Below are 118,590 nucleotides of genomic sequence, written 5' to 3'. Positions count from 1 at the left end.
GGCATCTTGCCCTACTCACCATTCTATTCAAGCTCTGCTGCTTTATTTTATGTGTATGAATGTTTTACTTGCGTGTGTATCTGTGCACCATATACATATCTGGTGCTTATGGAAGCTGGAAGAGGATATTGGGTCTCCTGGAACTGGAGCTATAGATAGTTGTGAGTTGCCATTTGGGTGCTGGGAATCAAACCTGGTCCTTCTGGAAGAGCACCCGATGCTCTTAACCACTACCATCTCCCTAACCCCTCTGCTTTGCTTGTTGTCTACTCTGAGTTTAACAGTTCTGCTGTGTTGTTCCTGCCACACCACAACGAATAAACCAAGAATATTTCCTTCTTTAATTACTGTGAGGTATTTTGTCACAGCAATGTGGAAAGTAACTAAACCAACTTAATAGTTTATTTTAGTGTTAAATAACATTTTGTATTTTTATTTACTTTAAAAATTAGTATGTGTGTATGTACATGCATGTGCCATGGAGTAAGTGTGGAGGTAGGAGGACATACTTGGCAGTTCTCTTCTTCTACAATATGTCTTGGGATCAAACTCAGGTCATCAGGGCTTGGTGAGCCATCATACCAATCCACCACTGGTTTGTCTATTCAGCTACTAACATTATCTTAGCTGCCTCCAGTTTGCCAATTATGAAGCGATTCATTTGGGTGGAGGTTACTGCATGGACATAGACATTAAGAACTCATTTAAGTAAGTACCAACAAATGGGATGGGTAAATCACATTCCAGGAATGTGCTTTAATTTTATAAGAAACAGTCCAACTCACTTCCATATTGGCTCCTAATTTTGTTCCATTAGCAATTAATGAAGTTTCTGCTGAACTCAGAGTCTTCATCAGCATTGGGTATCACCAGTGCTCCAGATTTTAGTTAATTTTAGTAAACATAATGTGGTATCCCATTACTGTTGCAATCTGCAATCTCTACTTTATTTTTAACTTCAACCCAATATGGAGCTTACTTGTTTTAATCAAACATAAATGTCTCTGGAAAGTTACACCTGACAAGTAGAATTCTATAAAGAGACAGGCAATGATGGTGCATGCCTTTAATCCCAGCACTCAGGAGGCAGAGACAAGCAGATCTCTATGAGTTAAAGGCCAGCCTGGTCTACAGCATGAGTTTCAGGACAGTCAGAGCTACACAGAGAAACCCTGTCTCTAAAGATGGAAAAAAGGAGGGGGGGATAATTCTGTAATGGCTTTTGCTGTTTTTCTGTATTTTATGCTCCTATAAATGCAGCTGTTTTTAAGGGGATTTATGATTTTTCTATACTGGGTAACTGGTTTATCTTTTCTTACACAATTACTCCTTTATGTGGTCACCATAACACATGGTTAAAATCCCAGTACTGGGGAGTCTGAGGCAAGAGGATGGTCAGTTTGAATTTGCCTGAACTACATGTGAGACCCTCTTTCAAAGAGAGGGATGACCCTTACATTAACACTAGCCTAGTTGACTTGTTAGATCATTTGTTTTTAATTAATTGCATATAATTTGATTGAGAATATCATTGCCAGGATAAAGGACTTATAACGTCCAGTCATTCTCTTTATTCAGAAAGCCAAGCATGTCTCGAGGTTGAATATTTATGAATCTTCTGTTTCTGGCCACAAGTTCATGTCAATGAACTGACATTCTTGCAACTTTTCAAGTATGTACTGAAACACTTTATTGTAACACTATAAACAGAACATGCTAATAAATAATGATTCCTAATGTAAGTAATCTCAGTTGTGATGGTTTGAATAGTAATGGCCCACACAGACTTATGTGTTTGAACGCTTGGCCCATAGAGCCGCACTCTTGGGAGCCTTGTTGAAGGAAGCGGGATCTGGGGTCTCACATGCTCAAACTAGGCCTAGTAGGGGACTCCTGCTGCCTCACAATCAAGATGTAGCACTTTCAGCTCCTTTCCCAGCACCATGTCTGCTACATGCTGCCATGCTTCTTGCCATAATGGACCAAACCTCTGAAACTGTAAGCCAGCTACAGTTCCTTTATAAAAGCTGCTGTGGTCATGGTATCTCTTCATAGCAATAACACCCCAAGACATCAATTATCACAGAAAGCACTTCAATTTTTCGTTCCAGAGTTTTATGTGTATTTGTGCTTTCCCTGCATGTATGAATGTCTGTGCACCACAAGTGTGCAATGCCCATGGCAGCCAGAAGAGGGCAAGCAGATACCTGGAACTGGAGTTACAGAGTGTTATGAGCAGTCATGAAGGTGCTGGACATCAAACGTAGTCCTCTGGAAGAACATCCTTGCCTGCTCTTAACTGCTGAACCGCCTCTCCAGGCCCTATAATACATATTTTATGGTGCTAAGGACTAAGCGCAGGATCTGTGGCATAGTGCTCTACCACTCACAGCTACTGTCACTGTCACTATTACAACGCAGCCCCACAGTAAGTATTCAGAAAGTTGGGTCTAGTTCACAGATTTTAGCACAAGTCTTATCAGTTACTCAGTTTCTTATCCAACATTGGCTGATACAAAGCATAGGCTTGTCAAGGAGTGCAACATCTATTACATAAATGGGCTGGAGATGGCTCAGCATAAGTTCTTGGGGCTCTATTATGAGGATTGGAGTTTGGATCTTAGTATGCACTGGGCAGATGACAAATGCAATACCTTCTTTTGACCTCTGTGGCCACGGCACATGTACAGAGACTCTCACAGACACATGCACCCATACATACAAATGGAAATATTTTTGTAAATCTACTATACAAAGTGTATGAATTTTCTGAAAAGCTCTAGAACTGAGTGTGCATTAATCATTTATACAATTCAATTGGCATCCTGTGTTTTATGCTTTCTTAAGGTTTATCATAGACTAGGAATGATTTGAAAGTGTGATCAGTTATACTTGATCACATCTTTGCAGGTTTTATTGAAGGGCTGAATACCACACCTCAAGCGCTGCCTCTGTCTTCAAGTTGTTAGGCCCTGGAAGTTAGGAACTTATTCAAAGACACTTTGTTGTCCGTGCTTTTCAAACTTTATACTATTACTTGCTACTACTATAAGCTTTCTTCCAAGTTACCACTGGTAAGTTAATTTGTTCCTGTGACCGCATCTCATTATGTAGCTAGGTCAGATGGGCTGTGAACTTGTGATCTTCCTGTCTGTCTCCTGAGTACAGAGCCGTGTTCAGCAGGTAATGAGTGATTAGGTCTCCAAGTCCCAGCTTACCTTTTCCTTGCACCACACTCAGTGCCAACTGGAACGGTCTGGCACCTCCAGGAAGCAGACACTGCAGTTAGGAGGGCAAGAGAACTATTAACAGGCTAGTTTATAAAACATCCACAAGTCTGAGTTGGAGAAACCAAGCCACAGTGTAGACTTGAAACATAAAGTGCAGAAAAGAAAGCTGGGTAGTATATTAGCTACATTTTTGTTGCTGGGATAAAACACTGACTCAGAGAACTTTTGGCTTATGGTTTCAGAAGGCAGGATTGTCATGGCATGCTAGCTGACTGACTGCGGCAGCGAGCTGGCTGATCACATCTTCATCCACAGACAAGACACAAATAGCATAGGAAGTGGGGCAAGGCTGCAAGCCCTCAAAGCCCACCCCCAGAGATGTACTTCCTCCTGCAAGGTGCTCCTCCTAAGGGCTCCAACACCAACTGGGGGCCAAGTGATCAATACAGGAGCCTACGGGAACATTTCTCACTCAGACACCACAAGGGACAGGAGCTTCGGACTGAGAAGCACGTCCGTCATTGTCTTAGAAACCCCAAAAGAAGGCCTAGCACCAGGTTGGCCTGTGAGAGAAGGTTGCTATTTGGAGGATCAGGAGAAGGCTCCACCTGGGAAGCTTGGTCACTGTCCAGGGGCAGCTAACTCTAAAAGGTGGAGCCTGAAGCACATCAGCTATTGTCATGCCTAGAGCCCAGGGACAACTGAGGAACTGGCGTCCTGATAATGCAGCCACAGAGGTCATGAAAAGACATCAGATCCACTGGAACCAAAATACAGATGGTTGTGAGCCACCATGTAAGGACTATGAACTGAAAAGCCAGGTCCTCTGCAAAAGCAAGTAAGTGCTCTTAACACCTGAGCCATCACTCCGGCCCCCAAATCTTTTTTTTTTTTTTTTGGTAATAAAGCAATTAGTGTAGAGAGATGGCTTGAGTGATATTACTTTGGTTTTTGACAGATATTATGATAGTCATAGCATTTATATAACATGTTCAGCTGCAAGTATTAAAGACATGCTATAAACATGGCCTTAGTTAAGAAGATGGAAAACACATTTGGGCATGTTCTTGCTAGGATGAAAAGCTAATACACGCTGGCGTAAGAAACAAGGTAGTGGCTCAGCAGACGGAAGCACCAACTAACAGCACGCTCTGACAACACACACACACACATAACCAACTGCCCAGATAACATTATGACGTAACGGAACCCATGTGCACTGTTTCCAAGCTGGTTTGAAACGGCAAAACCTTTCTAAAACAGACATATGCAGAATGTCAATATGAAATGTCATTAAGTGTGCCTTTAGGGTACCTACAAGGAACTCCTGAAGTCAAGCAACAACTTGAAAATCTCCCAAACCCACAGAGAAGTTCCATCTCACTCATTTATTATTTCAATGAGTAGGATCAATTCTTGTTACCGCATGAATCATCATTGAAAATCTCGAAACTAAACAATAATCAAAGTATTTGAATATGTGACTGTAAGAAACTGGGGAGGCAGCCTCACCATTAAGGCTGAGGGAAGACTCAACGGGGTCCCAGGGACTCAAGACCAGCCTGGTGACTGGGTGACACCTTGTATCAAAACAGTGACTCTAAAAAACAAGCACCCAACCAAGGCTAGCAATGTGCTCCGTGCTCCTCTCTGGAAACATCTGTGTATCAGCAGAGGCAAGAGAACAACCTTGGTATCATCTTGAGATGGCACCACCTCTTTTAAGAAAATGTCTCTCAACTGACCCGAACTCACTAATTAAGCTAGGATGCCTGGCTAGCAGTGAGCCACACAGGTCCTCCTGTCTCTGCTTTCCCAATGCAGAGATTAAAGTGTGTCACAATGCCTAGCTTTCTTATGTGGATTCTGGGGGTTGAACACAGGTCCTCATGCTTGCAGTGGAGAAAGAGCCCACCACACTCCAACATGACCTCAGGCAAACTGCATCTTCAAACTCCCTTTGAATACAGCCACAGCCTAACTTCCACCTAACTGTTGGATGACACAACCGGTCTGTAGCAGATGCTAGGGTTTCAGTTTGGAAGAAATGACTTTCGAGTGATCAGATTTATTGATGCATGCAGAAAACACTGCCAGTCAGTGCCCATGTTCTAGTCTAATTTCAGACATGATTTTCTTTGAATCCTGCTCATGTAAGAAGTCTGACTTGGTGTTGGCAGACTGAGCTGTTTACAGTGACAGAGCTCTACAACAGTGAGTCTCAACCCCAAGGGGTCATATTGCAACAGTTATTTGGGAAATAACTGACAACTGCTTTATTATTAAGTTATTCAGTTCCATAAAGCACAAAGTAACCTATGTTCAACTAACAAAAGGTTGGTACATGTATTGAAATTCGTAACAGTAGCAAAATTAGTTATGAAGTAGCAACAAAAGTAATTGTATGGTGGGAGGGGTGGTCACCACAGCATGAGGAAGTGTGTTGAAGTGTCACAGCATTAGGAAGGTTGAGACCCACAGCTCCACAAAATCAAAGGTTTTCAAATGTTTCTTGCTGGGTGGAATGTTGTTGCTAGTGGCCTGGGCTCACGTGGGACATATTCTGAGCTTTATTTTCTGTGTCATTGCTTTACAATGGCTCTACTTCATAGAGATCTCCTCCCAAACTGAAAAATGTCCTGAGGATATAAGCAGCTTGGGTTGGGCTCAAATCAGCGAGTGGAAATAAAGACTTTGTCTCCACTGTAGACATGACTTGACCACCTGACCCTGGTTCCACCCCATTTCTCCACTCCCCTGCAGTCAACCTGTCACACACTATACTTCCCTTCACCTTGCTCCTGCCCACCAGCCTCTGTAGTTCTGACCTTGGCTACTGCCTGGAACTCACATCATTTACAATTTTCAAGTCATGACACCACTCTTTGCAAACAATTCACTTCTGTGCTTATCAGATACTGGCATTTACCTACAGCTTGTGGGGGGGGGGAGGGGTGGAGATCACACTTTTCACAATGTACAGTTCCCTTATGACACAAGTCTTTTTTTTCAAGATGTGTCCTCTCAATTACTTGCCCAATGAGATAATCCGCTCAGTCGGTATCTGTTTATTGTGGGTCAGACTTACGACTCATTGTTCCCTGAATGTACTGAGTTTAAAATACCTATCTTCTTATCTATAACTAACTCAGGGCAAGCAATCTGCCTCTGGGATAAGGTAATGATATGATACGATACACACTTATTCAAACAGGCAAAAATCAATAATTAATGATTTAAGACCAAATCTCTCAAACTTTCTGGGACAAGAAGGGAACTATTTGGCTGACTTTCTACTCCCCAGAGGTCTTGAGTTCAATTTCCAGCATGGATTTACAGCACAAATGTCTACAACTGTAGTCTCATGGAATCGGATACCCTCTTCTGATGTGCAGACAAACATGCAGACAAAATACCTATATACATAAACAAGTCTTTAAAAACAGGTACAAGTATAATCAATTCAAGACACATTTACTAAACGTGTGAAGTATTGTCTCTTATGGGCTGGAATCACCAATTCAATTGCAGTGGTCTACCTAGGAGCAGAGGACACAGGCTAAATGACAGGTAGGAGGGAGGGAAGACAGGACAAGGATGACTAGCTATACTACTTGAACACAACCTTCAGGTAGAAAAGTGGATGCTGGGGCTGAAGATGGCAGGTGTTAACAGTCCTTGCAAAGTATGTAGATTCAGTTCCTAGTACCCAGAATGATTCAAAGGTTCAGAAACCCTCATCTGAAGGCAATGTCCAAACATGCACAAGCGCGCGCTCTCTCTCTCTCTCTCTCCCTCCCTCCCTCCCTCCCTCTGTCTCTGTCTGTCTGTCTGTCTGTCTGTCTCTCTCTCTCTCTCTCACACTCACACTCACACACACACACACACACACACACACACACACACACATACATATACAGGAAAAATAAACCTGAAAAAAAGAAAAGAAGCTGCTGGGCCTTTGATCCAAGAACATTAGCAATATACTACAAGTCTTTATGCTTTTTGTTTGTTTCTCTGTATTGTTTTGGAGGCTGTCAGTCCAGCCTGGCCTCAAACTCACAGAGATCTGCCTGCCTCTGCCTCCCGAGTGCTGGGATTAAAGGCCTGCGCCACCACCGCCCAGCACTGCAAGTCTTATGTTACTATAACTTTGCAACAAAGTTTGGTAGTGGCCAAGAGCAGCCTGGGAACTCTAGGCAGGTGCTAAACACCCAGAAAGACCAGGGAACTGGAGGAGGATATGTTTTAAGGCTAGATTCACTAAGACTTCATAAGAAATGTGAGAGAGGATTCAGTGAAGTGTCAGATTCTTTGGGTAATAAGAACAGAAAACATTGCCATTAAATTACTACAGGAACGATGGGAATTTGCTTTTATTGGAGTAAGAGTAGAGACTTGAAGTTTTTTCATGTTGAGTTAAATATATGCAGGCATCCATACTCATGTTCTTGCCCAATGACACATATTCATCTACAGTGTCCTCAAAGGTAAGGTAGACATGACAAGGAACTTGCTATCCTGGATTTTCACTCTCCTTTCCCTAAGGAGAGTTACTGGTGTACCTTACTGGGTAAGGCACACAGGTTCTCCCATGTATGCGCCTTACATTAATCCAACAGTACTTTAAAAAAAAAAACAATCAAAAAATACTTGAAGGCAAGGCCGGAATAGAACAGTGCAGGCAGAAGTAGAGCACTGTGGTTCTGGTCTTCGCTACTCAACTGTACAACACTATCCTCTGACCTTTCAACTCAGCTCTTTTAATCCAGCTGCATGTTGTCTTTGTGTGAATGCACCAAGCACCAAGGGAAGGACTTTAACAGACGCATGCACACACATTCACAGCAGTCTAACCCAGTGGACAAAAGGCACACCTCTAAGGGAAGCAGAAACTATTTTAAGGACTGCGGAGACTGGCAAAGTAAAAGCAAGCTGCTGCATGTATCCAACCATCTACTGATGGAGTGCTGAGGGCTGCAACAGCAGCATGCTGATAGATGACTGAGGTGTTCTGTAGACAAGCAGGTTCCCTCCCTATCTGGAGTGAGATGGAGCAACAGCCCTTATGCTCATTTCCTTCTCTCCCCTGGTATCTTCAAGAATCACTTATTTCCACTGGGCAGTGGTGGTGCATGCCTTTAATCCCAGCACTTGTGAGGCAGAGGCAGGTGGATCTCTGAGTTTGAGGCCAGCCTGGTCTACAGAGAGAGTTCCAAGACAGCTTCCAAAGTTACAGAGAAACCCTGTTTTTTCTGAAAAACTAAAATAAAATAAATCACTCAGCTGAACAGTTGATATACTCAGAAAAACATCCAGGAATTCTCTATATTATACCCTTATTAACCATAACACTTATAAGTTAAGCAACTCAAAGTGCCAAGGACTCAATGTCTAATTCCCAAATCTCCCCCTCCCCTGCCACTTGTGTTTTTGTTTTACTTGGTTTTTTTTCTCCTTCCTCCAAGACAGAGTCTCACTATGTAGCCCGACTGTCCTGGAACTATGTAGACCAAGCTAACCTCAAACTCTGAGATCCACCTGTCTCTGCCTTATAAGTGCTGAGGTTAAAGGCATGCGGCACCACCGCCCAGTTTGCCCTGCCATTCTTTAGTAAGACTTACATTTTGTTCAGTTCCAGAGGCTGAGGCTAGGCAGGAGACAGTGATGAGCTACATCTCCAGCCCTTTCAAATTTTGGGGAGAAGATCTTAGTAAATTCCCAGTGTGTCCTGAATTATAAACGATAAACTTCTCAAGTGTTTGCAGAGTAGCTGGGATTACAGGCACGGGCATAACACGTGTCTAGGATAGGCTTCAATGAAACATACAGTACCCACACTGCTGAGTAATGACCACCTATGAATAAGGACCTTTAGTGATACCCTTCATGACATGCACTCATTCTGGAAATAGATGCTATTTGTTTCCATCATCTTTTAAACAGCAGGTTTCATATACAAGACCACTAACACAAAGTAAATTTTGCATTATTGTAAACTAAAAGAGAACTCTAGTACTTATCCAATTTAGTATTCAAGTATACGGGTGTGGGGAGAGCAAATGACAACGGCTTTATTATTAAAAGTTATTCAGTTCCATAAAGCACACAAAGTAACCTATATTCAACTAACAGAAGGCTGGTACATGTATTGAAAAATATATAACAAATTTGTCTGTCTTAACATTTACATTCTATTTAAAAAGTAGTTACATATTTTTGAAATTTGTATTTATAAAATATATATACCCACCCTATTCAAATCCTCAAACATGAGCTTCCATTCCTAATCAAATACACAATCTACATTGTGAACCAAATGAATTATGGCAGCAACAAAATGAACAAATTCAATTTGACCCAAATATGTACTTATTAGTTCTTGACTACTAGATAATTACACTCAAATAATTCTTTACTGTGTGCCTGGCAAATTACATTTATTTGAATATGCTGTTATTATGAAGAGACTTGCACCTTCTTGGCATCTGATAAAAATCTCAAAATGCCTTCAAAGTCCCCTTTCAGGCTTTAAGACAGTGGAGTTGTTCAGTCTTTCTGTAGACCAGAAACTATGACAAGTTATGTGTCACACAAAGTCCAGGAAGAGCTTTCGGTATGCTTTGTCTGAGAAAAAAACTAAATGACTGCACCAACTAGTCCTGAAAAGCCAGAGCGTGTGCCCAGAGAGAGCAAGACCCGACTCTCCCTGCCTGTCACCTCTTCACACGTGCAACAGAGATCCGAGGGATGGCGAGACTTTCGTCTGCTCGGGCCTTCCTTCCACACAATCAAAGCAGAGCAGCACCATTTTATCCACAATCTTATAGTCACTCAGAGACGAATAACCAAACATAAGTACCAAGAATAAATCGGAGACCTGAAATTACGACTATTAGCTCACTTACCAGATCACAGCACTGGCACAGAGCCAAGTCTGAAACATTCAGACTCTATGTGCCTCTGAAGAGAGTGATACCTAAAGTCCTGTCTTTGAGTTCATGAACAATTTATGCTGAGAAAAAAAGAAAAGTCACCCACAAATAATCTCAGCTAAATACCACATTTAAATGTAAGAACAACGTAATTGATGTGAGAAATAGTAAACTCTGGAAGAGTCCCTATCTAGAAGGAAACAAGTAGAAACCCTCCATGTCACTACTAAGAAATTCAACCACAGCTCACAGCTCATTTCTGTCAATTACTCGGTACACTTAGCAACCTGCTGATGAGATGAAGTTAGGTATTAAAAAAAAACTTTTATTTATACAAAGTTTTTTTAATTTCTTAAAAAGTTTCAGATGTAATTCTAACAATCTTTCTCCCCTAGATTCCCTAACTTTAAACAAAAACAAAAAGCTAACTTCTAAGTCAGAGAAGGAAACTGTGGAAGACAAGGAGATTCTGTGAGAAGAGGGTGAGGAGGTGACAAAGGAGGCCGCTAAGACTAAGGAGGACCACAGGGTGGGGCAGCTGCTGCAGCAGACACCTTCAGGACCACAACTATGGCAAGGCATCAGAGGTCCTGGAGACACACAACTGGAAGGCATGGTCTGCTGGGCTCTGGGGCTGGTGCAAACACAGCTCAGGGCCTCTCCAGGGCAGGGGCCACTGAGTGACACCTCAACCCTGCAGACTGATAATGAACCTTCAGAAAGGAACTTCCTGAAAACCTATTTATATGCATATACAATTAAACATAATTACAAACTTTAACCTTTCAACTAAGACATACAAAAAAAAAACTAATAAAAATGAGACATATAACCATGAAAGCTGAGACCTAGTGACACTGAATTTTTATTTAAAAAAAAAAAACCTTTGAATGCACAGTACCTCCACTTCTATTCTACTTCTAGGAAGTTTTAAATATCGCAATTCCCAAAAACAATAGGCTTTTAAAAGAAGACTTCATTACCAGAAACAGCATATTTATACACCATTTTCATACCACTAATCATTTCCATAACTGTCAATTTATCTTTGATGGAACAAACCAGTCACTAGATACCTCTTTTAGAATCTCAAGAAGTTACTAACCATTTAGGTAACTAATGACGTGTGTATTTGCATATATTTAAGATCAGAAGGAGAAAATAGTAAATCACTCTAGTTACTTTATACTTCATAACAGATACCTGTATTCCAACTCAAAGCAACAAGGATTATCATCCTTCTCCAGTTGAACTGTTGACTTCATATAAGCTGCCATCCCTTTCTTGATTTCTCCGCTGGCTAAAGGGATAATTACATATTATACACTCTTTAAAGGTAAATATTAACTCCTGGAGAGAACAGCTACAGAATGTATCTTTATAAAATTCTAACACAAAACTGAAAACAACCTTTCTCCATAAAACCCACAGCATTTATCTGTATTTATGAGGGCACCAAGTTCATAACTGCAAAAACAAGGAACTGAACGTATCACATCTTTAAAAAATTGGCAAAACAGAATGACCTAAAATAAATATGTGAGAGAAAGAGAAACAAACACAGCCCATAAGTGGTAAAACGTAATGTTGTAGACTAGTACTCAATGACAGGAATGCAGGGAGGAGGGAATGAATTCAGCATATTTCATGTAAATTTCTTGTAATTCTATTTCAATATTATGTTACAGCAAAATATCTCTTACTGAAAGTCACAACTTGCCCTCAACTGAAAAATGACCCAGATATACAACTTATGTCTTTTAATAATGTCAATAATTAAATATAAGTGTAAGAATTTTCAATGACTCCTAAATTCAAGGGAGTAATGTTAATCTGATTATGAATTATTAACAGTTGATGTTCCTATGTCTTATATATATATATTCTTATTTTCTTCACTTGGAATCAAAAGCGAACTAAAATTACTAGGTTTTCCGCTATTTCCCCCCATTTCATTTGAATCTATTTTATAGTATCTGTATATACACAGGTAATATTAAAACACTTATAAAAACACAACCGAAGCTATTCCTCTACACTATAGCACTGTGATGCCTGACCTGGTGTACTGATTCCTTTGGTGAATAAATGTCACAGGTCACTTCTTAAGAAAGGATTTTAGTAAGAGGACTACACACAGAGAAGTCCCTGTGCCACCCCACCCCACTCTGAAAAAAGATCACGTTAATTAGTATTTTAGAGCAGTGACATAAAACACGGGAACACCTAATTTACAGCTGCAATTTCATATCGGAAGCAGTGAAAAACTAAGAATTTAAAGATTTTTTGTGTTAAATAGGTCAACTAATAAAACTAACAATGATCACTGTGAGAACTTGTGTACATCCAGTCAAGACAGAAGAGAAATGCTTATAATCTTTAAAAAATGATCATTGCTACCTAGCAGTATAAACAGTGTCCACAATTTGGTGGCTGGCCATGGTTTTAATTTTTTTTCAAGTTATTTCTACAGCAGACATATTTTTGAAGTCTACCCACCCCTGAGTTCAGCAGTTATACTTTTAGAGTGTAAAATTATATGCCCTTAATTAACAACAGGTACAAAGCTACAAAAATGTCATCTACACAGAGATTAAAAACAATTTTTAAAATATTCTTTACCAATTATCAATTGGACGAATTTATGGGGGTACATATATCAGACCTTTCAGCCAATTGGCTTTAATTTTTAAGCCCAAATTGATTAATATATATTCACTGCAGGATATTCAAAAAGAGTGCAACAGTAAGGCATTAGTAAAAATAACATTGTCATAGAAACAGATCTTGCATATGTGAAAAGGTAATTTATAAAATACATTAATTGCTTCTTAAAAAGACCTAGTTGTAGCATCATTAACTTACATGGTACATGGTACTTAGAATGGAACCTTTCCAACAACTGTTTTATAGATTAGATAGACAGACAGACAGACAGGTACAGACAGATAGAAAAACCTCATCTAGCTATAAGCAAAATCTTTTCAACAAAGAAAACAAGTTCTTCCAAGAAAACCTGCATGGTTGCGTGAGACAAATAAGCAAACATATCATTTTATAGTGTTCTTTTGCCAAAATCTTAAAATAAAAATGTCCACACTCTTTTGTTAAAACATTAAGCCTCTGTCAAAAATGTATTTCTCATTTTAGGGTACAGGATTGAAGGACAAGATGATACAAGTAAAGAAAATTTACAAGAAAAAAACTTGACAAAAGTCTTTCAATTAAAGTATTGTAACATTCAAACAACTTAAAATGTAACAAAAGAAACAAGATTACAAACAAAAATGTTTATGGATTTCCAAACATAAATAAATGAAATAGTGTTTAGGCAGTAGGGCTCATGCTGATGGCTAGCAGGAAGTAACAGAGTGTAATATACTTGGGAAAAAAATAACAGGCCCAAATGATGAGTGGCAGTAATTCAAGCATCACTGCCATACTTTTACTTCCAAAATAAAGCCTTGGTTAAACCATTCACACCCTATATTATTCACACCTGTACTTCAGAGATTGAGGACTATATACAACAAATGAACTGATTTTCACCATAGGGATAACATATTGTACCTCTCTGCCAATGTTCCTTGAAAACTTTCCATGTCAAAACAATTTGACAGCAGATATAAACAATTAAATAAATATGCAATGATCTTTCTTACGGTCCTGTAAAGATGCATGTTATTTCATGCTGTTTGCCTTAGGATCACAGTGCATAGAATCCAAATATAAACAGTTGGGGTGACTTTCAATGTAATGTTGGATCCCTCACTGTCCTTATAATCCCACGATAACCGAAAAATTCATCTCATAGGCCCTATCATGCATTAATCACCGAGTGGCAGGAGTTAAGAAAACTCTTCCTGTTACAACGTCCATTGCCGGCAATGAACATCCCCAAACCACCGAGGAAGTCACTGTTATTGCACAATACATGAGGACCTGGAACTTTTCCAAAGCTTAAAAAAATAAAAATAAAAAATGGAATTATATTTGACATTTCCTGACACCTGCATTAATACTGTATGACTAATAAAAGCATGTCAGTTGCCTGGACAGAGCCAGCGATCAACATGCGCCCAGAATGCACACGAGTAAAAATGCAGTAAAAGGAAGTAGTCTTCATTGCCTATAGGTCACTTCCAGTCAAAGGTTAAAGTTCAAAGACTGAATGATCAAAGTGCTCATTTTCTCAGTAGGACTATCTTCTGCTACGAGGATGATAACAGTGGCATCAACAAGTATCATCTTTAAGAAAAGGAGAAAAAAGAGAATTAAAAAGTTAAGCATGTATAAGTAAGTAATCTACAAGTTAATCTCATGTAGAAATAATGGCAAGTAGCAAGAATATGACTGATCTTACTTGCCTTTCTCAGTTGTTACAGAAAACATTTGTGTTCAATCACATAGCAACAGGCAAACCAACCTTTATTCTTTCAAGGAAATGAGACTTTGTAAAAACTTTAAAATACATGATTAGTATATTAGTTCAATTTAAAACAAGAAATTGATAGGATAAAGCAGCACATATTTAGGACACATCATAAAAGAGTTTGTCTAAAAGAAATACTTAAACAGTCATGCCATTTTATACAAAATAATATATCATGTTTTTAGTCTGAGGCAACTCTCCAACAATGAGATACAACTTTCAAATCAATCAGTATACATTTAATGCTGTTAATGTCCCTTGAGAAAACGAATTTTCAGAAAGTACATATACATGTGCAAGGACATTTAAAACCCTAGAGAATTATTCTGTAATCCCTTCTGGTGGCCTCAGTATATTATATTTAGCTAGCACATAACTGTAGGGTCCATGACTTATTTCACAAAACTTATTTAATAAAAATGTATCCAAAGGATTTGAGGACTAGTTACTTTCTTTAAGAAAGAAGCTTACTAGTGACAACTAAGAGCTGTGAAAGCCTATAAAGGAAAAACTGAAAACAACTGACCAAATGTTTCATGTCAAGGATGATGTGGTGGTAATAAAATTTCAACTGATAAAGACCAAATCATGTCCGTTGTGGTAGGGGAATTCATGGATTGTATACATGGTGTAATAAACTAGATTTTAAAAATAAATCATGGGTTGGTGATATAGGTCAGTCACATAGTATTTTCCTAATCCTAGGTAATTTAATGTCATAATCAATGATATAACAATTTTTTGTTTGTTTTTTCGAAACAGGGTTTCTCTGTATTGTTTTGGAGGCTGTCCTGGAACTCACTCTGTAGACCAGGCTGGCCTCAAACTCACAGAGATCCGCCTGCCCCTGCCTCCTGAGTGCTGGGATTAAAGGCATGCGCCACCAATGCCCGGCTTAATGATATAACAATTTAATGATAATATAAAAAAGCATGTATACAGCCCTAGGCTCAATTCCCATCACCAGCAATAGACAAAGAGCTACATGGCAAGACCATCTATCAAAACAAGACAAAGGGAGCTGGAGATATGGCTCAGAGGTCAAGTGCTCTTGTAGTGGATCAGAGTTCTATCCACGGCACCCACACTGGGCAGCTCACAACTTAGGTAATATGAGCTCCAAGGGACCAGGTGCCCTTTCTGACCTTTGAGAACTTGAACCACACACGCACACGCACACACAAAATATGACAATTTTTTGAGACAGGGCTCATACAGTCCAAGTAGGTTTCAACTTTGCTGAGTAGCCGGGGCTAGCTTTGAAATCATCTTCCTGCCTCCAGATTTTAAATGCTAAGATTAAAGACATGTGCTAGCTGGCATGACTAAACCCTCCAATGAAAAAGATATATCGAAGACAAAAGCAGATGAAGAATTTATATCTTTTATATTTCATATCAAAGTACCTATTTCTGTGGATTTGGAAAGAAGATATATTTGTTATGAATGTAAACCAAACAGAAATATGAAGAAGTTTCTCAAATAAGGTAATGTTTTAGTTTTGTGCACAGGTGTGTTTTTGGGTTATTTTGTTTTTTCTTAATGTGTGTGTCAGGGTTAGATTTTTGTGTGTATATGTTTGAGGTATGATTTTGGTGTGTGTGTGTGTGTGTGTGTGTGTGTGTGTGTGTGTGTGTGTGTGTGTGTGTGTGTGTGTGTGGTTTTTTAGATGGGCCCTTATTAACTGTCCAGACTGGCCTTAAGCTTACAATCTGCCCACACTGGCCTCTGAAGTAGATAGGATTATAGGAATGCCAGCTCAATAAAGTACTTTACTGAGATAAACACCACACCTCACCAAACCTAAATCTCTAAGCTACAGTGTGATGAATTCTAACTAATATGCCACAGCATTGAGACAAACTTTAGAATGAAGCAGACGACAATACATACAGCAAGAAAGTGACTAAATTCAATCAAGCATGCTATTTAGTAAAGTAGTTTGTATCTCTAAAGACATACCGTATGCTTTAGATGGCAGCACAAATTTACCTTTATTAATGGTTGTTCGTTCTGTAAAGTTCTCAGCATAGTAGACTTCTGTAGAATGTGCTACTAAAATGGTTATAAAATCCCTAAAGCTATTCTCTATCTCCCAATCTCTATCTTAGATCAAATGTTCAAATACTTTAGGTCTGATATGGTGCTACCTGCCATCTAAGCTTTGCGGAAATGAAGTAAGTTCTTAAGTTGGAATTGAATGATCTCTAATAGCATGACTCCCAGGGACTTCAAAGGTTATAATTCCTCAATAAATATACATAATGAAGTTTGCAAATAAACTAGTATAAGCATGGGTATGAGTCAAACCTGTAACCCTGCTTTCCCATAACTAAGAGGCCAAGCCAAACAACCAAACAAAAAACCTTCAAGGAATATAGTTTTCTAGTTATATGCAAAGATTATTTACTAGATATCAATCAAGATGGACACACACACAGGAACAATGGAGTAAAGCCTATTTTGGGTCAAGACAAATATACGACTATAAAAGGTTGCCTCTCAGCTAGAATACCTGTGGCAATATAATACCTTGAAAAAAAAATCTCATAGTGGTTTCAGTACTCTCTGAACTACCAGAGCCTCTACTGAAATCACATTCACTGACTTATGGAATTGTGAGAACTTGAGAAGGGAGAAGGGTCACTGCATTTCCCCCACAAATATGATTCCCATTACACTGGAAACCCATCTCCCGAATATCACTAAGGACACAAGACTAGAAGAAAAACACAGCAAACAGACAAAATATTTTTATCTCCTAAGAATTTAGGGAATTAGTGTTCCTTTGACAAATGGAGTCAAGAAAGTCTTTAGATCAAGTAACAGAACTGTCACCCATGAGGAGGGACAGGGACTGCTAAACCATTCAAGTTCTACATTCAGGGATTTAGTTATTTTGTAGCCTTAAAAGGTAAAACAAGGGCTGGTGAGATGGAGGTTAAGAGCACTGGCTGCTTTTCCAGAGGTCCTGAGTTCAAATCCCAGCAAATGCAGGGTGGTGAACCACCATCTACAACGGAATCTGATGCCCTCCTCTGGAATAAAGTTGTACATGGAGATAGAGCACTCATATTCATAAAACAAATCTTTTTAAAAAGGTAAAACAAAATTTTTAAAGTTCACAATTAGTATAAATTTATGGTTTTATTTTTGAGGCATTTGAACTGGAGATACAGAAAATGAGGGATTGATCTGTCTCCACCTCCTGAAGGCTGGATGACACGTGTGTGTCACCACTCCAAGCACTTATGTGATGTTGCAGATGGACAGCGGGGCTTCTCACATGCTAGGCAAGCACTCTATTGACTGAGCTACATCCCTGACCCAAAGAGTTCAATGAATCTAAGACAATTTTATGTACATGCCCAGTCTCTTACAATCTTCTTAATGCCCCCCCCAAAAAACACCAAAAGCTGGTGTTGGTGGCGCATGCCTTTAATCCCAGCACTTGGGAGGCAGAGGCAGGCGGATCTCTATGAGTTCGAGGCCAGCCTGGACTACAGAGTGAGTTCCAGGACAGCCTCCAAAACAATACAGAGAAACCCTGTCTTGGAAAAAAAAAAAACCAAACAAAAACAGAAAATCTTAATTCTACAGGAATGCTCCCAGCTGGACAGAACTAGAATGTAGCCCATGGTTCTAAAGAAAAGATTCCTCAATTTCTTCCCATATTAGAGTCACCTATTTTTTTAAAGATTTATTTATAGTGTTCTGTTGTCATGCAAGCCTTCAGGTCAGAAGAGGGTACCAGACCGCATTACAGATGGTTGTGAGACACCATATGGTTGCTGGGAACTGAACTCAGGACCTTCAGAAGAGCAGCCAGTGCTCACAACCACTGAACTACCTCTCCAGCCCCTCATCCATTTGTTAAGTATGCTATCTAAATACTATACTGTCTCATTTATTGCCTGTAAACCTATGTTTCTGATGCAAACACTTAAGTGTGAGCTTAACCTAATGTCTAACTGACCACATCACCATATCACTTCAACAATCAAGGGTCTGTACTCACCTCTGGAAAAATACTGCCTATGAAAGATGAAAATTTTAATACTGATTCTAGTAAACAAGTCCTATTATTAATGGATTCTGGTTGCCCACTTCATTGTAATTCTTTCACTTTTATAATACAAAATGATACTTTGTACGTTTGCGATGGATAATTTTTTGAGGGGGCCTGGTTGACAATAAAAGACTCTGGAGTCTAGTGGTGCAGTCATGAGCATAAGGCAGCTGTGACTGTCTGCAAAGATCTGCACAAAATCAAGTCAGTGACCATTCTGCTCATAAGCTCCCACATGACTAAGGAACTACTGACAACTGATAGCTTGTATGGGAGAGAATCTGTTTAGTTAATAGTGAGGCACCTGGAAGGACCACCATGCTCCAGCAGCTGGCCTCACCCATGAGGATATGAGTGTCCCAAAATGGAATCAGTAGTGTATGCTTAAAGGGGGAGGGGTATATGGTGGGGAGGGGCATAAGGTTGGGTGGGGGTAGACCAGAGATGGGGGTTAGGGGAGAAGTGGGATGTGAATGTGATAAAAATACGTTGTATGAAATTCTCAAAGAAAATTTTTATTAAAAAAGAAACAAGTATGGGTTCTAAATCATTTATTCATCTTTTCAAAGATATAAATCTATATAAGGAAGATTACGCAACTGAACCATGGCAAATTCCCAAACCCATTTGCATGCCCAAGTGAATCATCTATTTCACAAACCTATTTTGATTAAGCCTTAAGTTTCTGGCCCTAATTGTCTCAGTTCAATTTATTTTTCAGAGCAGATGAACCCATGTGTTAACTAGCAACATGATATGCTTACATCCAATGCAGATACAACCTAATTAGAAACAAAGAGTTCTGGAAAGTGGTTCTAATTTAAAAAATACCAATATGACTTCTTATATTCTAAAACTCTATCCAATGATTAACTTTTATATTTTAATAAGCCATTATATACTAATGAACCTCAAGAGCAATCAATATGAGGTATGAAGTATACAAACAGAGTAGCAGTTAAGCAAGAGAGACTGGCCTAATTTTTAAGAGATTCTAAATAATAATGTAGACAAGTGAAGATCTAACTCTGTTATCTTTAGCCTGCCTGCTGAGTGTCCCCCCTTATAAAACCAGACATTGAATGATTTCAAACTTGTAATTTTCCACTATTAGTGTCTCCCTCCTGACTACAAGAAGCCCCTTTTAGAGCACACATCATTATCTCAACCAAACCTCTCTAGGCTATCTGCTTTCATCATTTGCATACAACACACTCTGACACATGCATGCTGTTCATGCTACCCAGGATGGCTGTGGAACTAGATATCTACAACATAATTCCACTTAGTCCCTCAAAATTGAAATGATGTGTGTGTGTGTGTGTGAGAGAGAGAGAGAGAGAGAGAGAGACAGAGACAGAGACAGAGACAGAGAGACAGAGAGAATGAATATATCTATGAGGGTATCTATAAATTAGCCCAATTAAAAAAATATACAATGGGGTGTTGGGGGAAGTCCTGTGCATTTGTCAATAAAGTACTGTTGAGCCTATAGGAAACCTAGATAGGAGGGACTAGGAGTCCAGGAGAACTCTGGGAAGGAGAAAGACAAGAGAGTCGACATGTGACGCCATGGGGTAGGAAGCCGGGAACTATTCACCGGTAAGAAACATACTCAGATTAAAAATTATGGGGTAATTACTTAAGTCAGAGCTAGCCAGTAACAAACAAGCAAGGCCAACAGCTTCATAATTAATATAGCCTCCTGTGTGTTTATTTGGGACTCATGCGGATCTCGAAACAGGCTGGCGCGGCAGAGCCCAGGCGACTGGCGGGGGATAAACCAAAGCGGCTAGCAAGGAAAAAGCTTCTCTTAACAATGGGGGAGAAAGTTTATCTAATTACTGAGTGTGTAATGTATGTGTTGAATACAGGCCTCACACACATTAAGCATATACCTGATTGAAGTACATCCGATGCTTGGCCTTGAGGCTGGGTCGGTCCTTACAATCCTTTGAGAATTAGAAAGCACTAGGTCCTGCCTCATTTTTGTCAACTTGACACAAGCTAGAGTCATTTGAGAAGAGGGAACCTCAATTGAGAAAGTGTCTCCATAAGACTGGCTTGTGGGGATTTCTTTGATTAATGACTGACCACTGAACAGGTGGTCCTAGATGTGGAAAAGAAGGCAGCTAAGTAGGGAGGAGCAAGCCAGTAAGCGGTATTCCTCTATGGCTTCTGCTTCAGTTCTTGCCTTGAGTTCCTAGCCTCATTTCCCTCCATGACAGATTGTGGCCTGTGTGTAAAACTGATGTAAAGTCCTTTCCTTCCCAAGCTGCTTTTGGTCATGGTATTTTATCACAGCAATAGAAACCCTAAGGCAACTAAGAAATAACAAGAGTCTGTAGAGCATGACAGTACGTCTCTACAGCTGCAGTGAAGGTGAGGAGGGGTAATTTCTTGAGCTCAGGATTCAAGATTAGAAACAAACACAGTAACTCTCCATCTCAGAGATAAGGAGAAAAATAAGTGCCATCAGCAAGAATTATATTTCTTGAACCAGATATGGTGGCACAAACCTGCAATCCTAGTACTCAGGAGGCAGGAGAACTACCACAAGTTTCCAGCCACCCCAGCCTTCACAATGAACTCCAGGCCAGCAGGACTACACAGTGAGAAGAAAGGGAGGATGGGAGGAAGGGAGACAGGCAAAGGGCAGGACCCTGATGCACACTTCCTGAAAGCAGGATCAGTGAAGAGCTTCTGGAATTGAACCTAAGTAGGCAAAAGATAAACATACATCTGAAAAGTCCCAACAAAGCTATCAGGGTATACTTTTTGAGAATGAATATGATTATCTCTCTGATAAGACAATGCAAATTCAACTATAATGCTAGCATGAGCTGTTAGTTTTATGCCTATAACTGCACAAAGGAAAGACTACTGTGGTCCAAAGACTACTGTTAAAGGTTTTAGCTTCTTATAAATGAAAACTCCAAACAAGATGCCATGCAGCTTCCTAGGGGGATGACACAATTAACAGCAAACACTGCAACACTGCCCCTTCTTGAGCACATATAAAACTTGTGTATGCAGTAAATTCTCTCAAAGAAGAGTACATAAAGATTATTCAGACATTCATGTTTCGTTTAGGGAAAGAAAACATTAAAAAATAAAAAGAACCACTGTCAACAAATCAAGGCAACTTTAAAAAGAATTACATATAAGTGAAAACAACAGATCAGTGGGTAAAAGTGCTTGTTGTGCAAACCTGACGTCCACATACAAGTCATGGCATACACAAAGAATAATGATAAAGCGCTGTTGCACAAATGAACTCATAGTGTATGTAACTTCATGTGTAAGACCTGTGTGAGTCCAAAATCTCATCATGGGTGCCAGTGGGGGTTGAAAGAGTTTCATCCCTACCTGGTAAGGAACCATCAGTTTTTTAAGAGATATGGCCCCTCCCTGAAAGGCTACCTATGTTCTCGTACAGCAATTCTCAACATGTGGGTTGTGACCCTTGGAGGGTGAAGCAACCTTTTCACAGGGGTTGCCTAAGACCATGAGAAAACATAGTTATTTACATAACAGTAGCAAAATTACAGCTATGAAGTAGCAACAAAATAATTTTATGGTTGGGATCACCACAACATGAAGAAGTATACTAAGGGCAGCAGCATTAGGAAGGGTGGGAACCACTGCTTTAGTAGGTGGTCCTATACTCTGCACATCCTGAGCACTGCGTGGACACTGTAGATTTAATAGAACAATGAGGGAGAAGACAGCACAAAGTTGGGAGGAGAAAATTGGGGAAGAGGGAAATAGCTGAAGGGAGTGGGAATGGATTTGAACAAAACACATTATGCACATGTGTGACATCTTACAAAGAACACCACAAAGGAAAACAATTGCAATCATGTGACATGCACAGCAGCAGCAGGGAAAGCTGTACTACCGGCTGCATTACACTCATGGTGTAACTTGTTAGTTCAGAATTAAGAGTTTCCAAACTCCTAAATTTGTAATACTGTACTGTGCATTTTTACCTGTGCTGTTATTTAAAGTCATTAATTCTTCTGAGTCAGGGTTGGGGGGTGGGTTCAGAATCAGACTCAGGACTGCACACAAATCAGCTAGGGGCTCTACCAATGAACTACATTCCCAGTCAATGGCTTATTTTAATTTTCAGAGATAATTATTTCATTTCTTCATAATTTTTTCCTCTTTTTTATTTTGAGACGGAACCTTATTCAGCCAAGACTTGCCTCAAGCTCAGCACATCCCCTGACTTGGACTTGTGGATCTGGGGATCACAAGCATGTGCCAAGTCTGGGTCTATCATGCCTTCTAAGTTAAGAAAGTCCTCCCTTCTTACTTAATGATGTTTTTAGGAAGAATTTTAAAGTACTTAATATGCAGGAAATATTTTATCAAATAAAACTCTAAATTTCTTTTCTAAAATATTTACCAATTTTCGAAGATGACCAGTTACTAGTAATCTTTCACCTCCTGAAATATGATGCACTTCTTAAATCTTATGAGGGCCTAAATAATTATAATCCTACTTGAGTGATCTATTCTTACATTAACATCAGATTAATTTCCCTGTACTACCCTTTAGAGTTCTGAATCTGTCTTCGTTCTTCTTTTCTATACCTAAGTTTGGGTGTTTTCTGGGACAGGAGCTGAGCACTCAAGAGTGAGCTAACCTGCAATTCCCTGTCTTCTGCCTCTGCCTTCTCAATGTGCAAACTGCAGTCATGTACCATACCTGCACCACCTATAATTTTTTAAAATAATATCTATCTCATTACTCTACTAGATTTTTACTATAATTTCTTGTCTGTCTTTTACAGGGATGTTGTTTGGACACAGGGTCTCATATAGTTCAAGTTGCTTCATCTGTTATGTATCTGAAGATGATCTTGAACTCCTGCTAACAAGTATGAACCACCACATTAACTATACCTGCAATTTGTAAATAATATACCCTAAAAATGAAATCTAATTTCTCATGAAGGATTCTTTCATAGTGTCCCTCTAGGTCTGTGCTAATTATTTCCTTTCCAATATATTACCCTGGGTGCCCATATTTCTATGTCCCTCAGGGATAGCCTGCCTTCACTGGGCAGAGAGCCACTATATCTACTCTGGTCATCTTAGCCGAGCTCTTGGAAAATTAAAGTTTTAAATTTACAGTTTAGGTGAAAGCACAGAAGACTTCACATTGAATAAAAAACAAATAAGGAGAAAAGGCCATATTCTCATTGAGTTTTGCCAAACTTGATTTCTTTAGATTAATAAAATTTTAAAAATTTTTAAAAGCCAAGCCAGGAAAATAAATACTTTTATGGATATAAATATCACAAGGAGTGACTTTTATTCACCTGCTTCACAAATATAGAAGGGGATATAGCTCAGCAGTAGAACTGTCTAGGAGGAATGAGACTAGGGGATCCATTCCCAGCCAAAGGAAAAAGAAGTCCACTAGAAATGTAAGCATTTGCTTTTAATTTAAACTATGTCCTTAGGATAGCAGTTAAGAAATGATACCAGCAAGCCAAGCAGTGGTGGTGGCGCATGCCTTTAATCTCAACACTCAGGAGGCAGAGGCAAGTGATCTCTGTGAATTTGAGGCCAGCCTGGTCTACAGAGCAAGTTCCAGGAGGGGAAGGGAGGGAGAGGAGGGGAGGGGAGGGTGGGGAGGGGAGGGGAGGGGAGGGGAGGAGGGAAAGGGAAGGAAGGAAGGAAGGAAAGGAAGGAAAGGGAAGGAAGGAAGGAAGGGAAGGAAGGAAGGGAAGGGAAGGAAGGAAGGGAAGGGAAGGGAAGGGAAGGGAAGGAAGGGAAGGGAAGGGAAGGGAAGGGAAGGGAAGGAAGGGAAGGGAAGGAGGAAGGAAGGATAGCAGCAATTCTGCATTTTAAAACTATATATATAGCAGGTGGTGGTGGTGCATGCCTTTAATCCCAGTACTCCAGAGGTAAAGGCAAGCAGATCTCTGTGAGTTTGAGGCCAGCCTGGTCTACACAGTGAGTTCCAGGACAGACAGGACTACACAGAGAAGTCCTATTTTGAAATCACAAAAGAGGGGGAAAAAAAACAATAACAACAGAAAAACAAAAATTTAAATTATCAAGAATATTTTCTTCATAAAGCAAAATGGGAATAACTTCCAATATTTAAAAAACAACTATGTGTGTGTGTGTGGGGGGGTTGTTGAAAGAGACCAGCCATAGGCTCACAGATTTGGTCACTAGGGAGTGGTGGTATTTCAAAGTATTAGGAGGTGTGGCCTTATTGGAAGAAGTGTGTCATTGGAGGTGGGCTTTGGCTCTGAGGGTTCAAAAGCCCATGCCAAGCCCAGAGTCGTTCTCTGTGCCTATGAGCAGGATGCAGCCTCAGTCCCTGTTGCAGCTCCTGTCTCTATTCCACCATGGTGATGATGGGCTAACCCTCTGAAACTAAGCATGCTGTCTTTCACAGAGTTGCCATGGTCATGGTGTCTCTTCACAGCAACAGAGTACTGGCTAAGACAGGTGTTGGGACCACAGAAGCCCGCCCTAATGGAGCACATATAACTTACTGTAACTGCCTCCAATTATGGAGAGCAGCAAAACTGAGTGTACTTCTACTTCACATAAAGGGTTCCCCACAGCTAGCTCTAAAGATAAAGATCATTGTATATTTTAGTCTGTCACAGCTGCACACACCTTAATCCCAGCACTTAGGTGACAATGGCAAGGAGAATAACTACAAGTTCAAGGTCAGCCTGGTCTACATAGCTAGTTTCAGGACAGGCAGACTTACATAATCAAAATCATCTCAATCCTCAAAAGTTCAACAAACAAAATCCACAAGATACCACGTTTTAGTACCAAAATGGTTTCATGGAATTATTAAAGTAATGTTAATTTTACTTCTTGTATGACAGACATGATTTTGTTTTAAAAATTTAGTCCAATATCCATATTTTCCCAGATTCTAAGATGTAGTGTTATAAAACATTACCTCAATTAATCCTCCATTTTCCCCAAGTCTTACAATATCATCTTTCAAATAAGTATCAAAAATTTGTCATTACAGATAAAAACTACTCACCATGATACCACCATTTTGTTTTCTTTGGATTCTTGTTACATGTTCGCACATAAAAGGAATTGTCTGGCGGTCGTCTCTGAAACAAATAGAGTTTAAGTATTAGGTAAGTTCTGAAAGAAATGACTAAGAAAAAAGTGAGTTTGGCAAAATTATTATACAACAAGTAAAAAACAATAGAAACACTAAAAGCACAACTCAAGAATGGGCACCTCAGTTGTTTTATGGGGTTGTGGGACAGGTTAGTTCCAGAGCATGCTGTCCAGATTCTTCATACTTAACTCTCTCATTAAGTCATTTAATGACTACGTATATGAATTACCGAAACAAAAAGCGCATCTAACTATTGGCAACTTTCAAGTGTCCACACAGGCTTAATATTTTTATTGTAATGTGTTAAGGACAGGGCAGATGATTCTACTTCAAACAGCATTGGTACAGCTTGTGTGTACCAATGGTTTTATTTCTCATCTGCCCAGACTGGAACAGTATAGAAAACCTGGCAGCTCTGCAGAGCATCTTGGCCAAGAGTGATGCTTACCAAAACTGGAGAGACCCTGAATGAAAACTAAGTGTGTGCCTTTTTGTCAAGAGTTCAAATGTCAAGTTTATACTCATACTATATTGAGAGATGGCTTCTAAAAGCATAACAAATAGCCTCACCCTTGCTTCTGGCCAACTTTTACAGCAACTCTAATAAAATGGTGTCTTTCTTTCCCTATTAAATATCTTTTGAGGTGCTTAGACTTATTAATTATTTAGAGTAATGAAGATGAGAAATTGGCAACCTAGACTGTGGGGGGGGGAAGCAGCCCATCTGCTGGACACTTGTAATGCTCATATACTTAGCTGTCTGTTACCTGACACTTAGGATACCCTTACCAATTCACAACAACAGTGATTTCAATCAACAACAACAAAAAGACTATTTGGGTACAATTTGTTAACTACTACTCCAAGATAACACTGATATAATTTGAGAAAATTTCTGTAAAAATTAGGATTACAAAATTAAGTTACTTATTTCCTTTTCTTGTTATCTAGCACTTAGTAGGGTAAAACTAGCAAATATCTAATAAATGGGGTTTTTGTTTGGTTGGTTGGTTTCCCAAGACAGTTTTTCTGTAGCTTTGGAGCCTGTCCTGGAACTCACACTGTAGACCAGGCTAGCCTCGAACTCACAGAGATGCACCTGCCTTTGCCTCCCCAGGTCTGGGATTAAAGGTGTGTGCCACCACTCCCTGGCTCTAATAAATACTTTATTTTTTCAAACTCACAGAAATTCTGACTCTTAAATTATCATCATGGTTGAACATATCAAACAATTCTACTAAAAACAGTTTATTAAAGTTAGTGAAATTAGTTTTATACTACAGTATACAGAAAATATTAGCATCAAACCAGAGGTGAGTAGAACATTGATGGCTAGGAAAGTCACTCCCTGCCTTTGTGTATGACATTCCGTGTGGAGATGTACACAAAATCTAGCGATCATCAGGCCATGCAGGAGCAATGGGCAGAGAATCACCAGGGACACGTTAAACCTTATAGTTACCGGCTCACTGTGAAGCATCACAGGAACACAGAAGAGAGGAGAGAGAGAGAGAGAGAGAGTGTGTGCGTGTGTGCGTGCGTGTGCGTGTGTGTGTGCGTGTGCACCTGTGCACTGGGGCTGAGGAAGGAAAATATTAAAGCAATAAACGAGACTCATTTCTAACAACTTCTATTGGTTCAATAAAGCTTGATTACAATCTGAAAATGCGGAAGAAACTAAGGTTGCACTGATACTAAGGGGACTGGAGAGATGGCTCAGCAGTTAAGAATACTGGCTGCTCTTCCAGAGGACCCTTGTTCAATTCCCAGCACCCACATAGTGTCTCACAATCATCTGTAACTCCTGTTTCACGGAATTCAATGCACTTTCTGGCCTCCAAGGGTACCAAGCACACTCATGGTGTTCAGACATACATGCAGGTAAAACACACATACATACATATAAAAAATAATAAAATAATTTTTAAAAATGTATTATATGTTTTCTAAAATCCTGTACTTATTTAAACAACAACCACCACAAAAAAACCCAAAACCAAAAAGCCTAATTTTTGAAAAAGAACACCAGGAAAATTCTTTTAGAAATATCTTACTAGAGCAAGGCAGTGGTGGCGCATGCTTTTAATCCCAGCACTCAGGAGGCAGAGACAGGTGGATCTCTATGGTGAGTTCAAGGTCAACCTCGTCTACAGAGTGAGTTCCAGGACAGGCTCCAAAGCTACACAGAGAAACCCTGTCTTGAAAAAAAAATTCTTATTATGTGTGTTTGTGGGCATGTGTGTGCCACGCTGCAAGTGGGGATCATGGACACACTTTCTCTGTTCTGGTTTTCTAGTGTAGGCTCCGGAAATCAACTATCAGGCTTACACAATGAGCATGCTTAACTGCTGAACCAACCGTCTTGATGCACACACCCCAAAAAACCTCTTTTGAATTAACATTCAAGAAACTTACTCAGCGAAAACAGTGACTGGGTGCTCCCGGGTTTAAACAACCTACTGTTTAAAAATGAGCTATTATCCTAAGGAGTCTCTAAATTCTAATAAAACATTCGGTGGATTTAATCTGGAAAACAAATTCCATTATAGACAGAATCCATGTGTAAATCTAAAGGAGAGCAAGAGGGAAGGTTCCAAAACTTCTACTGGTAAGTGGCACTGTTCCATCAATTTAACCAGAGACAGGAAAGCTCTGGGTTCTGGGAAACGCTGAGAAATGCTGCCTTGGATGGGAGCTGGCAAAGGGGGCTAAAGAGCCAGGGGATGTTCATTTCCCACTTTGCCACTGTGAAATCTAAAAATAGCAACGTGCTGTTTACTTTTACTCTGTGACAGTCATGGAAATAAAATTCAGATTAAGAACACGTGCACAAATGCCCTGTTTAAAAATGATCAAATGACAGCTATGGTCTAGTTATTACCCACTCTGCTAGCATGTTGTATACTCAATAAACTGTAATTTAGAAGTATGTATAAAACACTGAATTTGTCTTCTAGTCATTTAGAATGAAAGATAACAAAGTTACTTTCTAATTTGTTACTAAAAATGTCATTCACCGTAACTTAAAAACAAAAAACATTAGTACTCCTTCAAAAACAAATAATTGTATACTCAAACTGTTAACCTACCTATGCTGAAAGAGGAGACATTACTGGAGTAATTGTAAAGTCCTACCTTTTCTTTGCAGCTGGAAAGCATGCTAATAATGCTAAGACAAACTGACTGGACTGAGAGCGCTGGGGACCAGTCTTCTGTTAGAATGGATAAACAGATATGACCATTGCTATACACATGAGGATGGACGGGAATATTTTCACCAGTAAACATGACCTAAGAAGAAATAAAATTCCATTAACGCTCAATATTCTCTACTATTGAAAACTAAAACATTCTCTACATTTAACAAGTACTGCTTTTTAAGACAAAATAAAACAAATTTCAGTAGCAAATACTTACTCATCCAAACAATTTAGTAATAACCTCACTATATAAATAGCCGTGCAGTAGTAGGAAACCCTAGACTGTTTTCCTAAATTAGCTGAAATTTTCTAAATTTGTATTTTTTTAACTAGTGAATGCTAAACTATTTTCATTAGAATGTTTTTGTTTTTTTCAAATTCTACTCATTGCTCACTGAATATTCATTTCTCAGTCCTTTAATTCTAGCACTTGGGAGGCAGAGGCAGGTGGATCTCCCTCAGTGAATATGAGACCAATTTGCACTTCAAAGTTCCAGACTAGCCACAGTTACATACTGAAAGCATATTTCATAAAACAAATACAACAAAACAAAAACCCAAGTGCACTAAAATTCCAAAAGTATTTAACTTTGAAACTATAACAAAAATGAAACAAAAACAAAAGCCTGCTTAGATGAAAAAGAACAAATCAAGCTGAGTCTTAGGCTGCTGTCTCTCACTTTACCTTTTATTCACTAAAGTTGTTTCTCTCTACCTTACCTGGGCACAATTGTAAAGGCCCTTCCTTTGCCTAACACTTCAAGTAAACCACCCAAGCATCCAACCAGGGAAAGGAATACAGCCACATTATCTTGAAATACCATTAAGCATATTCCAACACAATTCAAAGGCAGCAGATAGAACAAGTACATATGTGTTCATCTTTATTTTGCAATGCTAGGCAAAGAACTCAGGACCTTGTAAGTGATACACATGTGTTCTACTCCAAGCTACAGTGCCAAGAAAAATTACTTGATTTTATATGAAATTCAAATTAAATTAGCTCACCAATCTTCAAGTGAACTTTACAAGGTACCGTATTAATTCTGTAGTTTAGCAGCCATTTCTAATTAGTGACCTCACTAGCATCACCTGCATGAAGATCTGGTTTAAAATTAAAGTTGGGTGTTGCAGGGCACCACTGCAGGACCAACTTCTGGATTTTACTTGAACCTAGAGATTCAAGGTCAGTCTTGGGAAAACAGTAAAACCTTCTCTCAAACAAACAGCAACAACCTTCAAAATAAACTCAAAGATACCAATCTATGAATACCCACATACACCCAACAGTTCTCAGTCCATACTTAGAGCATCTCTCAAGCCTTGCAAAATACCAGCTACAACAAAATATCAAGAAGGAGAAACCAAACTTTAAATTATGACAGAAACTGATGAAACAATTGTTGCTCTGGGGGGAGAGGGAGAAGAAGGGTCCTTAAATGAAAAAGAAAAGTCAATGAAATCAGTTTGGCTAGATGGCTAGGGTGAGGTATGCCCACATTTAATACAGAGTATGTATTATGAAATTCAAACCAGCTAAGGCTTTTAAATGTCTATCCACAAATCTGACTTATTAAGAAACAAGCAGGCTCAGTCTGCTAGCTGAGGTAAACGTAACAAGTACTTGCAAACTTTAAGATGGCCGCCCACCAAGAGAAACGGAAGCGCAATGAGGGAAATCCTGTACTTGTCCCACGTACTGGCAGCGGGTTCATTCTTTACCTCTGTTCTAAGAAATGACTTACTGAGCCCACCTCACTGCTCTTGCCCTACAAACCCCTGCTTTGGACAGTCTTGATTCTACACTTTGAGTCTACTCACAACTGCTTTTTAGTGTAACTTTACAAGCGTGAAGCAACGCCTACTTCAACATATTTATCTGCAGACTATAACAAGCATTTACAAACGTCACAGAAGCCATTCGATCAGCAGTGTTTTCACTGCGAACACAGGCAGTACCTTGAGAATTTACTCCCTGAACACAATTCTTTTTAAAGTGTATTTCCCCACCAAATAAGGTCTCTTAATTAAGAAATCTATGAAAGCTGGGCGTTGGTGGCACACACCTTTAATCCCAGCACTCAGGAGACAGAGGCAGGAGGATCTCTGTGAGTTCCAGGCCAGCCTCGTCTACAGAGCGAGTTCCATGACAGTCTCTAAAATAATACAGAGAAACCCTGTCTCAAAAAATAAAAAAAAAGGAAGTCTATGAGAATAGTTACTATGCCAGAAAAAGTCAAGTTTTTAACATAACCATTAGAAACACAGATAGCCAAATGCAAAGGTCATCATGACACACTGACTAGTCATTCACTGAGCAAGAGGAAAGCGGTATTCTCCTTAGAGAGAAATTGTTACCAATGTTCATGAGTCAGGAACTGTGCATGTATGAAAAGGAAATCCAGACATAAGACATGGGGGGAGTGGCAAGGGATGGCACCTAGGGCAAAAGCAGCAGACAGTCTACAAGCAGAGCAGAGCAGAGCAGAAGGCAAAATCAAGCCAAAACAGAAATCAAATCAAGTCCCCTGTTGGGTGTAGTAGCTTACATCTGTAATTCCGATACTCAGGAGGCTGAGGCGGAATAGGATGGTGGGTTGACAGCCACCGCACAGCTAAGAGGGCAGCGGGCCATCCTGTGCTATGTTGTGAGACTCTTAAGAGACCAACCCCAAACAAAATCAATCAATCTCAATTGGGCTTTTAAACATATTCCATGCAAGGCAAATGCAGTCAGTGTCAACTTGAAGCAACCAGACACAGGATAACTACTTGCACATATTAAGCAGCCCTTAGGGCCTGGGCACTTTAGAAGCTTGTTAATCTAAGCAGGGGAAAGAAGCTTGACAAGCCAGAGACGAATTCCTGAAATAAAACAAAACATTTTTACAACAATGTCTTGATGTCAAGGCATTACCATCACCAGTCTTTTCCATTTTCACAGAGAGTTTTAGTATAATCTCTGTCACTCTGGTCTCTGCCCACTAGGGGAAGAGTAACCAAAGCTAACTTTGAGCACATACTGTTTCCCATCCTGTTTAATACCCTGTGTAAGCCAGGAGAAAAACAGGCATTTCTGTTGTTTTAATTCAGGTGAGCAGGTACTGAAAACTAAAAACCTAGGAATGAGATAACCAGACCACAAAGTGATTTCAAACTACAATTTACTTGGCCTCAGGCCAAAATTAGTTATACAATCACACTGTTAAAAGTTAACTGAGTCAGGCGATGGTGGCGCACACCTTTAATCCCAGCACTCGAGAGGCAGAGGCAGGTGGATCTCTGTGAGTTCGAGGCCGGGTTGGACCGACAGCCTCCAAAACAATACAGAGAAACCCTGTCTGGTAAAACCAAAAAAAAAAAAAAAAAGTTAACCGAAAACTATCCTTGCTGCACAAACCCAACCAAGAAAAATTGAATTTCAGACGGAAGTAGAGGAACAACCCTAGGATTTAGAATCCTAAGGCTGCATGAGAAGCTATCCTTAAGTGTCTCTACATTCTTAATCACCTCATTACTGTAGCTCATTTTCAAAAATAGGTAAGAACTAAGATGTAACTATATGCAGGATAATTTTAGAAGTATATATACCTATTCCACATCCAGTCTAAAAATTTAACCAGACCAATCTGGTTAACTTGAGTACCATGAATGTAGTATCTATTAAAATCCAAACTGAAAGATATCAGAGTGATGAAAACCTACCCAGATTATGAACAACCACAACTCAAGTTAGGGGGAGAGAAGGGACATGGCGTCTCCCTGTTCCCTAGGCTGGTCATCACACCACTCCAGGCTTAAGCAGTTTTCCTACAGCAGCTTTAAAAGGATCTGAGACTATAGGCATGAGCTACTCATGCCTGACTCACTAATCAAGTTTGATATAGTCTAGCAATAGTTCAATCTGATAGCTGCCAATATCTACAAAGTAACAAGTGCTCAACGTTTAATTATATATTTCAGTCTGTTTCAGTCTTGACATGGGGCTGGAGAGACAGCTCAGAAGAGCACTGGCTGCTCTTCCAGAGGTCTTGAGCTCAATTCCCAGCAACAATATAGTGTCTCACAACCATCCATAATGAAATCTGGTGCCCTCTTCTGGCCTGCAGGAAGACATGCAGACAGAATACTGTATACAAAACAAACAAATAAATGGTTTTTAGGTTTTGGTTTTGTTTTGTTTTTTGAGACAGGGTTTCTCTGTGGCTTTGGAGCCTGTCCTAGAACTCACTCTGTAGACCAAACTGGTCTCAAACTCACAGAGATCTGCCTGCCTTTGCCTCCCCCTCCCGAATATTGGGATTAAAGGCCTGTGCCACCAACGCCAGGCTTAAATAAATAAATTAAAAAAAAGAAAACCTTCAAAAACAAAAGTCTTGGCATTATTACTAAGAAGAAAATAAGGAATGGAGTTCCAGATCATCCCTGGCTACACTGTCATTTTAAGGCCAGCCCTGGATACACAACAGCATGACTCAAGCAATAAAATAAGTAAATACGATTTACAAGTCTAATATAAACTATAGATAATTTAGGACTAATAAATAACTAGCAAAAATGGCTAGGGAGGTCAAATAAATACAGGTAAAATTATACAGGCAGATTAGGTTGTATTTAGGAATGTGAGGGGGGAGAGAGAGAGAGAGAGAGAGAGAGAGAGAGAGAGAGAGAGAGAGAGAGAGAGAGAGAGAGAGAAAGAGAGAGAGAGAAAGAAAGAGAGAGAGAGAAAGAAAGAGAGAGTGGAAAAAGAGGCCAAGAATCTGAGAGAAAAAAAGAGAGAAGAGCATGGGAGGGGATAAAGAAAGGAAAAAGAAGGGGACATGTGATATATTATGTAATTACAATTTCAAAACATTATATAAAAGTGACTAGGGATTGAAGTTTTTTTTGAATTTTCAATGCAGATTTCTTCTTTTAGTTCACACAAATCATTAGCCATCTATAGTAATAGTTTTCTAACTTTTCCATGATTATCATCACCATGTAGCTGGAGAGATGGCTCAGTGGTTAAGAACACCGTTTGCTTTTCCAAAAAGACCCAGGTTCAATTCCCAACACCCACGTGGCAGCTCACAACTGTCTGTGTAACTCTAGCTCCAGGGGATGTGACATCTTCACACCTCGATATGCATGCAAATGCACATAAAATAAAAATAAATTATTAAAAAAAGAGTACTTCAAAGACAGTTTTTTTTTTACTTTTAATTTAGTCTTTATTTTGTATGGTTTCAGAACTGAAGGAACAGCAACTCTTCCTCAAAAATAATCATGGCTCCTATGACTTTTAAGAGTAATTATGTGTTAAAACAACTTTTCAGCAAGAAATCAACTAGAAAAGCTTAAAACAAGCCGGGCGGTGGTGGCGCACGCCTTTAATCCCAGCACTCGGGAGGCAGAGGCAGGCGGATCTCTGTGAGTTCGAGGCCGGGCTGGACGATAGCCTCTGAAACAATACAGAGAAACCCTGTCTCGTAAAAACCAAAAAAAAAAAAAAAAAAAGAAAGAAAGAAAAGCTTAAAACAAGTATACTGAGACATTTACAAAGTACTGTAAGCATCTCAGATGTTTCTTTGCAATAGAAATTTTCTGATAAGGGGAAGTATAGGTAGTGGATATTAGGAGAATGAGAACTGATGTGAAAAAGGAGACAAGATGGACGTTACCCAGAGTTAAGACACTGAGCTTTGGGCACTTTACAGTTTCCACAGCCTGACCACATCTCCTAAAGCCTAGGAAATACGGATCCCATCCCTCCAGCCTGGCAAACCCTTTCTGATCAGACCTAAATACTCCCACAATCACATCTGCAGCCCTTACATGTATCTGAACACAGACATTCATGAGCATATGCTGCCAGATCTAAGAGGCCGAATCCTTCCATGCCCTGCCCTTGCTCTTCACATAAATCCCTTCTGTCCTCGTTAAGACCAGTCCTACCAGTTCAAGTAGGTTCTTCTCGCCTCCGTTTCTACTCTAGTTAGCTACTGCTCTCCATTGTGTTTCAAAGTAATTCACTGTGCTTCATGGAGTTTTGACTCCTTTATTCAAATATCAATCTACCAGCACCTCCTGTCTGTTGATCTAACCTCTCAACAGAGTGTGAACTCTGTTGATCTCCAACAACCTCCACTACGACCTGCTGCTGCAAGCCACCATGTCTGGTCTGATGTACTGAACCGCCTCTCTGGTCTTCTCATTTGCTACCTGCTACATTTTAACCTTAGACATGATTCTATAACTCTGCTCAAAACCTTCCATTTCATCAGAGCAAAAGTTGAATTCTTGCAATGAGCTACAAACATACCTATAAATGTTCTGGTCCACGTCCTCACAAGCATTTGCTATTTGTTTTCTTGATGAATGACAACAGGCTGGAGTGAGATGGAATCTCAAATTTAGTTTTGATTTGCACTTCTCTAAGGATTGGAGAAACTGAACATTTTCCCAATCTTTATTGGCCATTTGAATTTCATCTGATTGGCCTCTCTAAGTTCTTATTGTATAGTTTGAGTTCTTTCTGCATCCCTATTATATTCTGACAAAAGTACTGTGTACAAGCATTTCCCCCAGTCAAGTAAGCTGTCTGTTCATGAACTTCTGCTCTGCTGTAAACAAGTTTTTCGTTTCCCAATGTCCCATTTGTCAATTGTTAGCCTTATTTCTTGAGCAACTGAGTTCTATTGAGTATGCCCTTGACCTACTACTCTTTTGCACTATTTTATTTATTGTTTATGTGTCTTTTCAAAAAAGAATGCAAACTCTACATAAAACTTTTTGGCCGCTATCATGAAATTCTTGTGTTTTCCTTTTTCTTTTTCTAAATTAAATAACTGTGAAGGTACACATGTGTTTATGTGTAGACAATCACTCTCATTTTTATTTATTTATTTTGAGAAAGGGTATCTCACAGAACTCGGCACTCCCTGACTCAGCTGAACTGTGTGGTCAGCAGACACAGGGACTGTCCTGCCTCTGCCTCCCCAGTGCTAGGATCTCAGTAGGGCACTTGCCACTCCTGGCTTTTACCTGACACTGGGGACTAAAATCAGGCCCTCGCATCTGCACAGCAACACTCTGCTTCCAAAACCATCTTCCCAGTTTTTTGTTTTGCTTTTTTGATACAGGGTCTTGTTTTATTGCCCAGGTTAGCCTGGAACTCTTTGCTCAAGGAATATTCAACCTCCTGAGTGCTATTGCTATAGGCATACACCACCCATGAAAACTGTAATCTGAGCCAAACAGGTCTGATTTTGTGTTAAATACTCAGTCCCTAAAAGATAAAGTAAATGCTGACCCATCCAAATAATGAAGGCCTTTAAAGGCAACCTATAGCCTTTTTAGTCTCTGTATCCCTTCTACTTCTCAGTATTAGGACAAGTGTCGGCATACATAGTATAAATGCTCAAGACAGACTGAGGTAAGCAGCTATTTACCTGGAACTTAGCATAGACAAACACAGTGTATACATAGAAAGGCATTTCCTGTATGGCTGACATTAACTGCACATTAGTGGAAAATGATGATGAAATCGTGCCTCATCTCTGTTCCTATAGTAACTGAAAAACACCGTTTTCGTTTTGTTTTGTTTTGTTTTTTAAACAAATGATCAGGACAAACTCCATTATTTAGGCAAGTAGCCTTTTCAGAGTAAAATAGCATATAATGTGAGAAAATAATCATGGTTAAGAGGAAAACACAGCAAACTGCACAGGTATGGAATGATCTGTGTGTATCAGAGATTTAGTAGTGGTCATATCACAATCAGACTGGTATACACCGGGGACACTCATGAAATTCTGTTTTTCTTACAAGTCATACATTCACTATTATTTATTCTGTAGGAAAATTAAAAACTGTTATCTAACAACTGTCAATGTTGCTGTTTCCTCAAAATACCTGATTACTGGGTGACTGAATTCAAAGGAATTTTTCTACCACTTTCCCAGAGTGATGGAATATCTAGAAAGGTTCAGTTATTGGAAAGATCCTGTAACTTATATGTACACAAGTCTGGATTGTTGGACCCATTACCTTTACTTCAAAGCCAAAATAAAATAATTTTGATGATGGACAGTGGTGGTCTATACCTTTAATCTCAGCACTGGGAATGCAGAGGCAGGTGGATCTCTGTGAATTTGAGGCCAGCCTAGTCTACAGAGTGATTGCCAAGACAGGCCCCAAAACCACACAGAGAAACCCTTTCTCGAATAATAATATTATTATTAATATTATTTTGATAATTAAGAAAATCCCCGCCACTGAAGTAGTTGTCATTTTTCTCTTCTTCTTCTTCTTTTTTTTTTTTTTTTTTGGATTTTTGAGACAGGGTTTCTCTGTGTAGTTTTGGAGCCTGTCCTGGAACTCACTCTGCAGACCAGACTGGCCTCAGACTCACAGAGATCCACCTACCTCTGCCTCCCCAAGTGTTGGAATTAAAGGCCTGTGCCACCACAGTCTAGTTAGTTGTTATTTTCTTAACCAATATAAATTAGAATATACAACTTCTACAACATGAATTACAAAATAAGTTGCTTAAATGAAACAGGTGCATGCCTTTAGTCCCAGTACCTGAAAGGCAGAGGCAGGCAGATCTCTTTGAGCTCAAGGCCAACCTGGTCTACAGAGTGAGTTCCAGGACAGCAAGGACTGTTAGACAGAGAAACCTTGTCTCAAAAAAAAAAAAAAGAAAAAAAAAGGAATATTAGCATTCCAAAAGAATGGGAATGACTGTCCTAGGGCCTTTCATACTCCACACACAGTCTTCACTTTTCTAGAAGCTCTTATAAGAACAAGCAGTATCTATTTGGCAGTATGACAGCAGAGAAAGAAACAAGTTGGTTTTCACTCTAGATTGTTCTAACTAGTAATCAAACCATTAATAATATCTTTCTACAAGCTTCAATTTCTTCACTTAATGAGACTGAATCTATATCTCACAAACACTTTATTAAGAGCTATTAGGCCAGGCGGTGGTGGTGCATGCCTTTAATCCCAGCACTCAGGAGGCAGAGGCAGGCGGATCTCTGGGAGCTGGAGACCAGTCTGGACTACAGAGCTAATTCCAGGACAGGCTCCAAAGCCACAGAGAAACCTTGTCTCGAAAAAGACAACAACAACAACAAAAACCAAACAAATAAAAAAAAGCTATTAGATGACAAAATCAGAATGAAAATTAAATTATGAAATATGATATGCAAACATTATCATACAGTATAATGCAGGGAGGTAACATGCAAAAAAAAAAAAAAAAAGACTAAGTTTTAACATGTCTATGAAGGGACTTGGTAGCCAAGGTAGACTTGATTCCATAGGAAATCATCTTTCACAGATGTTACTAAGGAAAGTAAAACTCGGGTAGGGGTACAAGTGAGGGTGGTACTTATATATAAAAGGAATGGGGACAGAAACACATCAAGTCAAGGTTTGATCCCCAGCACTGTAAAAGACAATTTTTAAACATTCAGTGAGATCATGAAGATGCCTACAGAGAAATCTAACAGTGGGAAAAGATATATAGTACAAGAAGAAAAAACTATTGAAACAATAACCTATTAAAACAATCCAGTTAAAAGAGAATACCTTGTGTTACAGCCCAGATAGTAAGATAAGAATAGAATAGGCTGACTCAAAGATTGCAAAAGGATTTGAAAAACTATATAGAAATGAGAGAAAGGGAACAATTTAAAACAAAACAGAAGGTGACTAGAAACCCAACATAAAACAAAACAAAACCAACTTTTTCTATTTCATTTCTGGGGGATGTCCTTCTGTATACATGTTTCTCTTATTGGTTGATGAATAAAACACTGATTGGCCAGTAGCCAGGCAACAGTATAGGCAGGGATACCAGACCAGGAGAATTCTGGGGAGAGGAGGCAGAGAAGAGCCACCAGAGAAATACCATGTAGTCGCTAAAAGAGTAACAGGTCTGGACTTTCTCCAGTAAGCAAAGACCACATGGAAATACACAGACTAGTAGAAATGGGTTAATAATTAAGAAAGAGACAGCCAATAAGAAGCCCTAGCAATTGGCCAAACAGTTTATAATTAATATAAGCCTCTGTATTAATTTGGGACTAAAGGGCTGCAGGACCTGGTGGGACAGAAACCGGTCTACATTAGACATATTAAATCTGAAATGTAAATGTCAGCTGGGCATGGTTGTGTAAGCCTTTATTCCTAGCACTCGGGAGGCTATCTCTGTGAGTTCAAGGACAGCTGGTCTATAGAGAAAGTTCCAGGACAGCCAGGGGTACACGGAGAAACCCTGTCTTAAAAAGAAAATGGTGTCTAAAAGACTTACGGAATCTTACAAGGGTGTGAGTTAGCTGTTTAATCTATCTTAACATCAAAGAATAAGACAGAACTCAGTAATAAATCAGAAGTTATTAAAAAACAAAAAGAGTAGGAAGAACGGGAATAAGGGAATAAAAGAAATCTGAAGAAGACATGTATTATAGAGCTGAGCCAGGCAAGGTAGCACACACCCTTAATCCCAGCACTCAGGAGGCAGAGGCAGGAGGATCCATGTGAGTTCAAGGCCAGCCTGGTCTAATAAATGAGTTAATGGACAACTACACAGAGAAATCCTGCCTTGAAAGATAGATACATAGATTAGATAGGGAGGGAGGGAGTTTTTTCTTATTTTAATGTATACATTTTTCCCACTTCCCTTCACCCCTCCCCTCTCCCCTTCTACCCTCCTCCTTGGCCCCACACTCCTAATTTACTCAGGAGACCTTGTCTATTTCCCCTTCCTAGGTGGATCAGTGTATGTCTCTTTTAGGGTCCTCTTTGTTATCTAGGTTCATTGGGAGACTACTTAAATTTGATATTTGATTTTTAATAAAAGATTAAGAACAGAGTTTGCAGAATGCTTTTTAACTTTTTTTTTGTTTTGGGGGGGTTCAAAGACAGAGTGTCTCTGTAAAATAGCCTTGGCTGTTCTGGAATTTGCTCTGCAAACCAGGCTGGCCTCAAACTCACAGAGATCCACCTACCTCTGTCTCCCAGGTTATGGGATTAAAGGTGTGTGCCACCACTGCCTGGCCTGACTTGGTTTTATGTTTATAGAAATACTGTTTCGTATGATTAAAATACATTTTAATTGTAGTGGGTGTGTGGGTGTGTGTACGCGCACGCGCGCATTCAACTCAGGGGAGACTCTAAAGTGCAATGCTATATATTTGTTGAAGTAAGGCAGAAACGGCTGAAAACACCAAAGCAAAGACTACCAGAAGTTAAAAATAGAAAATAAAGATATGCTTGGTGAGAAGGAGATGCTTGCGATTAGTCAATGGATACTTATTATACTGCCCAGAGGTCATAACAACAGAATCCCTTCACATTAAAGTTCTATGAAAATGGCAAAGGGAGCCTGAAGTCTTAATGACTTTGCTCATACCCCAACTTTGTAGTTAAGGAGTCAGTAGCTAACTCAACCTCTTTAAACAATTCTGTTTGTAGCACAATGCAATAACTAATTCCCTATTGTCTCTTATGGCCAGGAAAAGATTTAAGCTATATTCAGAATACTATGTTGAAAGTGACAATGAAATATGACTTTGCTTAAAATAGGACATTTTTAATCACATACCAGTTGAATTTTAGGTACTAGGTTCATTTTCCAGAAGGCCTCATTAGAAATAACACAGAGAGCTACAGTGCCATATTAGCAACATTATCTCATATACTTCAAGCTTAAAGAGTGAAATATTTTGCTTTAATTTTGTGAAGAATAAGTAATTCTAGTAATTCATCATCTTACAAGTCAGAACCCTGGAAATCATCCCAGAATTTCTTCACTCTAACCTCCAGTTATTTACTAGTTAAATACCTCTTAAAAACAGTCCATCGGCAGGAAAGAGTTGAACTGTTAAGAGCACTTCCTCTTACAGAGGACCCATATTTAATTCCCAGCACCCACATGGCTGCTCACAACCACCTGTAAACCTGTAACTCCAGCTGTAGGGGATTCAACACCCTCTTTTGACCTCCAAAGGCATCAGACACGCCCACACAGTGCACAAACATGCATACAGTCAAAACACTAACACACACACAAAGTAGGGTTTTAATACCACTACCACCATTATTCCTTGTCTGAGCATTTTTCTCTGTGTAGCCCCAACTGTCCTGGAACTCAAGTTATAGACCAGGCTGACCTCAAACTTAACGAGATCTGTCTGCCTCTACCTCCCGAATACCGAGTTTAAAGGCATGCGCCACCATAGTCCAGACCTTATCTAAATATTAAGCTATTAACTAAACTGTGTTGGTCCCAAACTATAATGATCAGATTTCAGGTTGACTTCATGTACTTAACATCTGTAAATGCACTGGTTTCAGAAGCCTGCAAAGAAAACACACCAATGGCAAACCAGAGACACAGTCCTTCTAAGAGAGCCTTTGCATCTTTACTAACATGATCTCCTGATTGAGAAAGAATGTCTGCAGTTATTTAAAATGCTAACCTGTTCTCATTGCTCTTGAGACCCATGAATGACAAACAACCTGAAGTTCCTGGAAGCATAACAGCAAAGCCTCTGCCCCAATAAGCATCACAAAATCTTGACTTCAAATAAAAGAATGCAAAAACAAATTATCTACACAGTTACATTGGGTTTCTGATACAGGGTTTTAGGAGGCAAAAATAACCAATTTAGCATTTTTTTGTAATCTAAAGTTACAATAAAACGTTACATGCAAGGCAGTTACCTGAGGAGAGTCAAATGGATAGCGACTACTAAACTTAAACAGAAGTTGAAACTTTTCCCCTTCATATAAGGTACCTGGTGCACCTTCCATGTCTACAATCCACCTAGGACAGAAAAAAGAAAAACAGAAATGAACAAATTTAAAACTTAAGATAAAAATGACTGGGGTAAAAGGAAAAAAAGAGGTCACTGAGATGCCGAGCACTGGGCCAGAGTAACCCATGTGTAGTTGTGCACGTCACCCAACAACTCTCACAGTACAAGTCGTTTTTATTTTTACTTCATTACTGGCATGTATATTACATGTTTGAGTCACTTTATTATTACTGTAAGGGCAATATGCACAACCATCGCACGCATGTAGAAGTCAGGAGACAACTTTGTGGAACTGATCCTTTCCCCCCACCTCTATGTGGGTTCTAGGAATTGAATTCAGCGGGTTACCTTCTAGGCTACCTTTCTGGCCGTCAGTGCAGGATTGTTTTCTGTCTGATCTGTGCATGTATGCTATATATGTGATAGTACCCATGGAGGTCAGGGTGACAGATCCCCTTGTAAGACACCCGTGACATGGACACTAGTAATAAGCATCTGGAAGAACAACAAGCCCTCTTAACTGCTGAGCTCTCTCTCCAACCCCAGAGTAGGTTTTAAGCACTCTCTTGCCCATCCTTCTGTGACACTTGGAATTAAAGAAATTAGGTCAAGGTCAGAGCCAGGCTTGTAACCCAGGTCTGAAACAAACTACAAACAAATAAAACTCTCACTTCCCTATGTCTACATCCATGCCCATCCTTTTAGATGACACCATCTTATTTTCATTCCAAAGACTACTTTCTATCATAACCAAAATCATTTTAGACAACACCAAGCTCATTAACTGCCTTCCTAATCAGGGTTAGAAGCAATGGGAGAAATTGCTATCAGCAAAGACTACAGAGAATCGAAGCTGACAAACCGGCTTCCTGGGCAGTGGTCTAAGGAAGACTAAATGGAAGTTCAACTGATGCCCACCCACCTACTCTGAAGGTCAGTTACAAGCAATGATCTCTGCTGCCTTTCTTTCTAAGGCACTTTCAACGTGTTCATTAAAACGCACACCGATTTCTATGACATCTACTGTAAGCCTGCTTAGTTTGATTTCATGTGTGACAATCAAGAGCGTAAATGTTGGTACTGATATTCTGTAACTATCTCCAGTCTTCAGAAGAGAAGATAGAAGACAACAATAGCAGATAGGACAGCATTTAGATGTGAACCCATCAGTAAGAATGAGTCTTTAATTATAACTGTCACATGCAATTGTTGTAGTTGGCCAAGTCCTTTAACCTCATGCTTCTTGGGTACAAAAATATTCTTATTTTAAACATAGGAAAACTGGGGTTGAGGATATATCTTAGCAGTCGCACACTTGTGGACAATGATCACGGCCTTGGTTTGGTGCCCAGTACGATCTGCCAGCCAATATCACCCGCCCACCCACCAGTCTGTCCGTCCATCCGTCTAGGAAAATAGGCAATACTACTACTCATGTCTCATGTGGTAGAGAACTAGAAATGTTTAAAATAATAACATGGGCTGGGAAAGAAATCAACTAAAGTACAAAAGTCCTTAAAATATGACAATTCATTTTCAGAATGCATGTTGAGTTCCTTAGATATGGGAGGGATACCATTGGGAGAGTGAAATGTTACTACATATGTAAAAAACTCATGCATTAGTATACAGTAAATTAAATACAACACAAAGCTGTATAGAAAGCAAAAACCCGTGGGGGTACACAGTTGAGTGGCAGAGTCCTTGCATACCATGATAAAGGCCTGTGTTCACTACCTAGCTACACTCGCACATAGACATAGGTTCAAATGTGCCCCCCCACCCCATTAAAAACAAAACAAACAACTAGGTCTTTCTCAGCTTCAAAATTCATTTTCTCCCACCCACCCACATCTATATTCCCTAGAACGATAATCCAAGGAAACAATTCCCTGGTATACCTTCATTTTCTTTATATAACAAATTTTAGAACTTACAAACATGACCAATTTACTTATAACATAAGGAAGTTTTAAATAACAGCAAAGCAAACACATCATTAATCATGTACTATCTGCATGAACCAGGTCAATGACATGATTTCCAATATTGTGTGAGATAAATTTTTAATCTTTGCTAATTAAAAAGTAATATATTAAAAAAAAGTAATATATTAAGTATCACTTTAAAATTCAGGAATAAACCACTGTTAACATTTTTTGGGTATATTTTATTATCATTTTGCAGTTTACTACATCACTGATGATAAGAAATAGAAATATAGGGGCTGGAGAGATGCTCAGAGGTTAAAAGCACTGGCTGCTCTGCCAGAGGTCCTGAGTTCAATTCCCAGCAACCACATGGTGGCTCACAACTATCTACAATTAAATCTAGTGCCCTCTTCTGACATGTAGGCAGAACACTGTATATGTAATAAATAAATATTTTTAAAAATGGAAATATAGCACTTTTACTATGTGCACATTTAAATTACACTACTTTTCAGCTTTATTAATAATTACTGTGCATGGGCACCATGTGTGGGTATGAATATGCATGCCATGATGTGAGGTGATGTCAGGGAACAATTTTGTGGAATTGATTCTCATCTTCCAACTTCACTTGAATTCTCAAGATCACTAGGCTTGTGCAGCTTTAGCGGCTGAGCCACCTCACCAGCCCCAGGCATACAATGAACCATGAGTGCTTAGATTCCATCGTGAGCACAAGGATGCAATAGGAAAAGTAAATACACCTTTCGCCAGTGAGTCTCAACTCTTGAATTTCTGTAACTATAACTCTTCTTAAAAACTAATGGTTTGAATTTGATATTTTACACACATTCAGGCTTCTAATAAAAGAAATAGGAGAGCTGTTTCTGTGGACTAAGACAAGCAGCATACAAATGTTTTATTTGGGACACTGCTTGTTCTTTAGGCAGAGATCTCACCAGGATGTCCAGAGTAGTCTTGATTCTCCTACCTCAGCCTCCTGAGAAGCCAGGACTACAGGTATGTTCCACTGCACCCAGCCAATAAAGCCTTTCTACAGAATTTTCAAAGATAATTATGACTATACAAAATTTCTATCTTACAAACAATAAAGTGATAGCACTTTCATGTGTCACCCTTCTCTATTGTTGACATTTACAGTTTTCAAAAAACATTCTTTTTTTTTTCAACACTCTTACATGAGATGCTTTAAAGAAAAAAAAAGTAGTACAGTTTGCTCTAGGTAACTCTCCTCAAACCTTTGTTATTTCTTTAGTAGTACAGCAAGGTGTTTTATTCACTGTGTCTAAAGTATGGTGTTCATTTCTAGTTTCCTGTGCTGCGCTCTGAATGCAGGGCACCGGCTCAGCACATAAGAGGCAGCACACACCTCCCAGTAGTTTTCCAGAGACTAAGGCTAGCCTGAGTTACAGCAAAAAGAATACATAAATAAAAAGAACATGAAAAACACACAGGGTTGTTTGAAGAAAAAAGAAAGCTTTAGAAATTACACGAAAAATTACACAGTAAGGTAAAAAATGAATATGCAAATACATGGAATAAGATCTTTTTACTTTACAATGAAATATGAACATAACAGTTTTTTTTTAAAAGAGTACATACTTACACAGTTTATAAGTAAGAACTTTAAAAATCAGATACTTACTGTGTAATTGAATTTTGGACGCTCTTTTCATTTAATGTCATTCCTGGAGGTGGGTCATTTTGCAAAGCCAACAGTTCTTTTTGTAGTCGTTTCTAGAAAATATCAATAGTAATTTGGACTTTTCATCTTTCCTCTACACAGTCTAAAACTGGTGATTAAACTTCCTCCCAATGCTTGAACCTCTTTCTTTACAAGGCCCTTGCATCTCTCCACATAACATCCATACTTAATCCTTAAACTATGGTTTGCCCTACAATTCATAACCAATGTTGGAGCATTCCAATCCTACAATGCTACTGTACACAGCTCTGAAGGGCAGCCCCTTCTTCCCTGAGGATGCAGTTACTCTGTAACAATGGAGATAGAGAAGCCTTCCAGGGAAATTATGAAAGTATCTTTTTACACAAAAACCTTCTGAAAAACAACTCATTCAACTCATAACCTAATTCTGTACTTATCTTCTTAAGTAGGATTATCTGAACATGATTCACTCTAAATTAGAATAAGGTTTTTTTCTCACATACTAGATTTCTAAATGGCTTTATGTTTCACTTTTTGCTTGTCATCAGGAGACAAAGCAGAACAGAAGTCACAGTAGAACTGTCACTGTAGAGAGAGTACTCGACTGGCATGTGCAAGACTGTGTTATCCTCAACATTACAAAAAACATAACTAATGCTATTGAAATTATATGCAAGTTTATGAAGATCCTTTTAAACCACATTTTATTCCTTTATTTGAGCTGGAATCCCAACTCTGGTCCTCTGGAAGATCAGCTAGTGCTCTTAAACTACTCAACCACCTCTCCTGCCCCAGATTACTTATTTTACTTTACTGATTTAAATGTATGTGTGTGCACAGACATGGCAGTCAGAGGACAACGTGAGGGCGCTTTTTCTCTTTCTGTCCTGTGGGGTCCTGGAGATGGATGGAACTCAGGTTGTCTGTTTTATGTGCATGAGTTTTGCCTTCATGTATGTATGTATGTGTACCATACCATCGTGTATGCCTAATGCCCTCAGAAGTCAGAAGAGTGCAGCCAATACCCTGGAACTGCAGTTAGAGATGACCGTGAGCCACCCATGTTGGTGCTGGGAACTGAATCAGGTCTTCTACAAAAGCAACAAGTGCTCTTTACTGGTGAGTCATCCCTCTAACTCCTGGGAGCTAATTCTTAGAGTTAAAAAAATGAATATTTATAACTCAAATGGGTTTTCTGCTTTAAAAATGGTCTCTCCGCCTAGTGAAATGATATATTCCATTGCAGAACTCAGAAACCTGAGGTGGGATTATGAATTTGCAGTCAGTCTGGACTACATTATGAAATACTACCTTGAAGGGGGAGAGGGGGTGCAGAGAGTTGGAGGGAGGAGCAGAGGGAGTGGGAGAGGAAGAGAAAAAGAGAGCTCCAAATAATGGAACCCTGCCTAGAGTGTCTCAGAAGTCTATTTCAGTGGCCACACTCTGAGGAACAGTACTGTGGATCCTCCACTCTCCAGGATTTCACTAAACAGAAAAGATGCTATAATGTAACCCATGTCCATCCAAACAACTCACAGTGATAAAGACAAACTTAAGACACTAAATGCAGCCCTAGTGTAATCAAGAAAAGAGACTAGCTGATGAATAGAAAGACTAAGATTCTCAAGTATCAGTTGTCAAAAATAAATGCAGAGCTCTTTTCTGAAGCCTAACATTGTGACCCCTCAGCATGCTTACTGGGTGTTACTGGATCTATCAGTAATGACTGCTGTGATACTGGTGAAGTTCATAAACTCATCTGACTCGCTCTGACAACTTGACGTTCTTATTTTTCTTTGTTTTTAAAACTGCCGTATGTTCACTGCTAGTAATTTGTAAAGTCTGCAGAAGTTACAAATACTCCATTTTCATTAAAGGAAAAGCACCAGCAGGTCTATGTCTGAGCACATTTTGGGCAATGGTGTTAGCAGACTACTTTATTAGAATAATGCAGTCTTTGCTCTTTGGTTTCTGATCACTTTTCCCAATGTATGTGCTTGGCTACTAGTTTGACAGTTTTGCTGTTTCACACAGCAAGTTAATGGGTCCTTCAATAACCTATAGCTATTTAATATGAACAGTTTAGAATCTTTAGAAGATTGAAGACTACATCAAGAAAAATATTCCCAGTTTTAGCCTTTTAGATTGTGATATAAACTACATAGTTTAAAACTATATCACAATCTAAAAGGCTTTTTCATTTCTAAAGTGGCTCCATTTTGACATTAATTCAGTTTTCTAAAGATTCATTTGTTGTTTATATTTATATTTGTCTGCTGTATGTACATCCTCTGACCACAAAGGCCAGAAGATGCTGGATTTCCTGGAGCTCAAGTTACAAGCACTTGTGAGTTACCAGAAGTGGGAGCTAGGATCCAAACTCTGGTCCTCTGAAAGATCAGCTAGTGCTCTTAACTACTGGAACATCTCTCCATTTGTTTTTATATGTACCAATATGTGTGAAATCTAAGGCACAAAACCAGAACAGAGTAAATTCTTAATTGACATTGGTAACAATATATCAACTGTCCAAATTGAGAAAACCGTTTGCTTACTTTCAAAAGGGAAAATTGACAATAAATATGTAATAATGAAGTGCTCTATATGGTATATAAAAATGGAATGAATTAAAGGAATAGGAAGGTTTACATCTTACAGTTTTACCTCAAATTGAAACCTTGAAAAGTTTTTGTTGTTGTTGTTGTTAACATTGTTTTTGTTAGGAAACTATTTTTTTGTTATTTTTGTTTTTTGAGACAGGGTTTCTCTGTAGCTTTGGAGCCTCTCCTGGAATTCACTCTGTAGACCAGGCTGGCCTTGAACTCACAGAGATCTGCCTGCCTCTGCCTCCTAAGTGCTGGGATTAAAGTTGTGAGCCACCACCGCCCACCTGTTAGGAAACTATTTTAAAGAGTAGAAATTCTCACTGACCTTAAAGAGAAATACAAACAAAAGAAAGGAAAACACTCAAAATTAAGGATGTGGTGGCCTAAGCCTTTAGTCTCAGCAACTGGGAGGCAGGCAGGTCTCTGAGTCTGAAGCCAGGCTGGTCTACACTGCTATTTCCAATCCAGCCAAGGTTACATACTGAGATCCTATCTTAAAAAAAAAAAAAGGAAAAGAAAAGTACGTGGGGATGGAGAGATGGCTCAATAGTTAAGAGTACTGGCTGCTCTTCTAGAGGTCCTGAGTTCAATTCCCAGCACCCACATGATGGTTCACAACCATCTAAAATGGGAGCTGATGCCCTCTTCTGGTATAAAGTTGTACAGGCAGACAGAGAACTCATATACAAAATCAATCTTTTTTTAAAAAAGTATGTCACAGAGATCTGCATGCCTCTGTCTCCTCAGTGCTAGGATTAAAGGCAAGCACAACACCAGATATAATTTTTTAATTAAAAAAAAATTAAATCCCCTAGTCCAAAAAAAAAAAGTATGTAACAATGAGCTCTAGTGTAACTGTGTAGATCAAAAGACTATCAGTGAGTGTGGCTCAGTGGTAGAATGTCTACATAGTATTACTGAGGCCCTGAGTTGAGTAACCAATACTGTAAAAACATTACCAAGATGACCACCACTGTTTTCTCCAATGTCATCCAGCTGACAACTAAAGGTAGAAGGCAAACCACTGGAGATCATGTTATGAGGAGAAAAAGAACCTTTGATACAATGACAGCATTACAGTACAAGCCATACTCACATCCCCAGCCCTCTCATTTTCTTGAGACAGGGTTTCATGTTGTCCAGGCTGACCTGGAACTTACTATAACCGAGGATGACCTTCAACACTGGACCACCTTCATGTGCTAGCCTTTACACATGGAAGAGCATGCCACAATACCCAGTTGTTACCCTGGGCATGGTGCTAAGAATTAAGTTTAATTACTATGAAATGATTTTTAGCAATAGTCTAGCAATGAAATAATTTAGCCTTATTTTAGCATAAAGCAAAACTCAACACAAATGAAAGTTTCTCTCCACCGAATTCTGAGTACGCCTTCTATAGACTTAATTTCTGACAGTCATTTTTACGTTCTCCTCTTTAAAGAAAGGGAGAGCCTGCAACAAAGGTTTTCGTTCTTTAAGCCCACACTTTCTACATTCTGGAAAGTGAGAAGTATGACAACTGAAGTTCTCCAGGAGCCCACAGCACAGTGGGCTCCTGTAAGTCCAACACTCACTGTGACTGAGGCAAGAGGACTGTACATTGGAGGCCAGCCTGTGCTATAGACTCTACTGAAAGAGAGGGGTAAAGGTTAAGAACTTCTCCATGCCCAAAAGGTACCACAGAAAACTGCTATACACTGAAAGCTAAAGGCAGAAGCGTGTCAAAGTATAAGCTGGCTTCCACTCCCAGCACTATCCAGCAAGCTAAATACCCTGGGTAACTCTAGAAAACAAAAATAAAGTGAATACAGTAGCTCTGAAATCCAAGAATCCGGGCTATACTTACAGTGCTGACTTCAACCAAACCTGAATATATCACTTTAACAACAACACATCCAATAATGGAAGGAAGAGGGATAGATTACACACTAAGTAAAGCTATCTATTGACAATTACTTCACTCAAAGATAAACTGAAAAGTTAAAAAAATACAATTTATTTAAACATAAAAACAAAGTATATGATGGTGCACACCTTTGTTCCCAACACTCAAAAGACACAGATAGATGAGTTTGAGGCTAGCCTGGTCTATGTAGAGTTCCAGTACAACCAGGGCTCATAGTATGACCTCAATAACAAATAAAAATAAATAAGAGGCTGGAGAAGTGGCTCAGCAGTTATGAGCACTTTCTCTTGCAGAGCACCTGGGTTCAATTCCCAGTACTCATGTGGGAGCTCACAATCATCTGTAACTCCAGCTCCCTCAGTGGGCACCAGGCATGCACATGGTGCACAGACACACAGAAGCAAAACTCTCATACACATAAAAATGAAATGAATCCATTAGGCAACATGAAAATGTTTATAATCAGCAGAATGGCATTATTTCCCATTTTAAAAGTTATCCTTAATGTCTAACTCAAAAGACACCTAGATTCACAAAGATGCTCTGCCAGGTAGGTTCCAAACTATCTCACAAAGTTGTAATAAATAAATAATATAGGACCATGGGACCATTTTTGTTCATATTCAACATTAAAGATTAACAATGGAAAAAAAAAGTAAATAAACCAAGACACTGCAAAGGAAACTGCAGTGGAGTACAGGTGTCTAAGGGAACTACTAACCAAGAACGAACTTACAATTCTCTCTTCCATGCCAGGCAGTGGTGGCACACGCCTTTAATCCCAGCACTTGGCAGGAAGAGGCAGTTCAAGACCAGTCTGGTCTACAAGAGCTAGTTCCAGGACAGCCTCCAAAGCCACAGAGAAACCTTGTCTTGAAGCCCCCCCACCAAAGAAAGAAAAGAACTTTCTCTTCCCCATGCCAAAACCCCAGGAACACCAGAGGCTGCAGAGACCAATGACTCCCTTTCCACTCCCCAACACAAGCACCACAGGGACCTGCTAGACAGAGGGACCTAACAATTTCACCTTTTAACTTTGCATAGCTGTGCCAGCAATTTGCTCAATAACTGTGACACTCTCAACCCTAGTTAGAGAAACTTCTTTTTGCAGTAGGCAACAATTAATGCAGACCTATAACTGGTCAAAGTACTGAGAATATGGGATTGTAAGTGCTTAGCCCTAAATGGGATAGGTACATTAATTCCTTCCCCTCGAAGCTCATAGAACACCATACAAGAGGGGATAGAAAGAATGTAGGAGTCAAAGAATGAGGATGAATGCTATGAAATCCTTTGTTCCAGATGTGACATTGCACTCAAACTCACAGCAGCTGTGATGGCACAAGACCTGCCCAAGATCGAGCCAGTCAATGTTACAGAATGGGTAGGAGAGGGACATGAGACCCCACACCTAGCAGCAGAGACATTGGCAGCTGATGGCTGCTGAAGAGAGGGAAGTCACTTCACTCTGGTGATGTGGCTACTGGTAGATTGCCCATCATCAAGTGCATGGCCTCACAGACCTGTGTGTGCACAAGTGGGTAGGGGTAGAAGAGGAGAGGGGGCTTAGACATGAATAAAGAATACACTTAAAAATGACGTATTCTAAAAAGTAACTTTTGGCCAGGCATGGTAGTACACACTTATGGTCCTGGCCCTTGGGAGGTGAGGGCAAGAGGATCAGGGAGGGGTTCAACCATATAATGAGTTCTGGGCCAGCCTGAGCTATATGAGACAAAAATCCAAAAATTAGAGCTGGAGATGTGGCTCAGCAGTTAGTATTTGCTGCTTTTTCAAAGGACCAGAACTTGGTCCCTAGCATTCCTGTTGGACACCTCAACTACCTGTAACTTCAGCTCTATGGTATCTGAAGTCTCTTCTGGCCTCCCCAGGTACCTGCATATACATGACAGACACAAATATATACACATGAATTAAAAAAAGGACCCAAATTAAAATAAATGCCTTATACACGTGATGGCACACACCTTTAATCCAGCACTCAAGAGGCAGAGGCAGTCAGATCTCTGAGTTCAAGGCCAGTCTGGTCTACAGAATGAGTTCCAGGACAGCCAGGGCTACACAGAGAAACCCTGTCTCAAACAAACAAACGGGCTGGAGAGATAGATTAATGGTTAAGAGCACTGGCTGCTCTTCCAGAGAACGCGGGTTCAATTCTCAGCATCCACATGACAGCTCACAACTGTCTGTAACTCTAGTTCTTGGGGATCTGACACTCTCACACAAATATACATGCAGGCAAACACCAATGCACATAAAATACAAAAAATTAAATACAAATAAAAATGTAAATATAGTATTAAAATAAATACCTTATAAATTCACCTAGACACACACGATTAGTAAGAATGAACCACTCAGTTCCCAACAGCCTACAACAACCACTCAGTCATTCATCTCAACATACTTGGTAGTCTAATTCTGCTCCACAATGAACTTTAACTGCAAAACTGAGTCTGCTCACATAAAAATGTCATTAAACAACAAACTTTGGGAAAATTAGTAAGACTACCAATATGGGCTTTTTAAAAATAGTTACTTTTTTAAAGATTTATGTTATTCTTCCTGCATGTTTACCTGCAGGCCAGAAGAGGGCACCAGATCTCATTACAGATGGTTCTGAGCCACCATATCGCTAGGAATTGAACTCAGGACCTCTGTTAAGAGCAGCCAATGCTCTTAACCTCTGAGCCATCTCTTCAGCCCCCAATACCGACCTTTTTATGAATGAGAAATATAATACTCTGACAGAAATGTAATTATGTAGAAAGACAAGAAATACATAAACATTTCTATAATTTTGAAATCGATTCTTAAAGGTCTTCCAGAGGATTAAACTTTGAAATGTCTTAAGTCTCCTAACTCTAGAAATAAAAAGATGCATTATAACTAACCTTTTACATAATTTGCTCATCTAAAATCCCTATGTTAATGTAAAGACATGCCTTTAACTGAAGCTGCACTTTAGAGTTACCTAAGGAGGAGACTGGAGAGTGGCTCAGCAGGTAGGAGCACTGGCAGCTCTTCCAGAGGACTTGGGTTCTATTCCTAGCATCCACGTGGCAGCTAGCAACTGTCTGCAACTCCAGTTACAGGAGACCCAATGGCCTTTTCTGGACTCCTCTGGCAAAATACACAACTAGGGCACAGAAACACATGCAGGCAAAACCCCAAGACACATAAATAAATAATAAATCTTTTTTAAAAGAAGAAAAAGAATTACCTAAGAATCAAGTGCAACTCCAAAACGAATGCCAGGGCAACTGAATCATAATCTGGGGACTTGTAAATTTCCCAGCTGACTTCAAAATGAGGTCAAAGTTGAAAACAGCTGGTTTGAATTGTATGGGACAACTTGAAAAACAAAACCAAACCCAGCAAACACCAAACAGAGAAAGTCACTAAACTGCAGGAGAAAGTAAAAAACAAGGAACTTGGATGTAGCAGCACAAATTTTATCAGCTTTAACCTGGCTTACACTTTCAACTTGAAGATGGACTGAAACCTAATTTGCAGTATTCACGCAGTAATTTGTATCTTAGCCAACACTGAACTCGTGAATAGAGGAAACAGTTTTCTGCAAGCTTCTCATCACATTTTCACTAGCCAACCACTAGTGAGCCTCATTTTTCTGTTTCTCTTTAAAGACCCCTTACTGGGTTGGACATACAGTTCATCAGGAAGGCACTAGCACTTGCCTAGCAAAATGAGGCCTACACTCAATCCCCAGCACCACACACATAAATAAATACATAAATGTCACTTATTTACTACATATTAACTCATTTGCATCAACCTCACAGCCACAGCACCACAATTTATGTGGGAGTGACCCTTATCTGACACAAGCATTTTCTCTAAGGCACATGATAGCATTCATAAACTCAGGACCCCTAAATAGCACGTTAGTACTATGCTTGCAGCTATTTTTAAACAGAGAAACCATCAACAAAAAGCACAAAAGTGCAAAACCCAGGGCACCATGGACCCCACAAAGGATACTTGCTCGCAGGCAGCAGAACATTGCCTCCTCTGATCTTCAGTGTGTGCTCAGAGGAACACACCCTCACTGTTTTGCAAATGTGACCCAAAAAACACTTTCAGAACCGATTTAGGGTTTCAGATAAATGTAAGCAAGCAGGTGAATTCAAATACAGAATTCCATTCCCCCTCCCAAAGTCCAGTACCTAACATCCTAACATAACTTCCTTAATGAAGTACAAAGTAAGCTTCATTTCTACATTTTATTTCCACAACCGAAGAAAATATCTTATGGAGTCCTTCATAAAATGTAGCTACAGTTTAAAGAATAGGTAAATTTATACCTGGAACAGTCAACCTGTAAGATGTTTGTCCTATGGCATTTAAGTCTAATGCCAGTGTAGCTCTTTTAATTATTATGAAGACTGCCATAGAAACACATTAAGTTTCATAATAGTTTGTTAGCATTAAATCTTTTAGTAGGGCTATGATATAAATTCTCATCTGCAGACAGCTCCCCACTTACCAGCCTGATACTATCAAACCTCATTCAGTTTGCACATACTCAACTTCAAAAGGAAAATAAGCTGCCATGTAAACACTGAATACACCATATGCCAAATTCAAAAAGAACTTTAAAATTAGATGTAGCCAGAGGTGGTGGCACTCACTACTCTAATCCAAGCACTTGTGAGACAGAGGCAGGTGGCCTGTTGAGTTTAAGGCCAGCCTCGTCTACATATGTTGAGCACACACAAACTCTTACAGGACTGGAGACAGTTCAGTGGCTAAGAGTACTTGTTGAAGATTCTACTTTAGTAGGTACTCAGTACCATATCAAGTGACTCGCATGGCCTGTAGCTTCAGCTCTAATAGAGCTGACATGCCCTCTTCAGGCCTCCAGCCTACTGCACTCACATGCACACACCAACCACAGCACAGGTACATGCACAAAATTAAAGTTTTGGGGGTGGTCCATGCCTTTTGTTCCAGCAATTTTGTTGTTGTTGTTGTTTTTGTTTTTTTGAGACAAAGTTTCTCTATGTATCCTTGAACTCACTCTGTAGACCAGACTAATCTCAAATTGTCAGGCTTTAATCCCAGCATTTCTTAAGAGGAGGAAGGCAGATCTCTGTGAGTTCTAGGCAAGTCTGGTCTACAAAGTAAGTTTCAGGCCAGCTAGGGCTACTGAATAAGAACTTGTCTCAAAAAAAAAAGTAAACAATTTAATAAAACCTCTTACAACTTGACAAATCCATTTTCCATTTAAGACAATTTCTTAGAAAATAGATTTGAACAGATACTTATTCAAAGAAATCATACAAATGGCATATATATATATACATGTACATATATATGATGTTCAACATCACTGTAAATATAAATCACTGATAAATTAAATTAAAAAATCACAATGAAAGTCAGGTGATGGTGACACACATCTTTAATCCCAACACTCAGGAGGTTAGCCTGGTCTACAGAGTGAGCTCCAGGACAGCTAGGTCTGTCACACAAAGAAACACTGCCTTAAAACCACCCCCAAAAAATCATGATATGCCACTAAACACTAAGATAAGCACACACACACACCACTATTAGCTAGAATGTATATAAACTGCTTGTAAAAACATGCAATAGGGCAAGTGCCCTGGGAAAAAGCAGTTCCAAGTGTGGTACTGTGACTTATATAATTTATATTCATATTTATAATATATATTTGTCCTTCAGTATCCAAGGGTTCCATATTAGAAGGTTCCATGTCTTCAGTTTAGTCAACTTTGGATCTAAAGCATCTTGGTGGGGTGGGGTAGGGGGGTGAGGTGAAAGCAGAGGCAGGACGGGGCTACAGAGTGACTTCAATGCCAGTCTGGGCTAGACAGTGACTTTGGGGTGGGGCTCGGGTTACATCTGTAATAAACACATTTTTGTCATTATTCAAGAAAAAAAACAGCATACTGCCACATACCACTACACTGTATTAAGCTGTAATAATCAAGAGATTATTTAAAGTATACAGAGATAGGTCTCAGCAGCTGGGAAGCTGAGTCATGAGGGACAGAAAATTTGAAGCCAGCTTAGGCTACCCTGTTCATGAAACACTCTCACATGTGCACACACACGTGGATCTACATAAGGTATATGAAAATGTTATGTCAATTTACGTAAGGATTTGATCAACCAGGAATTTTGGTAGCCTGAATTGAGGACCTATCCCCACACAGACACCGAGGGATAGCTGTATTAGATCATCTTACAATCGTGTGGCACTCAGTTCCTAAATCCCTTGGAATCTCTGAAATTATCTTCTTTATATGTTAGTCACACAAGAGTTAACTGGGGCCTCCATGCTATCTTGAGAAGGAAGATGATCAAAGGATCCAATCAGGGAAATAGGGTTAGAACACTGGGGACCCACCCTCCCAACCTACAGGAAAAGCCTCTAAGTTGGAGGTGATGACCAGTGACCTCCAGGTGATGACTACGTCAATCATACCCCTTAACAAAACCTCAAAAATCCACAAGACAATAGGTAAGTAGTCTAGTTGCTAAACTGCTTTCCCAGAATGTATGAAAACCTAATTGCATTCAAACCCCAGCACTGCATAAACAGACCCTAAGGGAGCATTCCTAGCAACCCAGCTAAAGAGACAGAGATAGGAGGATTGGAAGGTCAGGTTCAAGCAGAAATTCAGGTTCAAGCTCAACTACACAGTAGGTTGACACTCTGCTGGTACACATGAGACTCTGTCTCAAGGGAAAGAAGTCTAGAAGAGCTGTGTTTGGAGAACCTCTGGAATAAGCAAGAACTCATATGCATTTCAACTCCAAGGAACAGACTCCAAAACTCAGGACCCTTAGGAATCTCACTCATCTGGCTCTTCATTCCTATCCTTTTAAAATACCTTAACTCTGCTAAGTGAAGTAGTCAACAAACACCTCTCTTTACTCCCAGCACTCTGCAGACAGAGGCTGTGTGTTCTGCTGAGTTCAAAGCTAGCCTGTTCTATTTGTAGACAACCAGGACTACATAGAGAGACCCTGGAGGGGGGAGGAGGGACGGAGGGAGGTAAAGAAGGAGGGAGGGAGGGAGAGGGAGAGAAGACAGAAAAAGAAAAACAAAAAAACCCTTCATAGTCAGGAGTGATGGCTCAGGTCTATAATATTAATACTCAAGAGGCAAAGACAAAACTGCCAACAATAAAGTAAAAAAAAAATCCTTCCTAACACACAACTAATTGTGTACACTGTCTTGGAGTACTATGAGTCAGTGCAAGAATATTATTGAAAAGGCAGGAGAATGAGTTAGCTGAGAATCTCCAATTTGGAGTCTAGTCAGACAAAATTTGGGAGTAACCTGGGACTCTATGCTTGCAACCAGTATCTAAGTAGGTGGTAGCCTTGAAGGACCTGTACTAACTCTGGTCAGTATACAAACTGGATTGAACTGGAAAGCATCCAGCTGGTATCACATAAATGCTTTATGGAGGAAATGAAGTCAGAAGTATCAAGTGTTATGAGTACACAGCATTAAGGAAAATGTTCTTTATAGACTAGAAAGTCAAAATAAAACTCCACTCAATATGCAAATTAAAATGTGCCTGTACACAAAAAATACCTTAAATGCTGTTTTAACAGCACTGCTTATCACAATACAGGAATAATCTGAATTATCAATTGATGAAGGAAAACAGGAAACAAAATCAGCTTGACAAATGGATAAAGAAACCCCTTACAACTATAAAATGGACTATTATTGGTCCCCAACCCCACTGAGACTCTGGTAAGATCTTCACCACAGATAAACTCAAAGCAAGCAAAGCTTACAAACGCAGCCAGAACAGCCAAAGCCCTAAAATCTGAAGAGCACAGGGATTTTTTGAGGTCAGGGGAAAGAGAAACATGGGAGTAACTGCATACAGTAGGTTTCTTTTCAGTTGATGGAAATGTAAGAAACACTATTCATGGAGGTGGATATATTAGAGGCCTTAAAATATACACTTTATAACAAATGAATTCTTAAATAATTAATTTTGGAGAGGGCAGTGCTACATATAGAACAAGCTTCTTGTGTAAGCATAACTTTACCAGTGAGCTAGAACCCAGCCCATATACTTCAATTTAAAGGGAAAAGTAGGTCTTTACAACTGACACAGAAAGCTTGTAATCTTACTTGGCCAAATCTCAAATTATGAAGACAACTGGCTGAGAATGCACACTAACTGGAATCCATACTTCCACTCTCCTTCCTGTGATGTGAAAATAAAGAGTACATGACACATAATCATGAAAGAAATCTTTCTTTTTCCTACTGATAGTCAACACAAAGACCAGAAATCAAAAGGACAAACAAACAAAACCCTTGTAGGAAAGTTTAAACCTGGAGGCCTGCAGCATCACAGTTAAAACTCACAAGCAACTCAAAAATTCATGACATGAGATAAACTTCAATTTTATCAAACATATCTGTTTTTCATCCCTATTTTATGCTTAGTGAGAAAAAATGTTATACAGCTTTAAAATGCAAAACTAGAATCAAATCCAGTTTACTAGATTCTAGACAGTGCTTATTCATTCATCATTTACAGAGGGCCTCCTATATTCCAGCCATCCAAGTGCATGAAGAGGAAATGATGAGCTCATTAACTTCCACTAAAATCACAAATCCAAGGGACTCAGCAATGTGAGAATTAACCAGCAAAGAGGAGGAATGCTTTTTGTACTGGGTAGTCAGAGAAAGTCTCACCAAAGGAATGCATCTAAAGGTCTGAATGGGGAAAGGAGCAAACACCTGAGGTGGGAACAGCGAAGAACCAATACATGACAGGAGAGGTTAAGGTGTGGTTCTCAACATCCCTAATGTTGTGACCCTTTAGTACAGTTCCTTATGTTTGGTGACCCCAACCATAAGGTTACTTTATTGCTACTTCATGACTGTAATTTTGCTAGTCATGAACTGCAATGTAAATACCTTATATGCAGGATATCTGATATGCAACCCCCCCCAAAGGGGTCACATCTCACAAGCTGAGAATCACTGCCTTAGTCCCATAACAGCCTGAACAGAATAAGGAAGCCACAGTCAGCTTGAGATTGAAGTGGCCATTGCCTTCTGCTGAGCGTCTAATTGGTTGGAAAGAAGACCATAAGGGTCCAAGGATGAAGGAGTAAATCATCAGTGAAACTGCCAATACGAAATCCAGAAAGGAATGATGATGATGTGATGTAGAAGAGGAGACAATTCCATTCTGGATCTCCTTTGCAGGTAGAATTGACGTAATTTGCAGATGGTCTGATGATGGAGTAGGATGAATCTAAAGTTCCTAGTTCAGAAAGAAGTCGGCAAGTATCAACAAGGAAAAAAACATGTTTGGGGAAGAGAATTCAAAAAAAGCAAATTTATAGCTGGGTGTAATGGTACATGCCTGTAATCCCAGCACTTGGAGGATTACAAATTTGCAGCCACTCTGGGCTACATGATTAGGACATCCTGTTTTGAAAGAAAATTTTAAAAAAGCACTTTTATACATGTTTACCTCTTCTGCTCTGTCTTAAGCACTACATGCACACTGCTGGTTGTGTAACTCAGGTTCTCAGTTAGTGAGAGCACTCCATTCTGCAGCCTCTGATCCCAGAGCCCATGTTTTTATTCCTCAGAGGATTTCTTTGTAATCAAAAACCAATAGTCAAAAACTATCAAGTAGGGAAACTTTTAAAACACAAGTATTTGCTGATATTAATCATAAGCAGATACCAATTACAGAGTAATGCAATGGACGCCATCAAGCAAGTGTCTAGTTTAGGTAAATACTAAACACAAGTATATCATCTGAAAGATGCCAGATCATACTTTTAATTCTCCTTAATAAAGAAGTGTCTTTAAACAGTAAAACCACTATAATTTTCTAAGTACACATCTGATATACACGTAACTTGATCCATAAAGCAATTTTATTAAGAAGGTTAAGGAAGCCGGGCGTTGGTGGCCCACGCCTTTAATCCCAGCACTCGGGAGGCAGAGGCAGACGGATCTCTGTGAGTTCAAGGCCAGCCTGGTCTACAGAGTGAGTTCCAGGACAGCCTGCAGAGAAACCCTGTCTCGAAAAACCAAAAAAAAAAAAAAAAAGGTTAAGGAAGATCCCCCCCCACTCCCTTTTGAGATAGTGTCTCAACTATGTAGCCCTAGCTGTCCTGGAAGTGGCTCTGTAGACCAGAACACACTGAGATCTGACTGTCTCTGTTTCCTGGGTGCTGAGGATGAAGGTGTACACTGCCACACCAGCTTCCTTTCAATTTTATCAACAGAGGTTATAAATCAATGTCCTGGTAAGTACTTGTTTCTTCTTTTGAATGTTGACGATGCAAGCTGGAGCCTCAAGTACACTAGACAAATATGCTACCACTGAGCAGGGAATCCCTAACTCATCTGCTGAAGTCTTGCCCGAAAAGCTAACTAACCAGTTGTCCCAAGAACTTCTCAACAATGCCAAACTTCATAAAGTCTTTGTCACCTACACATGGACAGCATCACTCCTTTCCAGAACTTGGTTTCTGATGTTTCACTACTATATAATTTTGAAGGTCATTTCCCCAAATAAGTAGCTTACAGAAACGGCTAGGTCATAATAATAGTAATGACTTTTACAAAACTGTAGTTGAGAATCCAGATGAAGAAATACAAAAGTACTTAGAAAAAGTTTTTACAAACACATAACAAGACAATGAACATCATATTGGACTACATAATGTGAATCTAAATTTTAAAATGTTCCTGTGTAGCTATTCAACCTTGCCACTGCTTAACAGATTTTCCTGAAGTAGAATTAACTACAGCAGAATTTGCTATTCATGAATGCTTCTTGAAGTGGCAAGTGATTAACAAATCTTTATTATACTGTCAAGCTTTGTCCACATTTAAAAGATAGAGTATTGGTTCCTGCTTTCATGGAACCATTGAGGAAGGGAGCTTGAAGGGTTAAAGATTGATATACTTCCAAGACAAAAATACAAGAGATCCTATAAAGCCTAAGTGATAGAATGCAAAAAATAAATAAATATATAAAAAGGACAGGATTATCATCATTTTATGCTTTTGATCAGGTATGTCAGTTCTACACTATGTAGATTCCATTGTCCCTTGGCACTTGCTCTGACACCTCTGGCTACCCTATTACAAAGAATCCAGCAAGTCTCAGACATCAGAATTCAAGTTCCCCAATAGTCAATAAATAAGCTTCAGGATCCAGGATGACAATTTTCCAATTTCTGATTATACAAAAACCTTAATTATGACATCAACAAATAGGAAGGTAGCATCAGTCAAGGCAACCAGATTACTATGACAATATTCTATGAACCCATATGCTACCTCTCTCAATCCCTATAGCCAATAACTTGAACAAAGTGCTGTGAACAATCCAAGGTAAGATCCAACTAAGTGACAAGAGGATGAAAACCCAGGACTGTTATTACTGGTGCACACTGCTCATTCCAGCCATTTGGGAAGCAGGGGCAGAAAGACCTGTGAGCTCATTTCTACATAACCAATTCCAAGACAGCCATGGCTACATGGTAAGACCCTGTCACAAAGAGGAAAGGGGGGAGAGGAGGGAAAGAAGGGTAGGAAGGAGGGAGGGAGGGAGGAAGGGAGGAAGGGAGGGAGGGAGGGAGGAGGATCCTCAAAGAACGCAATTACTTTATTTAGAGCTGACAAGCATCAGCTATTATGTGCTAAATTCCTAAGACTACAGACATAAAAGGGATCAGATTAGGAAAACATACCAGGTAAATTTAGGAGTCCTTTGCCTTAGCTAGTCACCTTGTCCCAATCAAGCTAAAAAATAATTGTTGTTGTTAAGACAGGGTCTCACTATGTAGCTCTGGCTGTCCTTGAACTCACTCTGTAGACCAGACAGGCCTCAAACTCAGAGATCCGCATGACTCTGCCTCCCAAGTGCTGGGATTAAAGTTTTGCTCCACCATGGCCAGCTTCAATCTGGTAAAATTTAAAAAATCTATTTTAAAAGGAATCTGAGCAAAATGGCTAAATTCTAAATTTGGAAAATATGTATGAAAGTCAAACTAAGTATTTCTCTAGGCTGTGGTGGTGCATTCCTTTAATCCCAGCACTCAGGAGGCAGCAGCAGGAAGATCTCTGTTTGAGGCCAGCCTGGTCTACAGCACGAGTTCCAGGACAACCAGGGCTGTCACACAGAGAAACCCTGTCTGGAAAAAAAAAACAAAAAAACAAAAAAAGGAGTTCTTAGGGTTGAAAAGACGGCTCAGCAGTTAAAAGAGTCCAGACGACCCAGGATCCAGCCCCAGCACCCACATGGTGGCTCAAAATTATATAACTCCAGTTTCAGAGGAACTAATGCCATCTTCTGGCCTCTTCAGACACCAGGCATGCATGTGATATACAGACATACATGTCAGGCAAAACACCCATACATATAAAAATAAATATATATATAAAAAGAACTGTTTTAAAGAAAGTGTTCTTAAAATATCTTGGAATCCTACTTGGTGACTTCTGACTATTTTAAAAAGAACTAGTAGGAAGGGGAGGGGAAGCAAATGGGAAAGAAGGCATCCCAGTGTGAAGAGCATCACACTGAGCTGTACTGATGAATATTAGCAACAGCAGAATGAAGGCCCTGCCTCCCTGACAGCTCAAGCACAGCTCCCTGGCTATGTGCTTCCAGACTCCAACATCATCTATCTCAGTATACTATCAGAAACTGTTGTGTACAGAAGGAAGTTGAGAAGCAGACAGAAAACATGGCAGCCAAGCAAGGCATAGTGGAACACACCTGCAGTCCTAGCACTCAGGAGACCCAGGCAGGAAAATCTCAAATTTGATGTCAGCCTGGGCCATACAGCCAAAAACATAAAACACATACAAACAATGTGGGCAGTGTTGGCAGACACATTTGATCCCAGAACCTGTGAAGCAGAGGCAGGCAGATAGCTGAGAAAGAGGCCAGCCTGGTCTACAGAGCAAGTTCCAAGAAAGCCAAACCAAAATGATGATTGATTGATTGATTGATTGACAATTATAACCTCAGCTTTAAATTTCATATCCTCTAATAAGAAACTGATAGACTGCCCTAACTTGATTTTATTGCATATAAAAATTACTCCATTGCTATCAAGTGATCAAATCCCACATTACATGTGCACAGTATGGATTGTTTTTAAAATACAGCTCTGACTGCAGCATAAGTAATCTCTTCTTCAGCAATAATAATAATACCCTCTGTAGTAAGATATGGAAATCTTATCTAAAAATACTAAGTTAATGAACACATTTATTCACTTACACTGTGTATTTAAGTTATTTTGAAAAGAACTAACTTCTGCTGTCAAAATGGTCAGGAAATAAACTTTGTGCAAAGATACAGAAATAAAAAACATACCAAAGTGTCCTTCAAAGACTATGCTATGAGCCGGGCGTTGGTGGCCCACGCCTTTAATCCCAGCACTCGGGAGGCAGAGGCAGGCAGATCTCTGTGAGTTCGAGACCAGCCTGGTCAACAGAGCTAGTTCCAGGACAGCCTCCAAAGCCACAGAGAAACCCTATCTCGAAAAAACAAAAAAACAACAACAAAAAAAAAGACTATGCTATGAAACCAGAGAGATAGCTCATTTGTTAAAAGCAAGAACTACTCTTGCAGAAGACCCTGATTTGGTTCTCAGCACCCCACATCCGGCAACTTGAAAGCACCTATTTAATACAACTTCAGCTCCAGTCTATCAGAAATGGCCTAGACAGGCACCTGCATTCACATGCACACACCCACAACACAAACACAATAAAAATAAATCTTCCTCAAAATGCTATTTCCCGAAAAAATTATCACACAAAAGGTCAAGATTTAACCTTAACTGAAACAGAAGGGGTCAGTTCCCCATGCTAATCAGAAGACAAAGGAATGAAAACCTGGTGCACGAGTCTAAGGCAGTGGTTGAGGCTCAGACCAGGCATAAAAAACATTTTCCCCACTGCTGAAGACACAGAGTGAATACCAAAAATACCAATCTCTCTTACATACAAACCTGCTTTTTCCAAATACTTGAAGTGTAGTAAAAGTTAACCAGCTCTCCTGCCAAAACCAAATACAATCCCAAGTGTGTGGATTTTAATCTTTATTTTTAGTCTTAAATCACGCCTGTATCTTAAGACAGCTCATCTTCAAAAGGTCATAACAAATAATAATGTCTTAATACAGATAAAAATGTTAAAGCAATCATATGGCCCATCTGCTTTCCAACTGGTGCTCTACAGTTCCGTTTTTGGCCTCAGATGACGAAACTTCTCTAACGTCTCTGGGGAGAGTGTAAAGTATAACGTTTCCTGAAATTGTTCTTGTTTTTGCTGCACCATTTTCGTGACATCTCTTCAACTAGAAATGTTACTTGCAGTTTTATTGTTCTGCAGGAGAGGTCAGAGGGACACGCAAAGGCAAAAGCAGAGAGTATTGTACGGAAAGCAGGTTGAAAGAGACAGTGGGGGGCGGGGGGGGGGGGATGCGCAAGAATGAAAAACATTTCCAGCACAGAGAAGCGCCAACAACGGGATCTTGCTTATTCTTCTAGAAACAAAAGCCAAAAATTCTTCTAAGGAAAATGTGGTTTCTCTCTTTACTCAAGAGGGTGTTAAAACTCCAAAAGGCGTTCCACTGACACTCTACAAGAGTTCTACCCCTTCTCCCTATGTGCTTTAACACCGCTAACCTTATCTGTAAATTAAACGCCAGCTATAGATAATGCAATCTCTAGAAACTACAACTGTGGTTGCTGCCATCTTTGCCTGAAAAAAAATTTTTTTCTTGGATTTCGAAGGGGAAAAAAGGAGTACATTAAGTTGGAAGGCAAGAAAACCACTATCAAGTCAGATTGATAGGGCACGGGTTAACAGGCGCCTTCTACCAAACTAAGGTTTTAAAGGTCTGGGGAAGAAGGGCAAAGCCTTACCGAGTCCGCAAGGGTGGGGCATCCTAAGGAAAAATATATATATTAAGAGCGAGTTTCTCCCGAGGCCGAGGAGCAGGCTCGCACCCTGGGTGGCACAGGACGCTGGGGACGCGGGCGAAGGGCGGCTTCGAAAGAGAGGTGGGGTGCCAGGGACTGCCCCGCGGAGTGCGGGCTGACAGAAGGAGGCACCCACGGGGCACGGGATGAAGATCCAAGAGGAGCTAGCAGGGGCCGTGCGTTCCGAGGCTGCGCGTGGGAGGCCGGGCAGAGGCCCCGGAGGGCCGTGGGCAAGCGGCCGTCCTCGGCGAGGCGCTCCCCGGCTGCCCCACGCTCTGCCGGTCTCGGGCCGCCCGGACCGCAGGCGACGGCGGCGGGCACAGCTGTTTCCACCCCGCCGGGGAGCGCAGGGGGGGGGGGAGAGGAAAGCATCTCCCCCGGGGCCTGGGAGCCAAGCAGCGGCCGTCCTCGAGCGGGGGCGCGGAGCCGAGCCCCCACCGCGGAGCGCACGCCGAACTTCGCCCTTTCTTCCCCTCAGCCGCCTTTATGCCACAACTTCGCGGCCGCCACTGGCCGCGGCCACCGGCCGACACCCCCGCTCCGCTCGCCGACCGGTGATCCCCCACGCCCCGAGGTCAGGGAAGGCCTCCCGGAGCCGGGGCCACGGCCCCGGACGCCGCCCCCGCGCCGACGCTCGCCCCGTCTCGGCGGCCCCCACGCCCGCCCCGCTGCAGCAGCTCCGCTCACCTGCATTGACGCCATGATGAAACCATCCCCCCAAGGCCAGCGAGGCCAGAGACGCAGGGGGCGGAGCCGCCGTGCTCGCGTCACGCCGCGGGGGCCCAACATCCCGGGCACGGGGGTGGAGTCGCCGATGGGAAGGGGCCCGCGCGTCCGATTGGCTGGCGCGCGGGCGCCCAGGGGCGGGGCGTGGTGGGGCGGGGCGGGGCGCCCTGGGTACCTCGCATCCCAGCCAGTTTACACGCTGGCCCACCCTCGGTACTGGCTGAGGCGCAGCTCAGGTTCGAACCGCAGCCGTATGCCCGAGATCACCAAGCTGTCTAGATGCGCGAGTTTTTTGGTTCTTTTTTCTTTTGGTCACATTCTGTTTTCCTAGCTACAGGTGTAAGATTTGTAGTTTTTTAAATCCCCCTTCGTATGTCTTTTCTGCACCCACTGCTCTTCTTCTGAGTTAGATAAAACTTCGTCTGGGACCGGGCGTTGGTGGCACACGCCTTTAATCCCAGCACTCGGGAGGCAGAGGCAGGCGGATCTCTGTGAGTTCGAGACCAGCCTGGTCTACAGAGTGAGTTCCAGGACAGCCTCCAAAGCCACAAAGAAACCCTGTCTCGAAAAACAAACAAACAAACAAAAAAAAAAAACTTCGCCTGGGGGGGATGCTTTCTCGTCTTTGCAGACCCGGGTGGTTTTTTCTAATTTGGGGGGAGGGAGGAGGCAGAGTCATAAGTTTCCTTATAGGACAGAATGAAAACTGAGAACAGGGAAATGTGCTGGGAAGGGAAGAGAAAGAGTAATGTTTTCTTTTGCGTGCGACATTCTAGCTCCCTTACCCAAACTTGTAAATTGTAAACTCCATGTGTATCATAGTAGTCATTGTTCCATCATGAGTCTAATTTGATGAGCCAGTTGACTCTAGCCACGAATTCTCAATATAGTAGCTCACGTTCTGCCATGCCTACATTTCTCTTCAGCCAATTCTGTGGTGGGCAGTTTCTTGATCAGCGAACCTATGAATGAGTTTGGGCAGGAAACGCTGAGCATACAGAATTTATTCTGGGAATGCACCAGTTCTGCCAACATTTATCAGACGTCACATTTCTAAAGCTCTTCCGGAACCAAAGATGTCTTTTGGTTTATAAGAGGAAAATGGAAGGCAAAAGCTTGCACCTCGTCTCTTGTCTCTGAAAGAATCAAGGAGGCTGACATGTTGAGTAGATGGCGTTTGCTTTACCCGAAAGTTTAAATCTTTATTTTTATTGACTTGCCTTCTTTTTTAGACATTTCTCTACGATAGATATAAATATAATGGCAATGTAGAATATCACTCTTCACACTTAAGATAGATCACGATGTTCTCTGGGAACATCCGCAAGGAAATGTGTTCACAAAAGGAAAGATCTTTAAAATATGCCAGCTATTCTATAGCATAATACTCAACACAGTTTATCTTCACCAAAGAGGAACCTTTTTTGGTATTCTTCCACCTCTAAGATGCCACTCTATTACCAGGAATGCTTTTATCCTCCCCCCTTCTATGTAAAATGTGGTATTGAGGGCGTTTGCATGACTTGGAAATCAAGAATCAGCCAAGCACTTTGGACATCAGGTCAGTTGTGCTGTCACCATTACAACATAGAATAAAGCCCACATAGCCCAGAGAAAGAGGTAAGCTTATAGCAAAGGCTGTCAACTCTTCCTTCCAGAAATCTTTGTCCCTATGACCTCAGCTTTTTGCCAGCTAATGTTCGTTTTGTTTAAAAGCTGATTCCTCCTAAAGGTGTAACTGACAAAAGATGAGTCCACACCTGGGCTGTAGTGGCGCATGCCTATAATCCCGACACTCCACACCTGGGCTGTAGTGGCGCATGCCTTTAATCCTGGCACTTGGGAGGCAGAGGTAGGCAGATCTCTGTGAATTTGAAGCCAGCCTGGTCTACAGAGCAAATTCCAGGACAGCCAGGGCTACATGGAGAAACCCTGTCTCAGAAAACAAACAAAAAACCTCCACAAAGTAAGCATTATGACCTCATCGGAGCAAATAGCCTGCCAAGTAAGGTACTCCGAAGGGAGAAAAGTGGTTACAGGAATTTTGGTAAGTACTAACTTCTGGTCTCAGCCTCACATATGTTCAAAGGATTTTCACAGGAGACAAAAAAAATCAGTAATAGTCACATCTTAGGAAATTCTAAGCAGCTTATACTTATCTGTCATCTTTATTATTTCATTAATACATAATAGAGGGCTGGGATGTGTATAGTTCATTGGGAAAGCCTGTGGTTAACACGCAGGAGACCTGGATTTGATCTACCAGCACTGAAAGCAAAACAAAAGCCAAAAGTATGCAATAGGATGTTCCTGACATGCTTGGGAGCCAAGAATGTGATTTTCAGGTATGGTAGAGGCACATTATATTTCGTGTGAGTACAAAGTGTTTTCTGAAACTCTTGACTGCCCAGTATTTGATGAAAATGCTCAAATGTCTTCTCAGAATGTGACTTTCTAGTAGACAGGCAACAAAATGTCTGGCAGTAACCAAAAAGGGAAGAAGAAATGAACCTCAAACTGTAGGATTGGAATTGACACAACTACATTGGAAAATGGCTCAGCTACAATGAAGTCAAAGTTGCAGAATCCTTTAAAAAGCAACATTTGCAATTAAACACAAGTAGTGCTAAATGCAATATGTTAATTCCACTTGGATAGCGATTCAAACAAATTGTAAAACACATCTTTAAGACAACTGGAGCAAAGTAAAAACAGAGTGGGTATTAAGGAATTGTCATTTAGCCCAGTAGGTCATGTCACATGCCTTTAATCCCAGCACCCAGGAGGCAGAGGCAGACAGATCTTGGTGAGTTTGAGGTCAGCCTGGTCTACCAAGTTAGTTCCAGAACAGCCAGGGCTATACACAGAGAGAAAAACTCTGTCTCAAAAAACCAAAAAACAAAACAACAAGATGTAATATATATAATATATAAGATGTAATAATGGTATTTGGTTTTTAATGTCTGCATCAGGTAGAAATGACTATCAGCTGGTAAGTAGGGGCAGTTTTCCCTCATCTCCATCTCTCATAAGAAAACTGGAGATGATACAGGTGGCTGGGTGTCTGAAGTCTCCCCTCCCAGGGCAAGGGGAAACCTGAGATAATGAGGACCCACAAAGACCACCGGGTCATTGCTGCAACATTTATAATGCAAGGTTCTATAGATGCTTTTGGTCTACTGATTCACTAGACCAGAATGTGAGAAGCAGTCTGCCGAGGCTTTACTTACTGGAGTATGAAGAGGCAGAGTACTGGCAAGGGTCTTCTAGCTCTCTCCAAGGAGCCGTTCATGGTTGGACTCACCAGAGAAATGAAGACATTCAACAACAGCTTACTTATTAGAGGTTAGAAAAGGCATTAAGTGAGAATTCAGGTTTGCATTCTCACCCTAGCCCTGTCATTAGCAATAATAGAGAAGGCTTGTCAGTCTGTTTCCTTAACAGTAAGCCAAATTGGGGAACCTTCATTGTTTTGTCTCGATCTCAAATTTCGTAGAGCTAATCAAGAAAACTGTAGGAGCTGCAGAGGTGGCACCCTGTTTAAGAGCCCTGACTGCTCTTCCAGAAGACCCAGTTCAATTCCCAGCACCCACATGGCAGCCCACAACTGTCTGTAATTCCAGTTCTGGGGAAGCCGACTCCCATGGCAAAACAATAATGTACATAAAATAAAAATTAAAAACTAAGAAAACTGGCTAGGTGGTGGTGCTTTTCACCTTTAATCCCAGCACTTGGGAGGCAGAGGCAGGTGAATCTCTGTGAGTTTGAGGCCAGCCTGGTCTACAGAGAGAGTTCCAGGACAGCCTCCAAAGCTGCAGAGAAACCCTGTCTCGGAAAAAAAAAAAAAGAGGAAGGAAGGAAGGAAGGAAGGAAAAGCAGTAATTTTATTTTATTTTACTTTTGTTTTTTTGATATAGGGTTTCTCTCTTGTAGCCCCAGCTCTCCTAGAATTTGCTCTGTAAACCAAGCTTGCCTCAAACTCAGAGATCCGCCTACCTCTGTCCCCTTAGTGCTGGGATTACATGTGTGTGACACCACATCTGGCTTTTGAAAACTGAAATTTTAAATGATTTTAAAGACCAGTCTAAGGGCAAGGAGCACAGTTCAGTGATGAAGTACTCAAGACTTGGGGTTCCATTTTCAGCCCTGAAAAAACAAGCCCAATAACCAAAAACTCTAAGATAAAACTGGATCGTTGTCATTGTCATTTTGATCTTTAAATCACATTTTTAAATACATTAAGGAATTGACTTCCTTGTAATTTATGTAGCAATTACATATCTGGAGTTTTATTGGTTCTCTGCAAACAGCCAACACTAGTTCAAGGAAATAGTCAAAATTCAAACTTCAGTTTCTACTGCATATGTATTACTTTCCTAGTATCATAAAATACAAAACTTAGTAGTTGATACACAGCAGGGACTGTCTGGACTTTATTCTTTTCCCTGAGCCTGAGGACGGCCCAGGTCTGTAATCCTCATGTGCAATCTGTGTTTATTTCTCTCCTGAATTTCTTCAGATATACTCTTGAAGGATGTGGTTCTTCTTTTTTTTTTTCTATAAACCCCTTTAAAAATCAATGCAGTGCTTTTCATTAGATTGCTGCCATCATGGACATCAGCCTCATGCAGTTAGTCCATCAAGCTAGGGTACCAAAGGGCCAGTTCACAAGGACAGTGCCCACTGGTGTACATGCAATTGATGAATGACACCAGCCCCTGTAATCAGCAACATGAAAGGCCATATGTGAGACAGTGATGTGCTCGCCTATTGCTTGGCAGTTGTGCTGACCCTTACTGCTGGGTCCTGGATTCCACCACTTGGCCCATGAAATGACCAACTGTTAAAAAGCATTTGTATCTCGTGTTAAAAAAAATCAAATGAGGTAAATATATATGCTCATACCCACAGATAAGTGAACTCTTTATGCATCATCAAGGAAGTTATAATCTTTGCAACAAAGACCATTGCAGAAAAGTACAACCAATCAAAATGCAGAATTGTACAGCCTAGCCCCAAATGAGTCAGCTACAACAGAACTTCATCACCCAAGATCCACGGAGTTTTGCTGAAGAGAAGGTGGAAAGATTGCAAGAGCAGAGGATCAGGAAATCTGCAGTGAGACAATGTCTCCTTGTCAGAGAAGCTGCAACCATGAAGTCTCATCAATGTGGCTTCCTAAACAACCTGCATAAGTATGACACCAATAGACATGCTCATGAGTGGGGAAGGGGGAGAGGCCTCAACCCTAGACAAAGAACTATAGGCAGCTAAGGAATGCTGAGAGCTGGAGAAATAGTCTTTTTCAGGGAAGAGCACACACATACAAGTGACATACAGACTGAGCAGGTTCTTTTTATACATTTGGGAATACACTCACACCAACAGCAATAAAGAAAAACCATGAATTTGAATGATGTAAAAGGGTACATAGGAGGGGTTGAAGGGAGGACAGAGAAGAAGGAAAATGATGTAATGATAATCTAAATAAAATATTAAATACTAGAAAAAAATTTTAAAAACCTTATGAGGGTAAGTGAAATAAGATGGAGGGGGTAAAGGCACTTGCTGCCAATCCTGATAACCTATGTTAGAGCCTCAGGACCCACATGGTAGAAGGGAAAAACTGGCTTTTGTTAAGTTGTCATCTGACCTCTACACTGGTGCCCACACACATACATACATTATACACAGACACCACATATATCATGCATCATACATGCACCAAACGTTTGACATTTAAAAAAAAACAACAGCCAGGTGGTAGTGACCCAAACCTTTAATCCCAGCACTCAGGAGGCAGGGGCAAATGGATCTCTGAGTTCAAGGCCAGCCTTGTCTACACAATGAGTTCCAGGATAGCCATGGGCTACACACAGAAACTCTGTTTTTTTTTTTTTTCTTTTTCTTTTTTCTTTTTCTTTTTTTTTTTTTTTTTTTTGGTTTTTCAAGACAGGGTTTCTCTGTGGCTTTGGAGGCTGTCCTAGAACTCGCTTGGTAGCCCAGGCTGGTCTCGAACTTACAGAGATCTGCCTGCCTCTGCCTCCCGAGTGCTGGGATTAAAGGCATGCGCCACCAACACCCGGTGAAACTCTGTCTTAATAAAACTAAAAATAGCAGGGTAGTGGTGGCACAAACCTTTAATCCCAGCAGTTGGGAGGCAGAGGCAGGCAGAGGTCTGAGTTTAGGGTCAGCCTGGTCTACACAGTGAGTTCCAGGACAGTCAGAGAAACCCTGTCCCTTAAAACCAAACCAAGCAAACAAACCTATAAGTAATGAAATGGAAACCATGAACCCCTACACAAAAAAGTCTCATTATCTGATGCTATCAGTGTGTTCATGGACAAAAATGTGTAAAGCTCAAGATCACAACATCTTGATGAGCTGGCCATGTTGACCTACACCTATAATCTCAACACTTTCAGATCTGATTGGGATGGAACCCATCACAAAAGTAATGAGTAAATTTAAAAAGAACACTTACCAAAGACAGATTCTATTTCAACCTCTTTCCCACCAATGATTTATCTTATGTGGACAATTCCATAATCTTGTTTGGTTTTTCTAGTTTGTGTATTTTCTTGGGGTACTAGCTTTGTGTCAGTGGGGCATAATATCTGAGTAATTAAAAGATGGGAAATCTGGACTGCAGAAGTGACTCAGTGTTTAAGAGCACTGGCTGCTCTTCCAGAGGAGTTGGGTTCACTTCCCAGCACCCACATGGCAGGCACAGCTTTTCTAACTACAGTTCTAGGGGAAGTAACACCCTCATCAGTCATATATGCAGGTAAAATACCAATACGTGTGAAATAATTTTAAATGTTTAAAAAGGTCACTAGAGGCAGCCCTGTAGGACAAGCAAAAAATGCCTCTAGGATATATATGTATATACAAATACATATTTGCATGAAATAACAAGAGATGAAAAAGAGGTCATGAATTTGAAGGAGAGCAGGCAGGGGTGTATGGGAGGATTTGGGCAGGGGTAAGGGAAGAGAGAAATGTAATCTCAATACAATCTCAAAAATAAACTCAAAAATATTTAAAAAGTTGAGTGAAAAAAAGACTGAAATGAAAGGTAGGAAGTCTTGTTTTGGCTCATGTTTTCAGAGGTTTCAGTTCCTGATCACTGGGACCTGCTACTTAGAAACTATGGCAGCAAGACAGTCATGGTGGAAACACGTAGAAGAGGGGGCCTGTTCACTTCATGGCAGCTGGGAGACTAAGAAGAGAGACAGGGGTGACAGTCCCAAACAGAATGAAAAAACAGTAGTAACAGTAATAATAACAATATAAGCAAAGAGCCTTCAAAGGCACTCCCCCCAGGGGGACCTAATGTCTTTCTCTAGTTGATTGTCCTATAGGTTCTACCAACTCCCAAGAGTGTCACAAGCTGGGAACTGAGCTTCTAATGCATGGATTTTGGGGGACCATACAAGATGTGTGACAAACTGTGGGTCGATACCCAAGAAATGAGTGCTTGCCTGGATTCTTTCCAAGAGTAATCCTAAACTGCTAACCATTCATGGCAGGTACTGCTCACTGCTGGGCCAGGGTTCTGTTGTGTACTGGGTGGACCAGATGCTTTAGTTAGACTGCAGGGGGAGTCCACGAGTGTTCAGAGACGGTGGGAGCAAGGGTCTTTGGGGACTGTAGGACAATGGCTACTTACTGGTCATTTTAGAAATATTTTGATTTTTTTCTTTGGTGTGTGTGTGGTATGCATGTGTATGTATGCATGTTTGCTTGTGTGTGGGCACATGTTGGGGTGTGCATGTGTATGTGAAGACCTAAGGTTGCTGTCAGGAATCACCCTTGATCACTACTGTATTCACTCTCCTCAGTCAAATCTAGAGCTTGCCAAGTGGCTAGTTTAACTAGGCAGACTGCTTTGGGATCTCCTTTCTCTACCTCCAGAGGCTGGAATTATACCACACATGAGTTCTGGGCATCCGAAGACCAGTCCCCAGGCTTGTGTGGTAAGTCCTCTAACCACTGAGAAATCTCAGTTAATTTTGGTGTGTGATGTTTCTTCTATTTGCAATGTTTAAAGTTTTTATTATTTTATTCTCTTGTATGTGTGTATGTATGTCTGTACACCCCATGCATGCAGTACTTGCTGAGGCCAGAAGAGAGCATTAGATGCTCTGGAACTGGAGTTCTGGACCATTGTGAAGTGTTCAGTGGGTACTGGGAATTTAACTCAGATCCTCTGAGAAGGCAGTAAGTGCTTTTAGCTACTGCGCCCTTCAGTTCTATTTAGGTTTTCTTAATAATGAGGTTTAAAAATATACAAATAAAAGGATAAATGGGCCGGGCGTTGGTGGTGCACGCCTTTAATCCCAGCACTCGGGAGGCAGAGGCAGGAGGATCTCTGTGAGTTCGACGCCAGCCTGGTCTACAGAGCGAGTTCCAGGACAGCCTCCAAAGCCACAGAGAAACCCTGTCTCGAAAAACCAAAAAAAAAAAAAAAAAAAAAGGATAAATGGAATAGAATTAAACACTGAGACATTTCCCCAACCTTCAGTGTTTTCTTGTTGAGGTAATGGAAATATTCTTTTGTTTGTTGTTTGTTTTTCAAGACAAGATTTCACTGTGAAGCTCTGGCTGTCCTGAAACTCTATAGACCAGGCTGAGCTAGAACTCATAGATCCTCTTACCGCTGCTTCCAGAGTGCTGGCTGGGATTAAAGGCATGCACCACCATCATTGTTGAGGCAAGAGAAATAATCTTTTTTTTGTTTTTTTGTTTTTTTGTTTTTTGTCTTTCAAGACAGGGTTTCTCTGTATTGTTTTGGAGGCTGTCCTGGAACTCACTCTGTAGACCAGGCTGGCCTCAAACTCACAGAGATCCACCTGCCTCTGGCTCCCAAGTGCTGGGATTAAAGGTGTGCGCCACCACTGCCTGGGGAAGGGGAAATATTCTAATATGAAATTCTGCTCTTGGTTGTTTACCCAAGTGGAGAATCTTACTAAAAAGTACTGAACTATACACACATAGTGAGTGTTTATGATACATAAATTACTCATCAATAAATTTGTTACAAAAGGAGAGAAAGTGTGGTGGTGTATTCCTGTGATCCCAGCATTCAGATTCACCAACCACTTCAGAGGCTGAGGTCAGCCTGCACTACATAGCAAGACCCAGAGGAGAGGAGAGAAAGAGGGGAGGGAGGGAGGGAGGGAGGGAGGAAGGAAGGAACGAAGCGTGGAGGGAAGGGAGGGAGGGAGGGAGGGAGGGGGAGGGAATGGAGGGAGGAAGGAAGGGAGGGAGGGAGGGAGGGAGGGAGGGAGGAAGGAAGGAAGGAAGGAAGGGTGGAGGGAATGGAGGGGGAGGGGAGGGAGGGGGAGGGGAGGGAGGGAGGGAGAAGAGTGTGATGAAGGGGAGGCAGGGAAGAGAAGATGAGCCGTGGTGGTGTGCAGCTGTGGTAGTAGTCCCTTGGGAGTCTGAAGCAGTAAGATGACCTGAGGCAGGGGTTCAGGGACTGCCTCTTTAACAGTCATTTCAAAGAGACTATGGCTTTTCATTTTGTGTCTGTTGTTGTTTGTGTTTTGATGTCATTTTGGTTTGTTTACTTGTTTGTTTTCTGAGATATGGTCTTAGCCCAGGTTTCACCTCAGAGGAAACTGGCCTTGAGTTCCTGAACCTCCCACCTCTACCTCCGAAGTGTCAGAATTACAGGTGTGTGTTTTCACATTCAGCTGAGGGATGGGAAATGTTCCCTAGTAGTGGAAGCAGGTGTAGGGTTTGTCAGAGGTTTTTCTGGGTTCGGATTTCTCCACTGTAAAATGCAGTGTTGCATGCTTCTTCATAGCTATCCAGATGAATGCTTTTCCTTATCTAAATATGTCACCTGCCACATTTGGTGGCTCACCTGTAATCCTAGGTTCGAGGCAGGAGACTGAGGCAAGGCAGTTGCCTCCAATCAAGGCCAGGCTGTGCTACAAAGCAAATTCCAGATGAGTCAGAGCTACATAATGAGGCCCCATCTTAAAACAAAAACCGGCCGGGAGTTGGTGGTACACGCCTTTAATCCCGGCGCTCGGGAGCCAGAGGCAGGCGGATCTCTGTGAGTTCCAGGCCAGCCTGGTCTACAGAGTGAGTTCCAGGACAGCCTCCAAAACAATACAGAGAAACCCTGTCTCAAAAAAACCAAAAAATAAATAAATAAATAAACAAAACAAAAACCCTCAAAATTGTTTCCTAACTCACCTTCCTCTCTTTTGGCTGCCAGACCCATTTTAGCGGTGTTCGCCTCATATCTCATTCCTTTACTATGTCATCAGGCCTATAATGGTTGCGTCTGTTTTGTCTAGCATTATTCCTTAAACCATACAGTGTAACACCTGTTTACACAGCATTTACATTACAGTACAGTACATAATGTATAGCTGTTATAGTATATGGGAAGAGATGTACAGGTCCTATGTAAATAATAAGTCATTGTATACAGGGGCCTGGAGGATCTGCAGATTCTGTTATTTGCAGGACAGTCCTGGAAGCATGCTGCACCTTGTGCAGATACTGAGGGACAACTGTGATGAGTGAATCATGCTGACACACATACTGATCAGGGTTACATCAGTAAAAGCGAGACTGCTAGATGTTATGTGCCTTCTAAAGACAGTGCGGGAGGAGGTGAACAGGATGTGTTACAGCTAAAAGAATCTAATTAAGATTTTTACATCTCAGCCGGGCGGTGGTGGCGCACGCCTTTAATCCCAGCACTCGGGAGCCAGAGGCAGGCAGATCTCTGTGAGTTCGAGGTCAGACTTGTCTACAGAACGAGTTCCAGGACAGCTCCAAAGCAATACAGAGAAACCCTGTCTCAAAAAAAAAAAAAAGGTTTTTATGTCTCATGATCAGTGTTTATGGGAAATACAGGATGAGAAAGGTGCACAATAGAGGGACTTATTAAATCATACCATGAGGCTGTGAACAGCCAAAGTCAGATTATAGGAAATTCATCTAGACAAATGAGTCATTTTCTTCCATAAATGTCATAAAAGGGAGGATGGAGAAAAATCTCACGGATTAAAGGATACTTAAGAGACATAGTAAACAGATGCAAAATGTTATCCTTGCTTGGATCCTAATTCAAACAAAAGACAGGCAAAAGTATCTTTGAAGCAATAGAGATTTCAACACCGACTGGACAGTGTTCTTTAAAAAAAAAACCAGATTAAAAGGCCATTAGAAAAGAGATGATGGAGACCGGAGTCATAAGTGCACCATTAGACATGCAGGCATAGCTGATGGTTTTTGAAGAAAACCTAGTGAGTGAAGAAATTACAACAGTGTGTGGTCAAATGAGGAACCCAGCTGCTGTATGACTTGTAATAGGATGTGTCTCAGTAATCCCAGTGTAAGTTGACTAGAGCTACTATTCTTGTTGTAGTGACCAAAACAAGAGAAAAAAGCAGCTTCAGACAGGAAAAGTTCACAGTTAAGCTAGAGTCCATCATTAAAGGGAGTCACAGTGACTCTGTAGTGGTGGAAGCATATGGTGACATATGGTGGAACACAGGCCGTGCCCCCAGCACTCACATCTCCAGCTAAGCCCCACCTCCTCGAGGATCCAGTTCCTCAAAGCAGTGCCACCAACTGGTGATCACGTGCTTAAACACATGAGCCTGGGGTATATTTTACATGCAAGTCATGCCATCTACGTCATAATTTCCATAAGAACACATAATCTTGCCTTGGGGACAATGCCCATGGAGTCTGCTATGGGATAGAGACAGCAGCAAGACTCTCTGGCCACTGATCACAGATGTAGCCAAGCTCATCATATTTTTTTTCTTGCAAGAAATACTTGAACCAGAACTGATTAGGTTGTTGACAGTGCTATAGAAACATTTTTAGCCTTGTTGTGTGTTTGGGCCCAATTCAGAGAGCTATTCCAGGTCTACACCATTATTGGTAAAGAAATGAATTAGAGTCAGGACCCAGTAGCAAATGCAAAGTCAGAGGTGAGCATGGTGGCATGCTTTTGTAATCCCAGCACCTAGGAGTTCAAGATCATCCTTGGCTACAGCGAGTTCTAGGCTTGCCTGGAGTATGTGAGACAGTGTCTCAAAAACAAGAATAGAAAAAAGAGAGTCAGGCCAATCAAGAACAGAATCAGGGACTTGGGATTTAATTGAGTCATACATAACTTGCCTGGCATGTGCACGACCTTTGATCTGATCCACAGAATGCATAAATAAATGAATAAATAAACAGCATGGAACCATGACTAGAACAACCTGTAATTACACACACACACACACACACACACACTTATGTATGTATGTATGTATGTATCCTAGACCCCAGGTTGAGAGTAACATTCAACAGATGATAATGGGCCTAAGATTCCCAAAATTCATGATTCAACTAGAACTGGGTCAGGAACTTCGAATTCAACTTTGGTGGTAGGGATCCTTATGCTGCCACTGCCACTGCCGAACTGTCATGTTAGAAATAGTGGGTGACCTGGAGACTCAGCTCAGTGTGAGAGCGCTTGCATAGAACAGCATAGGGCTTGCACAAAGACCTAGATTCCATGATTCTAAAAGAAGTGGGCAGAAGAAGTATTACACAACAAGAACTCTACAAGTACTTCACACACACACACACACACACACACACCCTGCCAACACACATTTGGTTTTTATCAGCAACCTATGCTGTTGCTTAGAAATTATCTGAGGGTCTGCCAAGATCCACCAGAATAGGAGACATGGACTACAATGTGGCTTTATTAGGAAGGGATAGTCTTTGGGAGGTGGGGCCTTGTGGAAGGTCTTTTGGTCATCAGGATTATGTCCTCCAAGGGTACTGTGGGCTGCAGTGTCCTCCATTCAGTTTATCTGCTCATGCAACTGTTTAGTTTCACTTTTAATTTTCTTTAATCTTTGTTTTTCCCAATAGAGTCTCATTCTGTAGTTCTTCTGTCCTGGCACTTGCTATATGACTCAGGATGCCTCAAGCTTCTGTAAATCTCCTCCCCTAGCCTCTCAAATGCTGGGACTGCACATGTGTGCCACTGTTCCCAGTTTTAAAAATGACTATTTGAATAGCAAGTGCCAGGCTGTCCTGGACTCTGTCTCAAAAACAAAAGGTCACTCACCAACACCATGAAAATTCCCAAATAAAATTTAGAGACAAACCAAAGGATATGCAAATCACAGCTCAGAAACACAAAGGGGCCAGGGAAATGGTTCAGAGGGTGAAGGCTGAAGGACTCTAGGAGGTCTTAGCATGTCAGGCATGGTGCTGGCAAACCTTGCCCTTCTGCCAATTCCTTTAAGATTCAGCCTTGCAACCATACTCCTCCAAACTCAGACTTTGGTTTCCATAGAAGCTGCCTGGTGGGTCATGGGAATAACATATCCACATTGGTAGTCCTTATCATTTATGGTTGTCTTCCAACCTGTGGGAACAGAACACATCAAGAGACTGGATGGCCAGGCATTGGTGGTGTATGCTTTTAATTCCAGCACTCAGGAGACAGAGGCAGGCAGACTTCTGTGAGTTCAAGACCAGTCTACAAGAGCTAGTTCCAGGACAGCCTCCAAAGCCACAGAGAAACCCTGCCTCAAAAAACCAAAATACTACTACTACTAATAATAATAAAAGAAAAATAAGAGACTGGATGAGGAGGAGAGGTGGGAAGAGGGACAAAGGATAGAGAAGAAACAGACTTGGCCCTTAGGCAAATGGCAGTTTATAAAGGAAAACCCAGTGTTAGGCTGTGTTCGTTTTATTTGATTGGGCACATTTATAGGGTAGCCATTATTAGACCAATCAGGTGTTTTAGGCAGGAAAAGTAACAGCTTCACAGAGATAAAGAATGCAACACATCTTTGCATGATTTAACAAATACTCCACAACATAAAACAAATGTAACATATCTTTTTTTTTCTTTTGTTTATGTTCCCCCCTCCGAGACAGAGTTTCTCTGTGTATCTTTAGATCCTATCCTGGCATTCCCTCTGTAGACCAGGCTGGACTCAAACTCACAGAGATCTGCCTGCCTCTGCCTCCTGAGTGCTGGGATTAAAGGCATGCACCACCAACGCCCTGCTAAATGTAACACATCTTTTTTTTTTTTTTTTTTTTTTTTTTTTTGGTTTTTTGAGACAGGGTTTCTCTGTGGCTTTGGAGGCTGTCCTGGAACTTGCTTGGTAGTCCAGGCTGGTCTCGAACTCACAGAGATCCGCCTGCCTCTGCCTCCTGAGTGCTGGGATTAAAGGTGTGCGCCACCGCCACCAATGCCCGGCTAAATGTAACACATCTTAAACTAATATTCCACAACAACCTTAGTGGCTACCTTTAGGGATGTAATCTATGGTTTAGCAAAGAAGAGGGAAGGGAGAAGGGGAGGGGGCTGCCAGTGCCATGTTTGGCATGCTTGGACCTGCTAGAGCCCTTCAAAAGCACTAGCCTTACAAGCCTGGGAAGAGTCCTGAAGAAGGAGACTGGAAAGATAGTTCAGCTGTCAAAACGAGACCAGCCTGGCCTACAAGAGCGAGTTCCAGGACGGCCTCCAAAGTCACAGAGAAACCCTGTCTTGAAAAACAAAAACAAAACAAAAAAAGAAAGAATGAAAAAGAAAGAAAGAAAGAAAGGCTATATAGGTCTGGAAAGATGGCCCATTGGTTGAGAGTACTGACTGCTTTTCCAAAGATCCTGCCTTCACGTGACAGCTCACAACTGTATATAACTACAAGATCTGACATGTAGGCAAAACACCAATACACATAAAATAAAAATAAAATTATTTTTAAAAAGAAAAGAAAAAGAAAGCTGTTTCTAAAAAAAAGAAAAAGAAAAGAAAGAGAAAGGCAGGCAGGCTATATATGGGCTGGGGCACACTCCTTTAATCCCAGAACTTGAGAGGCAGAGGCAGGAGCATCTCTGTTAGAGGCCAGCCTGATCCAAATAGTGAGTTGCAGGACAACCAAGACTACACAGAGAGACCTTGTCTCAAAAAAATGACAAACACACACACACACACAGAGAGAGAGAGAGAGAGAGAGAGAGAGAGAGAGACAGAGAGAGAGACAGAGAAAGAGAGAGAGAAAGAGAGAGAGAGAGAGAGAGAGAGAGAGAGAGAGAGAAGAAGAAGAAGAAGAAGAAGAAGAAGAAGAAGAAGAAGAAGAAGAAGAAGAAAGAGAAGATAACAGAAAATGAAGAAAGGTTATATGTAACAAATAGGAAAAACTCAAAATCAGAAATAGATTCAATTGAGCCAGGCAGTGGTGGTTTTAATCCCAGCACTAGGGAGGCAGAGGCAGGTGGATCTCAGTGAGTTCAAGACTAGCCTCGTCTACAGAAAGTCCCAGGGCATCCAGGACTGTTACAAAGAGAAAACTTGTCTCAGAAGAAGGAGGAGGGGGAGGAGGAGGAGGAGGAGGAGAAAGAGGAGGGAGAAAGAAAGGAAGAAAGAAAAAGAAAGAAGGGAAGAAAGAGACAGGATTGTCCACTTTCCCATTCTCATCCAATATAGTACTAGAAGTCTTGGCTATAGCACTAAACAAGAGAAGCAAATAAAATGGATACCAACGGAAAAGGAAGAAGCCAAAAGACTATGTGGATGGTATGATTCTATGCATAAGAAATTTTAAATATATGCCACAAGGCTCTTGGAACTGACAACTTCTTCCAGCAAAGTGGCAGTTAATTGCAGCAAAACTACCATGTTAGTCTTCCTGTATACCAATGACAAGCTGAGAAAGACTTCGGGGAAACAGTCTCATTCACAGAAGCCTCAAAAACAAACAGTAAACTTTGGAATACTCCTAAAAAGGACTTGAAAGTCTCTAGAAGGAAAATTTTAAGACACTGAAGAAATTAAGAAAGACCTCCTATGGCTGTCTTACTGAAAGCAATCTACAATTCAGTGCAATTCAAAACAGAAAACTCTAGTGATGTTAAAAAAACAGGAAAAACATTTATTTATATTGAAGCATAAGTAACCCCAGAAAACTAAAGCAATCCCGAACAAGAAGAATATCCCTGGAGGTATTGCTGTACCGGATTTAAACTTACTCTACAGATATTACTCTGTAATAAAAGCAGCATGGTCCTGGCACAAAACACAAACAAATATGAATGGATTAGAAAGGAGGACCCAAATGCAGGGCCATGCAACTATAGCCACCTGACTTTTGACAAAGGTGTCAAAAATATGCATCTCAGAAAAGACATTTGCTTCAACAAATGGTGCTAGTAAGCCGGGCTACTTGCATGAGGAAGAATAAAACTAAATCTGTATCTCTCACCCTGCACAAACATCAGTTTGTTCAGTTCCTAATGGGCAAAGCAGTTAAGACTGGGCTGGTTTAACCCACAGAAACAGTTGACCTGAACAAGGGGGAGCTCTTGGACTCCAGATTGATGGCTGTGTAGAAAGCATGGGACTGACCTGAATGTGGGTGTCAGGGAGGAGGCCTAGGTAATCTATGGGGCCTTGGGTAGTATTTATCCCTGGCATACAAATAGACTTTGAGTGCCCATGCCACAATATGGGATGCTCTCTCAGCCGGGACTCTTGGGGGAGGGCCTAGGCCCTGCCCTGGATGAAATGACAGTCACTGGAGATCCACCATGGAGGGCCTCACCCTCCTTGAAGATTGGAGTGGAAATTGGGTGGGGGACTGGGGGACCTGGTGGGGGGAGGAGAGAGAGGGGGAGCTGGGATTGACATGTGAAACAAGATTGTTTCTAACCTAAATAAAAAAAATAATTTAAAAAAAGTCATCTAGAACTGTGTTTCTTGGGGATCCAATGATCTTTTCTGTCCCCAGAAGGCAGCATGCTTGCATGTGATGTACAAGCATACACACAGGTAAAACACTCATACATATAAAACCAAATAAATCTAATTTTTAAAAAGTAGACCATGGAATTAAACAGAGAACTCTCAAAAGAAGACATAAAGATGGCTAATAAGCATTTTAAAAATACTCAGTAGCCTAAGCCATCCAGGAAATACAGATTAAAACTACTTTGAGATCCATCCCACCCCAGTCAGAATAGCTACCATCAAGAAAACAAAGGATAGCAAATGTTGGGAGGATGTGTGGAAATGCCAATGCTTATCCAAGGTTGGGAGGATGTGTGGAAATGCCAATGCTTATCCAAGGTTGGGAGGATGTGTGGAAATGCCAATGCTTATCCAAGGTTGGTGGGAGTGTAAATTGGTGCAGTCACTATGGAAATCAGTGTGGAGATTCTTCACAAAACTAAAAACAGGTCTACCATATGATCCAGCTATACCACTCCTGGGCATATACCCAAAGGACTCTCTCCTACAGAAACACTTGCTCATCCGTGTTCACCGCAGCTTTCTTCATGAGAGCTAGGAAATAGGACCAACCTAATGTCCATCAACTGATAAGCAGATAATGAAAATGTCCAGGTGTAAAGAAAAATGAAATGATTTGCATGAGAATGGAAAAAACTAAGCGAGATGACTTCGGCATGACTAAGTCTCATATTCTCACCCACAAATGGATCCCAGTTTTGAACTTTTAGAGTTTGTATGTTTACTTTGGACTGTCTGTAGAGGTCAGGAAGCTAGGAAGAGGCCATGAGACGGGGAGGAGAGATTGGAACATATAATATGAAAGCAGAGGGGAGATACTGAGAATTAAAGCTTTACATGAGTAAAGAGATGGAGTTGGGACAGAGGAGGAGGGGGATTGGGCGAGCCAAAACCCAGGATGTAAGAAAAATCCTTCTGGAAACTCACTCAAATTTGTAAACTAATTTAAAACTCTCTCTCTCAGTCTCTCTCTCTCAGTCTCTCAGTCTCTCTCTCTCTCTCTCTCTCTCTCTCTCTCTTTCTCTCTCTCTCTCCCTCTCCCTCTCCCTCTCCCTATACACACTCTCTCTTTCTCCCTCTTCCTACACACACACACACACACACACACACACACACACAAATTTAGTTTTTTGAGACAGGGTTACTCTGTGTAGTTTTGGAGCCTGTCCTAGAACTCACTCTGTAGACCAGGCAGGCCTCAAACTCACAGAGATCCGGATATCCACCTGCCTCTGCCTCTCCAGTACTGGGATTAGAGGTGTGCGACACCACTGCCCAGCTTTTGCTATATTTTTGAAAAGGAATTTGAACACAGGTATTCAGCATGAATGAACAGTATTTCCCATGGAAAGCATGGGTTATTAAGTGAAAATCACCAAACAACACTGGCACTGTTGCCCTTGGGTTGCCCATTGTAACTATATGGTAAAACCCTATTACTGAAGACACAACACATTTTGGTGCTTAGAAGGTGTTATGCTGCTGATGGAGGAGATGGCTCATTAGTTAAGAACATGTAATAAATTCTTGCTAAGGATGTTTGTTGCTTCAGTTTCCAACACCCACTTCATGCAGCTCACGATCACCTGTAACTTTGGTTCCAAGATTCTGACTGACATCTTTATCTGGCCTCCTTGGGCCCCTGAATTCATAGGTGCATACTCTCTGTTCACATATACCTTAAAAACTAAAAAACAGGCCAGGCAGGGATGGCGCATGCTTTTAACCTCAGCACTCAGGAGGCAGAGGCAGGAGGATCTCTGGGTTTGAGGTCAGGCTGGTCTATAGAGCTAGTTCCAGGACAGCCAGGATTACACAAAGAAACCCTGGATCAAAAAACAACAAACAAAAACCTAAAAACAAGTTAAAAAGAGGAGGAGCTCACTTTAGTCAGGCTGGCCTAGAACTGTGTGTAACTCACATTGGCCTGAAATACAAAGCCACTCTCCTCCCTCAGCCCTACATGTTGTGATTATGAGCGTTAGCTAGCATACCAGCCACTAACAATTTTAAGGTTTCAACTTTTACCTATCCTGTAATTTATTATCGTGGTTATCCCAGGAGTGGGAACTCTTTGTATTTTATTTTTTAAACATTTATTTATTACGTATACAGCATATGTCTGTATGCCCACAGGCCAGAAGAGGGCACCAAATCTCATTACAGATGGTTGTGAGCCACCATGTGGTTGCTGGGAATTGAGCTCAGAACCTCTGGAAGAGCAGGCAGCACTCTTATCCTCTGAACCAACTCTCCAGCAGCCCACTCTTTATATTTTTATTAGCATTTCCATAAGACTAAAGATGTGAGCATGATTTCATTTATCATTGGAATAATTTGGCTATCTTTTTTGATGAAATGTCTATTTAATTATTTGTCACAGAGGAAAATCAAGAATCTAGTTGTGGGGGCTGGAGAGGTGGCTCAGAGGTTAACAGCACTGGCTGCTCTTCCAGAGGTCCTGAGTTCAATTCCCAGCAACCACATGGTGGCTCACAACCATCTACAATTAAATCTGGTGCCCTCTTATGGCATGTAGGCAGAACACTGTATATGTAATAAATAAATATTAAAAAAACAAAACAAGAATCTAGTTGGGTAATCAAAAAATCTATAACATAGCTTTCATTCCCTCCAGTATTTTCTGCAAAGTGGGAGACTAGATAATGTACAGACAACCCTAGTCTTTTTTTTTTTTTTTTTTTTTGGGTTTTTGAGACAAGATTTCTCTGTATTATTTTGGAGGCTGTCCTGGAACTAGCTCTGTAGAACAGGCTGACCTTGAACTCAGAGAGATCTCTGCCTCCTGAGTGCTGGGATTAAAGGCGTGTGCCACCAATGCCTAGCAACCCTAGTCTTTACAAGCCCATCTTTACAGAGGTGAACACTTAAATACATCAAGGAAAATAAACAACAAAGCCTAAAATAGCAACAACAAAACAAAACAATAAATCCTCAAGGACTCATTAGAAAATAGATACTGCCTTTGCATATTAGTGACTTCAATTCAATAAGCACACTGAATGCTTACCACTATGTTAAATACTAGGGAAGAGGTAAACACTACTTCAAAGACCAAACATTCCTATTTCCAATTCTTTTTTTTTTTTTTAATTTTCCAGTTTAAATTTAGATAAGAGACAAGGTTGCTTCACAAGTCAGTTCCAGGTCCCTCTCCCTTTCCCTCCCCTCCTCCCGTGCCCTCCCCCCAACCCCCCCTATCCCATCATTCCCCCAGGGAGGGTGAGGCCCTCCATGGGGGTGTCCATAGTCTGTCATTTCATATAGGGCAGGGCCTAGACCCTTCCCCAAGAGTTCAGGGTGAGAGTGCACCTTACATTGTTCTATGGGAGTCCAAAGTCCGTGTGTATACTTGGGATGGGTACTGATCTGCTGCCCAAGGCTCAATAGATTACCTAGGCCTCCTCACTGACACCCAGATTCAGGGGGTCTTGATCAGTCCCATGCTGGATTCCCAGGCTGATGCCTGGGATTCAAGAGTTAACCTTTGTCTGGTCAGCTGTTTCTGGGGCTTAAACCAGCCCAGTCTTAATCCCTTTGATCATCAGTCCTCCCTCTCTGTTACTGGCTTTCTTGAGTTCAGCTCAGTACTTAACCAAGGGAGTCTGCCTATTCTTCCATCAGCCACTAAATGAAGTTTATGTTTCCCAGACTCTCTGGCCATAGGATTGTAGGCTGGCACTCCCCAGATCTATCTCTAAAATCCATATATGAGAGAGTACATGCCATGTTTCTCTTTTTGTGACTGGGTTACCTCACTCAGGATGGTTTCTTCTAGTGTCGTCCATTTGCCTGCGAATCTCATGATTCCATTACTTTTTTCTGCTGAATAGTACTCCATTGTGTAGATGTACCACATTTTCTCTATCCACTCTTCGGGTGAGGGACATCTAGGTTGCTTCCAAATTCTGGCTATTACAAATAAAGCTGCTATGAACATAGTGGAACAGACATCTTTGTTGTATGAATGGGCATATTTTGGATATATGCCTAAGAGTGGAGTTGCTGGGTCTTGAGGTAGGTTTATTCCCATTTTTCTGAGGAATCTCCATACTGATTTCCAAAGTGGCTGAACCAGTTGGCACTCCCACCAGCAATGGAGGAGTGTCCCCCTTTCACCACATCCTCTCCAGCATAAATTGTCATTGGTGTTTTTGATTTTAGCCATTCTGACAGGAGTGAGATGGTATCTCAGAGTTGTTTTGATTTGCATTTCCCGGATGGCTAAGGATGTTGAGCACTTTCTCAAGTGCCTCTCAGCCATTTTAGACTCCTCTATTGAAAACTCTCTATTTAGTTCTGCAGCCCACTTTTTAATTGGGTCCTTTGATGTTTTGGAGACTTGCTTCTTGAGTTCTTTGTAAATTTTGGAGATCAGCCCTCTGTCAGATGTGGGATTAGTGAATATTTTTTCCCATTCTGTGGGCTGCCTTTTTGTCTTGCTGTGTCCTTTGCCTTACAGAACCTTCTCAGTTTCAGTAGGTCCCATTTATTAATTGTTGATCTCACTGTCTGTGCTACTGGTGTTATGTTCAGGAAGCTGTCTCCTGTACCAATTCGTTCAAGGGTACCACCCACTTTCTATTCTAAGAGGTTCAGTGTGGCTGGATTTATGTTGAGGTCTTTGATCCATTTGGACTTAAGTTTTGTGCATGGCGATAAACATGGATCGATCTGCATTCTTCTACATGCCAGTCTCCAATTATGCCAGCACCATTTGTTGAAGATGCTTTCTTTATTCCATTGTATATTTTTAGCTTCTTTGTCAAAGATCAGATGTTCGTACGTGTGTGGGTTAATACCCGGATTTTCAATTCGATTCCATTGGTCTACCTGTCTATTTTTGTGCCAATACCAAGCTGTTTTCAGGACTATAGCTCTATAATAGAGCTTGAGGTCAGGGATGGCGATGCCTCCGGATGTTGCCTTGTTGAACAGGGTTGTTTTAGCTATCTTGGGAATTTTGTTTTTCCATACAAAATTGATTATTGTTCTTTCAAGGTCTGTGAAGAATTGTGCTGGGATTTTAATGGGGATTGCATTGAATCTGTAGATTGCTTTTGGCAGGATTGCCATTTTTACTACATTGATCCTACCTATGCAAGAGCATGGGAGATCTTTCCATTTTCTGAGGGCTTCTTTAATTTCTTTCTTTAAAGATTCAAAGTTCTTACGATACAGGTCTTTCACTTGTTTGGTTAGCATTACCCCAAGGTATTTTATGTTGTTTGTGGCAATTGTAAAGGGTATTTCCAATTCTTAAGAGGACCAAAATCACCATTATGGAAATGGTGTTCAAAAGCAAAAATTTGAATTGTAGTGTTTCATTAGTTTTAAGCCTTTGACTCTATCTAGTACAGTTATTCCTTAAGCATGTAACAAGTTTAGAAATGGATTCTCATTGGGGGTATCTTTACTGTTAAAAGCAGTAATTTTATGCCCAAAATAGGAAGTCTGACGTGATGTTAAAAACAAGCAAACAATCTAATATATGTTAACCCTACCTACTGTGGGCAAAATAACAAAACTTAAATTCTGCATTGTAAAACAAGTTTCATAAAGCATTTGAGCTGGGTGTTGTGGATTACGTCTGTAATCCCTTTACTTGGGAGGCTAAAACAGGATGATCAAATCAAGTTCAAAGTTAGCCTGGGCTGCAGAATGAGACCCTGTATTCCCACTGCCCCAAAGTGAACAATTTATGGCCCACTCATCAATGTTTTCACAAAACCAGAAAGGTATATTTGAAGTCATATGCAATCTGTTTAGTTTTATTTCCAAGGTTGGGCCTGCAATTCTAAATTTGGATCTGTGTTACAACATGTTCTTGTACTAGGTTTCTGGCTACAATAATGTTGTGTAGAAATATCCTGTGATTAAAACCATCCACTTTGGAGGGAAGCTCACAGAAGATGAAACAAGATATTCTAAAGGTGAAACATTCGATCCTACAGGAAGTTTAAAAAGCAAACAACTCTATAGTTTCAGAAAATCCCTAAAGCTGACCAGACTCAGCAGTCCGTCCATTCCCAAGCATGCATGAGTATATACACATATACATGTACATATATATGCAGTACTGACGGCTGAGATATGCTCAGACAAGGCAAGCTGTTTAGAAGCAGCAGAGATCAATGGAGCCTGCTGAGCTTCCTGCAGTGTGCTCCTTATTTCCAGCTTTCAGGAACTGTCACCAACGCTGGACAGATTTCTGGTGATGCAGAAGTCATTTCTGCTCCTGTAACTTTATTGAAGACCTTGCACGTTCTCTGCCACTGCTTCCTTCTCTGGGGTGAACAGATGTCTGCTCACACACATCTCCCCAGAAATGTCGCATAATGACAAAGCAGTGTTGACTTCACTAGCAATGTACCACACTGATCCAGCGCCACCTTTATGTGCTAAGTTTGGATAAAAACCATCTGACTACTGAAAAAATTAAGGAAAGTCATTTCCTGTCACCAGCTATTCAAAAATGCAGTAATGGGAGTTGGAGAGGCGGCTTATGAGTGCTTACTGCCCTTCCAGATGATGATCCAAGTTGGTTTCCCAGTACCGACATGGGTAGTTTACAAGCACGTGTAGTTCCAGCCGCAGGGAATTTGACACCCTTTTCTGTTCTTTGAGAGCATTTATACACACATGGTATACACATACACAAATAAGAAAAAAAAAAGTCTAAAACAAACAAAAAAAACCAAAAACCCTTTAGCCATCAGTAAGAAGGCTCAACAAATAAAGGCATTTGTCCTGCAAACGTGGCGACCTGAGTTCAGTTCCAATGACCCATGTAATGGAAGGAGAGAACCAACTCTACAATGCCATCCTTAGCCCCCATACATGTCTTATACACCATAATAAGTACAGTATAAAACAAAACACTGGGTTGGAGCCCAGTGGTAGAGGGCTTGCTGCTACTAAGCACAAAGCATTGGGCTTGATCCAAGCATCACAGGGAGAGGTAACAAGAAGGGACTCAAACTAGAGAACGTGGAGAAAGTAAACCGACATTTTTACAGGACATTAAAAATTGTGTCCTCGTGGGGGGGACCAAAAATCCACCCTTTTGTCCTTAGCTAGACATAAAGAAGTTACGTATGTTAACTTGGTGAAAATACATGTATTAAAAATAAATGCCAGGTTGACCTCATATTAATTATACTGATATAAAATCACAGAACATAAATTTCCCTTTGCATTAACAGTTACTGAGAATCAGAGCTAGAACTGGACAGTATCTCTATATAGTGGGTAATAAAAAACTACCACAGAGACTTTGCTTGAAGCCTTAAGCTCATTCTCCAGCATTACAAAACAAACAAAACCTTGTATATACAGTACTGATGTAACATTTAATACGTAAACTAGGAAAAATAAACAAAAAAGTCCCAACCAAACAGTAATGTGCTCTGTTTAGTTCACAGTTCTTGTTACCCTATTATGGTAAAAAAAAAAAAAAAAACCCTCATTGGAGAAATTGGGTGGCAGACCTGGGGACAGTGGTGCACACCTACAGTTTCTGGTCCTTGGAAGCTCTGAGGCAGGGCTAATAAATTACTGTCAAGAAAGCCTAGAGAAAGAAGCCCAGCGTTGGTGGCCCGCACCATTAATCACAGCACTCGAGAGGCAGAGGTAGGGGGATCTCTTTGAGTGTGAGACCAGCCTGGTCTACAAGAGCTAGTTCCAGGACAGCTTCCAAAGCCACAGAGAAACCCTGTTTCTAAAAAAACAAACAAAAACACCAAAAAAACGAAAACTGGGTGGTGGTGGAGGATCTCTGTGAGTTCAAGGCCAGCCTGGTCTACAGAGTGAGTTCCAGGACAGCATCCAAAACACAGTACAGGGAAACCCTCCCCCCCCCCCAAAAAAAAACCAAGAAAAAGTAAAATAAAATAGAGTGTTTCCTATCCTCTCAGAGGAACTGAATTGGCTTTCCAGCACCTAGGTTGGACCCAACTGCCTGTAACTCCAGCTCTAGGGTACCTGACACCCACACCCACCCACACACCTGAAAATAAAAATCTTTAGGGGGCTGGAGAGATGGCTCAATGGTTAAGAGCACTGGCTGGTTTTCCAGAGGTCCTGAGTTCAATTCTGAGCAACCACACGATGGCTCACAACCACCTGTAATGAGATCTGAGGCCCCTGCAAATAGAACACTATACTTAATAAATATTTTTGTTTTTTTCAAGACCGGTTCTCTGTGGTTTTGGAGGCTGTCCTGGAACTAGCTCTTGTAGACCAGGCTGGACTTGAACTCACAGAGATCTACCTGCCTCTGCCTCCCAAGTGCTGGGATTAAAGCTGTGCACCACCACCAACCAGCAATAAACACATCTTAAGAGAGCCTGGAGAACCTAGAACCTGTTTCCTATACAACACACATTTGAGGCTGGAACAATAGATCAGTGGTAAAGAACAGGAGATGCTCTTGTAGAGGATCTAGGTTCCATTCCTAGCACCCACAGCGTGGCTTCCAACCATCACAGGCACACATGTAGCAAAACACTCACATAAAAAATATTTTTAAAAGACTACACACACACACTCATCCCCCACACACACAAGGTTGTAAATATAATAATGGAGAACTTTGGATTTGGTTCAAGGTTGCATGGCATCAACACAAGATAGACTTCTAAAAACTAGATCACCAAAATAGTTTTAGAATAGGAAGATACAATCTTAACACAAATATCAGCTTAGTACTACCCCAAATTTATAGCAAATAATTGTACACACAGAAGTCAACATCTTGAGTACCAGAGCTGATGACAACTGAAATGTCTGTGTGCCTCCTTGCACCCTGTGTGTTAGTTACGTGCAGGTGCCGCTGAGGATGTCAGAACCCTTGGACCTGGAGCTACAGGCAGGTGTGACCCGCATGCTGTAACAGGTTCTCTACAAGAGCAAGTGCTCTTAACTGAGTCCTCACCAGCCCCACACAGCTCATTTTAGCACTGCTAATCGGATATATTCAAACCTTGTTCATTTGTAAGAAACTTCCTATTTAAACGGAATTCACTTGAAACACATCAAGCCTTTGACAGCAATTTAATTTCACTTAACATATGTCCACTAACCATCCACGCACAAGAGCGCTTCATGAAACTTGATGCATATAAACTCAATTTGATGTCACTAATCTTCAGGCTCCAGAATTAATATATAAATTTTATAGTATTTTCTACACAGAAAAAGTATGGGAAACTTTACACATAACTTGAAAAGTATAATACCAAGTATCAGAAAACATCTTGATTCTATATGAAACTACCTTAAATTGAACCAAACAATTTGATCACACGGCAAGACATCCTGACAGAGTTAAGCCTTTCATGTATAGGAGACAAAGCTAAAAAAGAGTAAACAAGTGTTCATACCTTTTCAGTCAATATTAACTTTATTAACACACCAAGTGCCATTTGCTGCATCATGTACAAATTGGTCTAGTGTGTTGCTATTCTGATGCTCTGAAGGTTACTTCTGGAAATACTGGTCCAAGCTAAACTTTATTTCTAGCTATTGCCTTTTGAAATCCATCTTTTGGCCTTTGATTATAGCTATCTGATATAAAGAGCAAATCCATGTTAACTAGAGAGATTATCTGGAGAGCATTGTCATGATAGCACTACCACTGAGTTCTAAATACCCCCAGCCCAGAACTAAACTATGTATCAGTATGCCTTGAAACATTGCTAAAGATAACCAGTTTCCATTTAATGTTTCCAATATGCTGGAAAGCACAACTTGCAGGTTTAAGAGGATCAGTTGTCTTTAGATTTCTGTAGCTACCAGAATTAATCTGTATTAGTCCTAGGACAGATTGTTCTAGAGCTGGCCCCTTCACCTAAGATGTTCTATCTTAGTATAAAGGCTGAATGATAACATCCTGAGTGACTTCAGAAGCCCCACAGCTTTTAGTATGATTGACTGGAACATGAAAGTGGAGGGTAGCTGTCTAAGTGCACCATGGGGTTTAACTAATTGCTCAGTCCTTATTTTACAACATTCCAACAGAGCAGGAAAACTATAATTCTATGATTAGAACAAAATCATGAAATGTAGCAGGACACATTTCAACACATACAAGGTAATCCCAAGGGACCATGAAGAATAAAAATGTAAGGGAGCCAGAGGTCAGTGAAATCATGCTTTGGACTGTTGAAATGCACACAATGCACAGGGATTCTTAAATCATCATTTACTTGACTAGATGGCTAGTGTAAACAGTTACTATTCCAAAACTTGCACCTAGTAATCTTCCAAAATTGTTTTTAAATAAAGTTCTTAAATTGTAGCAATAAACAAAACACAAGGTACAATTAAACAACACTGCAGTTTATCAAAAAAGACATTAAGAAATTTCAACTCTTATTTTTTGAGTTACAAAATGAAGGCTTGGCTAAGTTATAAACATGTTTTCCAGGTAATTATTTCAATAACTTTAGTAATGCTCCGTGGCTGTTAAGATCAGGACTGGTTCTTAAAAACACTGAAAACATAAAAATACTTCGCCCTGTATTCACCTTACATCCCAGGATTTGCTGTATTGATTTTTTTCCAAGACAGGGTTTCTCTGTACCTTTGCAGCCTGTCCTGGAACTCGCTCTATAGAGCAGGATGGCCTAGAATTCATAGATCCTCCCAGTGCTGGGATTAATTAAAAGCATGTGCCGCCACCACCACCCGGCTATATTACATAGAATTTTAAAGGAGAAAGCAAACCACCTACAAACTGGCATTACTTGTTTATTTCTTGGCTTGTGAACGCCCTTTGTTGATGTAGCAAACAAATTTCAACTCTGCTATGCAAATGACAGAAGGAATCTGCTCAGCAATTAACTTTGAGTTCAATTTCATACAAGCAACATGCTATATGTGAAAAAATTACTAACTGAACTACAGGTATTAAATACTGAAAAATTAACAGTTTATTATAATTTATTTTATTTAACAATCTAGGAAGTTTGCAGCCATCAGCAGTTCCAGTGCAATTTCAGGTGCAATTGGGAATTCAGGAATCTCGGTGGAGCTGTTAGTGTAGCGAACCTTGTAGGTGAAATACATGCACACTTTCGATAGCACATGCGAAGGGATCTCTCTAAAATTGACCTCATTGGTTTCATTCTCAGCAAACTGCCCTGAAAAACAAAATGGCATGTTATATTATATATGTTATGGCCTGCACAGTGTGTGCCTCTTGTTCAAGGGAATCTTAACTTCAACTACCTCAGAAAGGTAGGGTCTTTCGGTTAAATTATGGTAAACAAGGTCTCTAGGACAGAAACAGCAAGATACTAGACACATACACATAGAAAGAACTCCAAGGGCCGGGCGTTGGTGGTGCACGCCTTTAACCCCAGCACTTGGGAGGCAGAGGCTGGCGGATCTCTGAGTTCGAGGCCAGCCTGGTCTACAAGATCTAGTTCCAGCCTCCAAAGCCACAGAGAAACCCTGTCTCCAAAAACCAAAAAAAAAACAAAAAACAAAAACAAAACAAAAAAAACCTCCAAAACAGAAAATGGAAAATCTTCTCAACATAATGTAATGCAATGGCGCAAGCTTCTTCCTTCCCCTCTCTGCACAACCATGCGGTGTGTGTTCGATTTCGAGGCCAGAATTGGCTGTTTGTATTCTTCCTTTTCCCGCAGTGTTAGCTAGGATAACAGGTACCTGGCTTTATGTCCCCAGTGTCTCGTTATGCTGCCCAGGCTGGTCTAAACTCCTAGGCTAGAAGCAGTCCTCCCAAACCTCAAGCCTCTCAAGTGGCTGGGACGAGAGGCATGCACCACTGCACCTGCCTTCTTCAAATGCTGTAATTCATGTATTAAGGATATATGAAGAAAAACACTGCATTACCTACCTGGTCCACTCAACATGGCCTTTATTGTTCCTGATGTTAACGCATGTTCTCTTTTTACAATAAATTCATGGCCATCAGAAGATATTAACTTGACATACATGGCGTCAGGACCTTCACAGCCCCCATAGGATTTCTCCTCTCCATCTGAAACAAAGCAGTAAATTCTAATCATACAATGTATTAAAAATAACAGGTTGCTGGGTGGTGGTGGGTGGCACACACCTTTAATCCTAGCACTTGGGAGGCAGAGGCAGGTGGATCTCTGAGTTCAAGACCAGCCTGAGCTAGTTCCAGGACAGCCTCCAGAGAAACAGAGAAATCCGGTTTCAAACAACCAAAAATAAATATAAGTAAACAGGTTATCTGGGACATGTTCTTAGCATGTGAGGAGTGGGTGTAGATGCTACTCTACCACTGACTCTTGCCACTCTGCTGGCTCCACTAGTTTTCTGCTCAGGATAAAATACACAAATACGTAACAATTAATAATAATGAGATATATACTTATAAATACTAAGGCCTTTTCTCACACATCTTTTATAATTAGTCTTATTGTTACCAATAAATGAAAGCATCTGTGGCAGTTTGAATAAAATGGTAGTGGCACTATTAGGAGGTGTGGCCTTGTTGGATGAGGAAGTGTCTTACTGCAGGATGGGAGGGAGACTTTGAGGTCTCTGAAGCTCAAGTCAGGCTGAGTGGTCAGTCTCTTCCTGCTGTCTGCTAATCTGGATATAGAACTCTCAGCACCATGTCTGCCATCAATAAAAATAAATGGTAGTCAGTTCTTTTGATGATGATTTCCAGATCAGATGCAAGATGCATCGATTGATTCACATTAAGAACACTATGGCTGATACCTAAATATGTTCTTCTCTTAAGACAGAGCTCAGGAAGATAAAAGGTTTATAAGCATTGCTCAATATCAGCATAATCAAAGTGAGATTTCTACAGAGGACAATAGAATATGTGAACATAGTAATCAACGAAGATCTGTAGATCTAACACTATAATAGTCTCTGATACATTTTATATCGTAAGGATATGGATATACTGTTAAAATAGAAACATATATGATAGAATCTCTTAGTTTAGTATAAATACCTTTACTTTCCAACATAGGAGCCTCTTTATAGATATAAAAAGCCTCTATTCGTTACCATGAATAGTTATCTTTCACGGATTAGATTTGTATGTTCAGCCACCTTGCATCGATAAGACATATCAGTAACATAATGACCATGATCGTATATCTGCTTGGATCCTGTAAAGGAAGTCTTTCCTAATCATCGTCGAAAAAGCGTTCTAATCTGGACCTTCGTTAGCACCGCCATATATATGTAATAAAAAGCAAAATTTCTAATATATATCTGATTTGGTGTAAAGTAACGTAATTTTTGGCTTTTGAGTCGAGATTTCGAGTGCTGGATCTTGATGATCACCTCTGCACTGCCAGATTGGTGGCCTTTTTGTTATAAAAAAAGACAAGTCTTGTCTGCCTGAATCAAGCTCTTAGCCAGTGGGAAAGCGTCAATCTCTTATAACTATGAAGCTTTATGGTCCGTCTGTAGCGACACTTGCATGCTCTCTCGATATGCTGGATACTGGAAAGATAAATAGACATCGCGACATCACTCAGCGGCTGACTCGTGATAGTAAATTTACTGCAAATCGTGCGATTTCTGGATTTGATTCAGTAGTCATAGAGCGGGGCGCCGCCAATATCATTCTGGCGACGAAGCGGAACTGGTACCGTATCTGGGGCGCTAGGCGACGATATCGACTCAATAATATTCGGTATATTATATCACCAGGGTTCAGCGGCGATGACATATACTATATTCAAAACCTCTCTGGAAGGCTGAAGATCAGAACTCTGGTTTCAGAGTACGCTGTTTTTCAACGATATATAAACCAATGTAGGCGTTTTCCTCCACAGGGCGATACCGTGGCTGCTGCAAAGCAGAAGAAGAAGTCATATGGCCAAAGCCTCAAAGGAAGACGCAGTCTGGTATCTTCCGCGCTGTCTCATTCAGGCGACAGCCTCTGCAAGGTTAATGATGTAACACCTCTTCAGCGATGATCATACTAAGCAGCTAACAACGGGCCTCTAACTACTTTAAGCTTACTCAAGGTGGGCTGTTTCTAGGCCTTGACAACAGAATGAACTTTACACAGAATCAAGCAGGAGACTGACTTCAGTCTTAACATTTCAACCATTCTTAATAATGGACACTGAGTCATGTCAGCTTCTGAGACCAACATTCTATGTGCCTTCCTTCATGTCAAAGAACTGGGAAGAGGGATACAGAAAACTATCCTGCATATGCACCAAGCAAATGCTTGTTTGGAATGGAAGGAGGTAAGGAGTAAGGCTTGCTCCCTAATTAGACAATATGCACGTGTATTTTACTTTCTTTCATGCCCTTTTGCACACAGGGCACTATAAGCTCTAAATTTAACAATGAAAGGTTAAATAAAAAGTTGGGTCAGGCAGTGGTAACACACACCTTTGATCTCAGAAAGGCCGAGGTAGGCAGATCTGAGTTCAAGGCCAGCCCAGTCTATAGAACAGTTCCAGGACAGCCATGGCTACACATAGAGACCCTGTCTTGAAAAACCAAAACCAAACCAAACCAAAAAAATCTTGGGAGTGGGGTGCTGGAGATGATTCAACAGTAGGAGCACTGAATGCACTTCTAAGAGTCAGGTTCAATCCCTAGCACCCACAACTGTAACACTAGTTACACAGGATCCAACACCCTCTTTTGACCACGCCAAACAAAACAGCTGTATGCCTAAAGGATTTTATTATTTTTATTTTTTGTGCACAGGTGTTATGCCTGCATGTATGTCTGTGCACCAGGTGCATGCCTGATACCCTTAGAAACCAGAAGAGGTTACTGGATCCCCTGGAACTGAAGTTATAGATGGCTGTGTCCTGGGAATTGAACTCAGGTCTTCAGGAACAAAAGCTGGTGTTCTTAACCCCCAAGCCATCTTATGGTAATTACCTTTCAGATAGATCATTTTCTTTAAAAATAAATCTCCCACAATTTAAAGCCTGGTAGATTTGACATTACAATTCTTATTCCCTCCCTCAGGTTAATCCCAGTCCCCCACTCCCCTACAAGGTTCCTCTGTGCAGCTGGACCAGGAAGGCCCTGCTTAGATTCAGACCTGCCAGCCTCTGCTTCCAAAGTGCTGGGATTAAAGGAATGGACCACCATGCCCAGCTTTAACTTGGTCATAGTTTTAAGAGCATGCTCCAGGTAAACTTTCTACTTCTAGAATTTGATGCTATAAATTCTTAAAATTCCATAAGCTCTAAAATAAAAAAAGCTCCATATCACTTTGTAATAAGCAGTTAAAAATTCAAGCCATCATTTCCTGTTTATATTCTTGTTTTAAAAACCCTGTTAGAAAGTCTTTGAACTACAAAGTGTCAACTTTCCTATCTAGATAATCTCCATAGAACACCTAGATTGTTTATTTAACCAGGAGTAACTAAGCAACCAAGCAAAGCCTCTTCTGCAAAAGCCTTTGGGAAGCAACAATTTTTCTACAGAGATAAAGGAGTGGAGGAGCCCTACCACCATCAACATTATTCAAAAAGCTCTCAAATAATTTTATATTTATTTTATGCTTATGAGTGTTTGCCTGCATGTATGTATATATACATAAGGCATGCCTGGTATCCTTACAGATGGTTGAGACACCATGTAGGTGCTGGAGTGGAACTCAGGTCCTCTGCAAGAAAAGCTAGTGTTCTCTTAACCACTGAATTCTCTAGCCTCAAGTTCCTATTTCTTAAGTAGATGTTTAAAATGAAATGTTTAAGTGTAACTCATATATCCAGGAACTCACATTTAGAGAAAATCAGTTTCAACAGCTACAGTCTCCATGTAACTGGACTTCTATTTAAAGTATACAGTGTTCTGCCTGCACACCAGAAGAGGGCACCAAATCTTGTTACAGATGGTTTCGAGCCACCATGTGGTTGCTGGGAATTCCGGGACCTCTGGAAGAGCAGCTAGTGCTCTTAACCTCTGAGCCATCCCTCCAGACCCTGGACTTCTATTTTTAAGAGCTCAAACCATCACACCGACCATCACAATTCTGTAACAATGTTCTTACACTTCCACTCTTCTAGTATTAGTCAAAGCTGGATGTGGTGGTATACACCTATAACCCCAGAACTCAGGATGTTGAGGCAGAATCCTGAATTTGAGGCCAACCCAGTGTTAGTAGACCAAAAAGCAAACTAAACCATGACCATCAATAAGAACACCAGGTATGTCAATAAAACTAACCTAGCTTCTTTTGATAAGCAGATGTTATAATTTAAGAAAAGCAGCGGGCAAGATATCACAGAGGGTTTATTAGGGAAAAGGATCATAAAAAGGGGGAAGAGTGGGAGGTGGGAAGAGCTGGAGAGGGAGGGAGGGGAACTGGGATTGAATGTAAAAAATGAATTAAAGGGAAAGGGGGAGACCAGCCTCTGGAGAAAGAAGCAGCAGGAGAGGAGAAGGGAGAGAAAGGAAGAATGGAGGAAAGGAAGGAGGGAGAGGAACAGAAGGAAAGAGAAGGATGGGAAGTGGGCAGGGTCCTTTTAAAAGGGAATGTAGTGAAATGTGCACATGTGGTGCTCTTAGTGGCTGCAGTTGAGGGTGTATCCAGGCAGAACAAGGACCAGCCAGATGTTACCCATGGGTAGAGGAGATTAACTGTCCCAAAGAAACTAAGTGGGTGGCTAGAAATCTTCAGGAAATGTGAAGTGAACAGACAGTGTTTGATCTATTTGGGTGACTGATGATTGAAAGTAGAGAGTGATCCAAGGAAAGTAATCAATTCTGGGAGGCACAAAAGAGTTAACTGAGTGTTGTTGAAATTCACATTAAATATTATACTAAGTAGCATGCCAAGTGCTATCCTAGGTACTGGAGGCAGAGAATACAACAAAGATTCTAACCTCATGGAAAAAAACGGCAGGGTTCATGGGGGTTATGAGTGAAATCCTAACTCTTGAGGTGGAAGCAGAATTAACCAAGAGTTCAAGTTCTTTCAAGATTACACTGAGTCATTAGGCCAGCTAAGCTAGGACTACAGAGCAAGACTGTCTCAACCACAACTACCACCCCCACCAAAAAGGGCTGTGCAGGCGTACATATACCAGAAAACCAAAACAAAACAATGTGTAGGCTGGAAGCTCTGTGGGGAAGTAAAGTAGGCAGGGAATAAGGACAAGGGAAAGAAGGTTGTATTCCAAGGTCATGAAGAGACCAGCCCTTGACAGAGGCCTGAAGGAAGTGAGGCATGGAATCTGGGCCCAAGGGACCCTTTGAGGAGGAAGCATAAAGAATAATAACTCTTTAAACGGGAAATAACATGTCAAGGAGAGAAAGGGTAGGAAGAGATCAGAGAATGGGCAATTGGGTCTTATCAAACATAATAGTGACTGACAAAGAACAGGAAAGAGTGGAGACATGGGTAAAGACTTGGCATTGGGAGCTGGCTCAGCAGTTAAGAGTAGTAGTGACTGCTCTTCCAGAACCAACAGAGCAGCTTACAAATGTAACTATACCTAAAACACACACACAGGCACAAATTCTGATAGAGCTGGAGAGGTGGCTCAGCAGTTACAGCACACACTGCTTTTACAGAGAACATAAATGATTCCCAGAATTTGTTGGCTCACAAGCAACTCCAGGGGGTGGGAAGCCCTCTGACCTCTGCAGGCCAAAGTACTTGCCTAACATGTGTGTCCCTAGGATCGCTCACCAATAATACCCCTACAAAACAAAACCATGAACAGAACTCAACTGTCTTGTCTTTGTCCTCACTGCACCTGCATCTACACAGCATATACTGTGTTCACTCTTGTTTCAGAAAACCATCTTTTCCGTCCCATTCAAGAATTGAGTACTAAGCCCGGCAGTGGTGGCACATGCCTTTAATCCCAGCCTGGTTTGCAAGAGCTAGTTCCAGGACAGCCTCCAAAGCCACAGACAAACCCTGAGGGGGAAAAAAAGAGTACTATTCCCTTTCCAATTTAAAGAGGCTGCTTGTCATCATAGTCATTCTCACTCTCCTCAACTACATTTTTTTTGGTGCCAGAAATCCAGCTTAGTAACTCACAAATGTAGGCACATATTCTTATTGAATGACAGAGACACATTTTTTGCTGTTCTGAGGCAGCTTCTTTCAGAACAGCCAAACTGGCCTGGAATTGAGGACCTTTGCCACAGCTTCCCAACTGCTGTTACCACAGACAGGCCATGCCTCTTTATCAGGTTAAGTTCCACTCACATCTTTTGATTTTCTGAGATAGGGTCACACTATTAGTTCTGGCTAGCCTCAAATTTGCTAAGTACACCAGGGTTGGACTGGATCTGCCTATCTCTGCCTCCCAAGTGTTGGGATTAAAGGCGTGTGCCACCACCGCCCAGCTGTTTCTCTGTAGCTTTGGAGGCTGACCTTGAACTCAGAGATCCTGGCCTTGAACAAGCAGAAACTGCCTGCCTGTCTCCCGAGAGCTGGGATTAAAGGGGAGTGCACCACCAACCTGTGTCTAGCCGGGCGTTGGTGGCACACGCCTTTAATCCCAGCACTCGGGAGGCAGAGGCAGGAGGATCTCTGTGAGTTCAAGGCCAGCCTGGTCTACAAAGTGAGTTCCAGGATAGCCTCCAAAGCCAGAGGAATCCTGTCTCAAAACAAAACAAAAAAAAAAAAAAGACACCTGTGTCTAGTTCAGGCTAATTGTATTTTAAATGAACTATTAAAAAAAGCTACCATAGCTTAGTATGGTGGACACACCCTAACCCTAACACCTGGAGGCAGATGGATCGGCGTTTGAGGTCAGCCTGATCTACAAAGTACCAAGACAGCCAGAACTACCAAGCATACATCATATTCATCTTTCTGCACAAATACAGAAGATCTTTAAAGTCTGTATTTCACACTCCATGGCTAGCCACCCTATCTCATTTTCTTAATATTCCTTCAATGTTCCAAACATTGACTAGTTCAGGTTCACACACTTCAAGGTCTTTGCACTTGCAATAACTACTGTCTTAAATTCTTTTCCTTTAATCCCAGCACTAGGAGACAGAGTCAGTCGGATCTCTGTTGAGTCAAGGCCAGGAATTCTGAGTTCGAGGCCAGCCTGGTCTACAGAGTGAGTTCCAGGACAGCCTCCAAAACAATACAGAGAAACACTGGAAACTAAAACCAAAAACAGAAAACAAAAAACAAACCAGATTCTCTACAAATTGGAATAAATGAATATGGGCCAGATTCTCTACAAATTGGAATAAATGAATGTGGGTGTGGGGGTGCACACCTTTAATCCCAGTACTTTAGATGCTGAGGTCTACACAGTGAGCTCCAGATTAGCAAAGGGCTACAGTTAAGACTCTGCTCAAAAGAAAAGGATACATGTGCATTTTTAAAATGGCATTATGAGGTAATAAGCCAACTTTTTTTGGTATGGTGCTGGAGAAACAACCCAGGGCCTTTTCCAGTATCAGGCAAACATACTACATCTAGATATAGTCCAAGCCTGAGCCAGGTGTTGGTGGTGCACGCCTTTAATCCCAGCAGGCGGTCTACGGAGCCAGTACCAGGACAGGCTCCAAAACAATAGAGAAACCCTGTCTCAGAAAACAAAGATATAGTCCAAGCCTGGCAGTTATCAGAGAAATGTCATATTTAAATGAGAAGCCATTAATAAAATAAATAGGGGGATGAGGATACAGAGCAGTGGCATTTTGAGTGCCGACTCAGTGTAGCTGAGGTCCAAGGCTAATCCTAGCCCACTGAAAAAGGGGAGAAGGCATGTTGGCCCACTTTTTTGGCTTCTCAAGACAGGGTTTCTCTAACAGCTCTGGCTGTACTGGAACTGGCTCTGTAGACCAGGCTGGTCTCGAACTCACAGAGATCAGCCTGTCTCTTTCTCCCAAGTACTGGGATTAAAGGCTTATGCCACCATCCAGCTAGCCCACGCCTTTAATACGAACCCTTTGGAATTAAAACCTGAAACCAGCCACGCTTAGACAAAGACTTCTGTGCCAATCTAGAGTACCCCCCCCCAGTACCAAAAAGCGGTAAGTCATTAACAAGCATCAATGATGGGAAAAACCACAGCCATTCCCTCATCACTGTATCCCTGGGATACCTGTGAACTTCGACGTCTCAATAGCATGAATTAAAATGTGAGATCAGGTACTTACATTAGATCGCTTCACAGAAAATGAAATTTAATTGGGGGATTAAAAAGCAGATCTGGTAGTTTGAACGAAGTTGTAAAACTATTTCTATTGCTTTCCACACTGAAAAGTGCCGAGTAAGAATGCTTGCACTAAATGACACAACCTTCAAAGCTCACAAAACTAAGGAGATTTCAGTTCCTTAAGGAACAGTGAACGGGCACTTTACTTGGCACTAAATACTTCCTTTCAGACAAAATTCAAAGGTGGATTGTGCCACAACCCACCCAGCCAGGCACAGATTACTCAAGTTGCCCAGAATGTAAACTTTTTCTCGGGGTCCTACAGCCCAAACGAGATAGGGCTCTCCTGGGACTAGCGACTGATTTCAACAGTCAAACAAATCTAAGCGCACATGAGAAAAGGCAAAAAAGAAAAGCGCCCGGGCTGCCATGCTCTTAACTCCACCCTCCCCGCGCTCCTCGCGGAGAAGGCCCAGCTCGCCCCCACCTCCAGTCCGGTCTCCCGTATCCAAACGCACCGAGCTGCGCTAGTCAGGGTCCCGCCAAACTCCTCTCCCCTCCCCCCAAACCCGGAGCTGGGGAGGCCCGAGAGGCTCAGACAGAGCTTCCGTTCCCTCCCCGCCCAGACGGGATGGGGTGAGGCGAGGGGTGGCCAATGCGCCCAGCCCCAGCTGTGCTAGCTCTCCGAGCGAAATCGGAGCCCGGTTCCCTGCCCAGCCCGACACTCACTAGGCAGTCCCGCAGCCGCCGCAGCCGTGTCCCCACGCACCGCCACAGCCCCTATTCAGGGCCGCCCCCCCACCCCCAGCTGCCTACCCCCGTGGGTTCCGGGGCACGGGAAGGAATCACTTCCGTCGCGTCACAGCCGCTTTCGGCAAGGCGCGGGAGATTGGTACCTGTCGAGGCGGAGTTGCGGTCCGCTGGCAGCTGGCGAGCGAAGGAAGTGCGTTGTGTTCTCGCTCTTCAGGAATGAAGCCCAATTTAAGAGCTAGCGTTTGCAAATCTGAGCCAATGAGATTCTAGGGCTTCCGGACTCCCAGAATGCAGTGCATTCTGGGATATGTAGTGTCTTGCGAAGTTACGGGAAGGGTTTGGCCCGACGTGATGTTGCATCTTGGGACTTGTAGTTTTTCCTGTAGAGGGTTGGAATTTTGGTGGCTTGAAAGCCTAGCCCCTCCTCTCGTTACTGTTTAGCCAGGAAATGGGAGATTACAAAGGAAGCCTCAGATGTGGAAATGCAGTATGGGCGCTAAAGAAGATCGTAATCTTGAACGAGCGGTTTCTGGCCTTTGTAATAAGTGATACACATCGACCAGCATCTTAACAAGCTCATTTCCTTTCTTCCCGGTATAGGTCAGTGTTTACTGAAAATATGCCACGCCCACAGCCCTGCTCTTCCACTTGCACTTCAGGGATCTGCCACCATTACACCAGTGGGAGTGCACCGTTCGCGTTCCTCACCCCCATAAACCGTCCTCATTCCAGCACCCCCACAACCAAGGCATTTCATTGGTTACCCAGGGACCTTTCCTAGAAAGCTGGAAAAAACAGCTCTGTTAGGTTTCCTCTCTGCTTCTTGAAATGTAGGTTCTTGAAAATGAATTCTAGATACTTAGTCAATAGTCGCAGGTGTGTCGCGGTGTCCGCAAAAGGGAATGTGTAAGTGCGATTTGGAGTTTCTGCAACTAATGACGTTTTCCAGAAGGGCTTTGTTTGTTCTTGACTTTTTGAGCCAGGGTCTCTCAACATAACACTGGTCAGTTTGGGACTATATAACCAGACTAGCCTCGTATTTGGGTCAACCCTGTCTCCTTCCAATAACACAGTATTTCCCTTTGTAATCCTGGCTTCCCTCCTACCCCAATTTATAATTCTGCTGGAATTACTGATATTGGCTATGGTACATGGCTCTGAAAGAGTTGTTTTTTGGTTTTGGTTTTGTTTTGACTTTTTCTTGTTGTTCTTATTGTTTATGAGACAGGAGACAGGGACAGGTTTTGTCTGTTTAACCGAACTGGCTGTCCTGGAACTTGTATTGCAGACCAGGCTGGCCTCACACTCACTGAGATCCGCCTGCCAAATGCTGGCATTAAAGCTGTGTACCACCACCGGGCGGCTCATGTGTTTGCTTTTTCAATTTGATTTGCAGTTAGTTATACCCTTAGAGAATTGAAGGCAAAAATGGAGCACATGGCCCTGGAAAAATAATAAAAGTGTTATGGTTGTGTCTGTTGTGCCCGAGTTGCAAAGGTCCCCAGAGACCACTAGCAAGACAGACCCACTAAACTGTGAAAGCAAGGTTTTAATTGTTTTGACTGTTCATCCAACCATGACAAGGACCCGACAAAGCTGATGCAGCAGCCTCCAGAGGGAGTGAAGTTCCCTGTCACTGCTAGATTTTTGTTTGTTTGTTTGTTTGTTTTGGTTTTTTGGTTTTATGAGACAGGGTTTCTCTGCATTGTTTTGGAGACTATTGGTCCAGCCCGGCCTCATACTCACAGAGATCCGACTGCCTCTACCTCCCGAGTGTTGGGATTAAAGGCGTGTGCCACCACCGCCCGGCCACTGCTAGGTTTTAAACACAAAAGTTACAGGATTACATCAGTAGATATGGGTTGGTTTCTGACTGGCTGACATTTGGGAACAGTCAGCATTTCTAAAGTCCTATTTTGGCATGAAATACCTGCGTACCAATTATTCTCATTGGTCAGTGCCGAGAGGGAACATTCCGTGGTTTTTATGGCTTTCTCTTCTTACTTGCAGGTGGCCTATTATACATAGATACTAATAGATTAAAGGCGTGCACCACCAACACCTGGCTTGGAAATGTATGTAGCATTTGGTAAAACAGTGTATCTCCTATATATTACAACAGCAGTATTTCTAGCTTATTTTTAGGTGTGTGTCCCATTACACATTAGCACCATGGGTTTCCAAATTTATCCAGTAACTGTGCTCCCTCTATTCCTAAATCCTGGCAATAGGCACTAAGTATCCTCTACTTTGGTGGGAAAGGTATAATGTTGATACAAAAACAACCCTCATTTCCGGTTTTTGTTTTCTTTGAGACAGGGTTTCTATGTAGCTTTTTTGGAGGCTCTCCTGGAACTTGCTATGTAGTCCTGGCTGGCCTCCCAGTGCTGGGATTAAAGCCTTGTGCCAGCCACCACTGCCCAGCAACAACCTTCATTTCAAAGGAGGTCAAAGAGAATTTATCCTGGAGCCAAATGAGTGACCATGGCCAGGGAGTGCAGACTTAGGTCACCCACAGTTTCCAATGTGGAAGTACTTTCATGAAGCTTTTATAGTAACAAAACAATGAAAGCCATCCATCAAGCACTTGTTCCACATTGTTGGAACAGGAATCATTAGGTAGGTTAAAACAAAGTGGGGAAACCTGCTTTCAGGCTTCAGGAGCTATTTGACAGTACACTTAGCTTTTTGGTTGGCAAGAAACTAGTACCCTGTACATTTCAAATAAAAACTCTGTCGACTGTTCCTGTGTTCCAAATGATCTATCTGAATGTCATGAAGATGTCATCTATGAAGTGTCTGGTCCTAAGAAATCTCTTCTCCCAAACTTAGGCATTTAGACAAAAGACAGCACCCCATCAGGAACTTAGGAAAATAGCTTCTACCTGCTAAAGGGAAGCAGTCTCTTTATCTGTGGGAAAGGGGAACTCTGGCTCTCCCATTAACACATACCTGTGGTGCCTATTAGCATATCAAAGTCTATTAAACACATCAAAGTCCTCCAGTCCAGCTTACAGGTTCCCCTCCTTCCCTAAAAGCTTTGGAAACATCCCCCACACACCCACCCATCACTTCTCTTTGCTTCCCTGAGCGCCTAGGCAGTTTGGAATAAACCTTTCCCTTTTACCCACAATGCCAGCTACTTTAGTTTCTTTTCTTTTTTCAGTAGCACAGAATCTATTAGAGTCTGATCAAATATTGGTTACACAGTCACTGCTAGTCAGCAGGTAGGTTCCTTCTTGGGGAAGGATGAAAGTCATTTGCAAAAAGCTGGAGTCACCAGCTGGACAGTGGTGGCGCACGCCTTTTATCCCAGCATCTGGGAGGCAGAGGCAGGCAGATGTCTGGGAGTTCAAGGCTAGCCAGGTCTACACAGAAAGTCCTGGGACGACCAGAGCTGTTACACAGAGAAACCTTATCTCAGTCAACACACACACACACACACACACAAAGAAGAGTCACCATCCTTCCTAATACCCATGAATATTCCATAGAAGAGGTAGATAGAGCTAGACTGCAGCAGCTGAGCAGTGATATGCTAGGTCTTTGAGTAGGTGATGCCATCCAATAGAGTCAGTTCCTTCAGCCACTAAGAGAAAAGGCTGGACATTGCCACCTGTCCTCGGGGACTGACAGGACTTTACTAGGCTGGTATGGGGCTTTCTGTTGCAGCTGCACAGTGGATGCCTTTTTCTGGACTATAGCACTGCAGCTGGGGTTCCTTCTCTTCTTACCAGCATTACTCCCTGAAGTCAGGGAAGAAAGCTGCAATGTCTCTGCTGGAGGAAACCACAGAGTCTGAGCCATGGGTAGTGTTTCGGGTGTCAGTGAGGCCCAAACTCCCATGACTTGAATCTGGGGCCATGTGGTGTGCTCGAAATACTCTGGTGGACATCAGTGTCCTCCAAAGCTGGATGGCATCTTTGTGGGCAAGGATGTATGTGGGAACAAAAGACCTTGTCCAGAGGCCCACTTCCCCATCAGCCTGGGAGCAGGCAGCTGTAAGACAATGTTTACTAAAAACATGTTTACTGAAAGCCAGGCGTTGTTGGTGCACGCCTTTAATCCCAGTACTCAGGAGGCAGAGGCCTGCAGATCTCTGTGAGTTCGAGGCCAGCCTGGTCTACAGAGTGAGTTCCAGGACAACCTCCCAAACAACACAGAGAAACCCTGTTTTGAAAACAAACAAACAAACAAAAACCATGTTTACTGAAAACAATCTGGTGTCCACATGAAATGTTTACTGGAGCAATAAATTCCTGATAAGGGCTCACCCACTGAAACGCCCTGACCTAGATCTTTTCCAAAGACTAACCGCCTCTTCCTGACCCACCCACCGCTGTCTCTGGTGTCAGGGAATAACCAGCCAGTGGTAAGAAAGGAAGCAGAAGCTTTTCTTGAGGGAAGCCTTTCTTGGGAAGTTTTCTTGAGCCTTCTTGGGGCCTGCTTAAAGTTTTCTTCGTACCACCGACTGGTCTCTGTGTCATCAATCCCGACATCCTCTGCACATCCTCAGATACAGTCTGCACAGCCGGGCGAGGCAGATGTAAGCTTGGATTGACCCACTGGCCATGAACTCCACCAGCCGCTGATAGAAAAAAGCATCCTTCATGCTCTTGGTAAAACCTGCGGCAGTAGCAGGGTGTTGGTGGCACACACCTTTAATCCCAGCACTCGGAGGCAGAGGCAGGCAGATCTCTGTAAGTTCAAGGCCAGCCTGGTCTACAGAGCAGCCTCCAAAACAATACAGAGAAACCCTGTCTCAAAAAAAAACCCCAAAAACCAAAACAAAAAACAAACAAACAAAAACCCTGTGGCAGTATTCCTTTATCCACTGAAGTTCTCTAGTTCATACAATGAGGAACTTGTTGCTCAGACTCTGCTGATGAACAGCCTCCAGAATCAGTGGGTGGGCAACTGCATCAGGCTTGATCAGGGCGAGTGTGAGCTAGAGAGTCTGAGGACTTTGAAAGATCAAGGTCATCTCACCCCTGGCTTTCCATAGTATTTAGCTGGGTAAATGAGGGCATGGACCTGATCCAGGCATTCCAAGGCCAGGCGGTTAAGAGATTTCCAAGGGAGGACAGGCAACGATCTGGGCTTCTTTACTCCAGGCCAAAGCCCACCTGGAACTCAGCTGTCCCTGCTTCAGCTACTATAGTTTCCTTACTGCCCTATTTCATTCGACCAGGGCTCAAACCCTGGGAGAGACATAAATGAGTGTGACGGTTTGAAAGAAAATGGCCCCCATTTTACAAAAAGTAGGCATGTCCTTGTTGGAAGAATCTTGTCACTGTTAGGGTGGGCTTTGAGGTCTCTTTTGTTCAAGCTTCCTCAACATGACTTCCCATTGCTTGCAAAATGTAGCACTCAGCTCCAGTACCATGTCTGCCTGCACGAAGCTGTGTTCCCCATCATGATGATAATAGGCTGAACCCTTCAAACTGTATGTGAGCCACCCCAATTAAATGTTTTCTTTATAAGAGTTGCGGTGGTCATGCTTCCTCTTCACCCAATAAAAACCCAAATTAAGGCAATGAGCTTCCCTCCAAGGGGTTTGGCCTCTCTTAATTGAACCTAACTGCCCATTTTGCCCTCCTGGGTATGGATCAATTTCTCAGGCTGGATTCTGCCACCTGAAATATTTTGGCTCCAAATTCTACAGTCCAAACTCTTCAGCTAGATTCTCCACAATCATTGAATGGTAGACAGACTGCATTCCCCACCCCACATGATACCTCTTTACTGGGCAAAGAACATGTATGTATGGATGACAACATCTGCCAATAAAAATGGAAACTATACTATGTGAAAAAGTTCTGCTATCTCCTATCTCATTGATTGAATTAAATTTTCACTCGTTTTGTTTATAGCATATAAAGTATCACATTCTTTTTTAGAACATATTTTATTTAAAAATAAACATTGACAATTCCCTATTATCCACCACCCTAAAGAATTTTGAATGTGGAATGTTCAACAGCCTAACCATTTTTTACAGTTCTTTTTTTCAGTCTACACTCTTTTTTTAATGTTTTATTTTATTATGTATACAGTTTTTTATCTGCGTATATGCTTGCACACCAGGAGAAGGCATCAGATCTCATTATAGATGGTTGTGAGCCATCATGTGGTTGCTGGGAACTCAGGACCTCTGGAAGAACCTGCAGTGCTCTTAACCTTTGAGCCATCTCTCCAGCCCCCAGCCTAACCATTTTTAGTAGGCAACAAAACCAGCAAAAACTCCAGTGGTCTAATGATGAATATCTGAGAATAATTTTGTTTTGTGGTTGAGTAGCTGATTACCTGCATTTTAAAAAAATGTGTGCTAAAGGCTGAAAGTAAAATTAATTTTCTGTGCAGAAAACATTCACTTAGTAGCCTTTGCTTAACATAAGGAATGGATTCTCCATGAAGTAAAATGGAATGGGACAGCAAGCAGCATTAAGTTCAGAGGCACACAGAACCGGTGCTCAAACTGCCAGCACAAGTCCCAACACAGAACAATCGGCTAAACACTAAACTTTCCATCTCCATCAAACTGCACACTCTCCCTATGCATCTAAGGCAAAGAATCAACACTTTGAACGTAATGTCTCCACAAGAAAAGGGGAATTCAATTAAGATTAAATTAGACAAAAAGATAAATAAAAGTCCTTTACAGCTGGGCGTTGGTGGCGCACGCCTTTAATCCCAGCACTCGGGAGGCAGAGGCAGGTGGATCTCTGTGAGTTCGAGGCCAGCCTGGTCTACAGAGTGAGTTCCAGGACAGCCTCCAAAACAATACAGAGAAACCCTGTCTCGAAAAAAAAAAAAAAAAAAAAAAAAAAAAAGTCCTTTACAAACAGCTGCTAGACACAACCACAGAGTCTGTGACACTAACAATGCATGTGGGTAACTCACTTTAGCTGCTGGCTGTGGAACACCAGTGTTTCAAGATACAACTTTTAGAAACATGTTTTATTGTTTTGCTTAAAGTATTACCTTCTTTTGGGGCTGACATGCTAGAACTATTTCTGATAAGCTAGAATCATTTTCCCAAACCACTTTCTTTCTTTCTTTCTTTTTCCTGGACATGGTTTCTCTGTAAAACAATTCTGGCTGTCCTCGAATTCACAAGAGATCTGCCTACCTTGCCTCCTGAGTGCTGGGATTAAAGGCATGTGCCATCAAAACCACTTTTTAGGATCTAGAAAATGATGCCCACAAGAGTGTAGTATTTAACTAGGCTTCTGGGCTTTGTGTTTTTCACATGCCTCGCCACTCTGTCCTTGCACATGGTCGTAAAGCCGACCAATGAATGGTAAGAACTCGGAACCCACGCTAGGCGGGGAGTTAAAATTCTCGGATCCTTTGCTGCCGGTGAAGGTTGCAGGCCGGCCGCATATTCTGCGCACGCGCGGGCACCAATCCGGCGGCGTGTCAGCGCTAGGGGGCGGGGCCTCGCCGCACTTCTGGGCCTCCGTAGCAGGGAGTCGCGTTTTGGCGTCCTTGGCCGCCCCTGCAGCGTGTGAGCCGCACCACCAACCGCGCGGCATGCTGCTGTTGGCTTTGGGCGGCCGGTGGGCAGCAGGACTGCGACCCGGCGGGACGAGGACTAAGTGGTGTGCGGCCTCCGCTCTCCGAGGTTCCGGGGTCGCCTTCTGGCGTGCGGCCTCCCGCGCCGAGCCCTCGCGACTGCCGAACGGCGGGCTTCTGCCACGAGCCGAGCCCCGCCCGCTCCCCGGGGTAGCGCAGGTCGGCCGACCGTGGGCTGGGGTGGCGGGGGAGCGGGTGCAGCGTGCGAGCTGGGGGAGCTCCCGGCCCGCTGTCCTGAGCTCCGGCGCGCAGGGAACCCTCACCGTGTGGGCCCGGGAGCAGCAGGCCTCGGGTCCGGCTGCGGCTGACAGTCCGGGGTTGAGCAGCCTGCAGAGAAAGGGATTCCTCTGTGTGTGTGTGTGTGTGTGTGTACAAGGCGTCTCTATCAGCTGGCCTCAGTATCCAGGTTGACCTCGAACTCACAAGACCCACTTACGTGATTCCCTAGTGCTAGTATTGAAAGCTTGCGCCACCACACTGGGACTAGTTTCTTTCCTACCCACACTCTGAAGGTCAGAAAATTCCTAAGAAATTGATGCAGCACCTGGAGTCAGACTCCGAAAAACTCACAAAGCTTCATTGTGGGTTCTGTGTTGTTTATCTCTGCTTTTAGGGATATCTTTGATTACGGAGAGGGAAGGTGGGTAATGAATGTTAGCCTTTCATGTTAATGTGAACAAACTTCATAGGTCTACATTATAAAATACAAGAATTAATAAACTGCCGGGGGGGAGGGTGGTTCACGGCAGAGTCAGGAGGATCTCTGTGAGTCCGAATCCTGTCTTGACTACAGAGCGAATTCCACGCTGTTACACAGAGAAATTCTGTCTCAAAACAATAACAGCTCGGCGTTGGTGGCGCACGCCTTTAATCCCAGCACTCGGGAGGCAGAGGCAGGCGGATCTCTGTGAGTTCAAGGCCAGCCTGGACTACCAAGCGAGTTCCAGGACAGCCTCCAAAACAATACAGAGACCCTGTCTGGAAAAAAGAAAACAACAACAAAGCAATAGCTGCTAGGAGCTAGGCGTTGGTGGTGCCTGCCCTTAATCCCAGCATTTAGCACTCGGGAGGCAGATGCCTGTGAGTTCAAGGCCAGCTTGGTCTACAGAGCGAGTTCCAGGACAGGCTCCAATATAGAGAAAAACCTGTTTCTAAAAAAACAAACAGCAAAAGCAACCCCCCCAGAACATAACAATAAACTTTGAAGACATGTCTAAAGTGGAAATTGAATTATTTTGTTTTGTTTGGTTTTTTTTGGAGGAGGGTTTCCATACGTAGCCTTGACTGTTCTGCAACTCGTAGACCAGCCTATCATTGACTTCAGATTCCGAGATCTGAGTGCTGGGATTAAAGACATATGCCGCCATCCCATGCAGATGTTAGATTCTTAGCTGAATTTCTGTGTGTGTGTGTGTGTGTGTGTGTCGTTCGTGTGTGTTCGAGGCTGACCTGGAATTCAGTAGACCAGGCTCTCCTCCAACTAATCCACCTGTCTTTTCCTTCCGAGCCTGGAATTACAGGCCTGCCACCCAGCTCTTAGATGAATTTCAACACAAAGAAATTAGGCATACTTTTTACACTTGTAACTAAGAGCAGTGTGAAATTCATTTTTAGATATTCATTTTCAAATATTTGAGAAACTTGATATGGTGAAATTTCACATAGCTTTCAAGCAGTGGTAAAAGGGCTGGGTATAGTGGCTTCCCTGTGGAAGCTCAGAAGGCTGAGGCAAGGGATCTACATGGGCTGTATTATGGATACCTTCATCTTCAAACAAGAATGAGGTACAAAAGTTTTAGGGAAACACTTTTTTTGTTGTTTTGTTTTTTCTAGATAAGGTTTCTCTGTAACAGCTCTGGCTGTTCTAGAACTCAATCTGTAGACCAGGCTGGCCTTGAACTCAGAATTAAAGGTGTGGCACACCACCACCCAGGGATCAACTCTTTTTAAAAACAAGTTATAATGTAAGCAGTTCTTTTTTTTGAGACAGGGTTTCTCTGTATTGTTTTGGAGGCTGTCCTGCTCTATAGACCTGGCTGGCCTCGAGCTCAGAGAGATCCGCCTGCCTCTGCCTCCCGAGTGCTGGGATTAAAGGCGTGAGCCACTAATGCCCGGCATAAGCAGTTCTTAAGTATAGACTTTAAAGCCATTGGATTGGCAAGATGCCCTGGCCTGTGACTGTAGTTTTTGATCTCTGGACATGGATGTGCTCACATACACACACACCCACCAAAAAAAACCTAAACAAGCTGGGCGTTGGTGGCGCACGCCTTTAATCCCAGCACTCGGGAGGCAGAGGCAGGCGGATCTCTGCGAGTTCGAGGCCAGCCTGGTCTACAAAGTGAGTTCCAGGACAGCCTCCAAAGCTACAGAGAAACCCTGTCTCGAAAAACCAAAAAAAACAAAAACAAAAAAAAAAAAAACCCAAAACAAAAACCCTAAACAGCCTCAATTTACAGTTTTGCTAAGATATTTCATTAAACTTAATTTTAAAAATCATTTGTTCATATGTACTGTGTGACAGGGTTTCACTGTGTAGTCTCAGCTGTTCTGGAACTTACTCTGTTGACTAGGCTGATTTGGAAGTCTGTCTGCCTCTGCCTTCCAAGTGCTGGTATTAAAGACGTGGACCACTGCTACCTGGCTGGGTGTCTTGTTATTTACCATAAACGAACAGACCACAAGCTGGGCTTTGGTGGCACATGTCTTTAGTTCGTCCCCACACTGGGGAGGCAGAGGCAGGCGGAACTCTGTGAGTTCGAGGCCAGCCTGATCTATAGAGCGAGTTCCAGGACAGCCTCCAAAACAATACAGAGAAACCCTGTCCTGTCCTGTCTTGAAAAACCAAAAAAAAAAAAAAAAAAAAAAAAAGCAGACCACAAAATACACAACAGAACCCACTTTAACAGTTTTATTGTTAGAGAGTGGGAGAGGACAGGGGTTGTGTACAGGCTTGTCTGGGAGAAGCTTGGACAGAGAGGGGTAAGGGGCATGTCTGCCTTTTCCTGGTGAGTATGTATCAGGGCTTACGGAGCTATACCACACATGTGTATAGGTTATATAAAGCCCTGGAATGACTAGGCATTTTACCTGAATGCTGATGGCTTATGTGTAACTGCTCCCAGAAATGCTAACACATGAGGTGACTTAAGCCATGGAGGCCAGGAGACGGGTTACGTCCCATGGACTTGTGTTACAGAAGGTTGTAAGCAGCCATGTAGAGATAAGGTCTCTGAATCTCAAATCCTTGTTTTGGCTTTTCGAGGCAGGGTTTCTCTGTGTAATAGCTCTACCTGGCTGTCCTGGAACTATAGACCAGGCTGGCCTTGAACTTAAGAAAGATCCACCTGCCTCTACCTTCCCAGTGTTGGGATTAAAGGTGTGTGCCACCACCGCCAGGCTAAATCTTTGTATCATACTGTAACGAGTTCTCCATAAATAAATAAAAATAAAGCTTTGCCAAAAACTAAAAATCTGCTAAAAAAAAAAAACGGTTTGTAAATGGTTTCTTGTTTCAATAGATACCTGTTTGTTGGGAGCAATGTGTTCGCTGCTTACATACAAAATATGATAAGCCAGAAGATGGAAGGCTGATTTATGCTGGGAACCTGGCCCGCACAGTATTTGGTGGGTAATCTGAAGTGATATTGTTTCCTTATTTTTCTTTCTTTATGAGATTGTAATTTAATTGTATTTTCCCTTCCCTTTTCCTGCCTTCAAATCCTCCCATATATTCCTCCTTACTCTCCTTCAAATTCTCGGCCTCTTCATTAATTGCTATTACATGCATATGTACATATATGTCCCTAACTATAACTTGTTGAGCCTATAAATGTTACTTGTTTGTGTTTTCAGGGCTTATGGTTTACACTGGAAAACCAATTGGTGTGCTCTTTCCTGGGAAGGACCACCACTCCCATGCCCAGCCTTACTCAATGGCCTGTAGTTCTTTATGTGTGGGGTTGAGTCCTCCTAGGCTCGTTCCTACCCAGGAAATATTTTAGCACTTGTTGCTTCTGTTTTTAGCACTCAATTATTACAACACATAAGGAAAATTGTTTTTCTTTCCTTGAATCCCATTGATATAATGTAGAGGTTGAGGCTTTCCATTTTAGGAGTTTTAAATAGATGTTTGAAGGCTAAATTGTGAGGGGGGGAGATCCACCCTCAGCGTGGGTTTTCCATTCCCTCTGTGGGGTCCTGGGCTGAATAAAGAGGAGAAAGCTATCTCCTGATGCTGGTGCAGTGATGCAGTGTGCCGGTCACATCAGGTTCTTGCGTTACGCCTTCCCGGGTAATACTTTCTTAGAAACTGGAACCAATACAAATGTACTTTCTTACAGTTCTGCGGGCTAAAGGTATAGAGGTGAGGTGTGCACTGGACCATGCTCTGGGAAGGCTCTAGGAAGCACTTATCCCATCCAGCTTCTGGTGGCTCTTAGCATTCTGGGCTTGTGACTTGCCTCACTGTGCCTGCTGCTTGCTCTTGCTTTGGCTGCCTCCCTACATCTCTTATTTTTTTCTGTCCTTATAAGGGCACTCTCATTGGATTTAGAGCCCACCTTAATCAGCATGATCTCATCTTGTTCCTCAGATCTGCATCCAAATAAGGACACATTATAAAGTTCTAGTTAGGCACCAGTTTAGGGGATACTACTTAACTCACTACAGTGTAAAACAGGAAAAAAAGGTATTTTGGAAGGGGTGGGGAATATAGGAGGCACCATGTTCATACTGATGTCATAGCAACCACCTGGGGGAAGAAGAGAGGAACTATTTTTAAATTAATGACAATAGAATTAAGCTTTCAGCCAATAGTAGTGTGTAAAAGTGGCTGCTTAGTTCCAGGGACCAAGGATTCAGCCATGAAACTAGGAGATCTTTTTGCATTCAGATTGTAACAATGGCATAGGAAGAAAATGTTGGACTAATTAATAGGATATATTGGTTTTATAAAACTTAGTAATTAATCTCTTTTTTCTCTGTAGGTGTGAAATGTTTCTCTTACTCTACAAGTGTGATCAGCCTTGCATTTTTACCATATCTTCTTTCACAAAATATGACATTTGGAAGTCTGCCTTTACAAGTCTTATTTTATGGGATCATGGGAAGCTTCACAGTGATCACTCCTGTTCTGCTTCACTTCCTTACAAAAGGCTATGTCATTCGGTTGTACCATGAAGCCACAACTGACACTTACAAAGCCATTACTTATAATGTTGTGCTTTCGGAAACCAGCACAGTGTTTCATCAAAATGATGTGAAGATTCCAGAGAGCTCACATTTATTTACCACCTTTTATGCTAAAACAAAATCACTGTTGGTCAATCCAATGCTCTTTCCAAACCCTGAGGACTATAACCATCTAATGGGTTATGACAAACCATTCACTTTTGATATAGAAGAATTCAGTGAAAAGAAACTGCATGAGGATGAAAAATGAATCTGTTCTTTGTTTTTGCTTAAATGTCATGTATATTTCAGTGTATAATAAGATTGCCTATATTTTGTTATTGTTAGTGAATGATTAAAAAAGTTTAAAGGCTGAAGACACAGTGCAGTTGGTGTAGTGTTTGCTTTACATGAGGCCCTGGGTTTGACCCTCATCACATAAGTAGGTGTGCTTGTGTACACCTATAATCCCAGCACTTCCAAAATGGAGGTAGGAAGATCAGAAATTTGGGGTCATCCTTGGTGATGTAGTAGGTTTGAGATCAGTCTGGGCTATGTAAGGCCCTGTCTTAAAACTAGAAAGTTGATCTGGGCAGTGATGGTTCAAGCCTTTAATCTCAGCACTGGGAGGCAGAGGTAGGTGAATGTCTGTGAATTTGAGGCCAGCATGGTCTACACATTGAGTTCCAGGACAGACAGCTGTTAACACAGAGAAAAGCCCTGTCTCTTGCTGGGCTGGTGCACACCTTTAATCCCAGCACTTGGGAGGCAGAGGCAAGCAGATCTCTGTGAGTTCGAGAACAGCCTGGTCTACAAGAGCTAGTTCCAGGACAGGCTCCAAAGCCAAAGAGAAACCCTGTCTTGAAAAGCCAAAAGAAAAAAAAGTTAATAGTCTTGAGATTCCCAGAAAACATCCTGGAAAAGAATGCCTTAAGCTTGGTATGTTATTTTACCATTTAAAAATACTTCTCTCTGGAAGAAACACGGTCTCTGTTGGCAGCCATAACAGGAAATGTTAATTGTGATGGAATTCTCAGCCAGCATCAACTGAACTCCAGAAAAAGTAGCTCTTGTTTTTTCCTTCTTTCTGAAACTTCATCTTCTCACTCCTGACTGTGTTGCATAAATCTCCCTCAGCACTTCACTATTGTAACTAATTGATGGTATTGAGGACAAGTGACCAATCATAGCTTTTTAACGTGAATGTCAAGGAAGGCTGTGGCTTTGACCCTATAAACTCTGGTAACATTAGTTAACAAGTTTTTTTCCCCTGTAATTTATATTTTGTTTTATGTGTATGAGCATTTTATCTGCAGAAGCAGAAAGAGGAGTTGGATCACCCTGACCTGGAGTTACAGAACATGAACTGTGGTTTAGGTTCTCAGAACCAAACCCTGGCCTCCTGTAAGAGCATCGAGTGGTCTTAACCGCTGAACCACTTCCTCAGTCCCAACATTTACAGTAGTCCCGGGATTCCTTTTCTTTATAACTTGTTTTACTCTTAACAACTTCCTCCTGCCTCTGATGTAGCCAGAGGCATACTCACAAAGGTTTTGTTGTTTTGAGATGGGCAGGCCTGCTCACTATAGTCCCGGCTGACCTCAAACTCAAACTTGAGCCCATCCTCCTCATTGCAAGCATCGCAAGTAAGCACCAGCAGACCAGCAGGCCCACTTAATGTTTCTTTTTGTTTTTCCTTTTCTTAAATGAATGGAATGTAGATTTATTGAGGAAAAGTGGAAAAAGAACTCACAGGAGCAGAAGGGTTTTAGAGGAGGAATACCCAGTTTTATAATTTATACAAATGTTTAACAAAATATAAACACATTCAGATGATGCAAGACTAGGAAACAAGTTCATTAGAGATGCCAGTGTGTGTCACTGTCCTGCTTGTACATATCTTTAAGTGTCCCGCATACATGTGGTCATTTTGTCACTTGTGAAAAAAAGTCTTTTTAGTTTGTAACAGAATAATTCAAATAACATTTTGTTTGGGGGCAGGGAAGCCCTGAGTGGATAAGACCTCTGAAGGACGTTGTTTGGAGTGAAACCAGGATCAGCATTTATTTTAGCAGAATTTAACCACATAACTTTGTTGGTTGTAATTTGTCAAGTAGTCCCAATGTTCCTTGGTAGCTAGCTATGGACAGGCAGTTTTTTTAAAAATCAATTTTAATGACTAATATTAACTCTCAGATCACATATTAGGTATGGAATAAACACATCTATCCATTTGAATATATGCAGGTTATAGGATGTCTACAAGTGTTAAAAGGAGGCTGGCGAAGTTCCAAATGGCCATACTGTTACAGCTGTAAGACAGAAGACACTAAGCCAGGCGCTGGTGGCGCACGCCTTTAGTCCCAGCACTTGGGAGGCAGAGGCAGGCGGATCTCTGTTGAGTTCGAGGCCAGCCTGGTCTACAGAGCTAGTTCCAAGACAGCCTCTAAAG

The 118,590-nt window shown here is 41.5% G+C and overlaps 3 protein-coding genes and 1 pseudogene across 3 annotated transcripts; 1 reads left to right on the top strand and 3 right to left on the bottom strand.

Annotated features, from left to right (window-relative positions):
- Positions 1-9,280: 9,280 nt before the first annotated feature.
- On the bottom strand, positions 9,281-65,784 carry Ube2w (ubiquitin conjugating enzyme E2 W). Its single transcript, XM_040741411.1, has 6 exons — positions 65,664-65,784; positions 45,408-45,499; positions 41,716-41,818; positions 28,934-29,089; positions 25,709-25,784; positions 9,281-14,413 (listed from the first exon to the last, which is right to left on the bottom strand). Exons 1-6 carry the CDS (start codon positions 65,763-65,765, stop codon positions 14,400-14,402), a joined length of 543 nt encoding a protein of 180 aa, XP_040597345.1. The 5' UTR covers positions 65,766-65,784; the 3' UTR covers positions 9,281-14,399.
- A 26,135-nt stretch (positions 65,785-91,919) lies between these two features.
- On the bottom strand, positions 91,920-94,549 carry Eloc (elongin C). Its single transcript, XM_040741410.1, has 2 exons — positions 94,406-94,549; positions 91,920-93,683 (listed from the first exon to the last, which is right to left on the bottom strand). Exons 1-2 carry the CDS (start codon positions 94,503-94,505, stop codon positions 93,493-93,495), a joined length of 291 nt encoding a protein of 96 aa, XP_040597344.1. The 5' UTR covers positions 94,506-94,549; the 3' UTR covers positions 91,920-93,492.
- Positions 94,550-107,031: 12,482 nt separating this feature from the next.
- LOC121138966 lies at positions 107,032-108,372 on the bottom strand (annotated as a pseudogene).
- A 2,447-nt stretch (positions 108,373-110,819) lies between these two features.
- Positions 110,820-116,515, top strand: Tmem70 (transmembrane protein 70). Its single transcript, XM_040741409.1, has 3 exons — positions 110,820-111,125; positions 114,488-114,593; positions 115,955-116,515. The coding sequence occupies exons 1-3, from the start codon at positions 110,925-110,927 to the stop codon at positions 116,407-116,409; spliced, it is 762 nt and encodes a 253-aa protein (XP_040597343.1). The 5' UTR covers positions 110,820-110,924; the 3' UTR covers positions 116,410-116,515.
- The last annotated feature ends 2,075 nt before the right edge of the window (positions 116,516-118,590 follow it).

This window comes from Mesocricetus auratus, unplaced genomic scaffold (genome assembly GCF_017639785.1).
Source record: "Mesocricetus auratus isolate SY011 unplaced genomic scaffold, BCM_Maur_2.0 Super-Scaffold_6730, whole genome shotgun sequence".
Taxonomy (NCBI): Eukaryota; Metazoa; Chordata; class Mammalia; order Rodentia; family Cricetidae; genus Mesocricetus; species Mesocricetus auratus.
Note: the sequence above shows the minus strand (reverse complement) of the source record. Positions and strands in the feature narration are given on the sequence as shown.

What these genes read in the sequence shown, in the direction of transcription:
- Ube2w (XM_040741411.1), bottom strand. Translation starts at nt 65,765, where the DNA reads ATGTTGGGCCCCCGCGGCGTGACGCGAGCACGGCGGCTCCGCCCCCTG. An exon ending in TCATCATGGCGTCAATGCAG is followed by an intron (nt 45,500 to 65,663) that starts GTGAGCGGAGCT and finishes GATATTTTCTAG; the next exon opens with AAACGACTACAAAAAGAACT. An exon ending in GTCCAAAATTCAATTACACA is followed by an intron (nt 41,819 to 45,407) that starts GTAAGTATCTGA and finishes TTTCTGTCCTAG; the next exon opens with GTGGATTGTAGACATGGAAG.
- Eloc (XM_040741410.1), bottom strand. Translation starts at nt 94,505, where the DNA reads ATGTATGTCAAGTTAATATCTTCTGATGGCCATGAATTTATTGTAAAA. An exon ending in GGCCATGTTGAGTGGACCAG is followed by an intron (nt 93,684 to 94,405) that starts GTAGGTAATGCA and finishes TTTGTTTTTCAG; the next exon opens with GGCAGTTTGCTGAGAATGAA.
- Tmem70 (XM_040741409.1), top strand. Translation starts at nt 110,925, where the DNA reads ATGCTGCTGTTGGCTTTGGGCGGCCGGTGGGCAGCAGGACTGCGACCC. An exon ending in CGCTCCCCGGGGTAGCGCAG is followed by an intron (nt 111,126 to 114,487) that starts GTCGGCCGACCG and finishes TTGTTTCAATAG; the next exon opens with ATACCTGTTTGTTGGGAGCA. An exon ending in CCTGGCCCGCACAGTATTTG is followed by an intron (nt 114,594 to 115,954) that starts GTGGGTAATCTG and finishes TTTTCTCTGTAG; the next exon opens with GTGTGAAATGTTTCTCTTAC.